This window comes from Peromyscus maniculatus, chromosome 9 (assembly GCF_049852395.1).
Source record: "Peromyscus maniculatus bairdii isolate BWxNUB_F1_BW_parent chromosome 9, HU_Pman_BW_mat_3.1, whole genome shotgun sequence".
NCBI classification, from domain to species: Eukaryota; Metazoa; Chordata; class Mammalia; order Rodentia; family Cricetidae; genus Peromyscus; species Peromyscus maniculatus.
Genome location: NC_134860.1, coordinates 46,834,168 through 46,978,346, shown reverse-complemented (window position 1 = coordinate 46,978,346; position 144,179 = coordinate 46,834,168). Strand labels below are relative to the sequence as shown.

The window sequence follows — 144,179 nt, the reverse complement described above, 5'->3', positions numbered from 1 at the left end:
CAGGCCAGGCTGAACATGGCTGCAGACTAAACTGGACCATGAGAGGAGAGTGGGGAAGGAGGAGCAAGAGAGGGGCCTATAATCAAGAAAGCTGGCCTGGGCCAAGAGGCCAAAAGACTAGCATAGCCAACAGGTCTGAGTTATACAGGAATCAGAAGCTGGGGGAAGGGAAGGGACACCCAGCCCCTGGGAGGGAGAGGTTTAGGTTAGGGGGTTCAGTGAGAAGTGCTGGAGGAGCCACAGGTACTGAGTGAGACTTGTCCTGGATTTGAGACCTAACATTACGGCCTTTTGCTGATGATAGAGGGACCACATGGTCTCTTCTCTTAGAGAAGAGACTTCTCTTCACTATTTTCTGCTGAAATCTGGGCATCGTTGTTGGGACCCAGGGGGGCTGGAATGATGCTCAAAGAATGGGAGGGGAGAGGGGAGCAGGGACATCTGTTTTGCTCAGTACCCAGGTTTTGAGAGACCACCAAGGGCTAGTGAAGTGAGGGCAGCTGTAAGCAGCCTGTGATGTTGGCTCACCGAGCTTTGGACCAGTCTAGGATACAGGAGCTCTGGCTGGTTGGAATCCCATCAGAAGCATTTAGGGCTGGCACATTTGGAGTGGTTTTCAATCTTCATTTGTTCTCCTGGGACAGCTACAGATGAGAGATAGAAGGTAAAGTTAAAGAGTTTAGGGGGAAATGTTTATCTTGGGTGAACATTTGCAACTTTCAGGCCCATGGTCTTGGTAACTGGGGGAGGGAAGTCCCAGGACCAGGGAAGAGGGTGATCCCACCTTCAGGAATAGGCAGGTAGGGAAAATTAAATGTACTAACTTAAACTGGAGTCTGTTTGACCTTCAAGAGATGACTCCAAGGAGACCCCTTGAAGCTTACATGAATTTTTCAAGTTTATAAAAGGAGATAAAAATTTTAGCTGTATTAGAATTACCACTGTTTGCAATCTGTACTGAAATCCACATTGTAGAGAGGGCAGTAGACTCAAACCTTTGAGTCCTAGTAGAAGTTTGGGAACCCCCCCCCCAAAAAAAATGATTCAGGGTTAAAAGCATGAACACAATTTTCTCTGTCCAGATGGCTGGGTGTATAGACTGGACAGAGATGTTTTTGGTACAATGAGAAGCATTTTTAGGTTTATACTTAGAAGACAGCCAAAGGAAATTTAAAACTTTGTGTTTGTGTGATAAGAATTCCATTGATTAATGTTAAAATTCCAAACTTTTGAAATCTTAGTACAACAATAGCAAAGCAAGAAGGAAAGAAATCTGAAACCGTTTTCATTTACCTTACATCACTTCCTTAGACCTTATAACTAAGGCTGCATTTAAGACATCTTAAAACACTTGTCTAGACCCCAACAGCCTACTGACGCTTTAAACCTTGTTTCCCTATCCAATCATTCACCATGAGACACAGGTGGTTGATTACTGAGAGCAGTCATTGCAAAGCAAGTTCCTTTAAATAAAGGAGTAGTAAAAAGTTACTTTGGAATCCGTCATGTGTTTATTTATCTCTTTAGGAGTCTATCAGCAAGGTCAACTGTCTATTCCTGCCCTTTTTTAGCAGGAAACCTGGGAACTAGAAAAGTGAGGCCCAGGGCCTGAGTTTATATATGAGATGAATTAATAAGGCAGCTGCAGCCTTGGGGAAGGAGCTGGTTTGCTTGCTGCTATTAACATACAGCAGCTGTCAATATCATCAGAGATCTGAGAAGGATAAATTATGGCAGGAAGTATAACCCAAATGGCCTATGTATCAATTAATATGACAGAGATTTACTGTTACCTGGATGGTTACCCTAGGCTCCCAAGGTCTCAATGGCTCTGTTGGGGGGCAGAAGCCATACACAGGTCTTTGACTGCCCTACAGGACAGTGTTAAATCTTCAGCTGCCACACAGGACAGCACTGGCCTTCTGCTGCCAAACCCAGAAGGTCTCGGAGATTTTTCTGGAGAGAAGGGAATTGAGAAAGTTGACCTTCTACAAGGTAGCATAGCACAATCAACCCAAGAATGCCCACAGTTTTGGCAGAGCCCTGGCAGCAGGCAAGGCATGGGACAGTGGATAGCATTAGCACAATCCAGGTGGCATAGTCTGTGCCCCATCTGTCTTCTTTAGGGACCTTAGGATTACCTCTCGGAACAGAAATCTGGCATTTCTGTCTACACTGGGAAGCTGTTTCATTAAACACTTTAAATGCCACATTCAGCAGATCTCTGAAGAGTTTGAAGACCATCTGTTAAGTAAACCTGAGTTAAACAAGCTTTGCCCTACACTTAACCTTGAAAACACATACAGGAGGCTGAATAAAGCTTATCATTGTAAATGAATTGCATTTGAACTTATCATGACTGCAAGTATAGTTCTGAGATCATTAAAGAATTTGATCCTTTATGAGGTGACTAACCATTAATTCACTTTATCCCTGGAAAGTTTGAGCTTTAAAAATTTGAGTTAAAGATTTAATTGAAGATCCTTTAGCATCAAAACTAAAACTTGAAACCATAAATACAGTCTCTAGAGAAACTGGGGACTTTTGATCCTTTCATAATGCACCATTACAGAATATTACAGTTTCTTATAGGACTTAGTTTATACAAATAGCTAAAGCTTAAAAAAGTTAGTAAAGACAAAAAGACTAGACATATATCGTTAAGTCAGTTTTTTGTTATTTTTTGAGACAGGGTTTCTCTGTGTACCAGCTCTGGCTGTCCTGGAACTCCCTCTGTAGACCAAGCTGGCCTTGAACTCACAGAGATCTGACTGATTGCCTCTTGAGTGCTGGAATTAAAGGCATGCACTACCACCAACCGCAAGTCAGTTTTTTTGTTAATCTGGGTAGACCTTAGGAATTTATAAACCTTACTTATCAAACATATGCTGTTCCTTATTTAAAATTTTCTAGAAGCCTGGTGTTGAGCAGTTAGCAAAGACATAAGTGGTTAGACATACATCTCTAAGTCACTTCCTGTTAACCTGAGTATACTTTTATATCCTTGGGAATTTATAAACCTTATTTATCAAATATACATATATTATTTATCAAATATATATTTAATAAATGTTACTTATCTAAAATTTTCTAGAAGCCTTGTGTGAACAGTTAGCAAAGACATAAGAAGTTAGGTGTAATCTCTAAGTCAGCTTTTGTTAGTCCTAGTGAGTAGACCTTTATGTAGACGGATTTTTCTTTGTGCCACCAGCTCACAAATAAGAGCACAGAAACTTATTATTAATTATGAAAGCTCAGCCTTAGTTTAGGCTTGTCCCACCAGCTCTTATAACTTCAATTAACCTGGTTTTATTAATCTACATTTTGTTTGTTTGTTTTTTTGAGACGGGGTTTCTCTGTGTAGCTTTGCGCCTTTCCTGGAACTCGCTTTGGAGACCAGGCTGGCCTCGAACTCACAGAGATCTGTCTGCCTCTGCCTCCCGAGTGCTGGGATTAAAGGTGTGTGCCACCACAGCTTTCTACCTTTCTTCTATTCATGTGGCTTTTTACCTTTCTTTCATTCTGTATCTCCCTGTGCCTCAATTATCTCCTCTTTCTTCCTCTCTCTGTGCCTAGAAGTCCCGCCTATACCTCCTGCCTAGCTATTGGCTGTTTGGCTTTTTATTACACCAATCTCAGCAATACATCTTCACACAGTGTACATATATCCCACAACACCTTTATAACCTTAAAAATTATAAGCCTAGATTGTATTAATTTAAAAAACCATTTTAATCCAAGATATTTTGGAGACCTGTTGTCTCCTTAGTCTAAAAAGAGGATAGGATGATAAGCAGAGGGTTCAGCAGGACTAAGAGGTTTTATAGTTGTTGCTTTAGTTGCTTTATACCACATGGTCATCCTAACTGTGATGGCGGCTGAGTTACATGGCATGTACCCCTTAACCTTAGCAAAGATGGCTGCCGGTCACATGGCTACTTCCATCTTAGTGAGTTCATCAGCCAAGATGGAGGCTAGTTGTATGGTTACTATTTAAAACATCTATTTTTCTAATAGATCTACTTTTAAAAACAAGTCTTGAATCCAAGTTTCATATACAGTATATTCTAAACCAAAGCTGAATCACATACATAGTATGTTGTATCAAATTAAAATTACATATATATAAGCTTTTTGTTTTAAATTTAAGCTACCTTTGTTGTTGTTTTTTGAGACAGGGTTTCTCTGTAGCTTTGGATAAGCTACCTTTCTGTTATAGATATCTTTAACACATCCAATGAATTTACAAATCCTGGGAGATAAAGACTTTTTTTTAAAGATTTGTTTATTTATTATGTACAATGTTCTGCCTGCATGTAAGTCTGCAGGCCAGAAGAGGGCACCAGATCTCATTACAGAGATGGTTTGAGTCAGCTGGGAACTGAACTCAGAACCTCTGGAAGAGCAGCCAGTGCTCTTAACCTCCGAGCCATTTCTCCAGCCCCGGAATAAAGACTCTTTATACAATAGTTTTAAAGGATTTCTTGAGAGCAGAGTTCAGAGAAATCATAGAGACCAAAGATTTTCAAGAGAGGAATGTTGAAAAACCTTAGAGATAAGAAACTTTGGGATCATTTACTTGTGTGGTGGCAGATGCTACAATCTGAGAGAATTTGAAACTAGAATGCTCCATCTTTGGCTGTTGAGCTGTACAGAGGCTGTACAGCTGTTTTCGGGAACAGGCTTTAATAAACTCTCTGAGTTGAGAAAGGAATTGAGTCTGAAGAGAAAAGGAGGATGTGAAATGATTCTACCATAGGGAGGGTTCTAATAAGCTCCAAGAGGAAGCTGAGAGAGAGAGAACAGTGTAGCCCTGAGGGATAAGGAGGAATAAGCAGGAACTCCACCCGTCAGAGGGTTCCAACACTGTAGAGGCCATAAGGACCTAGAGAAGCTGCAGGACTTAGCAGGCAGGGAAAATGAGAACAGGATTAAGTCTTATGCCCACGTGATGGGTGCACTGGGCATAGGAGGCTCCTTAGTAGAGAGATGCCTATGTGGTAGGTGTCCCAGAGGGCATAGCAGGAAGAGGGGGAGGGAGAGCAAGAGAGGAGCCACCAACCAAGAGACAAAGCCTGGGCTAAGAGGTCAAGAGACTGGTGTAGCCAAAATGGCTGCTTTACGTAGGAATCAGGCTCAGGAGGAAAGCAGAAGCCCAGCCCCTGAGAGGAGAGGTTTAGGGTAGGGGACAGGATGAGGACCGCTAGAAAGAGCCACGGGAACTGAGTGAGACTGCCCTGGGGTTGAGACCTAACAGTGAAGTCATCGTTAGCAGACAGGCAGATCGTTTTTCTGCTTACCAGGTCTGTCCTCTGTTGGGCATCTGTTCCCAGCACTTCTTGGCTTTTGTGAACTTAGTTCTGTGAACATTCCTTTACCTGTGCATACGAGTGCCTGCTTTTCGTTCTTTTGGGCCCACGCCTACAAATGGAATTGCTGGGTCTTTCATTTATTCCATATTTAACTTCCTTGGAACTTCTAAGCTGCCTTCCTCGGGGACAACAGTGTATGAAAGTTCCATGTTCTCGGCTTCCTCGTCAACACTTGCTCTTATCTTGTATTTTAGGAACTCTAGTGTGCATGAGGTGGCCTGTCACAGTGGTGACGTTTTTACCTCTCTGGTGATCGGCTATGTCGAGCATCTTTTCAGCTGTGTATTAGCCGTTTGTTTATCTTCCTTGAGGAAGTTTCTGACCAAACTCCTTGACAGCTTCTACTTCTTTTTTTACTTTTATCATTGACTCCCCCCCCCCATTTGTCAAGATCCAAATCTATATAATAGCAGGATATTGCATAATAATCTATATAATAAAGGATAGCTATTGTCAGATTTTTATATTATTATGAATCATAATGTAAATGCGTGTTTTCCAGTGGTCTTAGGAGACCCCTATGAAAGGGTTGTTTGACACCCAAGGGGACTGCTACCCACAGGTTGAGAACCGCTGCCTAGAGCTTAACATGATGCCTGGTATACAGTAGGCTTTTATAAATTCATGCTAGCTGAATTAATAAAACATCCTAAGTCTCACATTAGCAATCCCAAGTTCTCTTGAAATCCTCTTTAGGAAAACGCAAAGGACAGAAGAATAAAGGCCCTAGCAGACCCCTGTGAAATGGCTAGGCTGTGGTACATTATGAGTTGAATACCTTGCTCCCTAAAGGCTATGATATGTATGGAGCCAGTTGCTTCAAATAATGTGAATGCTACAATTCCACCTGACTTCATTATTAAAGGAGAATCTTGACAGATGGGATGCTCTGGTTTGGAAAGATGCAAAGGTCACCGGGTTGATAGCTGTGTAAAGATGAGTCCTTTACCAGTCAACACCTTTTCTGGATCGATGCTCTCAGTATCAGCAATTGAGAACGCCCCAGAGGGAGGTGCACATTCTCAAAGTCACCTAAAGGGAAATATGGAAATGCTGATGTGTTAGGCAACTCAGGATATCTGAGTGTTTAAACATGGGGACCTCTGGTTTTGTTTTTAGAAATGATTGCATGCCAAGTGTCATCAAAACTAATATTTAAATTGATGTTTTGCCATCAATATTTTAATTAATAATGAATATTTCATATAGAATCATCCCACCTAACAAAATTAGTCAGTCTTCAAAAAATATTAATGTTATGTAAATCAGGAAAATTTACTGGTCAGTACATAATCCACCATGACCAACAGAGTCTGATACCTACCTCATCATGAGCAAGATTTGACTCTGGGTGTGAGGGAAGAAACGACACAATGCAAATTTGAAATTTCACTTTCTGTGATATCACAGTAGTCTATAAGGAGCATCACAGTGTATAATATTTATAAAGTGCTTCCTGATGCAGTTTATATAAATTCATCTGGAATAGTTGAAAAGCTATTGCCTTTTTTGTATTTAAAGAAAAAAACGAAAACCTCAGGGCAGGAAGATAGAACAGGAAGATAGAACAGGGGTGAAGAGTGCTTGTTGCTCTTGCAGAGGACTCATGTTCTATAGCACGAATATTAAAGGTCTTATTAATAAAAACAAACCTGAAGCCAGGCATTGGGTTGAATGCTGGAAGATCAGAAAAGCAGAACAAGCCACAGCCAGCTCACCTTGCCAATTCCTCATCTGATCCTGTTTCCTCAGACTGGAAGCTTCTGTGTCCTCATCCAAGTGGATCTCAGCTGAACTGCTACTCAAAAGCCTAAAAGCTTAACCTGCTCTAGTTCCTGGTCCTCATGCCTTATATACCTTTCTGCCTCCTGCCATCACTTTCTGGGATTAAAGGATGTGTCACCATGCCTGGCTGTTTCCAATGTGGCTTTAAACTCACAGAGATCCTTGGGCGCTGGAGAGATGGCTCAGTGGTTAGGAGCACTGACTACTCTTCCAGAGGTCCTGAGTTCAATTCCCAGCAACCACATGGTGGCTCACAACCACCCAATGATATCTGGCACCCTCTTCTGGTGTGCAGGCATACATGCAGATAGAATACTGTATATATAATAAACTCACAGAGATCCGGATGGATCTCTGCCTCCCAAGTGATAGGATTAAAAGCATGTGTGCGACCATTTTCTGGCCTCTATGTCTATCTAGTGGCTGTTCTGTCCTCTGACCCCAGATAAATTTATTAGGATGCACAATATATTGGGGAACACAATATCACCACATTTCCCCCTTTTTGTCTAAAATTAAACAAGTTTATAACTAATACAAGAAAAACTATATCAATAAGTATATACAATATATACAGTCAAGAATTGCATTAACAGTGTCTAGTTTATTAACATTTGACAGATTCAGATGAAAAATTCCATTATATATATTAACAATGTCCAGTCCAGTAACATTTGATAAACTCAGACAAAAAAATTTTCATTACTTATCCTATGTAAAATAAGTAGTTCCTTTTTAAAAGCAGATTCAATAATCTACCTTTTTATCTTATCATATCCATAATGTTCTGTTCTCAGTGCCCACAGAGTGTCTTACAACCATATGAAACTCTTGTTCCAGAGGATCCAGCTCCCTCTTCTGACCTCCACAGCACCAGCCAGGCATGTACGTACACACAGACAAAACACTTATACACATAAAATAAAATAATCTTTAAAAAAAGCCCACTCTTTGATAACTTAACTTCATATTACACTGTTTCTAAAAAAGAGACCTAACATTTCAAAAACACATATTTCACCTTGATGAACATGGACAGCCACAATGTGTGAGCCTTAAGGAAGACTCTCTTTCTTCAAGCTATTAGGCCCAGAGCAGGCATGGAGAATGTTGCAGATTCTATTCCAAACCTAAACTGGAGTGAATTTCTTTCCTGGAGCTACACTAGACAGAATAAAAAGACCAACGTATTCTGGCTGGCACAATGTGCTCCTCAAGCAGACTTTGAAATAACACCCATTGAAGATAAGCTGTTCAACACCCCTATTCCATGCCACCCACCTTAGGATAGTTCTGTTCAGCTAGGTCTAAAGTAGACTTTCCTTGTAGCCTCACATGATTCTGAGCAGTTGCTGTCTGCTGTGGGAAAATGCTTTTGTACACTGGTTTAATAAAACGCTGATTGGTCAGTAGCCAGGCAGGAAGTATAGGCGGGATAAACAGACAAGGAGAATTCTGGGTGGAGAAAGGCTAAGTCAGGAGATGCCAACCTGCCGTCCAGGGAGCAGCATGTAATGGCACACAGGTAAATCCATGGAACTCGTGACAACATATAGATTAACAGAAATGTGCTGAGTTAAAGTGTAAGAGCTAGTCAGTAGTAAGCCTGAGCTAATGGCCGAGCAGTTTTAATTAATATAAGGCTGTGTGTGTTTACTTGTGTCTGAGCAGCTACAGACTGGGTGATACACAGGAAAACTTTCAGTTACAGCTGCCTGTGGAAGGAAAGAACTGGCTCCTGAGGGGATGTCCTCCAGCGGCTATGTGTGCACTGTGGTACCCATACCCATACCAAATAAATGGATGTAATGAAAATTCAAATAGATTTTATGTGTACATGTATGGTTGATTGTCTGTCTGTGTAGACAAACATTCAGGTGCCCAAGGAGTCCAGAAGAAGGTGTCAGATCTCCTGGAGCTAGAGTTACAGACAGTTGTAGGCTGCCCTATGTGGGTGCTAGGAACCAAACCCAGGTCCTCTACAAGAGCAGCAAGTGTTCTTAACCTTTGAACCATCTCTCCAGCCCCCAGTACATTGTTCTAAAAACAGTACTTGAATAAGATAATGTTTTTTTGCACCTTCTCTGTTGTACATTGACTTTCAGTTTCCCTTAGAAATCTAGTTTCATTTATTCATATTCTTAAAACCATTTTTATCTGCTCCATAAAAAATTTCATGACCACAATCTTGGTAACATTTATGTAATTCAGGGGAAGCTATCCAGTATAATTTATTCTATCATCTCTTATCTCCTATTATATCATATTATGCCACATCCATCATATCATGGGCAAATGAATAAGGAGTAATAATTTCCCGTAAAATATCCATGTGCCTCTAGCTGAAGTAAAGGAAGTAAATGGTCATGGTGATTTGAAGAATCAGTATTTACAAATTCAGCTAACCTGTTAAATAACTCCCACTGCTTTGGGTTACCCAAGAGAGACCGGTTCTGTTTTCTTTTATTTATATTTTTAATATCATGATGTTGCCCCTCTCCTCAAGATTCTGTCATTTCTTCACCTTGTTATTGCATAATAAGTATCTTGAATGTGAATATATATTTATTTTCATCCCATATTATTATCTTTTTAATCTATGAAAACATAGAAAGCATGCTACCAAATTATACAATTCCAACACCTTTATATGTGCTTTTACTTTCTGTTGGGAAGTGCATCACTATCACTCAGAAAATGATCAGAAGTCTGAACTATTTCTCAGTTGTAATGGCCTTAAAATCACTAATGCTTTTATTCGAACAAGCCCCAGCAAAAGCCATCAAGACGGGGCCCTAGCAATGCACATCCAGTTACAGCTCAATTGTGAATTTGGTAGATCATTTGGACTAACTGTCCTGACAATTTCCACGTCTACCTCCTGTAAATATAACGAGTATCATCATCCTTACAGGATGCTACGGCTATTAGAGAACTTGGTTTGGGGCAAGCTTCAAGCTTCTCAGGAACCTGAGAGAAAAGAACCGTTCAGGAAGGTAGAGTCTGTCAGGAGAGAAGCTTTTTGTCACATTTGCTTGAATCCTCAGTCTTCCTATGTGCATAGTAGAGATAGTCACATGCAACCTCTGAGTAGCAATGAAGTCCAATCCAGAACAGACTTTCAAATGTGACAAAAGCTAAGGCAGGTGAGTTTGAGGGAAGCCTGAAAGTCAGGGGCTCTGCATTTACCTCCCACAGCCTCTAAAACACACCAACGCCCGAGGTTCCATTGTAGATTTTTTTCTTTGATGTTTCCCCAATGCAGAACATTCCAGCACTCCTGTAACAAGGTGAGAGGTGGACATGGAAGAATTTTCTGCAGTGTGTGGTGCAGCAGTAGAAACAATGAAAGACCTCACCAAGGTGGAAGGCAAGAATCAACTCCCCAAAGCTGTTTTCTGACCTACACACACACACCATGGTACACACACACACACACACACACACACACGAGTTGTAAAATTAATGTCTTTGCCTCTGCACATGTGTTACAGTCCTGATCATATTGTATATGATTTTGCAAGACATATTGAACTAAGGCTACTTTAATCCCCCAATTCTTCCCTCCCTTTTCTTCTTCTTTCCTTTCCTTTTCGATGCTTGGGGGGTGGAACCCAGGGTCTAGTGAGCTAGGCAAGTGTTCTCTCGTTGAGCTACAACCTCGGCGCTAGTTCGTATCTTTCATTTAAAACATAACAGATTTAATAAGAGAGAGCATTTAAAGCTAATTGTGTTGGCTTCATAACAGAGGCCATCCCTGTTTCTTCTGACATCCCATAGCCACAGAGTCCCCTTCCTGATGTTTACTGTGCCTCTTCCTTGACTGAAGAGCTGTCAGTCACACCTGTGTGGGTTATCAATAACTGTTTGCAGCCGGTAAAGACTTAGGCTAAGAACATTCTCTTCTATATTGCCATCAAAATGAGCCATCTCTGCAATCTTTACCCTCTGTGTTCTGGACGAAAGCGTGAAACCGCTTACCAAGAGTCTATCTTCCATTTCCCAATTCTTTGGCTTTATTATTTTTTTCATTCCTCCCTCCTGCAGAAGTTAGGGTCTTACTTATTTTTGTGACACTGTTACTGAAACAGGGATCTCAGTTGCTTCAAGATGTTTGGTTTTATAAATTTGTGAGGCGTCTGTCCTTTGTACACAAGGTACACATGAAAGCATGTGACCCCCACCAGCATTACAACCCCCCTTCAGGACTGGTGCATTCTCTCAGTTATATGCAGCATTTGAGGTATCTTCACCGTGTTAAGTCCTTGCTGTAGGCCTTCCCCGGTACCGAATTTCCACAGAAATTATTTGTGACAAGTGATCTTTTGGAAACGTTAGTTTTCTGCGAGGGCACTGGTAGCCCGTGTGCTTCATGACGGGGGTAGAGGTCCATGTTGGGAGGCTACATGATTGATTATGAACTAAACAAAGAGTGTCCCCCTTTTACCAGCTTTAAAAATAAAAAAAAAATGGGCTCTGTAAATGAGTTGCCAGGACATATGTGGATTACCACATCCTGCTGTCTTTCTTATGTTGTGGAAACAGGCTGGAGGGATGGATTTTAAGGGACAGCAATAGTTTCAGGAGCGGTTGCCTTGGTGTCACAGACTCTTTTGATGTCTTTATGTACCGCAGTCACAGGTGACATTTGAATTTTATCCAGTGCCATTTCCATCTTGCACAACTGAGAAAGCAGTTCTTGTGGGAATTCTTTGTACTGTTTCCACCTGCCACGGGGTATTAGCAGATTACAGGAAACACTGGGAGGTGCCCTGTGACATCTACGTGAACAATGGCACACTTGTTTGCCTTTCTGCTTTCAAGGATATTTGAAGGTCGACTTCTGAAAAGCGTGTTTTTTTTGTGAACATAAAATAGCTGTGTATTTGTGTGAATACAGACAGATGCAAGACATAACTGGGACCTTCCATCCAGGTAACCGCAAATAAAAAGTCTAACACAAGAGGCCAGTTTTCTCTGTAAGTAGTTTTTTTGTTTTGTTTTGTTTTTCCCAGTATGCTCTGGGCTTCAGCCACTCCTAGGCATCTCCTGCTCAGGAAAGCACTGTCTTAGAAACATCCAGGATCACACTGAGGCTGCAGCCACCAGCCAGTAATCCTACCCTGCTGGAGACAGAGGAGAAAAATCCCAAGGCAAAAAATATGGAGAGGAATGCCATCCGTCTCACAGCTTTGCCTCTCATAAAAGACACACATGCAGATTTCCTGATGGCATTTCTGACCTGATGAATGACAGCAGAACTGACAATGATTAAATCACTCTGGCAATAAGACTCACAGTGGTTAGGTCACTATGACAACCCAGCTGACAGTGATTCAATCACTTTATTCCACAACCTTTCTTTTCTTTTTCTTTCTTTCTTTCTTTCTTTCTTTCTTTCTTTCTTTCTTTCTTTCTTTCTTTCTTTCTTTCTTTCTTTCTTTCTTTCTTTCTTTCTTTCTTTCTTTCTTTCTTTCTTTCCTTCCTTCCTTCCTTCCTTCCTTCCTTCCTTCCTTCCTTCCTTCTTTCTTTCTTTTTTTTTTCTGAGACAGGGTTTCTCTGTGTAGTTTTGTTGCCTGTCCTGGATCTTGCTCTGTAGACCAGACTGGCCTTGAACTCACAGAGATCCACCTGGCTCTGCCTCCTGAATGCTGGGATTAAAGGCATGCACCCCACCCCCACCCCTGGCACCACAACATTTCTAAAACCTTACAAGCCCAGATTGCATGATAGAATTCTATAGAAAGCATATGGTCAGTCTGAATTTTATTTTCCATAAAATGGAAAAGGTATCAGTTGGGCGATTCTTAAGTGTCAGGACTACCCCCCCCACACACACCATTCCCCACCCCCTCCCAGTCTCACAGCTCTGGCTGGCCTTGAACTCACAAATTCACCTGCCTCTGCCTCCCCAGAGCTGTGATTATAGTTGTGGGCCACTACGTCTGGCTAAGTGTTAGGACATTGGATGCACACTGAAAAATGTTTGTTTGAAATGAACCCAGGGGGCTGCTGGTTTTTAGTGCCCACTAATCTGTTGTTATCCTGTATCATGACCACTAGAAAAAGACAAAAGAATAGTCGGTGAGATTGGTCTTATGTTATCACAAGAGAGTAAAAAATTGAAAAGAGTGACTGGTTTGGGGTGTCCAAAGGTTGGGCGGGTAACAATCCAGATACGTGGCTAGTCCCGTAAACCTCCGGAAAACTGAAACTGCCGAGAGGCTGGATCACTGAAGGAGAGATACTGTTTACAGCTACTATGCTTTAATTTATGTTCAGTGTAAAAAGACCCAAGTTAAATCAGTAACAACGAAAGAATAAAAATCTCCCTGCCAATAAGCATCAGTTGTGCATAGAAATGGGCCTTCACTAGGCAGAGTTCAGTCTTCTTGCCCCGGAGAGTTTTCCAGAAGTCTAGAGGAGTTGATGAGACCAAGCCTCAACTGGCCACAGGTGCAGCGGCTTTGCCACGGGCAAGAACAATGTCTGTAGCAAATCAGCATCGGTTTGCGTCCCCCATGGTGACTGCCAGTTGTGTGCAGGCTTTTGTCTATTCTTTGTGTACTATTTGACTCAGCTAGAGCCAAAGGAATCAGCGCTAAAGCCAGAGCCTACCTTTCCATAGCAAGCCTAATGTTTGATGTTCCTTGACATTTTCACTGCACGCAACCCCTGCCCTGAGCTCCTGCGGCCTCACAAGCACTCCTCACATGAAAGTACAAGAGTCTAAAATGGTCCAATCCACACACTGTCCTCCCATCCAGGAGGCAAGCAAGCAATGCTCCCTGACAGCTGGCTGTCCAGCTGGTGTTTGATGTGTGGCAGAAAGGCACCATGGGATAATAAGGGAGATGGATGTTTCTCTAGGGTGGAAACTCTGTAGTCGAGTACACCCTCCCCTGGGCTTCCAGCCCCTCTGCCCTACAAGCAGCAAGGTTACCCAGGGTTCCACCATTACCTGGCCTCATTTACAGTACACCTAAGCTCTATTTACTTACCAGGCTTTTCATGTGCCCACATTTCCCTGATCACAACAAACGTTTCAACACCTCGGTTAAACTTTATCATTGTGAATGCATCGCAAAGGTTTTTGTCTTTAAACAATGTCTACTCTTTGTCAGCTCTCATTCTTGCCTGAAAGCTGGGAGAAATGTGGTCACAGACCTTGCAAACCATATCTGGCTAAAGGTAATCTAAAAACAAACAAACCAATGAACCCTTTGAAAATCTTCACTTTGTGAGAAATGTATAAATAGTTCAGATACCTACATAGACACTCCCATACCATGGATGCCCAGCTGAAGAACTGTCTAGAGAAAGATCATCAGAGATGACTGTATTTAAAAGATTGTACTTGGATAGGGTAGGGTGGTGCACAGCTTTAATCTCTGCGCTGGGAGGCAGAGGCAGGCAGATCCCTGAGAGTTCGAAGCTGGCTTGGTCTCCATAGCGGATTCTAGGCCAGCCTAGGCAACATAGTAAGACACTGTCTCATAAATTAAAAAAAAAAAAAAATTGAACTGGGGTCTGGTGAGATGACTCAGCAGGTAAGGGTGCTTGAGGCAAAACCTGTTGACCTGAGTTTAGTCCCCAGAACCCATGAGTTGAGGAGAAGTAACTCCCACAAGCCCTCTGACCTCCACATAATCATATACACACATATCTGCATGCACACATAAACACACACACATGCATGCACAATAAATAAATGTAATAAAAATTTTAAATTGTACTTGGTGGCTACAAAAATGTTCTGTACCTTTATGGACAATGTTTTACAAGTAATAAAATATAAAGGAATGTGAATTATTTAAGTGACAGAGTTTTCTAAACTGTCATATTATTGATAAAATGACTGTTTTCAAATAACATAGATAGCAGAGGTTCAAAACAAAATCACAGTTATGCAATGAAATAGCAATAATTTGATTTCTTTTGACATCTAGGTTGTGATGTTAAAGTAAGCAATGCACAGAACTCGTTACAGAGGAACACCTGTTCTAGCCAGCGTTCAGTTGCTACAATAAACATTATGACCAGAAACAACGTGGGGAGGAAAGGGATTATTCCATCTTCTGGGTTACAGCCCATCATCAAGAGAAGTCAGGACAGGAACTCAAGGCAGGAACCTGGAGACAGGAACTGATCCAGAGACCATGGAGGAGTACTTCTTACTGGCTTGCACTCTGGCTCAAGTTCAGCTCCCTTTCTTCTTCAGCCCAGGCCCACCTGCCATAAGGATAGTACTGCAGGGAGCTAGGCCCTCCGGTGTCAATTAACAATCAAGAAAACGCCCCACAGACATGCCCACGGGACAGTCTGATGACACCAATATGTCAACTGAGGGTCTGTCTTCCCAGATGTGTCAAGTTGAAAACCAAGATTAAACATCACAGCACCCAAAGGTTGACCCTTAAAAAGGAGCGTTCCTGAACGATGATGATCAGGCCATTTTGCAGGAAGCAAACAGCCCCTAATGGAGCGGTCTGGCCCCTGCCATCCTGGGGGCCCTCTCTGTGATCCATGAGTATTTTGAGGACCGCCGAGTCTTCCCTCTTAGCAAATGCTGTCTTTGATGTATTTGTCTTCAGATTTTGTTCATTTGTAGCAGGAGTGAGACTCCTAGATAGCTTCGAGTCACAGCCTGGAATCTAGTCTCAGGATCCCTCAGATTGACAGACGGGAGGGCAAAGTCAGGGGGTTGCCAGATCTACCAGGCCCACCTCTTGGATCCAACAACTAACTGTATTCTTCTGGTAAAAGAAAATCAGGAATTAGAAGTTTTTTGCCTGCTGTGAAGTCAGACCAGTGGATGTGGGGTATAATGAAAATGGCAATTTTTGCTTCATAGTTCCTATCAACACAGAAAAAAAAAAAAAAGACTGGTGTTATAAATGATTTCAAATAAGTTAACTGTTAATACTTCTTTGATACTATGTGTCTTCTTTTAAAACAGATAAGAAAATCTTATTTCAAGGAATATGATTTAAGAGGACCAAAGAGATGTCTAATGTTTGCAATAAAATAAATTTTAAGGTAAATTAGAAAAGGAAAGTGGAGAACTCTCGTCATCACTATGATGTCCTGGAACTTCATACACACTGCAGAAGGCCTCGAGAGTCTGATTCTGCCTTCCCCTCCCCAGTACTGTGGTCACAGGCATGAGCCACCATGCCCTGCTGATGCCCTGCTGGGATCGACTCTGCAGTTGAGCGGCATTCCCAGGTGGCCTCAGAGGTTTCCATGTTTTCTAGTTACCTGGGCTTTTTGTTTTTTCACCAAAAAAGGAAAAGAAAATAGGAGAGAAGGGAGGGAAAGACAGAGGAAGGGAGGAGAGAGAAAGACAGAGAGACAGACAGACAGAGACAGTCACACACACACACACACACACAGAGAGAGAGAGAGAGAGAGAGAGAAAGAGAGAGAGAGAGAGAGAGAGAGAGAGAGAGAGAGAGAGAGAGAGAGAGAGAGAGAGAGAGAGAATTTAAACACCAAGCTTGATTATCCTGTCCTATACCCAAAGTTTGGTGTCCTCACACGACTTCTCATCTTTACTCTTTCTAGAGCAGCTGAGGACTGTGGGCCAGCAAGGCAAAGGAACATCAGCTAGCTGGTCAAGGCCAGTAGTAGCCACAGGACAGAAAACAGCCATGCCTTGCCCTGCCTAAGGTTGAAGTAAAACTGGGAAACTGCCCATGGGAGTGGAGAGTGTGATTCAGAGGTAGAGCATTTGCCTGACCTATTGGAGCTGGGAGATTCCTTCTGCAAGTTTGGGGCCAGCCTGGGCTACATGAGACCCTGTTTCAAAACAAAACAAAGTAAATGGATCTGTAATTCCAACACTAAGGGGGTTGAGGCAGGAGGGTTCAATTTAAAGCTAGCTTGGATTGCATAGCAAGCCATTGTCTCAAACTGGGGGTGGGGGAATATCTCAATGGCAAGGTTGAGATGGCAGAGAAGAGCTGGCAGGCTTGAAGAATCATTGATAGAAATGATCCAGTTGGGGCACACACCTTTAATCCCAGCACTCTGGAGGTGGAGGCAGGTGGCTCTCTGTGAGTTTGAGACCAGCTTGGTCTACAGAGTGAGTTCCAGGACAGCCAGGGCAACACAGGGAAATTGTCTCAAAAAACAAAAACAGAAACAAAACAACAAACAAACAAACAATCCAGTTGGAAGAACAGAACCTCCGGCACCTGCAGAACTTAGCAGGCAGCCTGAGATGAGTTACCAGAGTCCTGAGAAGAGGAGGAAAAAACAATTGGTGCTGAAAATTTACTTGGAATGTGTGAGAAATGCCCACCTTGTGAGAAAGCTGTGCACATAGTCAAGACACTCCATGAATGTTAAACAGAAGAAATCCAAAAATGTCTTGGCCAGACAGAATGAAAACGGTGAAGCCTGAAGATGGCCAGAGGAGACCACTGCAACAGGAGGCGGGGGGGGCGGGGGGGGGGGGGGGACGGGGACAGAGCTGCTGCAGTGTCTAACTGCTGCTGGCTCCACGGAGGCGGCAAGGAGGTTCTAGAAGGTTCTCACACAATCTTCTACTTTCGTGGTTTTTCATTCCTGGCCCCTGGCCTAAAAGGCTCTCTTTTCTGTGTCTGCTGAGTAATCCTCTAACTTGGCTCACCCTTCAATAAAATCTGGAAGACCAAGAAGCAAAAACGCCAAAAAAGTCAAAATTCAACCACAAAAGAGCAGACACATGACCGCTACCATTGTGACACCCATCCCACAAGAAAGGAATGAGTTCAGGTTCCAGAATTATCATCTGCCAGTCCAGGAAGTCACCACCATTGTGATTTTGCCTCACGTTTTGAATTTCTCCTTCAAACTGCCTTATTTAACTTTCCTGTCTTGAACTCCCAGGTAGCTGGGTCTTGCATTGTGTACAGAGATTGTATTTGCGCAAAGTAGGCGCCAAAGTCAGACATACAGTGTGATTACCTGTATGCAAAAAATATATGTAGTTAGGTATAGTACTTTTTAAAAAAAGGGCCATAAAGCCCAAATTATCATCATGATTACCGAGGGCTGGCGGGACTATTGTTTCCCCCTGTTTTCTATTTATGAAATGTTTTGCAGCACACCTTCCTCAGCGTCCTCCAAATCTCTGACTACTGAGCCCTTTCAGAAGGAGCATGTCGTTTACAACCACTGGAAACCATTAAACCCGGTCAGAGCTGCTTTCAGCTGCAAGAGATGGAAATCGCCGAGGCAGTACCTCAAAGAATAATGAAGGACATTTTCTCACATAATAAAACGCCCCGGGAAAGTCACCACAGGGTCGGTCGCCTTTCTATCATCACCTGCTACCCTTCGGCTGAGCTTTGGGCTCAGGCTCGTCATATTTGCAAAATGGCCGCCGTAGTTCCGGCTGTAACTCCCAGACACCTCAACATCCAGTGTCTGCAAAATAGCCATGTCTTCCTTTGTATTATTTATTTAGTGTTAGGATTGAATGCAAATGTCAGAAAAATGAAAAGCAACAGTGGCTGGAGTATGGTTTCTTTTCTACTCTGTGATACATGGTGTCCATTCCCAAAGTCATCTGCAGACTGAGGTGACTGCTGTACCTCCAGCTGTGACATCCACATTGTATGTAGCAAAATGAGAACAGAAAGAGGCAGAGAACATGAGTCAGCTGTCCAGGAGGAGCTTTCCACGCTGTGTCTGCTTGAACATGTCAGGCTAAGTGGGTTGAGAAATGCACTGTGTTCTGGGTGTCACTGTGCCCTTGTGACTTCATCCTGCTGATCCATAAATGGAGTGTATCTACTGGCCAAGCTACAAGTAGTCATGTCATGTTCATGTGCCTCTCAAATCACCTGGAAGCCGCCAGCAGGTTCCTCTTACACATTACTGCACATTCGTGCCTAAGCCAACCGTAATGAAGGTAGGGTGCCATGGAAACGGCATGTGTTTATGTTATGTTACGGAGTTGGGTTCGCCTCTTCTGAAGGACATGGCTTCCAGAAATAGGACAGAGGCTGAGTGACATCATCATTCTTAGGAAGGAGGAAGACACAGCGAAGGCAGGGGCCCACAGTCATTTCGAGAGGAAGGCCACATGTACTTCCTTTGTGAAGAAGACAGTTGTCCAGGTCTCGGATTGCATCAGCTGTGAATGTTCATCTGTGACATTGTCTATGTGGGTCTCACTTCCCTACAGTCGCAAAAATCAATGTGGATTCCCTGTGTCTATGAGAGAGGCCAAGGAGAAGGAATTGGAATATTTACTCAGAATCTATTTACTCCTCCCAATTATTCAGTCTCTTCTTCTACTTCATTCAAACCAAAATTATTCATATCTAGAAGTATCAAATTTTTAAGTTTTCCAGCAAAAGCGTAGCTGTCCCTCACTAGGGCTGACTACGAAGTATGCAGCAGAAAAACAAGCGGGCCTTGAGAATTCAGAATGTTTTGTTTAGTTATAGGTATGCTTTTTGTGGCTACATCTTGGAGGGGGTGGAGATCAAGCCTACGAGAAAGAAATTTAAAAAACAAACACAAACAGATGCAGACTGTGAACAGAAGAAACTGGAAAGGGCGTGCATGTGGCTCAGCGGAGGAACTGTATGCTTTTGTCACTATTGTGTTGCTATGGTAATGAAGCAACACTGGACTGGTTGAGCTTTATGAATTTGCTATAGATGAAGGACGAAATATGAGCAAGCCAGATGACCAGAGGAATCTGCATGAACCACGGGGACAGTTTGTTTACCAGCAATTCTCAACCTTACCAGTGCTGTGATCCTTTAATACAGTTCCTCATGGTGTGGTGACCCCAACTATAAAATTATTTCATTCCTGCTTCAAGTTTGCTACTGTTATGAATGGTAATGTAAAATCTGATATGCAAGATGTCTGATACAAGAACTCCAAAGGGGTCTCAACCCACATCTTGAGAACCACTGGTTTAGACCATCAGCTGAAATTTCATTCCCGCCTTTGTAAGACTTCCTGTCATTGGAGCATCAGCTGACTAAGACTCCAGAGATTCATACAGCAATTTTGAAATTTCTTCCCATGAACTGATGGCGAATGAATGAAAACTTCACAGTTACAAAGAGCATGTTTCCCATAAAAGGAAAAACAGACAAACAAAAACAAAACAACCAACACACACGCACGTACGTACGTACGCACGCACGCACGCACGCACGCACGCAGAAGCAAAGCAAATGATGAAAAGGCTGTCTGTCAGGCTGATGATCCTGTCTGTCAACTCTTTGACACAACTCTTCCACCTTCCCTTTTACTTTGTTGAGGCAGCTTATTGGATGCCAGATGTAGGCGTTGGATTCAGTTTGTCACTGTTTCCCATAAGATTTCCAAGGAGGAAAAAAAAAAACTTAGATATTTTGTTACACTCCCTTAAGGACCTAGAGATATTCTTGATACCGTGTAGCTATCCAACACAAAGGAACTACCTTGGTCTGTCACAATCCCAGGATCAGGTTAATAATCATTTGTTGACTTGTCCATTGTGTTTGTTGTTCAACTCTTACAGAACGTTGACACAGAGATGGGATTCCGGTGGATGGCTGAAGAGCCTAGTAGCCTTCTTTCTACCTGGGACTCACGGGAAACATACACTGCCTCTACATTATCTACCTGTTTAATCAGCATCTGGGGGTGCGAGCTCACATACCTAAACACAACAGGATGGGTGAATTACAGCAAATTCATTCATTTAGAACAGGAAAGCATGAAAACCAGGCTCCCCTTGAAAAAGTTGGAAGGAGAACTTAGCACACAGCTTTCTCTTTTCCGTTATGAGCATCTCCCGTCCCACCTCCCATATCAAATACTGAGGTGTTGTGTCATTCGTGTGAATGGTTTTTGTTAAAGCCCACAAGGAAGGAATATGACCCCAGCAAGTGAATCCCTTAGAGGCTGCATCCACTCTCCCGGAAGCAGAGGGAAGAAGCTGGTCTTTGTCTTCCTGAGACTCTCTGAAACACACAAGGAGAGAGTCCAGGGAAAGTCGGAATCTGTTTTGCACACAGTAAAGCCATTTCTTAAGGGCTAAACATTCAACTGGAGGTGTCTTCAGGCATACCAGGCATTCCCTGTAGAAACCAGATCAAAAGCATTATGAGGTTTTGGACTGATGAGTCAGGATGTAAGAGCCCCAAATCACATCCCAGCCGGACCCAACATCAAATCTCAGCTGTGTGAGCCTGTGTGACATTTGACCTCTGTGCCTGAGTTTTTTTATCTTTCAAAAGGAAGATATTTCGCAGTTTTTCAGAGGGATCTCTGATGGTAAATCAGGTTTTATGAGAACTTTGTAGCACGAGGTAGGATCTAACTGTACTCCATAGAATGATTGTGATGCTAGATGGGAGCAGGCGGAGTCCAGTCAGTGAGGTACGTGCTCTAAATTTCTCCATCCTTTCTTTTGTCCTCCAGTAGGTGTTGATATGGGTCTACTCTATGTCAGGATTCCATGTCTGTCTTCTTCCTGTGACTCTCTGTGTTTTGTCCATCGGTAAAACTGACTCCCAAAGTTTTCTTTCAACAATTCCTCTCATTTCTGTGCTTACAGCTTAGAGATATTGATACACACTTAGCAAGTTAGCTTGATCGAGGCTTGCTTTAGTAATGGATATCAGTCAATTTATTAGGTATTTGACTTATTTGAGTTATTGTATCTAAGATACAACTTGGCATTTTACATGGATTTTAAAGTGTTTTATAGGTGGCCAATCTATTTATCAACTATTTGCCTTTTATCACCTTGCAAGTGTTAATGTCTTGTCTTGTGATGGTTAAGGGTGTTTGCCCACCTAGAGAATAATGCCAGCCAAAGTCATCAACCCGCACTTGGTGGGGAGGAAGTTAACCTGGGGATGGGGAGTTTTCATCTTATTTAAGCTTCTGGGCTACAAGGTTTCATTCTGAGCCACAGCGTGCATGCCATCCTCATGTGTGTAAGATGTGTGAATACGTGTATTTAAAAACAAATGTTGTCATACATGACTGTTACAGTATTAGATCAAAGCACCCTGTGAAACACATCGTTAACAGAAGTCTAATCGAGATAATTGCATTACCAGGCATCTCTTTTTCATGTCAGGAATTCATTGAGTATTTACACTGACTAAAGAGACTCTCCAAATATACCCGAATCGAGGCTAGCGGGTGTAGCTCCGCTGGTAGAGGGCTAGCCTGGTATGAACGAAGAAGTGGGCTCATTTCCCAGCACCACACAACCAGGCCTGGTAGTGCACTTCTGTAATCCTAGCCCTTGGGATGGTGGATGCAGGAGGATCAGGAGGTCAAGGCCATCCATCCTCATGTACCTAGCAAGTTTGCCATCAGTCTGGATTACGAGAAATTCAGTCTCAAAAAAGCAAGTAAAATAACATATCAAAGCTGAATCAATTTCTTGCCCACTTACAGTTGAAGAATATTAAAAATGCCAGGCAATGAGCCTGATCTTTATAATGACACAGAGGAAAGAAATATTTCCAGCGCTGGTAGCCTTGAACTCTCACCGGTGCCTAGCAGGGAAATCCATTCCCTCTATGAACCCGGCCCTCCTTTTCTGTAGGCTCCAAGGATGCCTGTCTAGGCAGCCTCAAAATTCCAGTAGGGGGCGCTGTTGTCTAATGCAAGACCTACTGTCAATTTGGTTCTTATGATCATTCTAAACTCTGCCCTTTCCCAAGATTTAATCTGTTTAAATGGATAGTGGTTATTTGCTCTTAAGTTCACTATAAATTTAATCTCATGTTTAATACACTGAAGTGCTATATGGTTGCTTTCCTGCACCGATTAGCATAACTTCCCCCAAAATGTGTTCTGAATAGGAAGTGATCTTGTTCAGGAGCATGAATTATAATTTCATTGTTTTTAAAACAAGGAAATATTTGATGACTTTGAAAAAAAATATGAAGTGAATTTTGATGAGGTTGGTTCTGGAATTAAGCTGGGACTTTTGGAGAAATTGAATATACAAACTTTGCCTTGAAATTTTATTTTATTTTCTTAGCTGGGAGAGAGGCATTCTATTTGCATTTTTGAGCCTGAATAATTTTAATTCCATTTTTATTGTGCAAGGCCAAGAGGAACATTTACTTTGTTTTCCCTGATTACTTATACAATTATTCTTCTCAGATACCACATGAACCATGAACCATAATATTATAGTCCTTGCTAATACATTTTGGCAAAAGTATTAGTATTTAAAGTATTTACATGAAAACACAATACATAAATGTAATGACTTTCTCAACTGTGTACATTGTTGCCACTAAGCAATCACCTTTAGTTTAATACAAGTAAAATTCATTAACTGTTTCTCAATTAGCTGAGCAACTTTTCCAAATGAACTAGCAAAGAAAAACATTGCCTGTTCCACTGAAGCCAGCCTGGTGGAGAGGGGAGAAACAAAGAGAAGGGCTTAATTTTAATAAATGCAGTGCTGACTTCTAGGGGATTAAGTATGGTCCCGGTACACCCAGTTTCTCTTTAGTTCATTCTGAGTAAAGTTAGATTTGAATGTAAAAGCCTTTGAAGCCAAGGTTTGTGCTCAAGATTTTCTCAGGTTAAAAGTAGAATTTGGAGGCCCAACTGAGGGAATCCTTTGAATGGCAAACTTATTTTAAAGAAAAGAATGTATTATTTTTCCCCCTCACTAAAATTTTACATCCCATCGTAAATTTAAGGCCACAGGAGTTGAGCTGAGTCCTGTATTTTTGAAGTGCAAATCAAATGTAGCACTTTGGGGAAAAGATACAATTAACTTTGAATTCACAGTTACATAGCACAGATTTCATACAAGTTTAACTTCTTTCTGGGTTCTACTGTTGGCTAATAATAAAGGTACTTAAGATTAAAAATGACAGTGTCTATGCTAAAAGACTTGGTATTGTATTTATGAAACAAGTTCCATCTTCTTAATAATAGACTAAAACTGTTAATTATCTGATGTATTAATGGGACTTCAGATACTAAGGTGTTTAATATCACTGTATCTGACACTTGGAATACATGCTTAGTGTTTTTAAGTGGCTTGTAAATTGTTATTTTTAGTTACTATTTCTAAGGGTATTAGGTACATATACATATATATATATGGAACTCTAAATTTGTTTTTACAATCTTCTTTCTTTCTACAATTATTCTAAAAGTGGGAGTTTACTTTGCAGAAAGGATGTTTAAGACTAGTTCTGTTTCACAGTTCTGATAGATTTCAGGAAACTGGCGAGGGTGAGTGTGCACGCATCATTGTGGAAAGCACTCCTCTGCCACACCCAAGGCTTTTCATCTTTATGGGTATTGGTGATCAAGGGGTTGATTGGGTTTGAAGAAGTCCATGTTTTTGTTTGAAGCTGATGTTCATATGAAGGGTGTGCATAAGCTGGTGAACATATGCTGGGCATTTGTTACTTTTCTACTGCTCTGATAAAACACTATGACCAAGGCAACTTATAAAAGAAAGAATTTATTTGGGCTTCTGGCACCAGAGTGATATGAGTCCATGATGGGAAAGAAGAGGCATGGCAGCTGGAGCTGGAAGCTGAGAGAGTTTACATCTTGAACCACAAGCGGGAAGTAGAGAGAACATGTTGGGTATGGTACCCAGCTTTGAAACCTCAAAGTCCATCCCCAGGGTCACTGTTTTTCCAATAAGGTCACACTTCCTAATCCTCCAAAAGCATCACCAACTGGTAGCAAGTATTCAAATGCCTAAAAGTATGAGGGACATTCTCACTCAAACCCCAACAGGCTGCAACTGTGGTTATAAATGTATATTTTTCACATATTCCTTGATAGTGTGTGTGTGTGTGTGTGTGTGTGTGTGTGTGTGTGTGTGCATGCGCGCACGCCTCAGCTATACAGAGGTCAGAGAACAACTTGCAGGAATCAGTCTTCTCCATTTACCATGCGGATGTTGAGATGGAACTCTGGTCATTGGGCTCGGCAGCGAGGCTACTGAGCCATCTCACCAGCCCTTATTCTTTGACAATTTCATACATGTATACAATATAACTTGATCATGTCCACATCTCACCACCACCATACGCCCCCCCATCCCCCCATCCCCCCACCCCCAGCACTCCCAACACACACAACCCCTCTCACGTTCATGACCTCTTCCTTTTCTGTATAACCCACTGAGTCCAAGGAGCGCACATGTGCACAGGTGTGGAAGCCATCAGCAACCTCCCAGCAGCCACACCCACAAAGAGAACGATACCAATGGCCAGTGGCTCCTCAGCTAGGGATGAGGCTTCATGAGCCCCTCCCCTGTCCATGATGGAATGCTGACTGGCTTGATCGCAGGCAGGTAACCACAGCTGCTGTGGGTTCAGGAGTACCACAGCCCGTGCCGTGTCGGGAAACAGGGTTACGTTCTCCTCCCCATCCTCTAACTCTTGTTCTTTCTGCAGCCTCTTCCAAGGTGTCAGAACTGGGGTTTGGACATGACCCAGTGTGGCACTACCTCTAAGTTCTGTTGTTCTGGGATTTCTGTTGCCTCTTCGGCCTCTGCAATATCGTCTAGTGGATTCTAGGTTTTCCTGATGAGCTCCCCTTTTCTCTTTAAGTGGATGGAAGACTTTCTGTACTAGTCTCAAAAAAATTGACACATGAGCAAATTTGGGGGACCTTGAATCTCTACATCTGTAACTCAAATGGTGTTTCTACTGAGGTTAGAACTCTGAAATCCCAATTATCTTCCCTCATTTTTTACTGGCTCCCTGTCTTCCCCTAAGAAAGTTAGTTTTGAGACCTGGCTGTTTGTAGCTAACCTATTACCTCTGAAAAATTTGTAGGTCTTTTCATTGTTTTCTGAGTTCTAAAAATGTCATGTTTATGAGCCTAGTATATTTTTATTTGTTGTGCTAGACACAGCCAGAGCCTTTGGGATGTAAAAACTCTTCATTTAGTTATGGGAAATCTCCATGGATTTTTAAAAGTGGATTTTATGTGTTCCAGGCAGGCCTGGAACCAACTTTGTAGGCAACGCTGGCTGGGAAGTCATGCTTTGCCTGCCTCGGTCTCCCAAGTGCTGGGTTATAGGCGTGGGCTGCCAAACCCGGCTCTGCTGAATGTCTTTGCTGCTGATTTCTACCCCTCTGTCATGCTGGGAGGCTGAGGTTGGAGCGTCTGCTTCCCTCTATACTATCTTGTGATTACTATCCCCAGCCCCTCTTTCGACCTTCCTGACATTATCTGGCGGTGTGGCTGGCCCACACTGCTGAATTCTCAATCCTTTGGCCTCTACTTTCCCAAGTGCAAGAATTACTGAGGAGTGTACTCACTGGGGCTCCCCAGTGCTCCAATTTCAGAAGGGGTTGTCAAATTTTCTTCTGATGCACTTCTTGGATTTTTCTACTAGACTTTTAATGTATATATGTATATATATAATTATATATTTATTATAATATATATATACATAAATGTGTGTGTGTACATATATACATATATATGCAGCCTCTCTCTTCCAAGATGTCAGAACCGGGGTGTGGACATGACCCAGTGTGGCACTACCTTTAAGGACTGTCGTTCTGGGATTTCTGTTGCCTCTGCAGCATCTGCAGAGTGAGTTTCAGGATAACCAGAGCTACCTGTGGGCGCCGGGGCGGGGGGGGGGGGGGGGGCGTGGGGGGGACGACTTGGCAGGTGAGGAAAACCTGGAGAAGACATTTTTTTGCTATATATATTCTTCTTATGATATCCATTTTTTTTTAAAAAAAAGTTAAATTAAAAATCATTCCATTTTAACAACAAATCCACAACAAACTAAGTAGGATTTGAAAGAGTGTTTTGCTGGTTTTGTGCTCAGAGTCCAGGCTCAGGACCAGGTGGGTAACACATGGCTAAAGAAGCTGGGACTTTCGTGTGCTCTTTTCCTCAGCTCCTGACTACATTCTTTCATGGAGCATACGGCTGTCCTCTGAGGTTCTGGAGAAATGGCCATTAGAGCCAATAGGTTTATGTTCTTCATATACCTTGTCAAAGAGGAAGAGAAAAACCTTTTTTATTCTTTGGCAATAAAGTCTCAAGAAGGACCCTTTCTTAATACCATCTAGGGCCATATACAAAACATCCTCGACCCATGAACCAAACTGTGGTCAGGAGGAAGCATACTCCACCTGTGGAGAGGCATAGTTCCCATGCAGATGTTACAGCTGTTTACACCTTCACCATGTAGGAAGGGGAAAGGTAGTCTCTCAAGCTAGGATCGATGGGCAAACATCCACATGCACTATAGAAACACAATGCATAGAAAATGGTTCCCTGTAACATTTTCTTTAAATCTAGACCTGCTGAAAACACAGTGAACTGCAAGATGTTAGGGAAATTGAAAGTAGAGTATGATATCCCCCCCTTTTTTTTCTCTATAAAAGTTGTATTATATAGATCTAGAAGCCCATCCAATCCCTTCTCTGAAAACATTGTTTATTCCCTCTTGGTTTAAATAGTTTGAAGGATAGATTATAATGATGAGACAATGGAAAATTGATGCCAAAAGAAAGTAGAAGACAGGATGCTCTGATTTCAGAAACGATCAACTGTTCTTTACAGTCTTGTAGTTTTTTTTTTTTTTTTGCTTTGGCTTGTTTTTCTGGTGCTAGGATGGAGCCCAGGGCTCTCACATGCTGGACAAATGCTATTCCACTACATGATATGCTATCTCTAATTTGACAAGCACTTAAAAAATGAAAAACTTAGCTAAGTTTATCAGTTAGTCATCTTCCCTGATGACTGAAGACAGAAGGATGGATGTTCAGAGGGACAGCTAACACTGCATCATGTAGCCTTTTCAGAACCTACAGAGAGTCTGTATACTTCAAAAGATAATTCAGATACACTCAAAGACAGCTGACCCTTTGCATGGCTAGAGGCAGAAGGGTGAACCAAGCCATGTAGACACGTTTAAATGTCCCTTTCCCCATCTACACCAAGATGGTGGCCTTGCTTTGCAAAATGGCTGGAAGCTGTGTTAGCATCTGCCATAGGAAGAAGGTTGATGTCCCTCCTCAGACTCACATGTTGAGATTTTCAGAGGTGGGGACTTTAGGAGGGACTGAGGCAATAAAGGCATAGCCCCCATGAATAGAATTGTTCCTTAGACAAGGAACCCCAGAGAGCTCTTCTCCCCTCTAGACATGGGAGGTAGGTTTGTTTTCACTGTTGCTACAAAATGACGGAAAACCAGCTCTAGGAGGGAACACTTATCTTGGCTGTCCATGGTCACTTGACACCATTGTTTCTGGGCCACAGGAAGAGAAGAACATCATGGCAGGAAGCACACAGAGAGAAAGGTTTCTCACCTCAAGGCAACCTGGAAGCAGGGGCAATGCTGAGACAAGATACAACTCTAGGGGCACACACCTCATTGATCTACTTCTTCCAACTAGGACCCATTTCCTACAGTCTCCACTACCTCCCAGAAGTCAATGCAATTGTGAATCCACCTGAGGATGAATCCATTGATGAGATCAGAGCCCTCAGAAATCCAAGAACTCCTCCAAAAGTGACACCTATAAACACTGCTGTGCTGAGGCCAAGCCTGAATTAAACACACGAGCCTTTGCGAGATATTTCAGATCCAAGTCATGCATGAGTGGAGGCTGGTGGATGTTTTTCCCCCGGGGTTACAGTACTCCAATGCCTTTAATGGCTAAATACAACTCCCATCACTTTGAGGAAAGTGTGTGGTGGCCTTGGAGAGCCTCTCAAAATGGTTCATGAAGTTTAGTCTTTGCCTCTAAATAAGGGTACAGATTAAGGCTTTAGATGTTCTAGTGAAGAAAAACAAAACACAACAACAACAACAACAACAAAATCCCACCCATGATACCCAGAGGGGTCAATCTCTGCAGGAAGGGAGTTTATATTTGGTATGGTGGGCCATCCCTGGTAGGTGTTCTTTCTGGCTAATAATAGTCTTTGTTGAGTAGTCGCTCTCCTGGGAGGGAACGCTAATGCAGAACTCACTGAGTTTTCTGCGGCTGGCTGGGAATTATCAATAGGTCATAAATAAACTACAAGCACACGGAAAAGACAATAAGATTATATGTACTCCCACCACCTCCAATTACCGTAAGAGCAACAATTATCAGGTTGTACTCCTACGGCCACCCTGGGGAGAAAATGAGAGGAAAATGTTCCATTAGCCTAATGAAGAGAGTAGCAGGGTCGCAGGCAGGTTTTCTCACTATTAGCACCTATGGTGTGCCCCAGCACACGGGGAAGCCGGAGCTGCAGAGCAACAATTAAACTTTCTGACAATTAGCCTCTGCAATGCGCAGCCCCTGTCCCCAAAGGAGACATTTCACAGAACCACAGTTACATTGGTCTCGCCTCTTGACTGTGAGATGTGAGTGAATCATTCTCTTGTGGAAAGGGAGGGACTCAAGGTGACTAAGAGTCATCATTGTCAGGGTTGCTGGGGAGCACATGTGGACGAGAGACGCCACCACTGGGCAAGGCGGGGCTAAGGAGGAAAGGTGGGAAGACATGGCCACACTTCCTCACTAGGGAGAAGATGGACGCAGATGGTAGTTCCGTAGCTTCGGTCTTGTGTGTCTTTCTCCGAGGGAAAGAGAAGATGTGAGGCTTCGCTTTGTAAATGTGGCTTGTCTCCTGGAAGATGGAGAAGAGAGAAGGCTCCCAAAAGAGGTTATCCTGGCCTCAGAGGCTCGCTTCAGCATTTAACCTTCCGAAGCACCAGTTTTCCTCCTTTGTACAATGGAAGTACTGAAAGAGCCAAGTTGCATGTGTTATTTAAGGATTGAGGAGACAATGCTCAGGGATTCATCCCAGGGACAGCCGAGTTGTCCATGGTATCCAGCTATCTTAGTTACCCAGGTTCAGAATCAGCCTAAAGCGCTGCATATGTATAGCATAAATAAACACCTGTGTAATAGTGATTATTACCAAAATGTCCTCCTGGAGACCAGGATTTAAAACCTCGAGTGGCATCGAGTAAGTAATTTTACCTGGTTTCCTCTTGATTTAAGAGCAGTAAATGGGGGCTGGGGAGGTAGATAGCTCAGAGGTGAAGAGTACTTGGTGCTCTTGCTGAGCACCTGGGGTCAGTTCTCAGCACTGACATGGTTGCTCACAACCATCTCACTTTGACATCCTCTTCTGGCCTCCAAGGGTACCTGGCACACACATGGTGTACATACACATATGCAGGCAGACACTTTTATAGATAAAATAATAAAAATAATCTTTAAAGAGCAGTAAAGGATATTTGTGCAATTGGGGCGGGGCTGGAGATAACTCCAGTAACAATGTAGCATAAACAACTGTAACACATCTTTGCCTAGTTAAATATTCTACAACACAACAGTAGGTGTTCTCAAGTGTGTTCACTTTTATCAAGACATTGGGTTTGAGAAGTAGCACCGATTGTACTGTCACCTGTGCTGGGGACTGCACAGGCACACTCAGGTGTCACTCAGGCACTGGCCAGCTCCATCCTGAGCAGCATGGGTAAGAGCTATTTCACAGCATGTTCAGCTCCTTTCTGGATGGCTAAGTGGTTCTCTTTCGCCTTCCGTTACCTCCCACCACTTCTGTGACCAGGATTCATTATGTTGTAAATGTTGCACACCCTTCCACCCAAGCCCTTTAGTTCTCTTTCTTTGTTCATTTCAAACAATGTGTAAACACACAATCCCATGTGTCTTTCATTCATTCATGTCTTTATTTTCCATCTTCTACTGTAGCCCAACTCCATGGTAATGGGAGGTTTTAATCTACCCCCACTTCCCCATGCCTAAGACAATGCCTGGTGCTAGTAGATGCTAAATAAATAGTTACGTGTAAATACAATATGTTAAACATTTTTAAGTAATTTATTTATTTTTGTTTTATGTGCATTTGTGTTTTGCCTGCATATATGTCTGTGTGAGAATGACAGATCCACTGGAAATGGAGTTACAGACAGTTGTGAGCTGCTATGTGGGAGCTGGGAATTGAACCCGGGTCCTCTGGAAGAGCAGTCAATGTTCTTAACCACTGAGCCATCTCTCCAGCCCCCAACCTTTTTTTTTTTGTGTGTGTGTGTGTGTGTGTGTGACTGACACTGTATATGGGAAAGGTTTTTGTAACTCGTTTTTCTTCCTTCTGTGATCTGCCTGTAATCACCGCCACCACCACTTCTCCTATATTAGTAAAAATTTGACTCTTCTATCAAAATTATGTGGCATATAAATGATAAAGTTTGATACCTACATTGACACGATGTTAGGAAGAGAGGGAGGGAGAGGGGAGCAGGGGAGGTGACTTTGCAGGTAAAAGCCTGACATGAGTTTGGTCCCCAGGGCCTATATGGTCAAAGGCAAGATCTGACTCCTGCAGGTTGTTGTCTGGTCTCCACATATGTGCTGTGGCATGTACACACACACACACACACACACACACACACACACACACACTAATTGGGGGTGGGGGAAAACCTAGTCACTTCTCCCATCCCTATTTGCTTCCCATATGGGAAGCAATGTAGATGATGTCATTGTACAGTTTCCCTCATTGTTTGAATCTGGGTTTTGTGCTTCAGTTCTAGAGAATCTGTCATTCATTAAAACGATTTGCCAGTCTCTGTTCATCAGGGAGGAAGCTCCCTTAAACTCATGAGGCCTCATTCCCCATCTGCAATCAGAAACAACTAAGTTCCACGGTTACCTCTTCAGGGTGGGCCACATGAGCAGGACGGACGGGGGGGGGGTGGTCACAGACCTAGTGTGATGGAGAAGGAGCACAGAGACCCTAGACCCCAGCAAGGAATACTCCCATCCTCAAAAGTTTTACCTCTGGGCTTTGCGGTAAGCTTTACCCATTCTAAGATCCTAATTGCAAAGCGAATCCCCCAAATTCTGCAACACAAAAGGTTCCTGATACTTACTGGGGACACAGAAACTTTGGTGTCATCCCAGAAATTCCGGAGAACAGAAGTGCCGAGAGCCCTGCAGAAAGAGCAGCATGGATGCTAAGGCTGCACCAGTGCTGAGGGCCAACTAAGCACGTAAGGCCTGCAGAGTTTTCTCTGCATTTGGATGAGTAAACAAGGCTTTGGAGTTTTCACAGTGAGTGTCAACACATGGCTAATCACGCCGCATAAAGGCCCTGGGAAGCATCTGGATGAATCTGGAGAATTGTTAGCGACGGGAGCACCCTTAGATCTGCTTCTCACCCAGTGAATGCTGCTGAACACGTAAGGGTGGGGATGAGTCCATACCTCTGCCTTCTGTTACCAGATGTACCTGGCGCCAAACTACACAATACAAGGCATGTTTGGGGGGCAGAGATGAAAGTCAGTAATGTGGATACAGAATAATTCCCTCTTGATGTAGGGGACACATCATCTGCCAGGAAGTCAGAATAATAATAAAACTGACCAAAAGTTGGCTGTTTTTTCTTCCTCCCCTTTCCCCGCTTCCCTCCCCTTCCCTCCCCTCCCTTCCCTTCCATCCCCTCCCCTTTCCCTGTCCCTTCCCTTCCCTCCCCTCCCCTCCCCCTTCCCTCTCCTCTCCTCCCCTCCCCTCTTCTCTCCTTTCCTTCCCTCCCTACCTCCTTTCTCTTCTATTTCAAAACAGTCTCACTATACAGCCTTGCCTAGCCTCTAACTCACTTTCTGTGTAGACCAGGCTGATGTTGAACTCACAGAGATTTTCCTGCTTCTGTCTCCCAAGTGCTGGGTCTAAAGGGAAGCGCTAGATGGCTGCTTTTTGCCACTGCCATATGCAATCCTCCCCAAACCACCTCTTGCTCAAGCAATCAAGCTGATAGCACTCTGATAATTTCTTCGTTAGTAAACACCGTGTCCTGCACCCATGTTAGTGTAGAGAATTCCCAGCTGAATCTCCACACAGACTCGGCTGTGACGACACTCCTTTTGGGAGAACCTAACTTCTGAGCCATGTTGAAGCTTGTTTCCCAGACACTTTTCATCTCCAAGCTTTGTCCTACTCCGTAACTTCACTTTTGCAAAGCATACTTGGTTTTAAAGAGAAAGAAGCAGAACCCGAGGTGCGGCTAGGTCTCTGGGTACAGTTGTTCTGACAGCTGTGAGACAGCCCGACACCTGAGGTGCAACGCTCGCTCTAGAGGTGAGCGTTCCTCCCAGACATCAGGTCTTCCGCCGTAGCTGACGAGTGCTTCAGACAAATGTAACCATTTGTTTTAAACCAAAACAGAGCTGGAGAGAACACGGTCAAATCAATGCTATTGTGCGGTTATTCAAATGGCTCTGATGCCTTGCAAGATGTTTTGATTTTATTAAAATCCTCTTAACTGGTTATTATGTTCTTACACATTATTGTAATGGGTCAATATTAGGTATAAACCTTCCTGTTTCTAAGACACATTTATGTGAATTAAAGGCCTGTATACTTCCTTATTCTTCAATACATATTCCCTATTGGTACTAGTATGGTTTGGGTTTGGTTGGTGGCAGGATACTGTTCTATAGCTCAAGATATCCTGAAACTCATTATGAGACTAGCCTAGAGTTTGTGGCAATCCTCCTGCTTCAGCTTCCTGAGTGCTGGGATGACAGGCATGCCAGCATACCCGGCTGGTAGCCACATCCACAGATACATATTTAACATTCTCCACACTCCTTTTCTGACATTCACTCTTGTCCCTTCTGTTGTAACTACTAAAAACCCTTTTCCCTGTGGGGAGCGATGGATGGCCCTTGTCGGCCCTAGGCTTGGCACTACTTTGTATACTGCTGGCACACCAAGTTCTTCTAGATACTATTAATGAGAGATTGTTATTAACCAGTTGCCACTTTGCAAATATATGCTCTACACCTTGACTTTATTTTTATGTGATTACTAAGCCAATGAGGCCAATTTCACTTCCATTTTAACTCCATTACAAGATAATAATTCTTATCATACATTGACTTAAGTTATTGGGTTTTCTGTGCAACTATATAGTCAGGGTTCTCTGGATGAACATAACTGGCAGACTAACTGATAGTGTATATGAATAGTATCTATTAGCGTGGTTTACAGGCTATAGCCCAGCTAATCCAATAATGACTGTCTCCTGATGAAATGTCCAAGAGGCCATTAGCTTTCAGTCCATGAAGCTGGATGTCTCAACTGATCTTCAGTAACAGTGACATCCCGAATAATAATAATAATAATAAAAGAGGTTCTAATACTAGTCAAGGAATGCCTTAGCAGGAGGATAGATGAACTTGCCAGTGAGGATGAGGGCAAGCAGGCAAAAACAAAAGCTTCCTTCTTCCATGTCCTTCATATACGCTGCCACCAGAAGGTGTGGCCCAGATTTAAGGTGCATCTTCCTACCTCAAATGATCCGATCAAGAAAAAAAAAATCGCTTACAGGTGTGCCCAGCTGCTGGGTTTTTAGTTAATTCCAGATGTGGTCAAGGAAGCCATCACAGCAACATACATCTATTTACCTTCCGTGTGTCCAACATAGTCTTGCCACAGAAGCGGCATGCTAGCACGAACAGCAATACAACAAATAGGTAAATGCACATCTTTTGTGAATTGAAAAGAAGTAATTATGTCGGCCTTACAGCGTTTGTGGGTGAACAGTTAAACATAATTGAAGCAAAAATGTAAGGAAATATTTAACACAAAATATAAATAACCACAAGATTGTCATAAGAATGATCCATAAAACATAATTCTTAGTTTCTCTTGATAGGGCATTCAAATCAGAATACAAAAACATGTGTACAAACATGCTTTTATTTCCTCCTCATTTTAAGCAACCTCAGCCCTCGACTATACCACACTCCAGGTACAATTGCTGTAATTTTCCTGTCAAAATAGATATTTTCTTCAAAAGATCCCCAAATTACTATTTTTATTTTTAGAATTTATCTTTATGCCCTGTGTAAATGGAACCCAAACAATTCTAATATTGAAATATTTTGGCTTCTAGAAACGTGGGCTTGTTATGTTCCAGATGTCTGTACTGCCAACCAAGGTTGGCAGGATGGTTCAGTGGGTAGAGACGCCCACCACCAAGGCTGACAGCCTAAGTTCAATACCCAGGACCCATGGAGTGGAAGGAAAGAACTGACCCCTGCAAGTTGCACTCTGGCCTCACATGTGTGCACACCTTCACAAAAGAAATAAATGTAGGCTTTTTAAGAAGAGGAAGCTACAAGGTTCATTCTCCTCCTAGGACTTCCAAAGTAGCTTCAAAGGTTTTTGCAGGGGGGGGTCCCCTAAATATTTTTGTGAAGAACATTACTGGAACTATAGCTTTCTTTGAAAACATACATTCATGCAGTTATTGATGTGATTTTATTTATTTACTTATCTATCATCTATCTATCTATCTATCTATCTATCTATCTATCTATCTATCTATCTATCTATCTATCTATCTATCATCTGTCTGTCTGTCTGTCTGTCTGTCTATCGAGGCAGACTCTCACTATGTAGCTCTGACTGTCCTGCAACTCATAGACCAGGCTGACCTCACACTCAGAGATCTGCCTGCCTCTGCCTCCCAACTGCTGGGATTAAAGTTGTGTGCCACCACAGCCAGCTTGATGCGCTTTTTTTTTTTAAAGTTTCTTTCTTGGTGTGTGAATGTGGGTATGGGTTTGTTGTGTGTTTGTGGCAGCCTCAGTTGTCCTTCCTCAGGATCCATTCACCTTGCTCTTTTGAGACAGCATCTCTCACTGGGACCCGAGGCTGGCTGACTAGGCAAGGCTGGCTGGCCAGCCAATTGCAGGGCTCACAAGGGGGAAGGATGTGGGTTCAGGAGATGGAACTCAGGCATCCCCAGCCACTCCCCCTTTTAATAGTCCATCAGATTCTAATGATATTAGAAGTGAAGGCCTTATGGATAAATAATGTATCTATGTTTGGGCAGGAATAAAACATAATCAAACATTTGACAGGAAAGTGCCTGGCAAAAATCATATTTGTGTTTCTCTATGCTTAAATTGGGCCCGGATCCTTTGTGGGCAGTGGATTCATGCCATTATTTGCAAAAGTACTTACTTTTAGCCTTATTCCAAATTTCTCAAAAGTTATAGTGAACACAGAATAGTATAACATCAACCAAGGCCAAGGCCAAGAGTGTAGCACAGTAGAACATAACGGGGCAAAAGATACTGAGACATAGATGGAAGGAAAGACAGAAGAGTGTAATTAAAACCATTTTTAGGCTGCTGCTTTGCCTTGTTGACCGTATCCTTTGCTCTACAAAAGCTTCTCAGTTTCAAGAGGTCCCATTGATTGATTGTTTCTCTCAGTGTCTGTGCTACTGGTGTTATATTTAGGAAGTGATCTCCTATGCCAATGTGTTCAAGACTACTTCCTACTTTCTCTTCTAGCAGGTTCAGAGTAGCTGGATTTATGTTGAGGTCCTTGATCCACTTGGACTTAAGTTTTGTGCACGGTGACAGATATGGATCTATTTGCAGCCTTCTACATGTCGAGGGTCTAGGGAAAGAGAGCGGGAGATCCCAGCTGGATCAAGAACAGAGAGGGAGAACAAGGAATAGGAGACCATGGTACATGAAGACCACATGAGAAAAGGAAGAAACAAAGTGCTAAAGAGGCCCACAGAAATCCACAAAGATACCCCACAAAAGACTGCTGGCAATGGCCTAGAGACAGCCGGGACTGACCTACTCTGGTGATGGGATGGCCAAACACCCTAATAGTTGTGCCAGAAACTTCATCCAAGGACTGAGGAATCTGGATGCACAGATCCACGGCTAGGCCCCGGGTGGAGCGCCGGGAGTCTAATTATCGAGAAAGAGGAGGGTTTATATGAGCGAGAATTGTTGAAACCAAGTTTGGATAAATTACAGGGACAAATAGCCAAATGAATGGAAACACATGAACTATGAACCAAAGGCTGAGGGACCCCCAACTGGATCAAGCCCTCTGAATAGGTGAGACAGTTGATTGGCTTGATCTGTTTGGGAGGCATCTAGGCAGTGGTACCAGGTCCTGGGCTCATTGCATGAGTTAGCTGTTTGAAACCTGGGACTTATGCAGGGACGCTTGGCTCAATCTGGGAGGAGGGGACTGGACCTGCCTGGACTGAATCTATCAGGTCAATCTCAGTCCTCAGGGGAGGCCTTGCTCTGGAGGAGGGGGGAATGGGGGGATAGGCTGGGGGGAAGAGGAGGGGGGCAGGAAGGGGGAGAACAAGGGAATCTGTGGCTGTTATGTAGAACTGAATAGTATTGTAAAATAAAATAAAATAATAAAAAAAAGAAAAAAAACCCTTTTTTTAAAAGCTGCTAACCACGTGTGGAGAAAAGGCACTTAACAAAGGCGGGAATTTCAGCTCTCGGCTTCCTAGTTAACAAAACAGAGAAATTCATCAGTTATAAGGATATATCTATGCATTCATTTGAGACCTCTCCTCTTTTTCCTTCCCCCATTTCCTTCTTTTCGTAAGGTAGGATCTCGCTGTGTAGCCCAGACTACCACCTTTGAACCTGTTACGTAGCCCAAGCTACCCCTAAACTCATTTTTCTCCCTTCTTAGCCTTCCGAGAGCTGGGACTGTAGCAGCATCTCTGCAGTGTGTGCTCAGTTTCTGGGTGTCTGTGCGTGCTCTTGTTAGCTCATCTGCCACTGAGATAAAGCCTATGTGCTGCAATATAGATTCAACACTTGACCTTTCCCTAGTTTACTAAAACGTTATCAAAAAAAAAAAAAAATGTGATACGTAAACACTTGGCCTTTTCCTAGTTTACTAAAACATCAAAAAAAAAAAACTGTATTCATGCTCAGAGGCTATGAATAGAAGTATGTGCAACTTCATGTAATCCATACACTCATGTTACAAGGTAATAGTACTATTTTGAAAGTGAGGACCCTGGACCCAAGGTCTGCTTGAAAAGAGATGGTATTTGAACCATGCTCGGCCTCACCCATCAGAGTACACCCTCCACTATGCTGGTCACGAACTCAAGCTTCACTGGAAATCTTAGGCAGTATGATGCTTTCCTCTATTATAGATTCCCTAAGCATCTAGCTTTGATTTCTATGAAGGCCCTAGGTCACGTTTGTGCATCCTGAGTTTCAACTTCTATATTAGATATGTACCTTGAATGGTTATTGCTTAACTGTTATTCAACATTCTCCTTGATGTGAATTTATTTTTAAAAATTAGCAGAAATTTTGTTAGAATTGGCAATGTAAAACCAGTGTATCTGGCAGAGATAAAAAGAAAACACAAAGAGAAATAACTACTAAGATGTATATACAGTGCTTGGGCACTGACAACCGTATGTGTCAGGGGTGATGGGCACAGGAGTTGAGTGTTGGGAAGCAGCTTGAGTGGACAGGGTCGTCTGCAGCAGAAGTTCCTGTGGCCCCCGGCTTCCGGTCATTCACTTCTGTAGATGTCGGTAAGCCTGGTGCTCTGGTGGAGATGCTGTTCCCCACACAGGATCGCGTCTCCTGCCAGGAGAAAACGAGCTCCACGGTACCGCATGGAGCTCATGTGGGCAGAAGGATTGATAGAATTAGAGGGAAGAAAACCTCCTTTATTAGGCACTGTGCCCTTCTTACTTTAAAAGTCACTAGGATGTATTCATTTTACAAAATGATGGGCTTTATTGTGACATTTTCAGGCACATAGACCATACACTTCATATTCAAATCCTCATTCTTCATCCTCCTCTTACTGGTCCCCTTCCTTTTCCCCAAAAGATCCCCTTTGTCTTCATGTCTTGTACTTTTTAAATACAGATTCCGCACAGAAGATAAAACTGTCTTTCTGAGCCTGGCTTGTTTTCCTAAGTACAGCGATCGCCAGTTCCATCCACTTTCCAACAAATTAAAGTCTCTTTTAAAACTATCATTTATTTGTTTTCATTTGTCTGGGTGGTTTGACTACCTGTATGTGTGTGTACCATGAGCATGCCCAGTGCCTTTGAAAGCCAGAAGAGTGTCAGATCCCTTGGAACTGGAGCTACAGATGACTGTGAGCTGCCCCATGGGTGCTGGGAATTGAACCTGGGTCCTAGGGAAGAGCGGTCAGTCTTGAAGCACCAAGCCATCTCTCCAGCCCTGAAGTCTCTTTTCTGTTATTACTATCTTCCCTTTAGCACGAATGCCCTTGTTTTGAAACAAACAAAACAGCTTTTTAGAAGCTAAATTTTATAACTCAGTAATGTCCCATTAAATCATAAGTCAGGCCACCTGACAAGTATTTGTCAATTAAATACTTTAAAACATTTAAATTAAAAAAAGAGAGAGATCTAAGCACTTTTAGATCTTCTGTAAATTGTAAATTCCGAGAAAGCAAGCCCGTAGTCAAATCTTACATTTTTTTTTTTCCTGGGCAGGTATGGCATAATAAATATGATAGGATGTTCACAATATAGTCATCTCTACCAGATAGCCAGTTCATATTTAATCAGTGATTCATCTTATCACAGCGCCTTCCACTCACAGGAATTTATTATAAATGACACATACCTTTCTTTAGACAACGGAAAGACCTCCAGAAATCAACTGAACTCCATTAACCGTTTGGGGTTTATCATTGAATTTGTGCACTGTTTCTGAGGGCAAATTTTACTTTCACTCAGCTTTGCTGTTAATAAAACATGACTATTTTTTAATGTGGATTTTGAGTGAATGTCGTTCTGTGAATTCACGACGGAACACACACGGTTTTACAGATGTTCTACTCTCAGGCCCCAGTGAGGCAACAGACTATCTCCTGCAACATAACACACAGCCCCACACTCAAAACTACAGGCATTTAAAAACAGACAGGTCCATGGAAGGGCTGCTACAAATCTTTGATATAGAAAGGAATGGGCATTAAGTACTTACGAACTTCTAACTTGGTATCATTCAGTGCTCACAGTAACCCCAAGAAACAAGAAACCAAAGACCACAAAGGTTAAATAACTTCCCCGGGACCACCCAGCTTGTAAACAGCGCATTAGGATTTGAAATCAGGCCTTTGTGACGTCAAGGACTATTCTCTGGTCGTATGGTTAAAAGAAATGTTTCAAGTATCACTGGGGGCTGGGAATAGTGGCAGAATACTGGCTTAGTAAGTGTGCAAGGCTCTGCGTTCCTGCCATCATTATCACCACACACACACACACACACACACACACACACACACACACACACACACACAGAATCACATACTTTTTTTTAGATATTAGCAAGTCCATTTCATCCCTGCACAGGAATGAATGAACGCTGTGGCTTTATGGAAGGGGGTGCCTCCCTGATCATATAGTATCAAACCAAATCAGGTTTGCCTCTGGGAAATAGCGGGGAGCCTACAAAGCTGTTTGTTGTCGAGTAAGTTCCAGAAGGGAATTTCTGAGGTTCACTGAAGCAGGGCCACGAGTCTCCAAGGATCGCAACCTTAACTAACGTTAAGTCTCACAGACTGAATACTCTGCAGTGAGTGGTGCCGTTAACGCCATCAGCTTCCCAGAGTGCTAGAAATGGCAGAGTACATCCTACCTGTGTGCAAGGCAGTCAAAGCACAGCTTACACAGGAAGCTTTTCACACTCACACCTCTAACAACAGTTGCTGACGTGTCTAGGTGGGAAGACAACTGTCTTTATTACACACTTGAGATTCTGCTACGCATTACACCATTCCTCGGCTTCTTATTTGTTCCTAGTGGCTTTGGTAATAAAAAGATGTGAAGATAAATGTCACTGCCAAAAAAATTAGGTAGGAGCTAGGGAAAGGATTTGTATAGTAAAATAAATCAATTTGACCACACACACACACACACACACACACACACACACACACACACACACACACACACACACAATGAATACACGGCTTGTAATGTTATGAGGCAGAAAGTTTCCTAGATGTGAATCAGTGACTATAAATCATATGCATTTCAGTATCGATATGATCATATGGAATTTCGTGTATGTTTTCCCTTTAATACTATCTATACATTATAGTTTCTTCACTGACAATGTAGCAATAAAATAGGTCAATGGGAAGACACATATTTAGTATGAAGGCATGTTTGTATCTGGATTTAACCTGGCATATTAAACACACTGAATTAAACGTAATTACTTTATTCTATACATCCAAACTGAAATCACTTGGAAGCAAAAGGTATTTTCTTGCATAAATGGGCTCTTTGTAATCTACTTTTTGTCTTTTCAGGCATGTCAGACAGACCTACAGAGATGTATGCTGCCCTTGGGATGCTCCTCTTGTCTACCTGGTGATTCAGCCACCATCCTTTTGGACAGTTTCTGTATGAACAATGGTGAAGAGTATTTTTCCATGTTAAAATATCAATACATTGTAGAAGTTATAATGCATGATCCAAGTCTGTACTTTCTTGTCTGCCTACATCTGGAGAGCCATAAAAATAGTTAAACCATGTTAAAAGTTTAAAATTAGGCATGAACTACACAAGGACTCCAGTTTCAATTCTGGATTGCTCAGCAACTTTTCATTCTGATGTGTCTAGTTCATGTTTAGGTCTCAACATTAAATAGTATGTTCTATTTTAGTATGTGTAAGGGAAGATGCATTTTGGGCTTAAGGCCAGTGACAGTCACATTAGTTGAATTCCTTGGGACTGAGAATATAGCTCAGTGGTGGAGCACATGCTTAGCCCTGGGGTTCAATTCTCAGGACACAACATATATGCACACAACACACACACACACACACACACACACACACACACACGCACTCAAAGCCCTTTGGTAGGACATTAGTTTAAAAGATTACAAGCATCACTAACCCCCTCCTGTTACTGATTAGCAAAAGCCACGTCAGAGGACTGGAACCTTCTTTATTCTAGATTCATACAAATTTTCTCATTACAGAAAAAGGATTTTTATGATTCTGAACTATGAAATAATCAATGTAGGATGCTCCATGTGTTGCAGAAATAGTGAATGAAATGAGAGATTAACAATCTCATGTCCTGATAGTGAGTCTAAGAAAACAGTCCTCCAGAATTTAGCTGATTTGCAAGGGGTTCTATAATGAACTTTCAATCAACACCACCTAAGGGATGCAGGAGAGTGTAGTACTTTAACTTTTGTGTGTGTGTGTGCACATGTGCATGTTCCTGTGTATGCAAGTGACTGTGGCCACACACATGGAGGCCCAAGGTCAACTTTGGGTGTTGCTCCTCAGGAGCCATCTGCCTTGTTTTTTGAGACTTTGCCTTTCACTGGGGTGTTGGACTCGCTGCTCAGGCTGGCTAATGCACCCCAGGAGTCTGTCCATCTCTGCTTCTCTAGAGCTGGGATTACAAGCATAAGCCATTATACCTTGGGTTGTCTTGTGGGCACTAGAGAGCCAGCTCAGGTCAAGCTTATGAAGCAGGCACTTTTTTACTGACTGAGCTATCTCAGACCCAGCCCCTTTAATCCCTATTAAGTGCTATACTAGCTTTACAATTGAAAAGTAATTCATATTGCTCATATTAGGAAGATCAGTAATGGCGGGTGGTGATGGTGTACGCCTTTAATCTCAGCACTCGGGAGTCAGAGGAAGGTGGATTTCTGAGCTTGAGGCCAGTCTGGTCTACAGAGAGGGAGTTCCAGGACAGCCAGGACTACACAGAGAAACCCTGTCTCAAAAAACAAAACAACAACAAAAAGATTAAAGCTAAAGTTGCGATATTTCTGTCAACTTTCTCATTTTACTGGTACAAATACTATGTATTAGACTCTCAGATGTCAGGTTGGCATGTTTTTATAAAGTGACTCTGCCGTTATCAATTTAATTTGTGTGAGGGGGCTCAAGATAAATGTCACTCCCAAGAGTCCACACCAATCTGGAAGAAGCTGTCCAATACACACTAATACTCAATTGGACAGGCATTCCAGTAATTTCATAATCATTTTCATGTTCTGTTATTTTTGGTGTATTAAGAAATAAAACCATTATTTAAGCATAACAGTTTCCAAGTCATATAAAGGACTTGGAAAAAAGTGGAATATGTGGGAGTAAATGAAGGTCCCTCACCCTGAATGGGATACAGTTTTTACAGAAAAAGAAAATACAAGCAAAAGCACTATTCTGTTTAAAAGCCATCTGTCTGTATCATGTCTAAGTAACTGGTTTTTCCTATCAGCCATGCAGTTTTAATCCTCTGAGGAGCAGCAGGCTGCTTGAAGAGGCAACACACAGACTTTGAACACTTCAATAAACACAATGTAAACATTCACTTTAATGATGTTTCCTTTGTCAACCCCAAGCAGTGTGTGTTTCCTTCGCCTCTGGCTGAGCCATGACCAGCACAGTAGCAACAGCAGAGCACTGGAAGAATTTTCAATAGTCATCTGCCTGTTCTAATTTGCTTTTCAAGGTTGATGATCAGAATCATTACACTGCTTGCAAAGAAATCTGTTTCTGTGAATCTGACCAAGTCACTTCTCTTGTTCTCACACTTAGCTTCCCAGCAGCCTCGCTGAGTTAATTGAACCAGAAGTGCCAGCAGCACCAAGCTCTACAGCGTCACAGATGAACGATATCTTAGAGACGAATCTGCTATGCCCAAAAGAAAGGAAGCGTACACTAAGTCGAGGGGCTGGTGTATTCTGCATGGGGCATATTCTACACCTTGGAGGGGAAAATGTTGCCTTCAACTAAAAATACTTTTATTAGTGGGGAAACCTACAGACTAACAATACCAAAGCGAGGTCGACTGGTCCCTTTAAACACGGACCCCTAACGTGACATCACCAGATTACTTGTGCAACTTTTAACTTTTTCATTCAGGTAATTATTGAACTTTATTATTTAAAAGGTATAAATTTTAGAATTCATGTCATTTTACTTGATGCAAACTGAAAAAGCAGGGCTTGCTATTTCAAATGTATGGGTTTTTAAAAAAGATAAACGGTAACATGAAGCTATTCTCAAAGTTTTGAATAAACTTAAATATATTGAAATATTCCCCATATTTTCTTTCAGTGAGGGAATGTGAGCTATTGTAGGTCCAATGTCTAAAGAGCCCTAGACAACATTCTGGATATTTCACTGGAATGACATTCCTTGTACTAAACTCAACAATAAAACCAGCAGAGAAAGGAAATTCCCAATTTGATAACCGACAATTAACACTGAACAATACAAATGGGATCACATTTTTTTTTTTTTTTTTTTTTGAGATCTGAAGGAAGCAGGTGATATTTTTTGAATAGGGGAAAAAAAACTCCACAGTTTTAAATTATAGTCATTAATCATCTGCTTGTAACCTGCAGAGGGCACTCAAGTGCCTTGAAGAAAAGGTAAACATTTTTAATTTTTTAAATTATCATCATTACTAGTATTTATCAAAAATGATTTTTTAAAAACAGAAACTATCATCTAATAAAGGACACTTAAAGGAAACATGCAGTTTGCAAATTTGCACCTCCTATAGGAAAACTCTTATCTCCACTCCTGGGCATTCGGCCCTCATCTGTTAGGGCTGGAGCATCAAACACTAAGGCACACTGGTGTCAATCACACAAAGTATCCAGGGCTTAAGGAAAACCTAGACCTCAGGGTATCATGCTTACAGGGCAGGTATGAGTGGGAGTCATGCCACAGTGCTTCTGCAGGCTACCTATGTTACACCATGTCACAGGTATAAAACGGGTGGTGAAGAAAAAGGCAAGCTACCAGCTCTTTAAGGTTCTTAACTATTTTCTGAGACAAACCTCATAGGACCCTTAGCAAGTTTCATTTCATTGAATCTTCAATATTGTGAACTAACGCTGTTTGTAGCGATGTACGAACAGATGACTTCACAATATTTTTCCCGAAACAATGCTGAAGTGGCTCACAGGTAAACTCAGCTACACAGGCATGGAACACATTGCAGAAACACAAATGCCTATGTTGAATATATGTATATTCCATAACGACCTCACTATTTATTACATGGAGTAGTTAACTACTAAAAACATGAGTTTCTTAGCAACATAACTATGGAATCTTGACCTTTGACATTTTTTTCTATCTTCCGAAGTATTTGAAAACTGACGATTAAATTGGAACCACAGGAGGCCAGTGTGCCACAAACTTATGTATGCATTTCTTTGAGTTGTTTTGATTTATAAATTAGTTACAAAAGGTTTGAGTCAAAAAAGCGTAAGAAATGATTTAAACAGTAACTTTTATTGTAGATTGCTACTAGGAAAATGAGCAACTACATAACATTTATAAGAATGTTTTGTCTTATTTATAAAGTTAATCATTGATTAAAAAATTAAAAACAAATTTTGTTACAAATAATGGTGTGTGTATTATGTATCTATGTATTTATAGGACATGAAGTATACTAAAGGAATAAATCTTTAATTTGACATCTTGAAAAATAAATACTAACACTGATAATAGTTTTTAAAAATGAATTCTTTGAAAAACAGCATGAAATACATCTGAATTTTTTTTCTTAGAACTGCACAGACATTTCAAAGTCTAAATATATGGAAGAAAAGATAAAGCAAAAGGCAGAAAACACTTAAGAGAATGACTGCTCATGTACTTCGGCAATGATACCAGTTATGGGGAAATGAATGCAGTTATTATTTTAATGAGAATATAAGGCTCTATCTACTTCCTCATGAAAATAAAAGCTAACAAGATTGTGTGCTACATGTCTCCCTAGCTGGATTTCTTTACTACACTGAGTTTTTTCTAGTGGTCTGGGGGTGGCTGGACTCGAAGACACATGAAACACAAGTGTTTTTCAGCATAACTGTAGCCATTCCTTTGATTCTTGGGTTATCTGGGGGCAGCGAGCATGCACTCTAGCACACGACACAAACAAGAAGCTGTACTTGGAATGTAGCCTTTGTTTTTTTCTCTCTTCAAAGCCTATGATTCCTAATATCATTGATAGGCAGAGCAAAAAAGAAATGTTTGTTCTCTTATGTAAGAAATAAACTTCATTTGGTATTCAATTGACTTTCTAACTTAGCAGGCAGGACTTTGCATCTTCAAAAACTGAGAATAAATTGCATTCTTGGCCCTTGCTTTAAAAGGTTATAGAGAATAAACGCACGGGCTGGTAGTGTTCTAGTGATCTCCCTAATCTCAGTTGCACTTTGTCAGAACGAGGTAACTGGTAGTTAAGTGAATACCCCAGATCAAAGGGGGATTAATCACCGACTGAATCCTTGCTGAATCAACCTGTCATTCAAGAAAATTATTTCCACGGAACTTAGCAGAGGATTGAAGGTATTTGCATAACAGCAACCAACATACTTCAGCCAGGTTAAAAGGTTCAGAATTCATCCCATGTTTAGCTTTTTGCCTCCTTCTCCTTTCAGCAGCTGGGTACAATGGTTTCTAATCTGATAATACAGCTAACTATCTAAATGATGTCAGAACAGGAAAGTATTGCAAAGTTTGGATGAGGGATGGATCAATTTCACTTTCAGCAACTCCTAAATCTGATTTGTTGGAATTTAAGATGTAATCCTAAAAAGTCCCTTAAACCTGAGGACTGTTTATTAACATCCTTTTTTTGACCTTTGTCTTAGAAACAACTCCTCTACTAGGGCAGCAATCCCCGCAGAGGAAGTTCACCTAGCTACCTCCCAGGGGCAGTGGAGGAATCTGAATGCCTGTTCAAGTTTTTTAAATATTGTTAACTACAATAACAGAAAAAAAAATCAGCAATGGATACTATGTGTCTGCTGCTAAACAGCACATGAAATCAAAGACCACAATATTGTAACAGTAGAAATACTAAGATGGCATGAAAAGAAAAAGATTTTGAGATAGGCTAATGTTTAAATAAAATTTAAAGACTCGTAAGATTCCCAAGGAGCCTATTTACTTTTAATTTGAAAGGCTCAATTATTTAAAAGTACAAAACATCCCCACTGTTTAACTACTACATTGTGGGCTTTATAATATTGCTTAGTAAAAAAAATGGAGAACAGGTATCACACAAATCATGACCCATCTTTTCTAGAGTTCATTCTCAGATATTTAAAACTTTCTTTAACCCTTTGGGTTGAGTAAGAATAATTACAGCATAGATATCAGATTTCATAATCACATTTTGGCACTAAAAGGGAATTTAGCAATATTGTATCTAGAGCAGGTCTGACACCATCCAAATCTATCACTGGAAGTCGATGCTCACATTCACTGCAAATGCAAAGCACCTTTCAAGTTAAAAAAATGAAAAGAATAGCTATCAAAGAAAATGAATAAAATCCATAGTGAGATAATTTTTTAGAAAATGATTGAAGTTTTAACCAAAGAAAGGACTCTTAGAGTGTCTTATAGCTTAGAATAAGAACATGTCAATCACGATTAAGCTTCTGGAATCGGAATCCCTTTGAAATGCAGCTGTTTCTTCTTTAATTGTGGCAGTGGACTCTGAAGAAAAGAAAGGTCCAGCCTTAAAGATGAGTAAGGAATACAAAATAGCTCAGGATTAGTTGTGGAGTTCAAAGGTCGCTAATTACACTAAGGAGTTCCCAGACACAGGGAAAACATTAAACAGGTCACCTACCAAACTGGGAACAAGCTTTGTCTTCAGAAATTATCCTGAAGTGACAGGTTTCTAGACAAAATCAAAAGCATCAGTGTGCCCAGCTGATCTCAATGGGATGAAATGTGGGCTGGCTTTTAGTTCCTAGTGTTGTGTCAGAACGGAATGGCAACAGATGGCCTTGGTTCCCCATCACGCCACGCTTTTCTAGGAACCCCTAGATTTTCCCCCAGGTTTCTAGAAATGTCAAATTAGAGGTCACTGGTTTTTCTAATTTGTTTATGAAGAGAGTTTGCCTCAAGGATTATATACTGAATCTTTCCCTACTCACTAGATGAATGTGTCTTGTCTACCTTAGTATAATTTGCTAAGTATTTATACAATCAAAATTTCTAAAAGGCTCTACTAATAAATTGAAGTAAAATGTTGAGCTTTGAGATGAGGAGTGAGAAAAAACCATTATGGGACAATGTTTTCTTCTCACAGAAGAATTTCTACTGCTGACTCCCTTCGGGTCAGTCGGGACAGCAAGCACTGTCCTTGTCAGGCAGTTACTCCCTCTCCTGACTTAGGATGACTGTGAAAACAGAACTCTGTGCTATGATAATGCTTTGCAGGCAATGAGGGTTTATAATGAGGGCTGACCCTAATTAAAAAATTGATTTTGAGTCCTAAGTTTACACACACTTTCCCATTCAATGATTGAAACTCTCCTTCAAAGAATCAGCAGCTTTTTCTAAGCTTTTTTTTTTTTAGAAGACTCATTTTAAAAAAGACAAAAAAGAAACAGAAGCCAGGATAAATCTAATTAGAGGTCAATCTGCAAGTCCTATTTTCTGTTAGGCTTCAGCTGGAGTCAGCGAAATTCTCAGGATCTTTAGATTTTTTTTTAAATGGTCGCTTGAAGTCCAACTTGACGAGAACATACTGCTCTGAAGCAGGATATGTGTAATAGGAGAAATAGGCAGAGAATAAAGAGCATGGCTAGGTAGTTTGGAAGGAATCAAGAAGATGGTAAAAAGAAATGACAGGGACAGATAAAGAAAAAAAATGCTACATTAAATAAGTGTAAATGATACTCATGAAAAGGTTTTTGAATATTTACCTGAGTTCATTCATTATCAGATTTTAATTAAAAAACAAAACAGAGAGTATAATACCCCAAATTATTTTTAAAACCTTGTCCCAGGACACTAAACATCATAGATGACTATGCTCCTCTTCTGAAGTTACTGCAGTCTTCTTAGGTCGACTGGCATCTTAGACACACGTCATTGTGGCAGATTACCAAGTCAGTTAAAGGAGCCTGAGAGGGGTTAGCGTCATAGTTCAGTTGGTAGGGTGTTTGCCTGGCACGCATGAAGCTCAGTTGGACCCCTAGAAGGACATAAATTGGACATGGTGATACACCACTGTAATCCCAGCGCTTGAGAGGGAGTTCAAGGTCATCCTCAGCTACACAGTGAGTCCCTGGCAGTCTGGGCTCCACGAGACTCAGTCTCAGAAAGAAAGTAGCTCTAGAACATCAAATAGAAATATACAGGCTTTTTATTGGCCAGGAGGAGAGATGTGATGAAGAGTGGGTTACTATTTGAACATTATCTTCACTGGCTACTTTGAAAGAAAGGATTTATGATTATTTTAACCAGATCATGGGTATTCTGTAAAAGCATGCTGTTTGTACTGAGGTTTGGATAAGCACATAATTTCCTTGTAAATCAACTACAAACCACAGGACAGCTGCCTGAGACTGCACCAGGAGAAGGCTGAGCTCTTACTGAAGGAGGGGGTTCTGATTGACTAGCGCGGTCTGCCCCACAGGATGCCACAATTGGCCCTGTCTTGGCTGGGACTGAGTCTGGAGGCCTGCCACAGGGACAGGAAAGAACATATGGCATGGAGACCCAAGACTGATCCTAATTCAAAATGAATCACTACTTTTATGTGTTCTGAGTCATACTGGCATGAAGACAGAGGGTAACAAAAAATGGAGACATTAGCCTTGAAAATATTCTTTCACATTGTATCAGACTAAAACCGACAGATATGAATACATGTAAGAAATAAAAATACTATGATTTTACTACAGAATGTTACCATCATCTAAATCCTATTTGACTATGAGAAGATCATGGTAACAATGACGCATATGTTACTGGAGCACGTGCTTTAGAATTCCAGATGTAATAGTCAGAAGAAATTAGTTTCCGGTCTACAAAAGGAAAAAGGAAAGAAATTAATGATAAAAATGTATAATTTTTAGCAAAAATCCAATAAGAGAACAAAGCTATCCGTTTTGAATTTGTGGAGTACAGTCATGTCATGGTAATAACTATGAAGTATTAATATTTATTTTACTCTATTGAAGCTTTATTGCTACTTATATCTCATTAAAATGAGCTCATGAATATTTGGGCAAACCATACTGGAACTTATATGAATCTCTTATTTATACCAAATGTTTATTTCCCCTACATCTCAAATTGATTTTTTAATAAACCATTCTGGGCTATACAGTTGAGACTTTATCTCAATAAATGAGTAAAGAAGTAATTAGGTATGTTACTGATGTATTAAAAAACAGGTATATCATAGAAACTTTCTATTCTTTATTATACTTTCTAAAATGTTTAGTTAATATTAATAAAATACTTAAACATATTTTAGTTATCTAAAAAGATAACATTTTTTTACAGATCAAAAATACTCATCTGTATTTAGACACAGTGATGATGGTTTAATATTACACTTTCATAAAAGAACATATACACTGTGAACATGCCTTCATCAAGTCATCTAAAAACAGCAGGACTGCTAGGGGACAAAACACAGGGGCAACATAGAGGTCAAAACACTGGCTTATCTGAGATGCCTAGATTCTGTTTTTCTGAAGCAGTTTCCCAGTTTTCAGGGACAGTCTGGTCCTAGCCTTCCAATTTTTAGGGACCTTAATCCTAGTTCTAGAATATAAGTCTGAGGCTAGGGGTGTAGCTCAGTGATCGGACACTTGCCAGGCATACATGGGGCCTTGAATTGCAGCTGCTCAAGCTCTGCCCAAACCAACCAACAAACAAATGTACCTAAATATGAGAACTTTTATAAATTGGATTATTCCAATCTAGATAATCTGACATTTTTCTTACCCCTACCTTTACCTAGATACTTACTTCTTTTATCTACTCTTCTATGCCACCTGTATGTATTTGATCTGAATTAAACAATTTTGTTTTGTTTTTCACATCCTGATATATTCATCTAAAAAATATGTGGCAGGAAATCATCTTTCTATTGCTTGCCACTGATATGACAGAGAAGGTGCTAAATAATGCTTACTGGCTATGGCATTTACTAAAAATAATTTAAATTTTAAAATGATAATTTATTACTTATTAAATCTTATGTTAAGCTAAATGCTCAATAAATACAATCTATTCATATAAATCATAAGGTATATATTGTCATTTCTACTTTATTAACTTTATTACATTAAAAAACCTAGCATGTATGTTGTGTGTGTGTGTGTGTGTGTGTGTGTGTGTGTGTCTGTGTATGTGTGTGTATGCATATGAGTGTCACAGGACAACTTTTAGGAGTCAGTTCCCTTCTTCCATTGTGTGGGTCCCATGGATAGAACTCTGGCCATCAGACTTGACAACAAACGTCTTTATCCACAGAGCCATCTGGCTGGTCCAGTCAGAATACAGTCTAAGAATGGAGTTGTGTGAAGGGAATTTTAAGTGCTTGTGAGAAAACTCTAAGAAAACAAGACAAAAGTCTTGTGACCTCAGTTTCTTCAAAAAGATGTAATTGTTCTTGGACTGTGCTTTCATGTCACTCCTGGGTGTAGTGGATAGGCGTGAGTTGACTTTTGATTATTCATTACAACTGGTTATTGTTATTGTTTATATACCACTATGAAAAAATATGTTTTTGCCAATGTGTGGCTTGTCCTTGTGATTGTACACTTTACTCATGTGACCTCTCTTAACCCTCTTAAATTGTCTGATGCTCTGAATAAAGTTGGCTATTGCCTGAAGCTTTAGTCCACCTCGTTTTTTAGGCTCCTCTCCCATGTCCCACCGCCTTTAGAGTGCTAAACAGTCCCCTACTTCTTCTCCTTTATAAATGAGGACACTAAAACGTTAAGACGTTGACTAGCTTTATGAAAGTTACATTCACTGAAAACAGACAAGAGTTTAATATAGCCAGAGCAAAGCAAATCTATATATACTATATACTAAAGCCCACACCAACTGGGTTCTACTCATCCAGACTGTATTTGAACAGAGGTCAGGGGGCAATATAAAGTTCACAAAGGGTTATGTGGGAGTGGACTGAATCACAGACATTTTTATAAAATGAGATTATTTTCCAATCTCCAAGTTTCATTACATTTTAATTTTGCCTTAGGTAGTGACAACATAGTACCATTTTAATTCTGTTTAGTTTGAACCTGTACAACTTACATGCACTTATTTTTGGTTTTCCTGATGCAAAAACTTGAACTGAATGCTGATCTGCATAACATCCAGTGAGTGTATAATCTGAGATCCTGAAATGAAGCTAGGGAAATGAGAGAAAGAGTCAACTGAGGAGGTGATTGGCTAAGAATCTTCATCACATTTTCCCCTTCACAATTTTTAGAGTGTCACCTGATAGTTCACAAACTTTAGACCCCAACAGTAAAGTACAGTTGTGAAAACACACAATAAGTGTGTGCACACCCCTTTGTACTAGTTCCATTTCTTTGTGAGTGCTTAACTCGTACAACTACTCACTACTGTGAAGCCTGGGCACACAGTACAGCAGAGCGTGCATCACACCGTCTGATAAATTCATGTGACAATCTTTTTTTAATTAATTAATTTTTCTGTGTATAGGTGTTTTGCCTGCATGCATGTCTGTATCTGATGAAGGCCAGAAGAGGGCACTGGATCCCCTGAAATTGGAGCTACAGAAGCTGGTGAGCCATCACATGGGTGCTGGGAATTGAATCTGAGTCTTCTGGAAGGGCAGCAGCAGCAAGTGCTCTTAATCCCTGAGCCATCTCTCTAGCTCCAATCATACTCTTTTATATGTAGGGATGTATATGTTGTTTAATAAAGCACATAAATGCAATCACAACAGGAAGAAGTATCTGTTTATCTCATGCTTGGGGAAATGGCCTGCTCTACTTGTTTTTTTTTTTTTTTGATAACCAAAATCTAACTTTACAGAACTGTTACCAAGTTATCCCTTCCCTCATCTCGAAAACCTTCCTACAATGTAACCCACAGCTCCTGGACTCCACTGGTGATGTGGGGTTATCACTGTGAACACCAGCACTGCACTGTGCTGTAAGGAGGCACTAGTACCTTCCTAGTCTCCGCTTTCTGTGGTTCTAATCTGTGCTGGTAAACACCTCATGTAGCAAGATCCTGCTCTTTTCAACACCCCTCCCTACACTAAACCAAGGGCCTTGCACATTCCTGGCAAGCCCTCCATCTCTGGGTTACATCCCAAGCCGTATACTTTTTTCTCCTCTCTTCTCTGCAAATTTCTCCCATTTTGTGTTTGTGCATGTGCGTATAATAACTCTGAGATTGTAACAATCTCTTTCTTACAGCAATTCACAGAGTTTGAAAGCAAAGAGCTTATGTTTGCATCAGTGTTATAATTCGCAGTGCTGGAAGTTATGTAGACAACGTCCATTTCCATATTTATTTTATGCTTTGGATCAGACTAGAACTGATTAAGGGAAAGAAATAAGTAGAAAATTCTAAAAACTACCCTTGCTGGGCACACAATGTAGTAACATTCCATATTTTTTCTGAAAAGAAAAATCAGGAATTTAAATAATAAGCTTTCAAACAAGATAGTAGGCAAAGTCAGAGCTCGCCTAGAAAAATGAATTCTTAGCAGTGAACCCCAGTCTCGCTACTGTTGCTTTCATAGATGTTTATCTTTCCGCTTTGACTTCGCCAATAGCATTCTCTTTTCCTGTAAACTCTGTGGTTATTCCTTCCATTTTCCTTATTGATTCTTCTGAATCTTTCCTTATTTTCTTTTGTTTATATGATCTTATTCATTTCCTTGCATCAAGTTTTTCTTTTCAATGGGTACTCCTAAATCCTTATATATGGTGGATCTCCCATGTGAATCAAATTCTAGGGCTTTATCTATCTATTGTACACTTACATTAAGAAATGCTGCTATTACCAGGTACACATATACATATATATTCAGCAAATATTTAAGTACTAGGCACTGGACTAGATGTTGAATATGAAACAAAAAAAAGGAATAAGACCATACAGTCTCTGCCATCATGCACTTGCCTTGAATCCATTGCAGATTAACACTCATAAATGAACCATTTTGAAAAGCTAAAACATCTACCAAAGGAATAGGAGATGCATGCCCTCTATATTCCCGCCTAAATAACTTGTCCTTCCTATGTAGAACTTACATTCTAAGCACCAGCTTCTGAAACTGTTTACCTCTTTTCACTCTCTAAGTCACTTTAAAACATACTATGTTTATGCAAGCATGTACATTATGTGTGCTGAGTTGTGTGTAAGCACAGGCACATACATGCCATGTGTGGATGTAGAGGCCAGAAGTCAATGTTTGAGAGCTGGTTCTTTCCACCCTGAGTTCCAGGGACTGATCTTAGGCTAATGCTTTCACCCACAGGGCCATCATGCCGGCCCTTAGCTCATTTTTCAGATGAAGACGTTAATTAACCTTCATGCTTATCTTGTCCTCAGAATTTTCTTTGGCTAGAAGGACTCATGTTTTCTCTGAGACACCAAAAGCAGTTAGTTGTTTTTTTTTTTTTTTTTAACTCTTTGGGAGCCCGCCACCCAGCTCCCAAATAAAAATATGGAGACTTATTCTTACTTATGAATGCCCAGCCTTGGCTTGTTTCTAGCCAGCTTTTCTAACGCAAATAATCCTGTTTCTCTTTAACTATGTTTTGCCTCTGGGTTTTCACCTTTATTTATTCTATATCTTTCTTTTCTTCTTGCTTTGTGATTGACTGTGTGGCTGGACCCTGGTGTCCTTCTCTACTTCTCCTCTTCTTGTTCCTCCTCCTTTTCTTCCCTAGATTTCTCCTATTTATTCTCTCTGCCTGCCAGCCCCGCCTATCCTTTCTCCTGCTTAGCTATTGGCTATTCAGCTCTTTATTAGACCAATCAGGTGTTTTAGACAGGCAAAGTGACACAGCTTTACAGAGTTAAACAAATGGAACATAAAAGAATGCAACACATCTTTGCATCATTAAACAAATGTTCCACAATATAAACAAATATAACACACCTTAAAATAATATTCCACAACAGTTAGTACTGATCAGTCACTAATCCACACTACTGAAAACACTCTAGAGATCAAGGGCTGCATCTTATTTTTGAACACAAATATAATTTGATAACTAAGAGTTGGGTAGTTTAAATTGGAGTGTTTAGGTTATTCTTAACTACTTCCCTTACAATTTGAGTACTTACTGAAACAGAAAAATAACTACTACTGGCCATGTGTGATGATTCATGCTTGTAAACCAAGTGTCTAGGAGAGGCTGAGGCAGGAGGCTCCTAGCCTGAAGTCAGCTAGTGTTACATAGAGATATGGAGACCAGTTTGGGCTATGGCACAGATCCTGTCTTTAAAAAATAAATAAATAAAAGAAACACAGAGCACCCCCCAACAAATGGTTTTAAAAAGGAACTTAGCTACACAAAAAGTACAAAAGTTTTTTTTTTGTTAGAAAATACTAAAACTCAAATATATATGCAGTTTAGAACTAAGTTAAGGGGTTCTAATGCAATGTTTCATATATTTACCTTTACATATGCTGTATTTCCAATGCAAATATGATCAAATGGCTGCTTGTTATGGCCCTTGACTCCAAAAGTTAGAGTTCCAGAAAGACTAATTTCCATTGATTTGGGGAACTTCTGCCCTAAATCGCAAATGTACAAATCAATTATTCTAAAACAGAAGATTCCACAGCAAATGAGAAAAAAAAATCAATAAACAAAATCTTGCTCACCAATAATCCAGACCAATAAGCTTTTTTCTCGAAATACCTCAAGTTGGCCAAAACTAACTTTGTATTCCAAATGGGTAATTGGACCTCTTTAAAAGAAAAAAAAAAAAAAAAAAAGGAAAAAGAAGAAAATAGAAAAAAAATCTCAGATATAAGTTTTAAAGCGATGAGCCAAATCTTATTTGTTTTTAATATCACAAAAGCAGATCTGTACTCCTACTGCAGAAGAGAATGAATAATGAACACAGATTTTAGAAAACAGCAGTCATCACATAAACATTTATAGTAGCTATATATATATATTATATATATATATTAGCATTATAAAATCATATCACAAAAACAATTATAAATATCAATAGATTATATCACATGCGTTGGAACAGCATTAAAATTATGTTTTACTAATTAAGTACACTTTGTAAAGAGCTTCACTACAGAATACATTTTCAAAGTAGAACTGATCTATGCTCTAACTGACTAATTCACCAGATTGCTGATGGTTAAGACTGATTTATATGTAGACCTCAGAGAAACTATAGCAATAAAGCCAGTGGCACAATGGTCCTAGAGGAAGTTACAGATTTAAGCTTGAAATTTATTTGCAAGCTTAAGTGGAAAAAAATGAGGCACCATTTAAAGTTAAATAGATTCTTTTTGCAACCACATTTTAGCTCAGAATCAGTATTTATTTGAATATAAAATTATTTAGATTTTAAAAATATGGAAAATGAAGAAGACACTTTATTGTGGGGCAGTAGGAATCTAGTAGAGAGGACAGCAACCATGATGCCATATTATTCACCCTACCTGTTGTAAAAAGGTATATGAGCTTCACAGATTTCAAAATTATTTTTTACACTTTCATGAAGTTTTAAATTAACTGTTATTTTTAGTTGTGCTTCTTCTTCTTTCACGTGATAAGAACCCAGTATTGGTGGGACAGGGACCTGAAACCAGACACAGTTCTTAATATAATTTTCATGTTGATGAGTCTAAGATATAAATGCTGACAGGGAAAAAGAGCTATACTTTATAATTATTATACAGGTATGGCTTTAATAGCTGGAGGGCTGTTCTCCATTGCTTTCACAACAGCAGTGGTGTATCTACATTCATCCTGAGGGCATTCTTCTACCTCTCTGAACAGAGACGAAAGGTACCTTACAGTCCATACTTGTTCCTACTCTTGCTCTTGTGTGTTCTCACACCTGCAGCCCAGGTCATCCTTTACGCATCCTGCTAACTGTTCTGCTCACAGTTCCGCATATTCCTTTCCTATCTCATGACTGTACTGTTTCTCCTTTCCTGCCCCTAGCTCAGCAATAGCTTACCCGGGCATTAATGACTGACTGAAATTTTACGCTGATGTGAGCTAATCATCTTATTGGTGCACACAGGGAGGTTCTCACATGTAGGTCCTAGAGCTGTAAGAGCATTGCAAACAGAGAAACCCAGAGACAGGGAGTACTGGGGAAGATGGGAGACAAGGGAGGCTGTCAGTGTAGAATGATTTTAACGTTGGTTCGAATTCTCGGGTAGCCTACATCTGTTTCTTCTCTTGAATGATAATAAGAATTTCTGTTGAATTACCAAAATAAATTACTTCTAGTCAGTCTGGCTTGAACACGATTTTCTAATCTGACTGGCTAATAATTAGGACAAGAGACAAATGACACGTTATAGTAGAAAACACGCCAGCTTCTGGGAATTTGGAAGACTTGGGTTCAAACCCAGGCTGTGCCACTTACTGGCCAGAAGATTTGTTCAAGTCATTTAACCTCCCTAAGACTTTCACCATCTATAAAATGGAGATAATAACATCGACCTTAAGATGTGTTGAAATTCCTAGAAAAAGACACACCAAGTGCCTAGGATAGCGTCCAACACACAACACTCACGTCATGAGCACAGATAGCTACGGCTCATCTTACGTTTATTTAGCTAAGATTTTGGGGGATTAGAGTTATTTCCTGTTTGTGTTTAAAGCCGGGAGTACCTGAGAGGTGTAGTGGCATAAGTTGAATGACTCGAGAGGCGGAGTGAATGGGAATTTGTAAGGCCCACTAAACGCAGAGTCGTCCATTGTGTCAATGCTACTGGAAGTCAGAATGGCAGAATCGAGAGAAGTCACACAAGGGTGAACGATAATATCTTGGAGTGGAGAGCCGTTGGTGGGGAGGTTCAAGCTGATGGTGACATTTGGCATGATTCCTTCCAAATCACACTGGAACGAAAGCAGAAATGAGTGTTACCAGGCGCTTACATCAGTGCAGCTTGCCTGAGGCTTTTCTGAATTCAAGTCACTTCTGCAATTTAACTTTTCTCTCTAGGCATTATTCTCTTTGTTCTGTTTTCTGATGGACAATTGGATACAGTTAGCCAAGCCAATGGTCAGAGGCTGCACAGACCCCCTGGCTCACCTTTAAGGCCCTATAAAAGCTAGTTCAAATCCACTGGTTCCTCTCAGGCACCTTTGCAACCAGGCCCTCGCAATGTTACAGCTGTTATCTGACTCGCTTTCCTCTAGTGGTTCTCAACCTGTGGGTAAAGACCCCCTTCGGGATTGAACAACCGTTTTACAGGAGTCACATATCAGATATCCTGCATGTCAGATATTTACATTACATTCATAACAGTAGCAAAATTAGTGATGCAGTAGTAATGAAAATAACTTTTGTTGGGTGCTCACCACAACAACAACTGTATGAAAGGGTCACAGCACCAGTCACATTGACGAATGGTAATTCAACTTTTGTTACATTGAATCCAAGATTCAGACACTTCAATGGTTCTTCTTTCATTTCATATACTTTGAAGCCTTCCATTGTTTGATTCCCATCTAACTCTAATCTTCTACCCCTTGATTTATGTTGCAAATATATAAAAATTCTGCATCTTGTTTTCTGAATAAACCATATTGTCTTGTATTTCCATGTGCACCTTAACTCCTGCGAGTCCTTGCAGGTGTGTTTTCTCCCTACATAGCATTTCACTTAGTCTGGTGTGATCACTGTCTGGATAAAGGCATCTGCAGCAAAGCTTGACAGTCTTGAGTTTAATCCCCAGGACCCACCTGATAGAGAACCAATTCCCCCAGGTTGTCCTCTGACCTTCACATGGGCGCTGCGGCATGTGCACCCATACTCATACCCCCCCATACACACAAAATTAAAGGTTTAAAAGAAAGCCGTGTAAGCCTAACACTGTACAGTCTTACTGAGGGTCTCCTTTTGCATGGAGACACAGGGTCTTCTTCCCTGTGTGACTGGGTTAGTTTGCCAATGGTAGGGTAGCTACGAGGGATTTCACTGGGAGGAAGATAAGACAGCTCCATAGGTCTGTCCATGAACTCCCATGTCATGGCTAGCAGGGCCAGATGGAGTACTTTCACAGCCCTCTCCTTAAATTCTTGCTTTGAGGTTCAACAGACTGAAATGGCAGTTCACAGACTTCTCTGTGAACTCCTCTACCAATTCTGGTCTCCAGAATAAAGTCTTAAGGGTTTTGTTTCTGTAATCAAAAGAAAAGATTTATTCCCCAGCTCCTCTGGTACTTGAGAAGTCTTAATGTCTTTACTTCATAAATCTACACCAACAAACCTTACTTGTGTGTGTATAAATGTGGGCGTAGGGAGAGGGGTGTACTCAAGGTCTTCTTCTGTACCTTCATTCTAACTTGACATTTACTTCTTATTTTATTTTTAATTATGTTCACGTGTGTGAATCTGTGTGTGGGTATGTGGAATGAGTACAGTGTCTGTGGAAGCCGACCAGAAGACAATGGATCCCCTGGAGCTGGAGTGACAAGCAGTAGGTTGTGAGCTGCTTGGTGTGGGTGCCGAGAACCAAACACAGGCTTTCTGCATGAGCAGTAAGCACTCTATTTGCTGAGCCATCTCTCCAGCCTTTACTGGTAAAGTACTGGATCCCATTAGCCAAATGAGCCATAAGAGTTCGTTCAGGGGCGTTGTTTGATTAGACACAGAATGTGTAATGGTAGGCTCAGCAGGCAAAATGCTTAGGTCTAGATGTATACAGTCCGCACCACACAGTGACTACCTGTCACCATGTAATTTGTGCTTCTATTTGTTTCCCTCCTGCAACTTTAAGTTCTTTCAAAGCAAGAGCTGTTCTGTGCTTCTTCATATATCCATTGCTATTCACAGGAGATCCTAAAAATGTTTCCATTTTATACCCCTTTTCTAATTTTGAACCTTATCTCTTCCTCAATATTAATATAAAATCTTTCACTTTGGAAGGTTTTAAGAGTCTGTTTAGTTTTATGGTTTGTGTGTTTGCCTGAGTGTATGTATGTGCATCACATGCAAGCAGGAACCCACAGAGATGAGAAGAGGTGTCAGACCACCAGGAACTGGAATTAGAGAGTTGTGAGCTGCCATGTGGGTGCTGGGAACCAAATGCAGTCCTCTGCAAGAGCAGCAAGTGCTCTTAACCACTAGGCCATCTCACTTTGTAATGTGTGATCTACCATCTGACACATATGAATTCATTAGTGTTTCTGCTTCAGATTTAAGTACTTCACCAGTAGGCAGGCATTCTGAACTGTGCTGGGGTACAATCAGTAGCTTAGAAGTATCTTTTTGTCCTTTGTGACAATTACAAGAATATCAATCAAATCTCAAATTTGAAAGTTAAGATGACAATCTTCTTAATAGAGAATTTAAAAACATGTTCTATATTGCATTTGTATATTAGTAAGAATAAAAAGTTTTGCTTTTTGCTATTTATTGAGATAATAAACACAGATATTTAATAGTAAATAGTATTAAAACTTAAAACATCCTTTATGTGTAAAACATCCTAGCAGTGTATCATTCGCAATGGGATCAAAGGCACTGCACCACTATGGAAACCTTCAATAAGTTACCCACTATCTAGTCACTTCTAATACCGTAAGTACAGGATGAGGATTGCCAATCTAGAAGGAATCTCTAAACTCTTTATTAAAAGTTTAGCATAGATGAATCTGGACCTCAGAACTATAAAAGCAGAAGGCACATAAAAGGTTATCTTCCTTTAAAATGATAAATGATTTACAAAATTATGTGACTTTGTAAGGACCCAGGACATTTAGAGGTAAAGGACAACCTCAAAGAAACATTTAGTATTAGGTTGAGGTGCACTCCACCATCCCTCCTCACTTTAGAACGTGTTTTTTAGAAAATTACATTGATTTATTTTAGTGTATATGAGCACGTATGTGTGTTTATCTACGTGTATAAACATGTACGCTACAGCACACATGTGGAGGTCAGAGGACGACTTGTGAGAGTCAGTTCTCTCACCATGTGAGAGTCCAGAATGGAACTGAGATTGTTGGCTGGAGACACGTGCCGTTACCGGCTGAGCCATGTCACCAGCCCCTCCTCCTGACACTAACAAAGATTTCCACTACGGTCATTTGAACCAGCACTAAGGCATCAGCTCACACTTCTCACAAACAAGAAAGTGGGGTCAACTTATCAATGAACAGAGGAATGTACACATCATGTTAATCACAATATATATAACATCTGGGATGAAAACATAGTGACCTTTCTAATTTTTATTACACTGAACTCATGAGAAAAAGTCTCGACTACTTTAAGAGTGATGAATGACACAGTCCATGATTGTCAAGCGTCTTAGAATAGAGGTCCTAATAGGATGAATAATTTGAATGCGATTTTGGGCATGACAGAAATTTTTAGCATAGGCAAAACTTTTAGGTTACTTTAATTAGAAGAGTCAATTTGCCTGTCTAATTCTCTTCTTAAAATTTACTATATTCATAGAATTTATATATAGTAACTAAACATTAAATTTACAAAGTATACAGAATAAAGGGCTACAAAAGATATTTGAGAATACTATTAATATATACATGAAGTGTTTAATTGGAGGACTTTGATCATTATTTATCCTGACATTAATCACTGTTATCTCTATTGATGTTTCCACTGTTTTCCCCATTTTCTAATTTTAAAACAGATAAATCGACTATTGAGTTATTTAAATAAAACAAGAACTCTTGTTATTTGATGTAGTCAGAGGACCTGTCAACTTCATCTACTAGAGAAATGGAAGTGAGATGATAAGTATATTCATAAGTTCTCCCCAACTACTCTTTTCCTGTGGTGGACCTGATTCCACATCTCTTCAGTGTGACCAGACTTAGTGATTGGCTTTGCATCTAAGAAACAGAAGGAAGTAGAAATGATGCCATGTGGCTTTTCAGAATAAGTAGTAAAAACAATAGCTTTGAGTCTTTCTCTTTCACATACACACAAACATACACTATTTGATCTGAAAGAAGCCAGTTACCAAGTTGTAAGGATACTTAAGCAGCCAGTGGAGAAGTCCTATGGAGTGGAACAGAGGCCTCCTTCCATCAGACAGTCCTGACTTGACAGTCATGTAAGTCATGTTGCAAGCAGGTATTCGAGCCCTACTCAGGTCTTCAGATGATAATAGCTCCCACCAACATCTTGACTATAGGCTCATGAGATTCTACACTGAAGGTTCCCAGCTAAGCTGCTCCTAAATTCTGACCCACAGAAACTATGAAGATAATGTCTATTTTAGAGCAATGGTACAATTCATTATATAATAGTCATTAAGTAAACAATTTGTAAAAGATACAGATAAGGATAACAAGCATATCATTAAAAAAATTGTAAAATACAACTGTAAATTTTACTGTTCTTCAGTGTTAATGCTGTGACAAAACAAATCCTGGAGAAAAGCTCACCTTGCAAGCGACTGTTCCAACAACTTGCCATGTGTCTGCTATATCCTGTTTACCATACTGCATGCATTTTACTTTTTCACTGATAGAAATAGAAATCTGTGGTTTTCCTTTGTATGTTCCAACTCTCCATGCTGGCTGTTTTTGTGGCTGGGTCACAGATGAGCAATTAATACTAGTCAATGAATTCTGCAAGTTAGCATCCAATAAAGTACCCAATGGACAAGCCTGCAGAAGCAAGTCAGGCAACTGACTCAATTTTGTGTTTAGGTCAGTGTCATTTTTCTGACTTGAGTAAAGAAAATCCTGTATCCCAAAAAGCAGTTCCAAGCCTTGTGAAATTCCACTAATGCTAATTAAAGATGGCCGAGGGGACAGAGCTTGTTCAACTAGTGGAACACTTGCATATATCATATCATTCCTCAGAAAAGCAATGACTGGCCAGAGTTCTTCACCTCCTACTAAAAGTCCATAGACAGATGATTTATTGATGTATGAACAGCTATCACGCCTCTCCACGAAGTCTTTATCATCATCCAATAATCTAAGTTGAAAGAGTAATGCCTTAAGAAAGGGACCATCTTCAGGTACAGGAACATAACTCAGTCCATTCAAGATTTTGGCTCTCTTTTCAACAGTAGGATATCGTCTGTATTAGAGAAACAGAAACATTACAAATGATTCTTCCAAGTAAAATCAATGAGAGAATTAAAAAACTTTAAAATAGAAGGCAAACAGTCATAATTATAAAACATAAAGCAACAAATAACATACACTACCAAAGGAAAAAACCCTAAACCATTAAACCTGCTGGCTTATGTCTGGAACAAATGCTTCATATTTAGTTTGTTATCTCAAATGATAAAATGTACCACATACTATGGAAAATGACTGACTCAATTTAATTAGGTTTTTGAACAGGTAAAGTACATGTTTCTAATTTAAAACCTTTGTTTTTCAGTCACTCAGATTTCCTCTTGGTAGATGTCATGGTTAATCTGACTGTCAACTTAGTGGGATTCAGTGTTATGGGATATTTGAAATACAAGTAGAGAGACACACAGGAAGGAGTAGGGAGGGACTTCGAGATTCAGGGTCTTTTTGGTTTGAGAGTGGAGAGATGTTTCTCTTGCTGGATCTCTAGCCAAAAAGGAAGGTCAGCTGGTTGCTTCTTGGCTTTTCTGATCTAGCAGGTTGTCACCCCAACATCTGATGCCTGAGGCTTTACTGGTAACTAGAACAATAGAGACTTAGTTAAATCCTATACTTGGAGGCTACTGTGGGGCTAGAAATCCTGCTACGCCGCCATCTGACTGGCAGGATGCTGACTGTGGCATGGTAGGGGGCAGACAGTAGTTAAAATAGCAGTAGATTCAGGTACAGCCACTAAGCCAACAGAAAAACAACTTAGTCTGCATGGAGATAGATCTCTGGATATGTCTGTGGGACATTCTAGATTAGGCTGGTGTTGGAAGTTCCACCCTGAATACAGGAGACCTCATTCCATGGGCTGGGGTCCTGAACTGACTGAAATAGAGAAAGAGAGTGGAGAAGTAGCATTCCTTGCTCTCTGCTTCCTGACTATAGAGCAATGTGACCAGTTGCCTCGAGGTCCTGGACCATGACTTCTCCAACCTGATGGACTGCACCCTCAAACTTTGAGCCAAAATAAATCCTTTTTTTCTCTTAGGTATCTATAGTAAGTTTTTTTTTTTTAATTCCACCTTAGATTAATCACAAAGAAGTAGTTATATTTAACGCTCTAAACTTTTAGATTCATTTACTGCAATGATACTAATTTACATAATGAATATCAGATGTCCTGAATGTTCTTACCAACCCTTGTAAAAATATGAAAGATCATTTTAGTAATAATGGCTTATTTCTATGGCCCTGGAAGATATTTAGAGATAATAAAAAGAGGAAAATCAAATTAATCCTTTACAGTTTATGCGCTCTGGGTAGAATGTAAATTTACTAATCTATCTGCCCCCATCACAAAATAGAAGATGCTTAGACACTTTTGGTCATTTATAAGAATCCATTCATCACATCTACACCTTCCTCAAGGGCTAAGGACTGAGTCACTAGCTTATAAACAGAGTTTTTGACTTTCAACAAATATATATTTTCATTATTCCTTTTCTTTCTACTTTTAGGTCCAGAATAAAGCTATCTATTAAACTACTCATTTTTTGAGTAAATAAGCAAACTCTCTGTGATGGTTCTTCTTGGTTGTCAACTTGATTATATCTGGAATTAAAAGCCTATGTGTCTGAGTATACCTGTAAGGGAATTTTTTCTTCTTAATTAAATCATTTAAAGTGGGGAGATCCACCTCTAATCTGAGCCACATCTTTGGCTGGCAGTTTATAATAAAGGTCATGGAAGAAGGAAGCTTGTTCTCTTTGCCTGCTTCCCTTCAGTCTTGCTGAGAAGTTCATTCCTTCACTGGCATTCAAGTCTACTTCTTGTAGATTCTAGTGCATATGGAAGACCAGCTGAGGCATCCAACCTCATGGACTGAACAACCACTGGACTCTTGGACTTTCTATTGGTAGACAGCCATTGTTGGACTAGCTGGACCACAGGCTGTTACCTACTTCAATAAACATATATGGACGGACGGACGGACGGACAGATACGCGTGCACGCGTGCACACACACGTTCATTCTATCAGTTCTGTTCCTCTAGAGAACCCTGACTAATATACTCTACTAAGCCTATTTTCTTATTTATAAAATAAATGATAGGTCAAGGGGTATATGTCAGTGGAAGAGAATATCTTTCACATGCATGGAAGATTAGGTTCAATCTCCAGCACCAAAACCAAACAAATAAAAGCCTAGCAAATGGATAGGAACTACTAAGACTTTTAAAAATAATTTTCATAACAATATTTTTCTCGACGGGTGGTGGTGGTGCACGCCTTTAATCCCAGCATTCGGGAGGCAGAGGCAGGCGGATCTCTGTGAGTTCGAGGCCAGCCTGGTCTATAAAGTGAGTTCCAGGAAAGGTGCAAAGCTACACAGAGAAACCCTGTCTTGAAAAACCAAAAAACAAAAAACCAATATTTTTCTCTAATAACATGGTAATGTTTGATAATAAATTTAATGCATTAAAATGATCTACTAATTAGTGGACGCTTACTTAGATTCTTATGTATTTTTCTGATTGAAAAGGGGAAAAATCAGCTAGTATACCATTAGTGACTTGTCATACTCTCATAGTTGACAATAAAGAAAATAAACTAATCTGGGACCTTAAACAATGTCTCAATATGTTTAAAATTTTGTAGGATTGCTTAATCTGTCATTCTAACTAATCTAGGTTTTGTTTCATGTTGTGAGATATTTTGATTGCACTCTGACACTCCTGAGACTGCCCAATAAAGTTATACCTTGAATCAAGGGGTGGGGCCAGTGACTAGCTGACCAGAATTGGCCATAGAGAAGCCAGTAACTTGGATAGAGAAGATGCACAGGAAGGAAAGGGCAGGGACTAGAGTTTGAGCTCTCTTAGTTCTGGGACAAGACGTATCTCTTGCAGTATCTCCAGTCTAAAAGCAAGGTCAGCTAGTTGCCACTTGGCATCTCTGAGCTAGCAGGTTTTCACCCCAGTCTTTGACTCCCGAGTGTTATTAATAAATAGAATGGTAGAGTCTTAGATTAAACCTACATATTGCAGCTATGGCAAGCCAGGGCCACAGGACCAGAAGTCTGGCCAGGCCATGGTACAGCAGATGATAATTAAAATATCAATAGATTCATGTGCAGCTGCTAAACAAAGAGAAAGACATCAGTTTCAAGACAGGATTCAAGCCTTAAGTGTCCCTATAGCTATGGATGTAATACCAATCAGAGGTGCACTTAAGCTGATACTATAAAACAAGATTGTTGTATGAAGATCATCTGCCCTCTTGTATCATAAATGATAGCCACTACTCTTTGGCATGTATGTAGAGAATATGCAGTGGGGTGTGGCTATTTCCTCTGGGTTGAGGTAGAGTAGCTCCTGGGTATGATGACCCAGGAACCTCTCAAGGCCTCCTCTCCCCCAAACACCAACTACTACCACACAACAGGTAAACAACTGACTCAAGTGACTTTGGCTGGTGTGTGTTCTTGTGAGTCACCCATGCTCCCTTAAATAATCCCAACAAACACACTGGTTTGCCAATCTCAATTTGAATAGATTCCTTTGGTCTGTTATTGTCCTTTAAATCCAGAGTTATTACACATTTCTTTACATCTTTCCAGAAAAGGTTAAGGAATATATGTTAATTCATATCTATTAGCCTTAACATCAGCTCCAAGTGGTCAGAAATCTGAAAATGGAGAGCTTTACAAAACTAGCAATTTATTCAATAATACAGAATTAAAGTGACACATAGATGAATCCTGTGAGACACTCCCCCACCCCCATTTTGCTACCTCCACAGAGATGTAGTGTAACTCACCTAAACATATCTGAATGTGTCTTCTAAAGTATATAATATACACTACTGGGAAAGCATTCTGAAAACTAATATGACCTTTTAAAATATTTATTTTTGTTATTTTTCTTTTTTCTTTTTTTTTTTGGTTTTTTTTTTTTCGAGACAGGGTTTCTCTGTGTAGCTTTGCGCCTTTCCTGGAACTCACTTGGTAGCCCAGGCTGGCCTCGAACTCACAGAGATCCGCTTGCCTCTGCCTCCCGAGTGCTGGGATTAAAGGCGTGCGCCACCACCGCCCGGCTATTTTTCAATTATATATAGAGAGGGGTGGTTATATGCATTTGAGTGCAGATGGCTTTGGAGTCCAGAAGAGGATGTTGGGTCCATTTGGGGCTAGAGTGGTGGCTGGTGAGCTGCCTCACCTGGGTTCTGGGAAGCAAACTCTGCTCCTCTGGAAGAGCAGAGCATGTTCATAAATATCAAGCATCTCTTCAGCCCTGCATGACTTCTTCAAAGGACTTACTTTTTCAGTTAATGAAAGTCTTACACCAATTACAATGCTAAGATACAAGTGTATACACATAAAATCAGAACATTGGCACAAAAAGGACAAAGTAGTAGAACAGCGATAGACCAGTGTTTATATGAAGGACTATAGCAAGCATCAATACTGAGTCAATGGAGAAAAGATATAGAGCTTACGTGATGATGTTAGGAAAACTGTCAAGTAGTATAAAAAAAAAGTGTATTCCCACTCAACACCATATCCAAAGCTGTACAAGTGGACTAGAGGCTTAAATATAACAGATAAAACTATACAGAATGGATAAAATAGTATCTCTGGGAGGTAAAGGTAATTCACAGAAAAGGAAACTCAAGACACTAACAAATATTGATACAGAAAAATATACAAATAGAAATTAGACCTCCTTTGTTGGTAAAAATTAGAGTAAGAAGTTGGTTAAGTACAGAAATCCACTAATTCCTAATGAATGTGATGGCATTCAGGGAAGCTGCTTGTCAATATTTTGTCAAAATCTGTATAGACATGTCCTAAAACCCTGTTTGAGGATGTCTACTGTAGCACTGTTCTGAACGGGAGAGGCAGCTTGAATCTATCACTAAGGAATGTGAGTGAAGGAATCCATATATTCCTACGGATCAAATATCTAGATCTGCAGTGTCAGATATGGTAGACGCTAGGTACACGTGCTATTTAAATGTAAGCAAAACTAACAGCTGAGGTCAGGCATGGTGGTTGCATGCCTTTAATCTCAGCACTCAGGAAGCAGAAGCAGGAGGATACCTATGAGTTTGTGGCTAGCCTGATCTACATAGTGAGTTCTAGGTCAGCCAGTGCTACACAGTGAGACTCTGTCTCAAAACAACAACAACAACAACAAAAACCTAATAACTGAGTTGCTCAGTCACACCACCCATACGTGCTTACTGGTTTCTAACATTAACATAGACTTAGAATCCATCCCCTTTCTATCATGCAGGAAGTTCTAGTGTATGGTGCTGCTTTCCAAGAATACAAAGCTACTCAGTCAGACAGAGGCTTCTCAGAAATACTGCCAAGAACAGAAAACAACTCAAAGAATGACAAATGGGATCACATGAAATGAAAACCTTTCTGCAAAACAAAACTACAAGCAAAATGGAGAGAGAGCCTACAGATTGTGGAAAAGCACTTAGCCAGCTATATTTCATAAAGGGGTTAATGTCTAGTATAAAGAACTGCAAACACTAAACACACACACACACACACACACACACACACACACACACACACAAACTTCCAATCAATAAATGGTAAAATGAACTGAATAATCAGTTCTGAAAAGAAGAAACAAAAATAGCTAAAACATATATTTAGAAGAGTGCATGAATGCCGTCCATGTTTTAAGTTACTATATAGTCCTCTCCATCAAATTATTTTGGTAAGATATGGCAAAGTCTTAAAACCGGACCGGATCACTTATGTCACCCAGGAAAAAAGTGAGTGTAATTTAATTTTTCATAGTTCCTTCTATTTTGTTCAACCACTAAAAACTACAAACGATAATGATTTCTAACAATCGCGTATACTGATAAGACGAAAACAACAGTATCGCTCAACAAGGAGATTCCGTAAGCATGAATTAAAATGTTCTGAAATAACTTTGCCACTGAAAGTTGAAAAATCTGAAACACGTTTAGAGCTCAGTAAGTATTTTTTCCTTCATCATTTCTGTACCAATCTTGCACAGATGGAATTCATTTTAAGATACAATAATACTGTCGGGCATGGTGGCCCACACCTTTAATTCCAATACTCAAGAGGCAGAGACAGACAGATCTCTGTAAATTCGAGGCCAGTCTGGTCTACAGAGCGAGTGCCAGGATAGCTAGGGGGTATTTTTTGCCTCACAACAACAACGACGACAGAAAGATACAATAATAGTAATATTAGAACGCATGTAGCAACATGGGTCAAGCAACTCATTCCTTACAACAATGTCAGATAAGGATAGCACACAAAGCTTAACTTGCCCTATGGCACTCAGCTAGCTGGCAGATCTGGGATTCGATGCACCACAAAAACTGCGACATGATCCCTCCTGCGCCCCATCATGCCCGAGGACCCAGACGTGCAATTACCTGGAGAATCTGACGGTGCCACCGAGTGGAGTTCCCGGTTCGTGACGTATGAGCCACAGTGCCCGCTGGGCCATGGTAAAGCCACCGAAGGATCAGCTCATCCCCGAAACTAAGGTCACCATCCAGCCAGAGCAGACGGCCCTGCGCCGCAAGAGCTCACGGGAGAGGCTCGCTCTTCCCGGTGAGGAGACGCAAGTCTCCCGGCCCCTCCAGGAGGTCAAGACACACCGGCGACAGGTCCTGGGAACCCGCACCCGGAATCCGGGAGGACGGCGAGGCTCTACCTCCCACTTCCGGGATGGCGGCCCGCGAGGCTCAAGGCGCGTCGCTCGCTCGCTCGCTGGCAGGCGAGCGTCTCCGCGGCCCGCCCGCCGCTCGCTCCCCTCGCCCGCCCCGCCAAGCCCGCCGGGCGCGCGCAGCCCCACTTCCGGCGTGCGAGGCGGTGACAATGGGAGCGGCGCGGGCGGCGCCGGGAGGCAGCTGACAGGCGTCTGGGGCTCCGCTTCATGGCCGCTCTCCCGCGCAGCCTGCGCCGTGTGAGGAGCCGGGCAGCCCGCGGCGGTCGGCAGCCGGGGCCGGAGGCCGTCAGGCCGAGCTGGGACGTGCGAGCCGCGCCGCTGAGGCGCAGCATGTGAAGCGGAGACGGCCTCGAGCGCGGGGCGAGCCTCTCAGCCGGCCGGCATGGCCACGACGGCCGAGCTCTTCGAGGTGGGTCCCGGGGCTCCGCGGGCGGCGGCGGGGGAAGGGCGGGGACGGAGCGGGGGGTGCGGGGGCCGCCAGGACGCTGGGCCCCGCTCGGGTGGCGGGGGGTCCCGACGTCCTGGCCACCGGACCGGAGGAGTGGGCTGGGCTGAGTCAGGAGCCCCGGCTGGGCGAGCCCGGTCCTGCCGCGCGACAACTCGCGATCGGTGCTGCTGGAGCCACCTGAACTGGGACTCTTGGAGGCTTCTCCCCGTGGACGGACGTTCCGACCGGCAGGAAGCGGCCCCGGGGTCCCCGCCGGCTTACCGCGCAGGCTGGAAGGCGGAGAGGATGGTTTTTTAGGACAATGAAGGCCTACGGAGCCTTTAGCAGCTCAGGGAAGCGACACATTGAATGGCTGTGGAACCACCCAACCGCTGCTTAGAGAATCCTTCAGGTGCGAGAGCGGCTGTGGGCGTTCGTTCCGATCTCGTTCTGGAGTGGTTCGGCGTTTGGACTTGAAAACTGGGTTTGGTGGCGTTCGTTGTGAGCAGCTGTGATGTTTGAGATAATGGAATGGGGTTACAAAACAATGAAACAGTATTTCCTTATGTGGAAAAAAAAAATAGAAGTAGAGATACGGAGGAAAATGAAGGCTACACCATCTGCCCCGTTTGGGGCGTGATTACTTCCTATCAACAGAAGTGAAAGTTGTAAAGAACACTGCGGTTCACAGTTAAGAATGTCACCATGGGTGAAAATTGTATCCTCTTGGTTTGCGCTTCAGAGTGGAGTGTGGCTTGAATTTTAAATGCCATAGTTTCCATAACGAATTGAACTTTTTTCACTGTTACTTTTTTGTTACTACACCTTGGCTCGCAGTCATCCCCAGCATGGATATCGCATTTGTTAGGAGAAATAGCGTTCTTAAATTGTAAGTTATAATAAAAGGGATTTGAGTGAAGGGTTATTATTGCTTGAGAAAAATGTGTTGCTTTTTCTCAGACATAAGTGTCTGGAGATGCTTAATATTAACGTCTCTAATCATAAAATTCTGCCATCTGTTTATTTACACTAGGCCAGGAAAACTGTCTTAGTCCTCTGAACGTTTACTGTGTATCCTTGGTCAAAATACTAGGTAATTCTGTAATTCCTTGTTTCAATTTTTACATCTTTACAGGATTTGAGATATTTAAATAATGGATTTCACTAGTCACTTTTAACAGAAAATCATTCCATTTTCCTACTGTTATAATGAGTTCTCTTTGGCATTCACAGTTTTGTCTTGGCTCACAATACATTTTCTTCTTTAAATATATGGCCAGATGAGTCCAGTAACTTACTTGAAAGTGTGTTTTCTTTCCCAGGGATGAAGAAAAGGGGTGAAGAAATGTGTGTTTGTTCTCTAGGTCTTGCCATTTAGTAGAGTTGTTAAAGTTGTTTAACTTGGTGAGACCATTGCTATAGTAGCTGATGAGGAAGCCGGTGATGATACAGTAATCAGAAGATTCTTAGGACAGATGAGCATATCGATAGGTCTTATAATTGAAGCGACCCCCCCTTCATATCTTGTTTCATCAAAATTAAAAACATAATAGTTACAATTAAATGCTATCAGTTATGTATAATTAAGAAGTCTGTCTTTTCCTGGATGGTTGTAAGTCTTACCCTGTAAGGAATAAGCTTTCATTCCCTAGTGAAAAATTGACTTTACTCTCAAGAGGGGAGGATAAAGCCCCCCAGTTTCTGCTGCCATTTTCTGCAGCTACTGCCATAAATACAGGCTGCAGAGCTCCTGCTTCCCATTCTAAGTCACAGCTGGAGAACTGAAGGAAACAGGGCAGGATGTAGTCAAGGATATTTGGTTTTTATGCATCCTGGTTTTCATGTACTACTAAATAGAATTGTACTTTCATTTTCCACATTAGAGAAATTAAATGGAAACAAAGTAGAGTTTTGAACCCATGAAATTTCATTGTTAACTCGACTTCTTATAAAATCTTATTATTGGTTTGGTGACTCATCTTTTTGAACAGACAGCTTCTGACAATAAAATCAAACTGTAGGATCTTTCCTCAGTTGACAGAATAATTTATTAATAGATGACTCAGTGAATGCAGTAATGTATATCCTGGAAGTTTCCCAGAATACCTTCTTAGTTTCATATCTTGTTGACAGGTCTTTCTGAAAGAATCCGTCTGTGGTGTTTTAAGTAATAAACTCAGGATGGCCTATCTGAACTGAGATTTCTCAGTGGTTTGGATTAGTGATATATTCAGCATGTTAAAAAAAATGGCTTGAGTGATAAATCCTTTCCTGTTGCTCCAGACATTGCTCTTCTATTTGTACTACTGAAGATACTTTCTTATTCCTTTGATGAATGTCTCCCTGTCATTCTCACAGATTCTTCCCATTTCTCTGGGCAGGTTACATTATAGAGGAGAGTTCTTTGTTAAAAACTAGAGTTAGTTATTCATTCAGGAAATATTTTTGAGTACCCATGAACTTCAAGATAAAGTGCTAAAATTAATAACACTGCATGTCTCATCAGACATGCCACAGAAAATTCATTTATGCATTAATGCAGCTGACAGTCCAGGCATTGTGCTTAAACGATCACGAAGTAAAATTATAGATAGGGTAGACAGATAGGTTAACTAATAAGCCCGGTGCAGAGGGAGGGCAGACTCCTTCTTTCCTGGGATAATTAGGAAAGGTTTCATGTAATACCTGAAGTTAGGTGTTGGTAAATGAGTAGAAACTTCAAGCAGGAGAAAGGAATTCTAAGACAGTGACAGAAGGTCACTCCAGTTTGTAAAATGAAGGGTGTTTAGGAAATACTGAGACTAGGGAGGTGTGTGTGTGTGTGTGTGTGTGTGTGTGTGTGTGTGTGTGTGTGTGTGTGTGTTTAGGGAGTAGTAGGTCATGGCAAGTCTTGAAGATGATAAGAGTTTGAGGAAGTTTTGAGAAAGCTTTTGTAGATCATGTGTAAAGAAACTGATGACTTTTCCCTAGTAGGCTCAAGTGAATCATATGACTAATGTTAGTTTGAAGAATGTCCTTCAGTGGGGATTATAGATAGACCGTCTGTCATTGTCATTGACATCTCTTCTTGTCATTTGGTAATCCTTCCAGAATTGTCTATTGTTGATGAACCTAGGAGGTAAAAATCTTAAACTTGTTTAATGGAGACAGAAAAATCAGAATTTGGGGAGGCATTTGGAAAAGAACAAAAAGAATTTGGTTACTAAGAAGTTAATTCATGTATGTGAAATTGGGAAAGTAGGTGATTAATGATATATTAAGAAAATTGGTAGGAACCTTTCAGGGAGAAGAAATAATATATTAACTTTAAGTATCTATTAAGGGGAGAAGGAATGAATTTTTAAGAATGTTAGGCTAGATCTAGTCATACTGATCTATAACCCCAGCTATTCTAGAGACCACTGCAGGAGGATTGCTAGTTCAAGACCAGCTGGGGGCAACTTAGATTCCTGTCTCAAGATAAAAAGCACCAGAGGACTGAGGATATGCTGAGTGCTTGATTAGCATACAGAAGGCTTTGGGTTCAATCCCAAAGTATTGAAAAAAAAAAAAAAAAAAAAGGAGAAAAAAAACCAGTATAGATTAAAGCTGGACATTGTAGCACATACCTGTAATCCCAGCAGTCGGGAGGTAGGCAGAAGAAGTTCAAGATAAACTTGGCTACAGAGTGAGACCTTGTTTCAGAATGCTAGAAATAAAGAAAGCTAAAACAGCAAAAAGGGCTTAATCAATATATCCTGTGAAGATATCAGAAGGCAGCCACTATAACTGTAAATATGAATAAATAAGTTGGAAGGAAGTTACAACTAGTTTTAGCCCTTTAGAAATGATTGCTTCATATGGATAATTTAGACCTGAGATGGATGACATCTCTCAACTGTACATCTCATTAGTTAGATGGTCTGAGCAGGTTACCTATTTTCTTTGTACCTCAGTTTTCCCATCTGTAGAAGAAAGTTATTTTGAAGATTGCCTTAAGTTTCTATCTCAGGGGAAAAAAGAGAAGGTTTACCTTAAATTTGATAAACTACTTAGAAGAATGGTAGCTGCTTTGAATTTAAGTGGATTAGTAGGGCAGGAGGGACCTGGCATGGAAGTGCATACTTGTAGCTGAAGTTTTCTCAAGTCCTGCCTGGCCCACGGTCAGGACAAATCTCTCTCACCCACCAGTCCCACAGCCACTCAGACCCAACTGAGTAAATGCACAGAGACTTATATTGCTTACAAACTGTATGGCCATGGCCGGCTTCTTTTTATCTAGTTCTTCTATCTTAAATTAACCCATTTCTATAAATCTATACCTTGCCACATGGCTCATGGCTTACCAGTCAGTATCTTATATGTTGGTACTCATGGCAGCGGCTGGCAGTGTCTCCTGACTCAGCCTTCCTGTTCCCAGAATTCTCTTCTCTGTTTGTCCCGCCTATACTTCCTACTACCTGGCTACTGACCAATCAGCATTTTATTTATACAGAGGGATCGATATCCATAGCACATACTTGTGATTCTGGTTTTGGGGTTGCAGAGCAGGAAGGACGTGAGTTTGAAGTCATGGGCTATATGGCAAGCCCCCCACCACCCTCAAAGACAAAATTGAGCATCCATCAGGGAGAAAAGCCTTTCAAAGATTGAGAAATAGTCATACTGGAGAGAATGATAGCAGACTACAATGAGAGATTACAAATAGTGAGTGTGGAAGGTTATATTATTCATGATGTCTACAAGGTCTGTCACCCTACAGTGTGACTTACACTCATCCTCTTAGGTCTGTGCTTTTTCGTGAATCTGGAAAATTGAAGAAAGGCATTTACTGGGGTGAGGAAACACATACATGGCAACAGGCACCCAGACAGAAGATTGTTCTGAAAGCAGCAATGGGTCTCAGCCAGACGATCCCTATAAGATCTTCTCTGTTGTCCTCATTTCTTAGAAATGAAAGAAGAAATGAGATGAAAGAGTTGAGCTAGGGTGACATTTAAAGACCGTTTCTGCTTCAAAATTTTTAAATCTAATTCTGTGATTCTGTTAAATCATGTAAAAGATGTAAAATCATGTAAAACTATTAAATTCTGTTGCTTTTCCTTTGGAACCTAAAACATCAGATATTTTTTAAAAATAAAGCATATTCTCATGGAAAAGAGATTCTACTTGATATGACCTAAAAAATTGATGCAGTTCTTTTAAAGCATTGATATCTCCTTCAAGATTGTATTGGTAGTTTCCAAAAAACTTTTTAGTTTGTCTTGATTTTGTATCTTAATGTGCTTTATTTTTCTACCTTTCCATATTAATTTGAGATCCATTTTGGTAGCCTGAGACAAAGGATTTTATAGTGCTTTTCAAATAGCCAAAAATCAATAGAGTTTATTATTTTATAGGAATTATATAAAGAATATCATTAACAAATCAAGTGGAACTAGAGAGGAGGGCAAAATCATTTACTTCCAGTGTTACTGTTGTATTAGGCTCATATTTCTAATATATCTTTTGTTGGCAGCACCATGTAATACCAGTTTTTTATTTCTAGTTTATGAACTAGTAGTTTGGGGTTTGTATCTAGGCCAGGGTGTGATTTTCAAGCCTTTCAAGAGGATTTGCACATACCCCTAGCTAGCTAGTATTTTCGCTTGTTCAGCATTGTTCCCTTGACTACAGATGGGACGGAAGAACAGCATGTGACAGAGCTTGCCTTTGCTTTCAGTTAAAATATAGAGGAGAGAGTAAAACAGAAAAAAAAATTGTTATGAAACAGTAAGTGAGACTAGACCTGGTGTCACAAGACTGGAATCCCAGCTACTTAGGAGTCTGAGGCAGGAAGATTGGAAGTTCAGTGCCTGGTTGGACTACAGAATCAGTCCAGGCCCAGCCTGGGCAACGCAATAAGGTGTTGTCAGAAGGCTGGTAGTCTAGTTCTGTGGAGAGTGCTTATCTAACATGTTCAGATCCCTGTATTTACGTGTTTGTAAATGAACAAAACCCAAAAAGGAATAAATGGCAATAAATTGCTTTGCATTGGCATTTGAACTTTTATGGTTTTTTAGGGGGTTGAGGAAAAATGGTGGAGCTAATGTGGGGGAAGAAATGGAAACTTCCCGCGATTTGAGCTAGGCTTTAGTCGTTGTGTCTTGTTCTTTTTTGTTTGCTTGGTTTTGTTTGTTTTTTGGTTTGTTGTTGCTACTGTTTTAACAACAAACTGAGTAATTTTAAAAGAAATTCATTTTTCTTGGTGCTTGGGATTGAAATATCAAGGTGTTAGCATCTGGTGAAGGCCTTTTACTTTATTCTTGGTGGAGGACAAAGAAGGGTAGGAGACAGGTAAGAGATTGGAGTAAGCACATACTATTTGATTAATGAACTCACAGCCTCAAGCTTCTTTATAACTGCAGTAAATCTGTTCATGCAGGTAGTCTTCATTATCTAAACATCTCCCATTATACCTTATCCCACAACACTACTTCATAGGAGATGAAGTTACCAACACATGCTTTTTTTTTTTGGAAAACATATTCAAACCATAAGAAGTTGTGTTAATAGGGAACAAAAGGCATTCTGTAGAGTAAGTAACATGACCCCAGATTAGGTAGCTGGAGTAGCCTGAGTTTAGAGTAGTCAGACAGGCTGATGGGAGTGTGGCTGTTCATTTTGGGAAACAGAAATCAGGGTAGGATGGCTTAAGATAAACTGTAAAGCAGAGACACATGAATGTGAACTCAACTGGGGTTGCTCCTGGAAGTTTCTGAATAAAAGGTAGCAGTGTTTTAATGATTTCTGTGACAGATAGAAACATCATAAATCTAAGGAAAATACACTATAGGTAACAGTTGTTGGCCTAAGAGAATACAGAAATACTTGACGTTGAAATTCTCTATTCTTTCACCTAGATTGTGGGGGAATTACTCCAGTTTCTTTGTTTGTGGGTAGTTCTGACACATCATATTGATTTATTTGGGGGGTAGTGGTGTAGGAAAATTAAAATTAGTTGGTTTTGTTTCAATGGAGATTTATATTCTTGACTAAAGGGAATAATTTCCAAGAAATTTCAGTAGGAAGGAGCATAAATGCCATGCTTTGTCTTTCAAATTTTCAAATTGTTATTATTTAGAGAATATGAAACCAGTTTGCACAGTGGTTAATGATGTAGAATTAAATATAATGTGATAGTATCTTAGTACGTAGTTCTTTGACCTTTGTTGATTGAAAAAATTACTCTAAGTCAGGCGGTGGTGGTGAATGCCTTTAATCCCAGCACTCGGGAGGCAGAGGCAGGTGAGTCTCTGTGAGTTCAAGGACAGCCTGGTCCACATAGTGAGTTCCAGGACAGTCAGCGCTACACAGTGTGAGACCCTGTCTTGAAAAAAATAAAAAATAAATAAATAAATAATTACTCTAGCAAAATAAAAGAGGAATGATACATCTTTATTAGGCTTATAAAATTCTATTTTTTTTAAAAATGAGAAGCCTTTTGGGAGGACCTATTTAAAAGCTAGGGTACTTGTTAAATTATCTTTTTCTTAAGGTAAATGCCATTGCAGCAAGGTTATATATTAGAAAATAGGACTGAGATTTGTTTGGTTTATAAGCAGAATTTTTTTCCTAAAGAATTTTCATCCTGTAGTGATCAGTAACTGCTTTGTTTTAGACCTTAGCAATAATTTGATTGTTTCAGAAGATAAAATGTAACTGGAGGCGGAGCTTTCTTTCCTGTATGCCCCATTATACCCGGCAGTCACTTTCCAAATTGTCACTCAGAGGCTTATATTAATTATAAATGCTTGGCTGATGACTAAGGCTTACTACTAGCCAACTCTTACATTTAAACTAACCCATATTTCTTACCTATGCTTTGCCACGTGGTTCATGGCTTGTTACCTCATTTTCTACATGTCTTGCTTCCTCCACGGCTGGCTGGCTGGCATCTGCCCTAGCTCTGCCCTTCTTTATCTCTGTCTTCAGTTTGAATGTACCACTTAACCTTATTCTGCCTTGCTATTGGCCAAACAGCTTTATTATCAACCAATGAGAGCAACACATATTCACAGCATACAGGACATCCCACAGCAATAAAACTTCTGTTTTGCTTCTAGAATATTGTTCTCTCAATTTTCCTCCTCCTTCATTGGTATCTCCTGTTTTGTCTATTCTGTAGGATCATTTTCCTGCTCTTTTCCCCCCAAATTGGCATGCCTTCCTTTTTCCTAATGATCTCATGCATTCCTGAGGTTTTAAATAACTGTCTATGTGTCAACTCCGAAATTACATATCCCGTTCTTTCGTTATAACACCAGCCTGGTTTTTTAGCTACATGTTTTATATTTTTACTCTGACACCTAATCTATAGTATGATATATACAAAACAAAACTCTTGTTTCCTCATTCCCTTTCCATCTCCTTCCCTGGTCTCCTCCATGTCAGTAAAAAGTACCACCATATATTTGTTCAGGCCATAAACCTCTTCAAGAAATTTCTGTTTCTGACTGGCAAAATAAATAAATAGTCAATGAAATGACTCCTAATGATGTTCTGCTATACCTAGATCAGAGCCTAGCATCGTCATCATTGAGGTTTCATTCAGCAACTGATAGGAGCAGATACAGAGACCCACAGCCACACATTAGGAGAGCTTGAGAGCTTGAGATCCTGAGGAAGAGGGGGAGGAAGGAATGTAGGAACCAGAGGAGTCAAGGACACCACAAGAACACGGCCCACAGAATCAACTAACCAGGGCTCCTAGGGGCTCACAGACTGGAGCGACAATCAGGGAGCTTATATGGGTCTGACCTAGGTCCTCTACATATATGTAATGGTGTGTAGCTTGGTGTTTTTGTGGGACTACAAACAGTGGGAGTGGGGTCTGTCTCTGAGTCCTTTGCTGGCTTTTGGGACCCTTTTCTTCCTACTAGGTTGCCTCGTCCAGCTTTGATATGAGAGTATGTGCCTGGTCTTGTTATAACTTGTTATGCCATGTTTGGTTGATTTCACTGGGAGGCCTGCTCTTTTCTGAAGGAAAACGGAGAATTGGATCTGGGGGAGAGCAGAGGTGGAGAGGAAGGGACTGGGAGGAGCAGGGGAGAGGGAAACTGTAGTCAGGATGTAATATATGAAAGAAGAATAAATTAATTAATTAAAATAAAGAAATTCCTGTTCCTTTTTCTCGTTTCTCTTCACTTCCATCCCTTCAGCAGGATTTAAATATATCGCTTAAAATTATATGAACCCATTTCTCAACACCCTGACCTCCGCCACTTTCATCTAAACAACTGTTATCTCTTGACAGTGTTGTTGGTTGGGTCCTCTTAGAAGCAGATACTGAGAGAGAGAGTTTATTAGGCAGCACATTTATTAGGAGGTACCCCTGGGGTGAAGAGGTAGGGTGGGGGAGTAGTAGGACCCATGGAGAAGTAGAACATCTATGGCAATGTGCTATGCTGGTAGCACCTGTGTGAAGAGCTATGAAACTAAAATGACTTGTCACTTTGGTTTTGACCATACACATCAGGCCTTTCGTCTGACTCAGTCATTGGAGTCATGTTACATTGAGAAAGGTGTGTATTCAGTGAAATGGCACTCAGTAGCTGAGAGGGTCCCTGAAACACCACCCGGTAGAAGCACCACTGCTGCCTCAAGGGAGTCCCTTTCTGCAGGGAGAGCTGGAGGGACATCACTGTCTACAGTAGGACACCCAGTGCCACTAGCTTCTACCCCTTTAATGCACTTCTTACTTCCTTTGTGCTTAGGCAAACACATTCCCCTGTTGGTGTCACGATCTCTTTCCATGTGGATGTGAGACATGAACAGATTAGGAGCTAGGGTAGGAAGGGCAGTTTGTACTTTACTTCTTGTTCCTAATCCCGATAGTTTTTCCTCATAAGAAAACTTTAAAGGTTTTTTTAATTTGGAATATATCCTGCAACTTAAGAGGACAGAACTCCATCTCTATAGAGGGAGTACCACCTTTGAACTGGTGCTTTTGTTATAACTTCAGTGTAGGTCTAGTTAGTCTGTTATGATAAACCTGAGTCCTCTATTCCCCTGTTTTTCTTCTCTCTTAATTCTGGCCATTATTGAGAATAAAGTATTGAAATTCCTATGATTTTATATAGCTCTCTTCTGTCTAGTTCTGTCTTGCCAATACACACTAGGTTAACACATTAAAGATAATAACCTCAGAAGTCCTGCCCATGTTTCATTAAGGAATGAAAACAGCACCTTCTTCTTGGGTTAATTTAACAAGAATGAGCCTAAATTTCAATTCTCTGCCTCTTCCTGGGTCTGTAGTCTGGTTGCTTATCTACCTGTCTAATCTGTCTGTCCCTGTTGCCTGTAAGTTGTGCCTTATGTCAGTTATGCCCCTGAATCTCTGACTGTCCCTAACAAATGACTTTCTTCTGTATTTACTAAACAGCACAGTAAACATGGCGTGTGAATGGAATCAGTGATACTTCACAGAAATCTTTAACAGAATTTTACAAGAAAAATTACTTTACTGGCCCAAGCTGACTCTTGAATAGCAAACAGTACTGCAGATAGGCATCATCAAGCTATATCCACATTGCTTCCAACATTTATGGTAGACATTGGATGCTTCCAGCCTCTTGGCTGCTTTTAGCAAATGATTACAACACACATACACAAATACATTACTTTGGTTCAGGGTAGAAAACTTCATTATTTAAAATTCAAACTATGTTTAACTTAGATTGTAAAAGTTGATTGCCCAGAAAATCCAAGACATAGTAAGATTGGTTACACTGTTTTCTTAAAGGCAGGTTAAATTTAAACAGGCTGAGTATTATCTTAAATGATCTCAGTGTTCATTATTAACTTTGCTGTCGGGTCTGCCAAAAGTTAAGACTTTTTGAATTAGAGATATTTTCATAAAAATTTATTACTATACTTTCAGTGTTGCCCATATGTTTATATGTGGTTTCTCATTAGGTACTTAAATGTTTTAAATTGTTGTATCTTATTGTTAACTGAAACCTTTGTAGTAGTATTGTCTTTTGTAACCTGTTTTCAAATTTCAAGTCCTCCTTTTGGTTAATATTATAATTATATAGGTGGAGTTTCTCTCTGTTCCAGCAGCCACTCCCAAATAACCAGACTGATACTTATTATTAATTATAAATGCTCAGCTGACAGCTTAGGCTTGTTTTTTAGCTAGTTCTTATAACTTAAATTAACCCATTTCTGTTAATCTATGTGCTGCCCCAGGCTCGTTTACCTCATATATGAACTTCCCATGTTGCTTGCTCTGTGCTTCATGGCATTTCCTCTGACTCTGCCCTCTTCTTCCCAGCGTCCTCTGTGTTTCACTGTCCTGCCTATACTTCCTGCCTAGCTACTGGCCATTCAGCTTTTATTAAACCAGTCAGATGGCACCTTGGCAAGGACACATCTTCACAGTGTACAAAAAGATTATCCCATAACATATTAATATGGAATATCATTTCCCATCCTTTCACTGTGAGTCTCTTGCAAACAGCATGTAGTTAGGTCCTATTTTTGATCCTCTGCCAATCTCTGGAAAGTTTAATACTTATATGTAAAGTAGTTGCTAATTAGAAAAGACTAATATAATTTGTTGTTTACTTTCTTTGTACCTTACAGCTTTTGCCCTTCATTTCTGGCCTGTCTTCTCAGTTTAGTTGCTGCTTTGTTCTGAAACACTTACATTCTGTATTCACTTATTTATCTGTATATTTTGTAGAATTATGTTTATTGTTACCATGAGGCTTCTGTTTGAATTCTTAGCACACTCGAGTTTGAATTTATAACAGCTTCAATTCAATAAATTAATAACTATGCTCTATTCATATCTCATTTATTGTTGAATCACCAAATTACCTTTATATATTGTATGCCCCAAACATAAGCTTATAATTTTTAAAATATATTATTAATTTCTTAAATTATGCATGCAACAAAATATCAAGTTGTAGCCAGGGTTATTATTGTTTAAGACTACCTATCTGTTTACTTATCCTTTGCAGCTCTGCTTCTTCCTTGGGATTGTTGCTTCATTGGTCCATGAGGGTAGAGGGAGCAGGAGTAGGGAACAGGGTTTGGGCGGCTGTGGGTCTGATAGAGGCAGCCCTCTGGGAGACAGACTTCAGTGAATCAGCTCAACTTTATTCCAGAGTATAAGGAATATATAGGACTGGGGAGCCTGGGGACAAACCCTAATTTCCATTAAGTGGCATGCTCTATCACAAGGTTTCATCTGTGGCAGTAGGGTCCTGTAGCAGAGCTCCTAGTACAAGTCTTTTAGCAGGAATCTGTGCCAACGGTCAAGCTAAAGATAAATCAGGCAGCTGGCTTAGAGACAGCTTTCAGATAGGTCAGTCCTCAGGGCCAAGGAACATTCTCCAGATAAGGGCAGGTAGAAAGCAGGAAATTTCACAGGGGAAGGAGGGAGTCTTCGTGTCCCTGAGCTTTTGGGAAAAAAAAACTACCAGGCCATGATAGACTGCAACCTCTGACCAGCCAGCAAGACCTTTCAACAATCTTTATTAGGATTTTAATTTCATATGTTGTTAGGTTGTTGTTTAGTGCCCATTTATTTTGCCTTTTTTTTTTTTTTCTTTTTTCTTTTTTTTCGAGACAGGGTTTCTCTGCGTAGCTTTGCGCCTTTCCTGGAGCTCACTTGGTAGCCCAGGCTGGCCTCGAACTCACAGAGATCCGCCTGGCTCTGCCTCCCGAGTGCTGGGATTAAAGGTGTGCGCCACCACTGCCCGGCTATTTTGCCTTTTATCCTGGGCAGGTCTAGTGGTAACAGACTTTCAGCTTTTATTTACTTATTTATTTTAATCTAGGGACATCTTAATTTCTCCCTTGCTTTTGAATGCTGGTGTTGCTGGATTCTTTGACAATTTTTTGTCTTAGCACTTTGAACTTATTAGGCATCTGGCCACCAATGTGATAATAAGCCCTGCTAATATTCTTAGGTGACCCTGTGTGTGTGACTTCATTCTTTCATGTTACTTTCACAAGTCTTTGCCCTTCAAAAGTTTGAAAGTGCTAGGATTACAAGCAATGCATCATTTTGCCCAGCATATTTATTATTTTTTATTGGACCTTCTACCTTAATAACTTAAATAATAGTAATCTAATAATAAATTGTCTAAGAAAATTTAATATGCTTGTTATCAGATCATGTACACGTTTCTTCATTTCATTGACTATTGTTTTATGTGGTTTTATTAGGATATAGCTTTCCATATAATTTTATGCAGTTTTATTGACTATGTAGTTATCAGCATTACACACAATGCTTAGTTACTCCAGAATTTTTTGTTTGTATATGCATTTCCTTGCAATTTTTATTTTTAATTTCTGTTTTTAAGTTTTTGAGACATGGGCTTGTTAGGCAACCAAGAATTTGTTGTGATCTTGCCTCAGTCTCCAAGTGGTGGGAAAATAAAGCCAGGAGGTTAGAGTTGAGCATTTTTAACCCTGTTGATGTTGTTAAAAGGTTGCTGCTGTCTTCTAAAGGTTCTACCTGTTGTTGCCAGCAGTGCGTGTGCAGATTTCAGTATTATCCTCTCACCACACTGCACTCTGAGGTTAAAAAAATAATAACCTGCTGGATGTCATGTGGCACAGGACTTCAATCCCAGCAGCCCTGGCAAGGCAGAAACAGTAGGATCTCTGAGTTTAAGGCCAACCTGGTCTTTATAGCAAGACTGGCCAGGGCTACAGAGGAAGGCCCTGTTTTCCCTCATGCCTGCCCGCCCACCCAAAAAGATCACTTGGCTTTGTTGGATTACTAGTAAAGCTATACAGTTCATGTGTTTTGTTTTCTCATTTCCTATTTGGTTGCTCCAACTGGTCAGTAATGCTGTTCTAATATTTTAGTATACTACTTTTCTTTAAACAGCTTTATTTATTGAGAATTTTTAAACAACAAAATATCTTTTAATAATAATTGACATTAATTTTCAAGTTCTGTGTAGTAAAGCCTGTTTTAGACCTGTAAGTTGTTCTGTAAGGTCTTGTTAAAACATGTTTCTTCTGTGAATCAGGAGCCTTTTGTGGCCGATGAATACATTGAACGTCTTGTGTGGAGAACCCCAGGAGGTGGGTCTCGAGGTGGACCTGAAGCTTTTGATCCTAAAAGGTAAACTAAAAAACAAAATTTCCATAGTCCCAATGTAAGACTACAAATTGTGTTTAGATTAGAGATGACTGTATTGGGATTCCTTTCAGTGTTCATATAAAACGAGTTTAACAGTTTGTCCCTATCTCAAAAAAATTTCTCACAGCATTACAAGTCTGAAATTGTGTTTTTCCTGAAGCACTTTAGCTGATTGAATGAAGGGATTTTATTGACATTAAGAATTTAATTTCTCTGCTTAGCATTAAGTTGAAAAGTCTGGTTATATACTTGTAAAGTTAAACCATGGCTTGGTGTGGTAGTGCACACCTATCATCTCAGCAATAGAGGCTGAGGCAGAGCTGGGAGCTGGAAGTTAGCCTGGAATCCATAGCAAAACTCTGAGCCTGAACAAACAAATAATAATAATAATAATAAAAAGTTGACTATGTTCTTTTAAACCTAACAGCTGTAAATCAGAGAAACAAAGTCATTGAAGTCTTTTATGTGTATTTTTTATTGTGCATTTACCTTCTTGATTTTTAAATGCTAAAGTTTGTTTGGATATTTAATGGGAATTCTTTGAGATTTTCCTTTGCCTTAGAGATAATCCATTGCAAAGTCAATAACAACTGCCTATATTTCCAAATGCTATGTCACCTGTTAAAAGTGAAAAGAAAATTATGACATTGCCAAAAGTTTTTTTTTTTTTTCATTGAAGAAATTACAACAAGATACTGTAAGGAAAATGAACATGCTCGTCCTTGTCTCACCAAACCCTATTAAGACCTTCCTGAAGGGACCTGGTCATCCCTTTTTGATTAGTAATAGTCAAGTTGATTGTATTATTACTGTCCTCTACCAGGCTATTAGAAGAATTTGTGAATCATATTCAGGAACTCCAGATAATGGACGAAAGGATTCAAAGGAAAGTAGAGAAGTTAGAACAACAGTGTCAGAAGGAGGCTAAGGAATTTGCTAAGAAGGTCCAAGAGCTCCAGAAAAGCAATCAGGTATACATTTGGCTGAGACTATACCATATTTTCATTTTTCTTAGGTTGTAATATTGTTGTGATCTTGCCTTTTCAGCTTTAGGCATTTGAAGAGTCAAGTCAAAGTATAATAACTTCTAACTTTCTGGTCCTGTGTAATAAAATGATGTATTATTGCCTACTGTTGGCATTGGTGTGCTCATTGGGTGGGTTTGGAAGCACAGCACTCCTCTTTCCAGGTTATGACCCTTGCTTCAGCTCTTGAGTAAGCGTTCACAAGATTGACTGACTAGTCCATAGACCTGTACTTTGAGAAACTCCTTATTAGAATGGATGTTTAAGAAGTTGTTTTAATTCTATTTAATCATAAATATGACCAGATCTGGATCAGGTGTTCCCCTAGAGCGGTGGTTATCAGTGGTTCTCAACCTTCCTAATGTTGTGACCCTTTAATACAGTTCCTCATGCTATGGTGACTCCCAACCGTAAAATTATTTTTGTTGCTACTTCATAACTATAATTTTGCTACTGTTATGAATCATAATTTAAATATCTGATATGCAGGATGTCTGATATGGGAGGTGTCATGACCCACAGGTTGAGAACTGCTATCCTAAAGAAATTTGATTTGAGTAGTTTCACAAAGGGCATTAGGATATGCCTCAATGCAAGTTCTACTGTAACTGGGAAAAGCAGGTAGAGAGCTCTCTTTCTCAGTCCATTTTTCAGTAAATTCAGTAAAACCAAACCACTAGTCTGGCCGCAAGGGCTACACATGCCAGACTTTTTAGCTCCTATTAGGTCTTGGGATTGATCTAAATGTCTAAATCTCTTTCCCTGGCTTGGTTTAATTTGGAATTTGTCTTTTCTAATAGTTTGAAGAACATTGTTGAACTTTGTTCACTCTCGGGGAGCAAGCTCATTTCTGCTATAAGCTCATTCATGTCCTTTTATTTTAAGCATATATGGCTATGGTAAAGTATTTGATTAAAGAAATCAATAATTTAAGTGTGTTTTGAATAATCATGGTGACAGTTTTCATATACTTCTAACAGAGTTTTGCCTTGATTAATAAAAATAATATTAATAGTTATGTAACAGACTGGAGCCAGTCTGTCTGAGTTTGAATTATAGCCTGACCACTAAGCTAATTGTGTAATCTCAAGCAATTAAACATCTCTGAGCGTCATGCTTTTATGTGTAAAATGGGTTATGATAACTGAATAAACATATTGATAGTAATATATAATTGATAAGCGATATATTTAGGATAGTATCTGATGCAAAGCAAGTCCTTAATAAATGTTGCAGCTTTTCCCCCTCTAAAGATTAGAACAAAAGTATCCTACTGAATTATCAGCAGTTATCAATTGTCCTGCTATTGGCAAATCTAAGGAATTGATTGCGTTCAGTTTTTTTGTATTGTAGGACAAAGGAAAGAGAATGCAGAAAGTATTATCTTTGCTTTAGTAGAATAATTTCTGTAGTCTATCTTGTTTTCAAAACTTGCAAAGAACAAATTGATCACAGATTTACTAGTGTCACTTGCATTTTGGTTGGAAGTGTTAAGGCAGAGTCTTGATATGTAGTGGAGATTGGCCACTCACTTGCAATTTTCTTCCTATCTCGGTGTCTCATGTGCTGAAATTACAGGCATGTACCACCAAGCACAGCTAAGTATTGCTTTTTAAATATTTTTAATGTTAATATTTTCTTTTTAATCAGTACCCTTCCACTTCTAATACGTTTTTTTCTAATCTTTTCAGTTTAGTAGCGAAAGTATTTTTTAAAAGTCCAGTCCCATTGAGCTGGGGAGGGGCCTGTGTGTAAAGGGCTTGCTCTGCGAGCATGAGGACCCGAGTTCTTGAAGAGCTGCATTTGGTGGCATTCATCTGTAACCCAGCACAGGGGTGGGGTGAAGGGATGGCGGAAACAGACAGGAGGAGCCCTTGAGCTTGCCGGTTGCCATGACAGTAAGCTCCAAGTTCAATGAGACTGTCTTACAGTGCAGTAGAGGAAGGCATCTGGTGTTGACCTCTGATCTCTAAACTGCATTGCATAGGCAAGCGTACCTCCCCACATGCATGCTCTCCCCTCCCCTAGGTCTAGTCCCTTTGATACTCAATTGTTTTCACAATCATTATTTAGGGCTCTTTGGTGCCTATGGTATAAAAGTTGGAAACTTGGTTAAGAGTTTTCAGATCATGCCGTGCTAATGAGTATGAATTGTTTTATGGACCTCATCTATATGTTCTGTGTTAGGGGTTGGTATAGTAAATATGTTTTTACTGTGTTAGGGGTCAGACCCAGGGACTTGTTCATGATAGGCAAGTGATCTACCATTAATGCCCTGAGCTGGTAGTTTAGTTTTGAGAAGTATTAACTTATAAACTTAATAACTTACAAACTTCTCTGATTATATTCTCTGTGTGCACATATTTCTAGGTTGCCTTCCAACATTTCCAAGAACTAGATGAGCACATTAGCTATGTAGCCACCAAAGTGTGTCATCTTGGAGACCAGTTGGAAGGGGTAAACACACCTAGACAACGTGCAGTGGAGGCTCAGAAGTTGATGAAATATTTTAATGAGTTTCTAGATGGAGAATTGAAATCGGATGTTTTTACAAATTCTGAAAAGGTAAGCATTGTCCGAATAAAAGCAATAATCAAATTTTAATTGGTTTGCCTTGTATTTTTAAAAAGATTTATTTGTTTGTGTGGGAGCTTCATACACCTGTTAACAGTTGCCTTGCATTTTTATTTATGGAATTATAATTCATTATAAATGCTGGGATAACTATTTTTAAGTATTTCCTTATCCTTTTACTTTTAACATTAATGAAATTTACATAGTCTTTAATAGTTATATACTATATGGTAGTAGACCTGACCTGAATTGTTGAGGAGCTGAACTCTTTTTATAATGGAATCCACAAGTCCTAGTTTCTTCTATTTACTTGAATAAAGATCCCTTACAAAGGATTAAAGCAAATTAGACCATGATCATTGAAAACTCTTGAGTTAGTTTTGTTATTTTTTTCATAACATAGCCACTTAATCTTCATCTAAAGGTACCTTTATGTTATTGGTTGTTCTACAATTAAGAGAAAGCAACTTAGCTTGCTTTCCTCCCTTTTAGGGAAAAATAACAATTTATGAGAAAAAAGATAGTCTCATGAATCTATATGCTTGTTGTATTGTTACCCACTCATTTGTTGAATGCAGTTTTACTGATTTATTCCAAATTTACTGTGTAGAACATTAGATTTCAAGATGTTAAAAACTAAATGTTAATGAAGTTTGTTTTGAATTAAGCAACATATTCTTATGAGTAGAACTCTGTAAAACTAAAAGATTTATAATATCTATATATAAAAATGGTTACATGTCAGTAGATAATCCCTCTAAAGAAAGACAGTGTTCTAAAGATTGAGTTTTGAGAATTATAGTATAAAGTAGTCCTGATAAATATCATAGTATTGTTTTATATTTATGTGGTTTATATACAAGAATGTATATGAGACTTGAACAGCAAATTGCATTTCAGGATGGTTGTGGAATTTTTAAGCTTTTTTTTCTAAATCTTAATAAATATAGTATGAAAGTACCGATTTAAAACATGAAAATTATATTTTCTATTGAATGAGTTGGATGTAGTAAGACTGATTCCTTGGATTACTTTTGGTTGTACCCGTTAGATTGTATGCTCTAAACAAAATACAACTATCTTAACCAATATGTTAGCCCATTTTGGTTTTTTTTTTTTTTTTAAATAGATTGTTTTTAATATAATATTATGATTATGGTTTTTCCTCCCCCAACTCCTCCTGAATCCTCCCCACTTTCCCACTTTCCCAAGTCTACTCCCTTTCTCACTTATTATGATACAAGCAGGTATCTAAAATAATTATTGGGATTATACAAAAATTATTAATAAACAATTCTGATTATATTCTCTGTGTGCACATATTTCTAGGTTGCCTTCCAACATTTCCAAGAACTAGATGAGCACATTAGCTATGTAGCCACCAAAGTGTGTCACCTTGGAGACCAGTTGGAAGGGGTAAACACACCTAGACAACGTGCAATGGAGACTCAGAAATTATTATTGTCATCATCAAAGTTGTTATTATTATACAAAATAAAAGCAAACCAGTATAAGACAAAAAACAAAACAAAACAAAAAAATAAGCCAAAGAAAAAGTTCAAAAAACATACAGATTCAGATTCACACATATAGAAATTCCATAAAAATATAAAACTGGGAACCATAATATATACAAAGGACCTATAAAGTTAAAAATAACAAAAAGCCCTTACAAAGCATTATGAGACAAAGTTAAAAAACAAAACAAAAAAAAAAAACCTTACAAAGTGTTATAAGACAAAGAGCCTCCAAAATGCCATTGTGTTCATTCTGTGTTGGCTATCTGCTGATGGACATGGGGCCTGGCCTTTGTATACCGAGTGAGACACAGTTAGATAAACCTAACTTTTCATTATTGTGAGTGGTTATCAATGGAGAGAGCTTCTGTTTTAGGATGTGGGCTTGTGTCCCCTCCCCATCTCAGCACTGGGACCCCATCAGGTCCAGACTTGTGTAACCACTGTGCATGCTGTCATAGTTTTTGTAAGTTCATGTATGTGTCAGAAGGTCTTGCCATGTTTAGAAGGTCTTGTTTTCTTGCTGTTTTCTCCGGTTCTTATAATCTTTCCGCCTCTTCTGCAGGGTTCTCTGAACCTTGAAGGGAGAGAAAAGCTAGAGATATCCCATTTAGGACTGATTGCTCTAAAGTCTCACTCTTTGCAGTGTCCAGTTGTGGGTCTGTCTATTATTTCCCATCTAGTGCAGGAGGTAGCATCTCTGATGATGGCTGAAGAGACATTGATCAATGGATGTAGCAGAACGCCATTAGAAGTCATTTTATTGCTACGTTCCTTTTGAAACTCTGGATAGAAGTAGCAAAAAGTATATTTACATTGACTGATTTTTTTTAACTTGATTTATATTTACTTGAATGTTTACTCTTTAATCCTTAAAATTTTAAAGTTACCATCAACTAATCACATATTTCTTGATGTTACTGTTGACTCTTAACCCCTTTAGGTTTTAATCGAAAGAAAACCATCTTTACATTGTTAGTACCTTTCTTGGTTCCTGAGTCATCATAATTGGAGACTCACAGTATTTAAAATAGTTTCTCTCCTTTGCTTCACTTTGACTTGTAATCCCGTTTTTCTTGGTCTCCTGTGCTCTGTATACTTTATTCTGCTTTCCCCACTTGGCTTTGTTTTGTTCTTGTCACTTGGTTATTCTTTAATAATTCGGAGTCATCAGTTTTTGGGCTGGCACTTTAACAGCTAGCCATATGTTACAATTGCAAATACGGGGACTTGAGAGTTGTCTGTTCTAGGAGACACAGGTTCAGTTCCCAGCATCCACATGGGTGGCTGACAACCATTCATATTTCCAGTTGCAGGGGAGCTAATCTTTGTGGGCACCAGGCATGCACATGGTACACATACATATATGTAGGCAAAAGCTATACACATACTTTTAAATAAATAAAAAAATTAAATTCATATGTGACATTAGATTGACAATTATCAAATAAACTTCTGGCTATCTCAGTTTCTGAATTTTTGCCATTTACTTTCCAAATGGAAAGAAAAGGAAAATCACCCACATAGCTCTAAAGAAGTGTGACTGTAGGAGGAATTAGAATTAGATAAAATGCCAAACACATCATATTACTTTTTCTTTTTCCTCTCTCTCTCTCTCTCTCTCTCTCTCTCTCTCTCTGATATATGTGTATTTTAAAAAGCAAACTCTACTTGCCTATTCTTACTACATACATTAAACAAAGTTTGCAGTCTTTTAGGGATCTTATACTTTTTGCTTTAAAAAAATCTGTTTTATATTTATTTCTGTCCATACACGTATGTTTGTTTTCCTTCTTTTCTTCCTTTCTTTCTGTTTTTTTTTTAAGATGAGTTCTTGTCCAGGCTGTCCTCAAACTCTCTACATTGCCAAAGATGATTTTGAATTTCTGCTTCCTTTATCTCCTAAGTCCTGGGTACAGTTGTATATCACCACACTGGTTTTTATAGGATGCTGGGAATGGAACTCGGGGCTTGTGTATGCTAGGCAAGCACTCTACAAACTGAGCTACACCTTTTTCTTAGAGTAGTAGTTTAGTGCTTTTTGTGTGTAAGACCTGATGACTGCTTTAAACAGTTCAAATGCAAGCAATTTAAAGTGATATTGTAAACAATTCTTACCAAACAATTAGCTCTGAGGATTCAGTAAAAACAGCTTTTCCGAAACAAAACTGTGGTTCTTCTACTGCATCTCGCAGAATTTACAAACAGCATGCTTCCTAAAAGGAGTAAGAACAAAATCCTGATGGAAGCAGAGCTGGCTGACTGGTAGCTGTGTTCTGAAGAGGATACTGACTAGGAAAAAATGGTGGGCTTTGCTAGTAAGACTGAGCAGCATGGCCAGTAGTGCGGCTGCAGTAACACTTACACTCACATGTGTCAGGGTTCTGAAGAGAGCACATGGCAGCTGAGATGAGTGACTTGCTGACTCAGACAGGGAGAGGTCTAAAGCAGCAATACTACTGTGGACTATTGCATGGAATAAGCAAGAACAAGTCCTGCCACTATCCCTTGCCAGGGGTCACATAAGCTCTTAGAAATATCTATACTAATGTTCTTAGTCCTTCCTTTATGGTTCTATGAGTCTTCATGTAAAACAGTATAAATCATCATGAAGTCAGTTACTAAAATGGTGTGAAAATAAAAGTACTAAATTGAAATTTAAAGGAAAAAGTGGCCCCTGTATGACTTCCTTACACTTTTTCATAAATAAGCATAAATGTCTGTAATTTAAAGAATTTTAGAAACCTTGCCTAAATTCCTTTATTCAACTTGAAAATAAATCCTTGAAAATATAAACATATTTCATTTAAGATACTGTATTAAATTGTATCTTTTTTGTACGTTATTAAATCATTCAACTTAATATATGCAGTTGTCTACTCTAAATCTTCTCCTCAAGTCTTGTCTGTTTTGTTTGACCTCATAAACTTAGAAGAAATTTCCACTTTGCTTTTGACAAACAAGGATTTTTAATTTTTTCAGAGAGTAAAATTGAATTGCAGACTTTGTTGGGGGAAGAATTGTGGCATCAAGAAAAAAAAAACCACAATATTTTAAGCACCAGAAAGATACGTGGTTGGCTTTTGAGTTGATATGGTGTTGCCCCCAAGGCTTTAAAGAAGATTGTTTGGGTCAGGCGTTATGGCTATGTATTACTCTTTTCAGCTATACTATTAATTTTTGTAATCTAAGAGTTCTTTTTAATTGTTGCTTTTACTTATTTCTAATAGATAAAGGAAGCAGCAGACGTCATTCAGAAGTTGCATCTGATTGCCCAGGAGTTACCTTTCGATAGGCAAGTTTATACCTCAAGAACTTAATAGTAAATATAATTTATGGGATAAAATTGCATTTTTCCTGTATTTTTCTTGCTCATTAAGGCAGCAAGAATTTATTGAGCACCTCATTTGTATAAGATACAGTGTAATATAATGATATACCTTGAAGTAACTTCATTGTTTTTTGAAAAACAAAATTGATGAAGGAGATCTTTTAAATTGACAAAGTAAGATTTTGAATTTTCCTATTTGGAACTTTGAGAACCAGGGTTAACTTGGCTATTCAACTCTTTTTGTATTAATAGACCAGGATTAAATTGGGGGAATTCTGGTCACCTTTGAAAAGCTGGTGAGAGCTATATAGTTTCTTCAAAAAATTAAGATGTATACAGATTGTGGTATGTAATTGTATGGAATTTTAGACTACCCATAGAACCTATCCTAGAGAATGTAAGTTAAGAATGCCTGTGTAATGCAGGGTCCTGGGGCCATCACTAACTAGATTCTACTTTAAAATAAACTGTCCACTGAGAAAGAAATGCTCTTCATGATCTCTCATAAGAAACAATTCCTTCAGGTAACTATCTGAAAGAAATACAGCTCTCTGCATAATATAGAACATGGTTTTCATCTGTTGATACTTGAAGATCTTCGGATGCAGATAGAATGTGGATATAGTTTGTTGTACTTAAAGCTTGACTGTTATTTTCCTAGCATACAGTTAACCACCCCCAATAATTTTTTTTCATTCTCAACCCTGTACCATCATAAAGGATGAAGAGTAGTAGTTTTCTTAGTCACCCAAGAGTAGGACCCTTACTTAAGTGGATAAAATGTCTGGGTCAAGATTAGGTAGATGTTAATAGTTGGCTACATTCTGTATCCTGCTTTCCATTCTGACTTTTCTCCACCAGACTGTTACTGTTCATGCCTATATTTATCTTTTCTATTCCTTGGGGGGGTGGAGGGTTCTGAATGCTGAGGAGTGAACCCAAGCTCTCATACGTTTGACATGCCTCTAGCCAAGCCTGGAGTTGAATATATATCCTAATCAGATCTAATGTATTCACATAGATCAATATAGCCATTCTCTTGTGGGCTTTGGTATTTCTATATAGTGCTTTAACTGTGTAATCCTTCCTCACCTGCTTTTAGCATCTTCTTTCTTCAAATGATCAGTTGTAAAGGATCTCTCAAAATCCTTTTTCCTTGATGCTTAATACTTGAAAAGTTTTTAGTGTATTTTACGGTTTTCAGTTTGTAAAAATTGACAGTTATTCTCCTAGACTCATCTTTAAAGTGGAAATTCCATGGAGTCTCTCTGATAGTCAAAAGGGATTTATTCTAAGTTAACTCACAATATGTATAAGGGAGTTGGTCACAGGATCCAGGAGGGGTGGGGCACAGTCCAACACAGTTCTCTGGAGAACTCTGCCTTGATCTGCAGTACCAGCATCCAGCATCCAAGACCACAAGGTAGCCGAGAGAGTGAGTACTTACACATTCCAGGTCTTAAGGGTCCCCTTCAGCCATGCCTGGGGGGTGGGAGGGCAGGTACCTAGCAGTTACCTGCTGCCTACTAGGGGTAGTGCTTCAGGGGTAAAGCATAGACAATCACTCCTTCCTCTCCCCCTTTTGTCTAAGGAAGAAAGTTCTAACCTAACACAAAACCATATACAATAGGAATAATTATCAAGGAGAAATAAAGGGTATTGGCATAAACAAATGGAGCTACAATTAACGAGAGCAGCATCAAACAAGAGACACATACTAAAATCCAGAGACGTCTGGAGCATAGGTAAATGGCACTTACAGAGATCATTCCAAAAGGTGTCTGTCCTGAAGAACCTGAATCTAATACTTAACATGTTCTAGCTAAGATACAAGAAGATTGTAACTGTAACTATTAGTCTTCAATCCCATCAAAGACCTGAGAAGAAATATAATAATATCTGAGAAACTGGGAGATGGACGCAAGCACCTTTCAGGAGTCTTGCGAGAGTAGACAGAGACAGCTGGCAGCCTGGACAGTCACCTAGAGTTTCTTAGCATCGTTGGTGCATTCAAATTGGCTACAGGCCTAGAGTGTCTGACAGACCATTCAGAAGCAGGAATTTTGAAAGACCATCTTACTGTCTTAGACGGTAGAGTTCAGTAGTCACTTTTCCTTGTGTCTTGCTCATTCAGAAAGGACAGTATTCGTACTGTGAGCAGTCAAGGCAAGGGCAGTTCTTTGCCCAGTAGGCCATTTTGTGCCAAGAAAAAGACAAACTTCCAAATGGAAATGTCTTAGAAGCCCAGCATTCTCTCGGGATCAAATCAGTGCTGCCAGGAGCAATCATGTCTCATGTCAATAGAATTCTAAGTTATTTAAATGCCATATTCTCTAGGTCCATGAAGTGTTTGAAGATTACCTGTCCATCTGACCTATATATCTGCAAATCTGGACAACCTAACTAACATAACTATAGAGATGACAAGCATAGGTGACTATAAATATGTCTTATCTACCTAAATAACCTAAGAGCTAAGGCTTTATGTGAACAAGGTAGACAGTCTATAAGCAAATGTATAGTAAAAAGACAGTGACCTCAAAATTGTGACAATACACAAAACAGCTTAAGCAGAGGTAGGAATGTACGCAATATGACAGTAATTCTAAGTATGTCTCAATATAGAAAATATCCTAAACAGAGGTAGAACATACATATAGTATGACAAATATAATTTTACATTCATATCAATATATAAACATTTCAAATATGAGTAGAAATATATGTACATTACAACAAATATAGTTCTGTATTTGTATCAATATGCACATTATCTTAAATAGAAATATGAAAATAGTTTACATTTGTATCAATATACAAGTATCCATAAGAGTACAATTTACCTAAGGCTGATATTTTGCTAAATTAGTTTACTAGTATATACAATAATCTACCTTAATATCCTATACCTATCCATTCCCTGTTTTCTTTTCCTAAGGAGAATATTGAGTCCAATATTTTCTTCCACCCCCAACCCTATAACCATTATCCATAATCCTGAGAAACATGAAACATTTGGGAAAAGGAGCATCGTTTTCTTAGAATTGCTTCCTGCTGTTTTGGGGGCTATGGTATCTCTGTGGGGTCCTGGAAGAAAGCTCAGATAGTCAGGTCTCAGTTGGACTAACTGTAGATTCTGCAGCCAGTCTCAGAGTAATGGGTAAGGTTGTCTGAGATTCTGGCTAAAAGTGTGATATCATGGACCATCTTATCATGGAACTAATTTGGAGAGTTTTTAGTCCAAAGTTAATCACTGAGTATTGTTCATGGATACTGTGACTTCATTCTGGACTGGGTAGAGTTGTTGTGGGACCCCATCTTCCTTCTGGAGACTTCAGAGATTGCTATTAGAAAAGATTTGTTTTTTTACTGTGGAAAAACTTGAACATTTTCAATATCAAAATGGAAAACTTGGGATTTATATTGGATAGAGAAGGGATTCTTCAAAGGCAAGGAAAAGCATAGAAATAGAGTCTAGATAACAATGGTCCCTAAGTTATTGATTTTCTTCTGTTTCACACCAGTTGGCTCTTCTGATATGAGACAGGATCTCCTAATTTTTCTTTTAGTAATATGCTTGGATTTAGAAAAGGAGGGAGCCAAATTCCAGCTCCAAAGTCAGCTTGATTTATAATTGAATCAACTATTCTCGAGTTAAAGAGATATTGATGTCAGGCAGTGAGATATTACCCTGTAGAGTATATTGGTACCAGTAGGTTCTTTCCTTCTGCTGTAGACGTCTGGGTATCCAAGGCCTTATGATTTCTGGAAGATGGGTGTTTCTATTATCCTGTAAAGACAGAAAACAGAACCCTGCCCCAAATCTTGTTTGTTAAATTTTTCTTACAACTTGTAGAGATGTCACATCGGTGGATGAGCCTTTATTTCTCCTCATCAAGGGGTTTCTCCTGTTTGAATCAAATTTTCGGTAGAGTATGGGACTCTTAATCCAGGGTCATGGGTTCATGCCCCACATTGGGCGCCAGATAAAGTGGAAATTCCACGGAGTCTGTCTGATAGTCAAAAGGGATTTATTCTGAGTTAACTCGCAATATGTATAAGGGAGTTGGTCACAGGATCCAGGAGGGGTGGGACATGGTCCAATACAGTTCTCTGGAGAACTCTGCTTGGTCCTTAGTACCAGCATCCAGTATCCAAAACCACAAGGTAGCCAACAAGTCTTAAGCGGTCCCCCCTCTTCGGCCACAGGGCAGGTACCTAGCAGTTACCTGCTGCCTACTAGGGGTGGTGCTTCAGGAGTAAAGCACAGACAACCACCCCTACACATCTCTGAATCCTTTTATGGTCTCTTTCATTTTCCTAGTTTTAGAATAATTCATTTGTGGTTTTTGTCATTTGTAATTGCTATATCATCATATATGATCATTTAAAAAAAGTAAAGCTTTACATTGTGGTTCTTCACAGCCGCCAAGTGAACAAGTAAGGACAGTAACCTAACTTTGAGATTGGCTGGGTTGTTAGTGCCTCAGGTGGAACTTCTCCTTTAACAAAGGAATTAATGAGTCCATGTACATTTCCTAAATGAGAAATAGCAATCTCATCTGAATTGCTTACATTTATTTTTGTCACCTGGCATGTTTTCTTTCAGTATTCTCTTCCACAGTTTTTTTTCTTTTTTTTTTATTGTGGCATTTTACTTTTATGGTAGTTTTATATTTAAGAAAAGTTAGATAATATAGAGGGTCCCCATTCATTACTGCACCCACTTTCCCCCTTTGTATTGTCTTATATTATGTCAGATTTGTCATGATTATTGTACCTCATCATTGACTTTCTGTTTTTCAGGTTTTCAGAAGTAAAATCAAAAATTGCAAGTAAGTGCAATCTATTTATTAAGCACATCTTTAAAAAAGAAAAAAAACTCATATTTAAAAAAAAATAGCAACAGGTGAGAAAGTGGGAATGATACCATTGATCTATGCTATCCTATAGTTTGAGGCCTCTTTCCTCAAAATATTTCTGGGATATTCTAGTAGTACCTGTGTGTACTTTGATGTATCTTTCTATATTTTAAAATAATTGGGAGCATGTAGCTTTAGACTATCTATATTTAGCTTTACTATGTATTTTTAGAAATTGTGTTCATTTACATATCTCTGAACAGGGGTTTTTCTATTGTATTGGGAAGACATGAGCATTTCAATTCCTGTTTAGCTGTTTGATTCCTTGTATGATTATAGTTTGTTTTGGTGGGGGAGTTATTTTGTTTTCTTGAGATAAGGTCTCACTGTATATCCCTGGCTATCCTGGAATTCACTATGTAGAACAGGTTGGCCTTGAACTCACAGAGATCTATATGTCTGCTTCTGCCTCCTGAGTGCTGGTGGGAATAAAGGTGTGAACTACCACACCTGGCTTGTGCCAGTCTTTGGGTTGTCTTTTAAGCCATACCCATGCTTCTGGGGGGAAAATCCCTATATTTTTTTTAGCAGCCTTTACCTATGTTCACTGTTTGGTAAGCTATTTCTCAGAAAGCCAACGACCTGTTTTTCCAAGTCTTAGAATGAGGACTTGTATAGATATTTGGATTCCCTAGGAATATTTTTGATGACTATAAACTAGTCTAAGGTTCAAGTAGTAATTAAGAACTATAATAGCCTTGAGAATATGGTATTACATCAAGGACCACATACAATCTTAGGATAAAATTTGATATTTAATCGACTTATTCTCAGTAGAAGTATCAGCATTGGTAAAGGCATTCTAGTTCTCATACTTCCTAGCTTTAGATTAAAGATTAAGGATTTTTTTTCCTATATTTTGCCATCAAAGTTGACATCTGAAGGGTTTTATTTCTTTTCTTCTTTTTCCTCTCCTTTTTCTTTCATTCAAATATATAGTCATCTTTTGGTTTAAGTAATAATTATAAATGGCTATTATACTCTGAAGAGCTCAGCTATTTTTACCAGTTAGTAATTTTTGTGTCTTAAAATACAGATTTGTGTATGTCAGTATATTGTATGAGCTAGTTAGTATCACTGTTTGTAATCTCATGTTTTTGTAATTCTTCCAAGAAGACAGACCCATAGCCACTATAAATTTTGCAATATTTGTAGATTGAGATGGTTGTATGTAATTTATATACAGTTGGATGATTTCCTGTTTTTAGGTAAATACCATGATTTAGAATGCCAACTGATTCAGGAGTTTACTAGTGCCCAAAGAAGAGGGGAGATCTCCAGGATGAGAGAAGTAGCAGCAGTTTTACTTCATTTTAAGGTAAATGGTAAGATTTTCACTCAGGATTAGTCTTCAAGTTTCTGAAGATTTTATATTTTATGTCTCTTGATTTCCCCTAACTATTGTATAACTATATGACAGAATAATTTGGATTGATTTTTGTTAATTGTTACTTAATATTCAGTGATTTTCTGGTAATATTAATGCTATAACAAGCAGTTTATATAGTTAGAGAGAGAAAATCATGCCATCAGCCTTCTTGCTTATAGTACATCATTTTCAATTAAAAATATTTGTAAATAAGTAAAAAGTAGGAAAACCTGAATGTAAACATCTGATGGAAGATATGAACCAAAGAGTAGATTCACTGTAGCTAGAAATAGGGGTCTGAGAGATCTCGGGTGCTGAAGACAAATGTGTGGGTTATGGAGCTATCTTCCCGGAACCTGAGCTGGAGAGGAAAACCTCATTTGAAAAACCCTATTAATTTAATCAAAGAAGATAGGATAAGATACCCATTAAGTTACTAGCTAAGTTACTAGATGGTTCGATGCCTCTAATTTTATTTAAGTCTGATGACTGTTGATCATTCACTGGGATACAAGATATAGTTTTATTACATGTAACACTTTGTTGAGATTGTTATTATAATTAGAACCAGACCATAACATTGTTTCTTCTTTAACAGGGTTATTCCCATTGTATTGATGTTTATATAAAGCAGTGCCAGGAGGTAACTTTACAGTATACTTTTGAATTTTATTTTATACTAATTTGTATTTTGAAGCCATTTATAAGTAATATATTGACAATGTAAAATACCTCTGGCATTTAGGGTGCTTACTTGAGAAATGATATATTTGAAGATGCAGCAATACTCTGTCAGCGAGTGAACAAGCAAGTTGGAGATATCTTTAGTAATCCAGAAGCAGTACTGGCTAAACTTATTCAGAATGTGTTTGAAATCAAACTACAGGTAACTTCAAACAGTAATGAATTAAATAGTTCTTAGGGCAATGTGTTATTGATTTTTTTTTCTACAAAATTTTTCAAATTTATTTTCATTATTTTCAATCATGTGTGCACATGTGTATGTGTGTGTGTGTATTCATGCGTATGAGTGCAGGTGCCCACAGAAGCTAAAGGTGTTAGATTCCCCCTGGAGCTGGAGTTATTGGTAGTTATGAACCACCTAATGTGGGTGCTGGGAATTGAACTCGGGACCTTTGAAAGATTTTTTTTTAATTATTATTATTATTATTATTATTATTATTATTATTTGGTTAGCATTTCAGGAAATGGGTGTCATTATAGCAGCTTCGTATGTTCTTCTTTGTTCTTTGCCGCTTCCCTGCCCTGTCCCCCTCCTCCTCCAGGAAGTCCCTTTGTTTCCTCATGGAAGTCCCCTTCCGCTTTCACCCTCTTATCTCTTACCTCCTTAAGATCTCTTCCTACCTCCAGCCCCCTTTCTGGTTTACCTTCGACATACTCATAGAATTTTAAATCTAGGTTTCAAAGACGAGGAAGAATGTGATATTTGTGTTTTTATGTTTTGTTTATTTATTTAACATAATGATCTTGAGAAGTTATACAATTTAATATTTCCTTAACAGAATGTTACTTTAATTTTTAGAGTTTTGTGAAAGATCAGTTAGAAGAATGTAGGAAATCGGATGCTGAGCAGTATCTCAAAAGTCTCTATGATCTGTATACCAGGTATGTGGAGACAGGGCTAGCCTGGAACTCACTGTGAAGACCAGGCTGTCCTCAAGTTCACCAAGGTCTAGCTGCCTCTCCTCATGAATGCTAGCTTTCATGGCATGTGTGACCATGCCTTGCTGAGGTCTGTTGTTACTTATTAGATGATAATAATACATTTCATATTCTCTGTCTCTTTTAATAGAAAATGGGAAGTGTTCAGGTACTTTATCAGATAGCAGCATCCTGTTTTGCATTAAATTCTTGCCTGTATAGACTGGAGTTACAAAAGAGCAGAATTCTTACTGTACTAGCAAAAGACCTTGTTTAAACTGACTTAAGAATTTTATTTGTTATTTGTGAGCTAGTTTTTGTTGTTCTTAAGAATCAGTGCAGTTACATTTATCTGAAGTCCCATTGTTTTGGGAGAAAGTTCATCCTAACAACAGCAGCAACATTCTCTTCAACAGTGTGAAATAAAAACTTAGAAGTCAGTCCCCATGAACAGAGACAGAAGTGGTGAATAGACAGTAGAACTCTAAGAATCATGTGGGTTCCTTATGGGGGAAGGCTTTAGAACATACCTTAGGCTGCTCTCCGTTTTTGCTATTTCTATGTTAGTCATTGCTCCATGGCCTTTTTTCTAGGTTATCTCTACCACTTTATGTCAGTTTTCAAGGCTATAATATTATTTGTAATGTTTTTTTTTCTGTTCCATATATAACTTTGTAAGTTGCTTTCTATATCCTAAGTAGTCCCCCAACATTTAAGAAATGATTGTTTGATATAAATCATTAAAGTCCTATTATGAATATATAGGGTCTTTAATCTTGCTGCTGTATCTAAAATATATATTAATCTTTTCTCTCTTTTCCATGAAAAGAACCACCAGTCTTTCAAGCAAATTGATGGAGTTTAACTTAGGTACTGATAAACAGACTTTCTTGTCTAAGCTTATCAAGTCCATTTTCATTTCCTATTTGGAAAACTATATTGAAGTGGAGATTGGATATCTGAAAAGCAGAAGTGCTATGATTCTCCAGCGCTATTATGATTCAAAAAACCACCAAAAGAGATCCATTGGCACAGGAGGGTAGGTTTCTAAAAATTAAATATAGTTTAAAAACATTAAGAACATTAAGTTTGGGCAAAGTTAGTAAATATTAACTGTCATTAAGATTTTCTATGAACAGCTCTTCATACTGTATGTGCTATTGACCAAATCCTGCTTTCAAATGACACACTGAAATGACCTAAACTAACATGATTAAAATGTAAATCATATACTTCTCAATCAAAATAATATAAAGATAATACTAGTAATATAAAGTATTCTGTAGCTTAAGTTTCCTTCCAGTGTTAATTATTCTGGGTTATTAAGTATGAATCACATCCTTTATTATTGAAGCTGTAAAGAACAGAGCAAATATTTTACATTTTAGGCAGCACTGAATTGATGAGCTTTTTTGGTCATTTGTACATAAAACTATTAGATTTATACTTTAAAGTCTGAGATAATTTGCATATGAAAAGAAGAGAATTTGCTGTAAAGTTGATGACATTTAGTTGCTCAGATCATTTCCAGATGGGACCTAGCAGATCCTGCAAGTAGGACCAACCTCTATTGGTGTCTTGCAGACTTGTACACTTGTACACCCAGGCTGCTCTTGTTATGATTGGAGGTTATAATAATAAATAAAGATAATATCTGAATGGCTTTAGTAAAGGAGTGAAAATCTTGGGCTGGCAACATGGCTCAGCTGGTAAAAGTGCTTCTGATGTGAACCTTAATACCCAAGTTCCATCCTCAGAATCCACGGTAGGAAAACTGGCTCCTCAAAACTGCCTTCTGACCCATGTGCACCTGTACAAATGCATGCACACATACCTAATAAATTTTAAAAAGAAAAGTTCTTGAGATGTTTTCGTGCTAAATCAAAATCTTTTTATTTCAAAAAATAAAAACCTAAAGAGTAATCATAAGACTTCAAAAAATGAGTTCATAGTACCTGAGCTATATGTTCTAGTAGCAAAAGTAGTTTAGCCTAGAGATGTCAACATAAGTGTTCTAGGTGATCCCTAGTCACTAAGAAATGCTCAGTTGTACTTAATAGATCTAGTTTAATATAGTGAAGACATGAGCCATATATTTAAATGGTTGTGTTTTTAAAAAAAAGCACTAAAATTTTTAAGTTTTCTTTGTATGTAAGACTACTTTTAGTTATTTGTTATTTAGAATAGCTTCTTGAGTTGAAATTCCAAAGCTGTAAAATATCTTTAAAGACCATAACTTTAGAGACTGGAGACATGGCTCAGTGAGTAAGAGCATTTGCTATTCAGTCATAATGACATGAGTTCAAATCCTTAGCATCTATATAAAAAGCCAGATGTAGCCATATACACAACTATATTGTCAGCACTGGGTGGAGCGAGCAGGCAGGTGGACCCTTAGGGTTTACTGATTGTTAGCCCAGCTTCAGATGCAACAAGAGACCCCTTCTTAAGGAATAGGGTAAACAATGATCAAGGTCAGACTTCTGACATCTTCATCTGGCTTCTTTGTGAGCAAACAGGTGCATGCACCCAGACACACTTGTGCACATACACTCCAAAGCTATCCTTTTTTGATAAAAGTGATTAAAAATGAGTTTTTGTAATTAGCATTTCAGTGTCTTGTTTATTGGCTTACTTTGGTTTTTTTTAAATATGCATTAAAGTTGAGAGTATTTGCAGTTAAAACCTAAATATAGTAAACTTCTTTTTTCATTTGTCTTTTTGATGTACTAGTATTCAAGATTTGAAAGAAAGGATTAGACAACGTACCAACTTACCACTGGGGCCAAGTATTGATACGCATGGGGAAACTTTCCTATCTCAAGAAGTGGTAGTTAATCTTTTACAAGAAACCAAACAAGCCTTTGAAAGATGTCATAGGGTAAGAATAATAAATTGATTTTTTTAAGCTATAGTTGTGTATTTTAGGTTTTGTCTCATTTATAGAAAGATATAAATGTACTTCCTCATTAGGACCAATTAATTTTTTAATATTAATTTTTAATTGACACAGTTTATACAAATTGCATGTACTTATAGGTACCATGTGAAGTTTTGATAAAAGTGTACATTGAGTAATATTCAAATCAGGATGAGCATATGTATCCTCAAATATTCATCATCTCTTTGTGGAAAAGCATTCAAAATCTATTCTAGCATTTAAAAATATAGAGTACATTGTTAATCTGTTGTCATCCTACTGGTGCAGTAGAATACCAAATTATTTCTCTTCCCTATTGACCAACTTTTTCTCATCACTCTCTACCTCTTTCCAGTCTCTCCTCAGCTGCTAGTGACCATATTCTACTCTTTTTTTTTTTTTTTTTTTTTTTTTTTTTGGTTTTTTCGAGACAGGGTTTCTCTGTGTAGCTTTGCGCCTTTCCTGGAACTCACTTGGTAGCCCAGGCTGGCCTCGAACTCACAGAGATCCGCCTTCCTCTGCCTCCCGAGTGCTGGGATTAAAGGCGTGCGCCACCAACGCCCGGCTCCATATTCTACTCTTAATGTCTATGAAATTCCCTTGTTTGGTTTTGGTCTATGAGTGAAATCTGGCAGTATTTGGTAGTGATAAATTTTCTTAGTGTTTGTTTGGAAATGTCTCTTACCTCTCATCGTGTCTCCAGGCTAGTTTTGCTGGGTATAGTGTAAAATTAAAATCACATTTCAGTACAAATAAAATATCACCATATTTCCCCTTTTCTATTTTAATAAAAAGAAAAAAGACAAAAGGTTATAACTAACAAAAGAAAAACTATATACAAAAGTACAATAACTATATACAATATATACAAGTAACAAATACCTAAACGATGTCTAGTCCATTTGTATTTGACAAATCAGATAAAATAATTCCCTTATCTATCCTATTTTAGTAAGTTCAAAATGTATCTAATTTACTTTTTATCCTAATTAATCTTTAACTATAACTAACTAATCTTCAACTCCCTCAGAGACCCAAGAAGGAAATAATACTAGCTCACAAAAATAAAAACAGGAAGTGCACAAAAGCAACTTCCAAAAATTTTGTGAGTTGACAGAAACAGTCAGCTGTCTGGACAGTCACCTGAGGTTTCTCAGCAGTGTTGGGGCATCATCTTTAGCCTATAGGCTTATCGTATCTGACAGACTCATTTGTGAAGTAGGTTGTACACAAGGTCAACAGTTTAACCTCACATTGGGTGAGAGCAGTCCATGTACCAGAAACACCTGAATTCCACTAGTGTCATGTCATGATTCAGGATTTTAAATTCTGGAAATTGTTGATGGTTTTTGAATTCAGCTGTCCATTCTTCTTGGCTGTGTATATATGGCTTCATCTCAGCATCCCCTTTTTCTCTACATCTCTCTATTAAATGCCAGTCTACTATTGAGAGGCGTGAGCTTTCAGTTGTTGTTCCATTGTACAACAGAAGCCATCGGCCCACTGCCTGTTCAGCTGCCTTCAAAGAAAGGGGCACTGTATCTTTTCCAGATTGTGAAGGCCACTTCAGGGATGGTGCCATATTGTCCTGGCCTCAGAAGATGCCTTTTGATAAAGCCATAACCACACTTGTTTTGGCAGGAATCGGTAGTCCTTTGTTTCGTGTTCTGTCTGTCCATTTTGTCCTGTTGATTTGAGGATACTTTGTTGTCCAGTGGCTAACTTTTGCCATAATGAAAGTTAACTCTATATGCAGTTTCTTCAATGCCCATATTTTCTCTGAAGTAGATTGGTACTGCCAGGAGCCGATATGTCTCAAAAAAGAAAAATTTCTAAGTTATTAAAACATTTTAAATGCCATATTCGGTAGATCTCTGAAGGGTTTGAAGATGACCTGTCTAAAATATATCTGCTCAATTTTTAAAACATATCTAATATGACTACAATTTCTATTGTAATGTCTAACTACTTTTATTTCTTTATATCTTAATAGTTGGTAATAATGTAAAGTATTTAAAATTAGTAATTGTCTTTTTTTTCTTTATGACTTACCAAATCTGCGTAGAACAGTAGAAATCTGAGCGAATTTCAAAAGAGCCACCTAGTGTCCTAGGTGTGAATCCAGAGAGAGAGAGAGAGAGAGAGAGAGAGAGAGAGAGAGAGAGAGAGAGAGAGAAACAGAGAGACAGAGAGAAAGCGAAAGCGAAAGTGAAAGTGAAAGCGTAGCTGGCTAAAGCTTAAATCCAGCCACTTGTTCCCTCTTGAGCCGAGTCAAGGCTTGGCTTTACAGGCAGGGGCCCTGTTTAGCAGGGCAGGCCTGAGTTGTTTGTAGCACTGGCTTTAAGCAAGCAGCTCACAGTCCGGCCTGAGCCCAAGCAGACCTGGGCCAGGGCTAGGGAGCCGGCTGCTCCGGCTAGGGAGCCGGCCCCAAGCAGTTTTTAATGGATTCTTGTCACGTTGGGCGCCAGATGTAGATGTAACCAATCGTCTTTTTAAAATAAGAAACACAGAGCCAATGTAAAAGAGAAAGCCGAGAGGTCAGAGCTCAGAGATAAAATCTTACCTCCTGCAGTGCTCCTAGCTTCCCCAGAGAGAGCTACTTCCTGTTTGTCTGTGTTTAAATAGTTTTTTTATTCTGCCTTTTCATTGGTTGTAAACCCAACCACATGACTGCCTCATCACTGCCTGTAAGTACCGCCCTCCAGGTCTTAAAGGCGTATGTCTCCAATACTGGCTGTATCCCTGAACACACAGAAATCTACCTAGCTCTTCTAACCACCATGCTCTTGCTATGGCTCTAATAGCTCTGACCCCAGGGCAACTTTATTTATTAACATAAAATTAAAATCACATTTCAGTACAAATAAAATATCACCACAGTATAGTATTCCTGTTGGTTAGCTTTGCTGGGTATAATATTCCTGTTGGCAGACTTTTGTTTTTAGGTTTTTGTTTTGCTTTGTTTATCTTCTTTCTTCCTTCTTCAATATGTGAATATCTCATCTCAGTCTCTTCTGGATGTTAAAGTTCTGCAATTCTCCAGTTGAGTGATGAGTGGCTGAGTGGAATTAAAAAAAAAAAAAGATTCCGATACATACTACTGGAAGGCAACAAAAAAGCCAAATTTCACCTCTAAGGACAGGTGTACACTATCGATCCCTTTACATGTACATGCTATTTGTTCCCTTTTTTTCTTGTTTCTTTCAGAATCTTATCTTTAACCTTTGACTTGGTTATAATGGATCTTGAAGTATAAACTCTCCATTCTTATTTTCTTGTCCTTCTTGAACCCTAGTAGCCCCAAAATTTTCTCTTTTAATGCTTTCCTATAGTTCCTGCAATCTTTAGATATTCTTACTCCTTTTTTCTTTTCCTTATATGTATACTTAAAATAGTCTGGTTTGGGAGATAGCTGATTCTTCTTGTTTCTGCCATTGATGCTTCTATTACATTTTCCATTCTACTTACCGTGCTTTTAGCTCCAGGATGTTTTGGTTTTATAAATTATTTCAACTTTCTTTGGCAAATTGCAGAATTATTTGCATATATTTTCTTGAGGTTCCTAGAATTTCTTTAAAACATTTACTTTGAGTTTTTTGTCTTGAGAGATCACACACTTTGCGTGGTTCTGATGCCTTACTTTGTTCATTTTTGGGACCCTGAAACCTCTGGGTGCTTGTTGGCCTGCAGCAGTGTCTGCATATTGGATGTTTAGATGTTTATTACCATCATAGTAACCTGCCCTTGTTTTGTTTTATACTCATTGTTCCACAGTAATCTGTTTATTATTTTCACCAAGACCTTGGTCACTGTTCTTGTTTTAGCACTAGATGGCACCCTGAGTCTAGATTGTTGCCAACTCTGTGGTTCTCTTGCTGTCATCATGTCAACACTAGAGAGTGCCTTCAGCCTGAGTCTGTCACAGATCCACAGTCATCCTATAAAGCTGACATTGGCTTGATAGCAGGAAAGACCTAGACATTAGGAGCTCCATAGAAAGGTAGATAATGCTGTTTATGCATCTTTCTACTGAGCCAAGGTAGCCCCAAAAGTTGTTTCTACAGTTATTGACCTGTGTTCAGCACTTCAGGGTTCTTGCCCAGCACTCCGCAGCCTTGCTATGGGAGGTCTGGTTTATACCTCCGGAGAAATGATTTGCATCCATCTGTCTTCTTTTTCCAAATGAAGTTACTCTGTCTTTGCTGTCACTGATACCGTAATACTTGGTCTTACCCAGAGCTCATAGTCCATCAGAATGAGTACAGCACAGAGATAGGACAAAGTCTCATACTGTTGTGGTCTGCACAGAACTATGGTCTGTTTGTGGCCAGGAAGGCCTGGCATTCAGTTCTGAGGAAAACTGTGTGCTTAGTTTCCTGTCCTTCCTTTAGCAGATGAAGTCTTTTACACATTGTGTTGTTCAGGTCTTGAGTAGCATGGTAAAAACGATCCCTTGGTTGCCATGACTCATCCTAAGCTGACCTGTGACTGAGACTTGTGGCTGAAGGGCCTGGGATTATCCTAGAGGTTTACTCAAGGCCCAAGCTGCAGCTGATAGTGATGTGGCCTGAGCACAAGTCTGTCTTGTTGCACATTTCTGCTTAGCACTGAGGCCAGTCCAGAGGCTCCATCCATAGACTTTGACTTGGGGCAGTAGTAGTGAGACTTTGCCTGTTACTGTATTTTATAATATGTTTTAGTAGCTAATCTAGATACTTCAAGTATTATATATTAATTCATTTAATCATCATAAAGACCCAGTGAGATGACTCTTACACTTTTATAGTGAAAACCATAGCTCTTAAATACTGGAATTAAGAACTGAGGAAAACTTAGTATTTCACTTACATGCATATTTATCACTTATGCATTTTGAATGTCAATAAATTAATATACAAATTGGTAGGAATATTCAAAGAATATACATATATAACAAAGTATAAATTACATATTAATAAGAAAGTAAATTAGGAATGATGCCATTTAATTTTTATTAAGGTGGCATAAACTAAGAACTATGATATTGTTATGTGTTGGTAACAAAGTGAGGTAAAAAACACTTTCATATACTACCAGTGACTTGGAAAATTGTTACAGTGAGAACTGGCACTGCAGCTCAGTGTTAGAGTCTAGCATGTGAGATTCTTGGTTCAATCCTCAGTAATGCTGAGGGTTGGGGGGAATTGCAATAGTTACTTGGAAGAATAATTTGTCAGGTTTTTAAAAATTCTTATTTGCATGTGGTAATCTAATTACAGCATTCTTTATTATGACAAAAAAAAAAACCTAGAAGTAAACACATGAAAAAGAGAGAACTAATGGCATTGTTCACACACTAGAAAACTATACCAATTTAAACGAATCAGCTAGAATTATACCAATCAGCATGAATTAATCTCCAAAATACTTGGCAGTGGTATGGTCATAGGGTATTTCTTCTTAAGAAACAACTAGACTAGTAGAGTGTGCAGTGCTAGCTTAGGCTTTTTTTTTTCTGTCTTTTATTTATTTATTTATTTATTTATTTATTTATTTATTTATTTATTTATTTATTTTTCGAGATAGGGCTTCTCTGTGTAGTTTTGGTGGCTGTCCTGGATCTCGCTCTGTAGCCCAGGCTGGCCTTGAACACACAGAGATCCGCTTGGCTCTGCCTCCTGAGTGCTGGGATTAAAGGCATTAGCTTCACACTGGACATCTTTTCATGTGTTTGTCATCTGGACATCCTCTTTAATGAAGTGTTTTATTCATCTTTAGTGCATTTTTAAAGTCGGGTTATCTTTTGAACACTTTTTAAGTTCTATAATCTGGTTATAGTTTGTTAATCAGATATATGATTTTGCAATTTAATATTTCAAAGTATAGAAGTTCTTAATTTAGATAAAATGCATTTTAACACATCTGTTGTGAATGGTACATTTTTGTATTGCAGATACATCTTTGTGGAACTAAGAGTTACAGGAATTGCCTTTTAGATTTTCTAGTAGTTTTATAATCTGCAGTTTTGCTTATCAAGCCTATAGTCAGCTCTGAATTAATTTAGAAATCTCATATAATCATGTATGGATTGAAGTTTATATTTTTTACAATTAGGTTTCCATTTATTTTTGCCATCATTTATTGAAGACTTCTTTCTCTAAAAAATTACTTTCTACTTTGGTTGAAATCATTTGACTGCTTATTTATGGTTTGTTTTAATCTCTGTTCTGTATTATATATCTTTCATGTCAATATCATGCTGTTTTAACTGTAATGGCACAGGAGGCCTTGAGTCAGGGAGTATGGCCTTTGACATTTTCATATACACTATTTTGTATTTCATATATGTCTAATAGCTTATTAGTTTCTCTCATGGGAAAGTCTGGTTTTGATTGGAATGACAGTGAATCTTTGATTCTACTTGGGAAGAATTGATATATTTTTTATTACTATAATATGAAAGCATTTTCAATTTGGCAGGCCTATAATCCCAGCACAAGAGAGACTGATGCTGAAGGATTCTATGAGTTCAAGGCCAGTCAGGCTACATTGTGAGGTATAGGCCAGCTTGGTCTACAAAGTGAAATCTTGTCTCAAAAAAACAAAAAATTAAATGTAATTTTTAAGTTTACTTAATTTCAAGTTTAACTTGGTATATGGAAGTATGTAGTTGGGTCTTTACATGTTAGGTTTACTATTCAATAATCTTTTTTGTAGAATTTGTTAGACCTTCTACATAGACTTATGTTATTTTGGGCTGGAGAGATGGCTCAGCCGTTAAAGGCTAGGCTCACAACCAAAAATATAAGACATGTTATTTTACCATTAAGAAAGCTTTACTGACTCCTTTCCATATAGATGCGTTTTGTTGTTGTTTTTGTTCTTGTGCCTTGTTGTTCTGACTAGAGTTCCAGTACAGTGTGGAATGAAAATAGGCGCAGAGAACAAACACTTGTTATTATACCTGGCCATTGGAGTACAGCATTTTGTCTTTGACCACTTAATGTGATGGGGACTATAGGTTTTTCATGAATACTATCTTTGAACTTGAGGAAAGTCTTTTTTTTTTTTTTCATTTATTTATTTTTGTTGTATGAGCATTGATTGGTGTTTGCCTTCATGTATATCTGTGTGAGGATGTCAGATCCTCTGGAACTAGAGTTATAGACAGTTGCTGCTGTCTGGAGCCTGGGAATTGAACTTGAATCCTCTAGAAAAGCAGCCCGCATTCTTAACTGCTGAACCATTTCTCCAGCAAGATATGTATACCGGTTTATTAAAGTGGCATATTAAGTTTAAGTATTATTAGATCCCAATACTTGGGAAGTAGAGGTGGGAGATCTTGAGTTCAGGGTTATCGTTGGCTGCATGATGAGTTTGAAGCCAGCCTTGGCCACAGGAGACTGTATCACACAGATAAACAAACAAATGAAATAAAACAAAAGATTTTTTGTTACTTTTTGTTAAATGTTTTCTTTTTTCTTTTGGGAGAATCATGTTAACTGTGCATTCCTTTAATAAATCCCGGCTGGTCATCACTAGCCATTTTCTTATTGTCCTAGTTATAAATTGTTGGATAGGGTTGCCAAATTAAAACAAAACAAAACAAAAAAACCAGAAACAAAACTTTTTTTTGTTTTTAACTTCCTTTGTTTATTGTGTCAGGGCACACATTTTGGAGGTCAGAGGAAAACATGAGGAAGTGGGATCTTTGTCTACAAAGTAGGTTCCAGGAATTAAGTCACGTTATCAGGCTTGGCAGCCAACTACTCTCTGAGCCATCTTGCTGGCCCATATGAACTAAATTTTGTTGTGAATTTTTGCATCAGTGTTTATGAAGGATATTGGCCCTTAATGTCTTTGTCTTGTTTTAATAATGAAGGTAATGCTGTACCCATAGGATGATATGCTAAGTACTTCTGCCTCCCCTTCCAATTGTTTATGGGTTTAGATGATGGTCTTTCTGTCTTAAACGTTTGCCGTAACTCACAAGGAAAATTACTTGGGGCTGTGGTTTTGTTTGTAAAGATTTTTAACTAAAAATTCAGCCTACTTAATGCATGCAGAAATACTCAGGTAATATAATTTTAAGTGAGTTTTGGCAGTTTTGTTTGTTTTTAAAACAGGGTCTGTCTTACTATGTAGACCAAGCTGACCTCAACTCACAGAGATTCATCCACCTGCTTCTCCCTCTCAGTTACTGGGATTAAAGGTGTACTACACCAATACATCAGCCTATTTGTATCTTTTAAAGACTTTCATTTATCACCAAAATTGTATTATTGGGATAAAGTTATTCATGACCTTTTTCTTTTTTTTTCTTTTTTTCTTTCTTTTTTTTTTTTTTGGTTTTTCGAGACAAGGTTTCTCTGTGTAGCCTTGCGCCTTTCCTGGATCTCGCTCTGTAGACCAGGCTGGCCTCAAACTCACAAAGATCCGCCTGCCTCTGCCTCCCGAGTGCTGGGATTAAAGACGTGCGCCGCCACCACCGCCCAGCATGACCTTTTTCTTACTGTCTTATAACTTTTTGTAGAAACTGTTGTAATAATTGCCTATTTTATTCCCAACGTCAGTATTTGTTTCCCAATTTTTTTTTCCAAACAAATCTTGATAAAGGTATATTATTTTTACTGATTTTCCCCCAAGAACCACTTTTTGGTTTCATTAATCTCTCTCTCTCTCTCTCTCTCTCTCTCTCTCTCTCTCTCTCTCTCTCTCTCTCTCTCTCTTTCTCTCTCTAAATATCTCTGATTTCTGTTCTTTTTTTTTTTTTTAAGACAGACCTGCTCTGTGTAGCCCTGTGTGTCCTGGAACTCACTCTGTAGCCCAGGCTGGCCTCAAACTCAGAGATCCACCTGCCTCTGCCTCCCGAGTGCTGGGATTAAAGGTGTGTGCCACCACTGCTCTGATTTCTATTCCTTATTGTTTCCTTCCTTCAATGTAGGTGCTATATGCCCCTTTCCTAGTTGTTTGTTTGTCTTGGTTTGGTTTTTTTATGTAAAAGCTGAGTTTGTTGACCTTTTCCAGTGTGTGCATTTACTTACCTTATTCTCAAGTACTGCATTCGCTGAAACTAAGTTTTTTAGTATTTTAATTCATTTCAAAATACTCTTTAATTTCTCTTTGATTTTTTTTTCTTGTCCTAGAGTGATTGTGAAGTTGTGTTATTTGGATTTTAGATTTTATACCATTGTAGTTAGTGGGCAAACTTTGCATTATGATGTCAATCCTTTTTAAATTTATTGAGATGCAACATACAGCCCATATTGATGGTTTTCTGTATACATGAGAGAATGTGTACCTTCACATTGTTGGCTGAGTATTCTATAAATGTCAGATCTTATTCATTGATGTCTTCTTTAATTTTTTATCAATTTTCTGCTTATTCTATATGTTATACATGGATTTGGGGCTATATGCAGGAGAAAGGTGAACTCTTAGGCTTAGTTTTTATGATTTGTGATGGAGGTGAGGGCACCTGTTGAGCATCAGAAACAAAAGAAAAGGAGTAGAGAGATTAGTAAGAGTGAAAGGTTGGCGTAGCGATTAAGAAGTCTAGTACCAAATGGGGATATTGAATCACTGGGGTTTTAAAGTGGTTTATGGAATTCTTTATAAACTCAGTTATAAGTCAGGCTCTCGTTATTACGTTAGGGTTGAGTGTCCTTGGTTTGAAAATACAGAATCTTTCACACTCCAAAATATAAAATTCTTGATCACTAATATGGTGGCACATTGGAAAGTTCTACTCATAGCCTTAAGGTTAGGTTTTTAGTAAAAAATACTGTATTAAGTTGTCCTTGGACTGTTTATATAAGGTATTTATAAAACAAACGAATTTTATGATTAGACTTGAGTCTCTTAAGATACCTCATTATTTCAAAATCCAAGAAGTCCAAAATCTCTAGCACTTCTAGGCCTAACTCTTTTGCATAAGGAATTCTCACCTGTAGCATTACCCTGAAAGTCATGTGAATAGATCCTGTAAGTAGCTTTGACAGAGGCAGAAAGCAATTTATAATTAATAGAAAGCAGTTCAAAGAAGTTGAGAATAATTTCCTTTTAAGAACAATTCATTTTTCTCAACATAACTACTAATAATTCTTTAGTCTAGCAACAGCAACATTGAAGTGAAAATTGTGAGCTTAGTGCAAATCAGGTTCTGTGTTACAAACACTTTGCAATTTTCCTGTTTTATTCGAACCTTAAGACTAAAGTGAAATACTGTCAATGTTAGACTATCGTATAAATGAAGAAAATGAGATGTAGGGAAGCTCAGTAACATTCTAAAGTCTTGCTCCACCAGATGTGATGAGTTAAAATTTGATTTCTTATATTTTACTATGAATATTAATTGATTTCATATCCTAATTCCATGAGAATCTTTACAGTTTTGTTTTGAGTTTTACTAGAACAACCCTCTTTGTTAGTGGCTCTCAAACTTCTTTCACTGTGATCACCATAGTTAAAAATGCATCTCACATGGAAGCAGAGTATGCATGTGTGTGTGTGTGTGTGTGTCTGTCTGTCTGTCTGTCTGTCTGTCTGTCTGTGTCTCTTGAAAGTATAATTGGATTTCACTCATGGATTACATACAATCTAGATTTGAAAAAACACTGCTCTAGATCAGGAGAGTTACAGACCAATCCAGAGCCTTATAACTGTTTTGTGGACAGTGAGAGGGGAACACTGACATTTTGTTACCTGAAATAGTGTTCTACACAAAAGGGATTGCTTTATTAAGAGTTGGCTTTTTAAAAATATAGATTTGAAGAGTAATACTGTTTTTGCTTGTTTTTAAAGCTGTCTGATCCTTCTGATTTACCAAGGAATGCCTTTAGAATTTTTACCATTCTTGTGGAATTTTTATGTATTGAGCATATTGATTATGCATTAGAAACGGGGCTTGCTGGTAAGTATACTTATACTATACTTTCTTTTTAAACGCCTTTGGTCCTGTTTGGTTGACCAGTACTCTTAATGCTGTTTTGTATATGACTTCTATGTGATAAATTCAGTTCAATACAATGTATTTAGAGCTTATATAATACTAGGATGTGTGAGGTGCTGGAAACTAAACATAGGCATAATTCTCTCATATTGTTTACATCCAGTGGAGTAAGGCCATAGACTACAAAACACAGCACAATATATTGGCAGAATTTATAACAATGCTCTATGCTATAAAATGTCAAGAAGCATACATAGAGATAAGAATAATTCTGCTTAGGAATTAAGTAACAAAATTTAGAGAGAAAATATTTAAAAATAAATTTGGAAAGGAATAAATTTATATTAAATTTTTTGGCCTTGTTCTTTTGGGTTTACTACCTGACCCCATGACCTGTTAAGTGAGTATCTCAGATTTAACATTTCAAAAATGAAACTCTTCAGCTAGGCATGGTGGTTCACGCCTGCAATCCCAGCATGCAGGAGGCCAAGGCAGAGGTCACTATTAGTTTGAGGTCAGCCTAGACTATATAATGATTTCTGAATAACCTAAAATAACAAAGCAAACAGATTGTCTTCCTCCAACACTGTTCTCCCAAGATTTTAAGGAAGTAGTTATTTACCAAACCCAGAAAGTGCTTAACCTTCCTGTTTTCATTGCTGATAGCCAGTTCATCAGCAAATCCTGTCAGTATACATCCAAATATAGCTTGTTTATCTACTTTGCTTCATCTACTGATGTAACGCCACCTTAAACACTGTCATCTCCTAACTGGTTCCTGTGTCCATTCTTGCCTTCCTAAGTTACTGTGTAATAGCCAGCTTTATTCTTATTTTCTTGTTGAAGACTCCTTAGTGGTTATTACTCTTGAGGGAAATTAAAAACAAACTGCTTAGAACAACGCGATCTGTGGTGTGTTCCACATGTTCCTCACTATGCTTCATTTGCCTTGGCTCTTTACACTTGTCTTTTAACCTGACCTCAACTAAGATGTCGCCTTTTCAGAGACACTTGTGCTGATCACCTCACATAAAGTGCTCCTGTTGCAGCGTAGTTATCCATTATTCATTATTAAATTTACTTTTTATAATAATACCACAATGACATTTCTATTTGTTAATGTCTGTCTCCTGTCAGTATTCTTTCATTTAGCACATATTTTTTACATGCCTAATCATGGGTTCATATTCTTGTAAAAATAATAGACAACTTATTAGGAAGTACGGTAAAATCAAAACTGGATAAGGGGTAGAGAATACTATTGGGGAAGCAGAGTGAAGGATTTATAGGCAGAAATCCTTTTTCTTTTACATTATTTATTATTTACTTTGTGTGTGTTCACACATGTAGAAGTCAGAGGACAACTTGCAGGAGTTGGTTCTCTCTTTCCACCATATTTGTTCCAGGGATCGAACTCATGTGGTCAGGCTTGGCAGCAAGTACCTTTACCCACTGAGCCATCTCGCCAGCCCCCCAAAAGCTTATTATGAAAGGGTAGTCAGAGAAGGCCTCTGAGAAGACACATGAATCAGAGAGCTCATTAAAGTGGTGAGTAAACTAAATATTTGAAGTAAAACTTTTGTAAGTAGAGACAACAGCTTATAAGTTCTTAAGAGTTGGAATCTCAATTTGTTCAGTATCCCTACCCCCAGCATTATACTCTGGCACATAGAAAGCATTTACAGTTCAAAAAGTCTCTTTTTGCCCGTGTAGAACACCATCCTAGAAACCTTTAGTAATGAACCAAATTTAGCCATAAATCAGTCACTTTGGCATAACTCATTTATTACCTTCATAAGCAACAATGTATTTTAACTTAATTATAGCAAACTATTGACATCAAATATTTAACCCATGCTGGCAGTAAATGACTTAGTATGGTCATTTGTATTGAAATGATTTAAATCTTCAAAAATGTGGTAACTACAAAAGATATTAAATAAGAATAAGGACCAGCAAAATGGCCCAGCAGTGAAATTGCTTGCTGCCAAGCCTGACAACCTGAGTTCAGTCCCATGGTGGAAGGAGATAACTGACTCCTGAGTGTTGTCTTCTGACTAATACACATGTCTCTCACACACACACTCAAATAAATTGTTTATTAAAAAAGATGATAAAGTAATGTGAATTTAAATCTGATATGAAGGATTTATTGTTTATCTAGTATGGAAACCTTCCTCTTCATTTTACTAGCAGTATTCTGAACTTGGAAATGTTTAGGAAATTTTCATTTGGATGGGGAATATTCCTCATATAGTTAGTACTCTTGGTCATTGTTTTTAATGATTACATAAAATTCAGCCAGGTGATAAGAAACAATGCTGGAGTAGCATTGTAGAGTTTACTCTTTTTAGGTAAAATCCCAAGTCAAAGCATATTATGTATACATATTTTAAAATAATTTTCATTACTTAAATCTTTAATTTAAAACTTACTTTAAATTATTTATTATTTTAAATTAATTTACCATTTTTCCTGAGAGGCTTGTTCCCTACAATTTCTGCTGCTTCTAGCTTATATGTGTATATCAGTTTTTATATATGCTACTAAATATTCTTCAATTTTTTTTATATTTTATTGGTTAAAAACATTCATGAGTACTGTCTTAATTTCCATGTTTTATTATGATTAGTGTTTTTTACATGTGCTTCAGTTTATTATGTTTGTGTTGGCACCTTTAATTTTCCTACCACCCAATTGTTTCTTTTGTACAAAACAACACCTTTGTTTTCCAATTGTAAAGTTGAAGAATCATCATATAAAGAACTCCAGTTTATAAGGTTATATATTATCATTAGCTGTGGGTGTTTTTCTTAGTCTAGTCTTAACTGGATAGAAACACAGGCAATTAGAGCTAAAAAGAACAAGGAACCTTGAGTCTGTGCGTTACTCATTATGAAAGGAGGAGACAGATCCAGAGAGGTTTCAGTTCCACCTTTGGTGTCAGAATGTGGTTGATGACCACACAGAATAGTAGGAGATGTTGAGGTGATGAGATTTTGGATATTTTTGAGGACAGAGTAGAGACCATGATGAGTGCAGTGTGTCATTGACAGGAGTCTATGTAGAGTAGAGGGTAGAAACTGAAGTAGAAGACCACAAGGAAAACACTTTGATGTCAGAGGGAGGGAGACTTGTTAGAAGGAAGATGGTTGGATGTGTCCATGAGACATGGTCAGAGGTTTGGGGGAAGAAGAAGGTAGAGCCCAGGCTCTGTGTTGATTCATTTCCGTTCATCTAAATGAACCATGAGGATGGTTAACTTTGGGTTATAAAAATAGCTTTGGATGAATTTTGTTAAGCTGTTTAACAAAATCTCTGTAGAACCATTGCTGATTTATTAAATGTCAGTTACTTTTATTCGCGTGGTATATATAAAATCATTCTTTTGCCCAGTGTTTTTCAAGGTTGCTTCTCACTTATCTGTGCCTTCCAATTTTAGGAATTCCATCATCAGATTCTAGGAATGCAAATCTCTATTTTTTGGATGTTGTACAACAGGCCAATACTATTTTTCATCTTTTTGACAAACAGTTTAATGATCACCTTATGCCACTAATAAGGTTAGTTGCATTGTCATATTTTCATTGGTATTTCAATGAGTATTATATTTTTATTTTTTTTTTAAATAATACATGTTCATGAAAACATCAAATAGGACAGGAGGTTTGAAATAAGTATTTTCTTCTTTTCTTGAATTCCTTGAATTCTTGTTTTCTCTTCCCACTGTGCTGTTAATTTTGATATATTTGAAAAGTTTTTAACTATCATTACCAAAATTGGAAATCTAACATGAAAAAGGCCTTCCAGCCTAGTGCAGCTAGGTACCAGGCATGGTAGTGCACACCTGAAATCTTAGCTACTCAGGAGGCTGAGGCAGGAGGATCTCAAGTTTGAGGCAGTCTAGTCAACATTATGATTTCAAAGTCAGCTTGGACAACCAAGACCCAGTCTCAAAAGATGGTTTTTTGTTTGTTTGTTTTTGTTTTTTGTTTTCTTTTTTCTCTAAGGGCTGAGGGTAGGAGGGGTATTTAGGGGGAGTTTTCAGGGAATAAAGGGACTAGAGAAATTATGTAATTGTTATACTATCAAAAAGAAAATTAAAAAGTTCTTTTTTAAAGTTAAGGATGTAGCTCAGTGGTAGATCTTGCTTTAGAATCTGCAAGGTCCTGGGCTCACTCCCAAGTAACTAACACACACACACACACACACACACACACACACACACACACACACACCAATAGACACAATACACTTGTTATAAAGACATACAAGAAACGTGAATGAACAAATTTTAATAAAGCATCAAGATTTGGTTCATATTGTCATATCAATTTATATGGACTTCTAAAGCATTTGAAAATTAAATGGAGTAATATATAATGTTACATGTTGCTAAAGTTGTCTCATCACTAGTATCTGTGCAGGAAATGTTCAGATAAATGATCGAGTTTGATAGTTTTTGGTTTTTTTTTTAAACAGTGCTATGACATGTCTAGACTAGAAACAAGCTCACAGATCACTTGTGATTCCTGAATCATACTTGGAAAGGAAATTTACTCGTTTGCTGTGTAACCCAGGCAGGTATTACAGACATGAGCCACCAAGCCCAGCTTAGGAAGTTTTCTTGATTTACTTTGCAAAGAGCTGTTATGTCACATTCATAGGTGACATAATTCACAGGTGTTGTAGTGTTGTGTATTCCTTAATATTTCAATAGAATTGAGAAGCTGACAAATATTATTAGGTTTTCTTGTCTTTTTAGTTAAAAAAGCTAAATGAAACTGGATTTACTTACTACTGTCCACATTTTTTTTGGTAGGATTAATTATATTCTTAAGAGTTTGGTGATGTCTATGACTTTTCTTACTATTATACCAGATATTTAGATACAGAGGAAACTAATTTCAAAATTTCAAAGCTATATGGTGATGTTAAGTGCTATCTCCTCAGAGGTCAGAATAACAAGTCTGTCTTTGCTTTGCTCTTAATGGGTTAATTTTTCTAGTGTGAATGAATTGGGTATGCTAATGTACATAATTGTATGTAATGATTTATTTTGTAATTATTGGGTATGTGAGCAAATGAAAATAATAGGTGTTAGAATGTATTTACAAATATGTATTCATGATGTACATATTAGAAACTTAGAAAGTAGGTTATTAACTGGAGTTTGTTTTCCTCTTTAATAAACAATAGCTCTTCTCCTAAATTATCTGAATGCCTTCAGAAAAAAAAAGAGATAATTGAGCAGATGGAGATGAAATTGGATACTGGCATTGATAGGCAAGTTAACTGTTTTTCTCTCTTTTTTCCCTTGCATTTTTAAAAATTGTAGAAGTGCATTTGCATTGCAGCATGAACATTGTTTATTTTTACTCTTCTGGCAGTAAAGTTGATACTTTAATATATTGTTCTTATTTTTAGGAGAATGTTATTTTTATTAATCCCCATGGTGTTTTTTGTTTTGTTTTGTTTTGAAAGTCAGTGTACTTAGATATACTTTCAAGTCAAAACAGTTAGAAATACTTTTTAAGCCCCATTCCTCTGTACCACACTTATACAAGCTACAAATTCCTTTGAAAAATGAGATGCGGGGATGGGATATAGTGTAGGGGTAAGGGTACTTTATTATCTGAGAACCCTTGGTTCAATCCTTAGTGCTGCTAAAACAACAAAGGTATGCAGTGTTTATTGTTATATTTCCATGTAGTGTGAGATATTTTAGAAAGAATGTTTGAAGAAGTAAAGAAAATTTTGCCTTGCTGGGGATTACAAATTGCTCCTGAAAAGATACAAAGAGGAGATTCTATTAATTATTTAGGATATAAAATAGAGCTACAAAAAATTAGGAGAGAGAGACTACAGACCCTTAATGACTTTCAAAGATTATTTGGAGATATTTTTCATCTATGAACTATTGTTGGGGTAAAAAATGATGAACTGAATAATTTGTTCAAAACCTTAGAAGGTGACAAGGACTTAAATAGTCCAAGAGAATTATCACCTGAAGCTGAGAAAGAATTGGCCTTGGTAGAAAAGAAAGTACATGAAAGGCACGTGGATCGTATTGATCCAAAGCTGGATTGCATTTTGGTTATTTTACCTTCTAGGCATTCTACTGGAATATTAATGCAGAGGGGAGATATTATATTGGAATGGATATTTTTACCAAATAAACCAAATAAAAAATTAAAAACTTATGTGGAAAAAATCTCTGACGTGAGCCGGGCGGTGGTGGCGCACGCCTTTAATCCCAGCACTCGGGAGGCAGAGGCAGGCGGATCTCTGTGAGTTCGAGGCCAGCCTGGGCTACCAAGTGAGTTCCAGGAAAGGCACAAAGCTACACAAGAGAAACCCTGTCTCGAAAAAACCAAAAAAAAAAAAAAAAAAAAAAAAAAAAAAAATCTCTGACGTGATTTGGAAAGGAAAATTGAGACTTCGTCAGTTAGCAGGATTAGACCCAGCAGAAATTGTCGTACCTTTAACTAAGGAGGACATTGAAAAATTATGGACAGAAAGTGAACCTTGGCAAAGAGCTTGCAGTAATTTTTTGGAAGTTGCTTGCATGCACTTCCTTTTTTTATTTTTGTTAGCTAATATTATTTCCTTCTTGGGTCTCTGAGGGAGTTGAAGATTAGTTAGTTACAGTTGAAGGTTAGTTAGTTATAGTTGAAGATTAACTAGGATAGAAAGTGAATTAGATACATTTTGGACTTACCAAAATAGGATAGATAAAGGAATTATTTTCTCTGATTTGTCAAATACAAATGGACTAGACATTGTTTAGGAATTTATTACTTGTATATATTGTATATAGTTATTGTACTTTTGTATATAGTTTTTCTTTTGTTAGTTATAACCTTTTGCTTTTTTTCTTTTTATTAAAATAGAAAAGGGGAAATATGGTGGTATTTTATTTGTACTGAAATGTGATTTTAATTGTATGTTAATAAATAATGTTGCCCGGGGTCAGAGATATTAGAGCCATAGCAAGAGCGTGGCGGTGGTGGCGCACGCCTTTAATCCCAGCACTTGGTAGAAGATCTAGATAGATCTCTGTGTGTTCAGGGATACAGCCAGCATTGGAGACACACGCCTTTAAGACCTGGAGGGCTGTACATACAGGCAGTGATGAGGCAGTCATGTGTTTAGGTTTACAACCAATGAGAAGGCAGAACAGAAAGACTATGTAAAGACATACACACAGGAAGTGGGTCTCTTTCGGAGAGGTAGAAGCACCGAAAGAAGAAGGGTAAGATTTTAGCTCTGAGCTCTGACCTTTTGGCTTTCTCTTTTACATTGGTTCTGTGTTTCTTATTTAATAAGACAGTTGGTTACATCTACAGGTAAGGGTACTTTAGTGTCTGAGAACCCTTGGTTCAATCCTTAGTGCTGCTAAAACAACAAAGGTATGCAGTGTTTATTGTTATATTTCCATGTAGTGTGTTCTGGCTTATCTATGAAATATTTTAATAGTTGTACTGGTTTTGTACATGTAACTTCTGTTGAGTGAATTTTAAAACTTTTTATAATATTTACTGAAGACTATAAATACTGTTACTTTCCAGGTTTCTGTTTTCAGATGATGGTGGTCTTATATTGATTGAAAATTACTATAGCTCCCTGTTATCAAGTATTTGCCATATATCAGGCACAGTGTTGACTGTGATCTGTATCCTAATCTCACCATCTTATGTTGGTCTACTGTTATTTTGTAACTTGACCTCATTATTGTTGTGCTTAATTATGTGGTCTGTCCCTTAAATTTAACCTAAAACTTATAATTTTGACCACTCTGCTTGCAGCCACTGAACTCTAAATTAGTGTAGTCTGTTTTATTCCCATAAGCTTATTTTTGGAGAATATCACACAAGTTAGATATTATTGGTGCCTTCTAACCAGTGCCTTTATTTCTCAGCTGGGATTTAGTGCACTTGTTCATCTTCCTGATTGTCCTTTAACTATGGGACTCAATGTGCCTACTACCACAGCCATTCTTTTGAAGCCTTTTATCTTCCACTTGCCTTAAGATTCTCTATGTATGGCTTTGCCTTAGAAGAGCCTTAGCTAGGAAGTAACTATTGGTAGATTGCAAAGATCTTTTCATGGGAGAAAGATGATAAAACCAGGAGCTCTTGGATATCAAGTCATAAAATGACTTTTTTTTTCTAAATTCTAGTTTGCCAATACCAAAGTGTTTTGTAATGATAGGAAATTAAATACTTTAACTTAATTCAGTATAATACAAAGGTAAAATTGAGTAAATTAAATGTGTCATATATTTTGTGTTCTCAATCTTTAGGACATTAAATTGTATGATTGGTCAGATGAAGCATATCTTGGCTGCAGAACAAAAGAAAACAGATTTTAAGCCAGAAGATGAAAACAATGTTTTGATTCAGTATACTAATGTGAGTGGAACTATTCAGTTTGCTAATATATTATCTTCTTTATTAAAGCTTGAACAATCATTAGTGTGCATAATTGTGTTTTAAGTTTTTTCTCTTATACTTGGAAATTGAAAAACTATTTTTCTTTGCTAAGCTAATACACATATCTGTATAATAAGTGTAGAAAAACTTTTACAGGCATGCGTAAAAGTCTGTGCTTATGTAAGAAAACAAGTTGAGAAGATTAAAAATTCCATGGATGGGAAGAATGTGGACACAGTTCTGATGGAACTTGGAGTACGTTTTCATCGGCTCATTTATGAGCATCTTCAACAATATTCCTATAGTTGTATGGGTGGCATGTTAGCAATTTGCGACGTAGCTGAATATAGAAAATGTGCCAAAGACTTCAAGGTACGTTTAAACAAATATCGAGCTTGCAAGCCATACCATTAAAAACCTATACTGACTTGTTAAGAAGTGTGTGATTTCATTGGCATCATAAGGAGAGTTCTAGTACAGCTTACCTAAAGGCAGTTATTCCAGTTATATTTCAATATTAGCATTTCCCCCTAGGGGTTTTATTTTAGTTAAGGTCATATTTCAGCACATTCCATCCAGGTGCCTTTTAACATTCATGAAAAATTATGGTTATGTCACACATTAGGAAAATAGCCTTATTTTCATGTGTGTTCCTCTAAAATCAGTTTTCTTTTATATTTAAGTTATTTTTAAAGGTGCTATACTAATGATAATTAGTTCTAGTGTATCAAATTACAAATTATTGAGAAAATTGAATAATATGGATCTTTTCAAAGATTATTAAGAGTTTTAACTATGGAAACTTTTGAGATTTAGCTCTTCAGAAGCTTTAAAAATTCTAACATATGGAATGTCTCCCATACAACCAGTATGTGAGAAGAATTTGCAGAACTAGGAAGTAAGTTGTTCTGGTTCAATGCTTTTCTTTTGCTTTCTCAATTCAGATTCCAATGGTATTACATCTTTTTGACACTCTGCATGCACTTTGCAATCTCCTGGTCGTTGCTCCAGATAACTTAAAGCAAGTCTGCTCAGGAGAACAACTTGCCAGTCTGGACAAGAACATCCTTCACTCCTTCGTACAACTTCGTGCTGACTATAGATCTGCCCGCCTAGCTCGGCACTTCAGCTGAGTTGAAGTCACAAAGGAAATGTGTTGTATTTCAGAAGGCCTCGGGTGATAGAAGCACAGGAGATTCCTTATGACACAGCCAATGTTTTATGTGAAGAAATGACTGGAAGAAAGCAGCAGCCATACTTACCCAGGAATTTCATTGAAAGTTGGACACCATTAGCTATATTTTGCTTTTTATCTTTTCCCTGTTACATTGAATTCCATACTTTAATTTATAAATTTCAAATTCTTTAAACCTATACGTGACTGTTATAATCCTGAAAAATGTTGGTGTGAGAAGATGAATGAATTTCACCAGTGTTCTGGTTCTTGATCTTTAACGCATTCTCTTTGGAAACCCTACCATTCCTGTTTTGATTAAAATAGGTGAAGTGCAGTAAAACTATACTTATTTATCAGTTCTTCAGTTAACTTTTTAGCACCGGTGATATTAATTAAGTTATTAGATTTCCCTAAAGAACTTGTAACAACTCAAAAAGACCACAGTTGAGCATCATTTCTATAGGTGGGAGGGGCTTTTCCTGAGGTATAGCAGTACTAGTCCAGGGAAAATGTTATGAACTAAACTAAAATGATGAACTGTTTTAAGTAGATGGTAGGAACAAATCAGAATATATCTGCTTTCTGGGTAAAACTTCCAAGTTTACTATTTCTTATTTGATAAATAGATTTAAGCCAATTAATTAGTAAGAAATTAATGAAACTACCTTATTTTATATTTAGCTTAAGGTGGAATACTTTAAAGGACCATGTTTGTTATTTTAATACTCTGAGTAAAAAAGTGACATATAGTGTAAACGGTATTTATGAGAAATAGCAACATGTTTAGCAACAATGCAGTCAGTCCCTTAAGACCAGCCAGCCTTGAATGAAATGGGATGGCTAAACATCCAGTAGTCTTCTATTTTAAGAGGAATTGAGAATTTCAGGTAATAAATATTATATATTCCAAGTTTGGAGGCAAGCTCACAGCAAAAGCCTGCTTTTCAGTTCTGAAGATTCTTTCATTGTCCATTTTCAAGACATTTCTGAAGTTATTCCTACTTGGATATTATTGATTGAATTGGCTTAATATGGTACAATAATAAAACACTCACAAAAGTTTAAACATCAGATAAAAATTTAGAAAGGCCATTGCTCTGTAAACCCTATTAACTTACTCTGTAAGAATACATTCTAAGTTATATATAGTCCATTATATTGTTCATGGTGTTCTAGGACCCAAGTGAGCTGTAATATTCAGTTCATTCATAGCATTGTTTTCTCTTAATGTAGGGTTTGGCCTAATTTGGGGTGAATTGTTTATTTCTTCTGAGAACCTCACTCTGAATAGTTATCAACATTACCAAGCTGTCTAATCCAGAATTAGCTACTGTACAAGTTACTGTTGACTGTATTTCCATTTTCTGTTTAGCCCAGTGTTACAAAGGTAAGCAAGGGCAATGAGCATGCCAACTTTTGTCACTTTTATAGGACGTTGTGGCAGTTTTAGAGGCTTTCCAGAAAGCAGTCCTCAGACCAGGGAGAGCCAGAACAGGTCTGGAGACTAGAAAAGATCTATACTTGTACTGTTGCCACTTTAAAAAGTACTGATGTGAATTCAAATTATACCTCTGTTACTTCAAGCCAACAGTTTTCAGGCAGTAGTTTTACTGGCCATTTGAACTCTTTGTACAGTGTCAATTTGTAAAAAAAAAAAAAAAAAAAGAAAAGAAAAGAAGAAAAAAATCAAACCATGAGATAACATTATAAGACTTCCAAATCAGAGAAGCACCTCAAATTATTTTGTTTGAATTAATTTTTAAAAATGTAAAGCAGTTACTTGTTTAGATATTTTGTTAATTATTATTTCCATGCTTGAGTTCTGTGCAATATTTTCCATTATGTCCACTGACAGGACAAAGAAAATTCAAAGTGAATACCTTATTTAGAAGTGTTAACTTTCATGCTCAATAAACAAATTCCCTGCAATTGTTTTTTTATTTCACCCAATTTTTACATTTTAAGAACATCTATAATGAATTATATATTTGATTTTTTTTAACTAAAAGTATTCCTTATTTTTCATAGTTTAGATTTCTCCCTTTTTTTAGCAGAAAGGAACATGACTATATAATCAAGATTTAAAAATCTAACTAGAATAGGGTGTTTCTCTAAAGAAATAAAAATATGTGTTGTATAAACCAGTATAAATTCTTTGCATTTCACTCTTAAAGTATTTACATATATGGGCATCATAAAATTTAGTTCAAAATGTATAACTCAAAAAAGATTGTCAATAGATAAAATGCTCTTATATATACATGGGAAATTTTTAGTTAGAGATAATGGAGCTTAATAAATTTTACCAAAATTTAAATAATCTTTATACTATCCCACAGTTCTGTGTGAACTACACATAATATTTAAGTATAAATATTTCATTTAAAATGTGCTTCAAAACACTGAGAAGTGTTTGTCTAAACTTGAGTGTCTTAATTTGAGATGCAGAACACAGACTTCAGAAGAAGGCTAGTTTCTGAATTACTGGAAATGATAGATCACACAAATCCTTATATATAGGTTTAGAATGGCCCCTGAATTAATTGAAAATGATAGAGTACACTGTGAGCCCTTATCAAGAATTATTAGATTTTATTGGGTGGATCGATTTTTAGAATATGGCAATGTAACCATTCCAAGACAATTACTGGCCTCCTTTAGGAATGCCATTGCTGTGAATCCCTAGGGTCTTCCTTGTTTTAAAAAGTGCTGGTATCATAGGTTAAAGGAGGTTAAGTTAAATTTTAAAGCAGGTAATTTGTGGTATATTTTCTTTGCTCTTTCCATTTTTCTTTCCTTTTATGCCTAAATATTTTACTTTCTGAATACTAGCTTCTTATACACAGTGAAGTAATTACCAGTCAATAGATTGATTCAAAGTAGAGAATTTACAGCTTCCTTGAGACGTTTCTGCCTACATTAGTACACCTCCAGATGAAGAGATATTGGCTCCTAAAATATCCCTGAACCTTAGAGTGGTCGTGTTCATAAGGCTAAGACATGCTTGAATTGTTGGTGCAAGAATAAGGGGCACTCAAATTTATGCCTTGTGACCAGGAAAGATTATATCTCCTGATTAACATGGTGTTCTTACAAAAATATTCTGTCATTGCCCACACACTGTTCACTCCTTTTTCAGGAGTGTGAGATCTTTTCTAGAAGCCCCCTGGACTTACTTGATTTCTAGCAGAGACTTTGGTATACAAAGTACTCTGATTTATCCAGTTCGTTGAATTATGTTCAATTCCTTTACTACTCTACTTGAGAAGGCTTATCCTACAATTTACTACATATTTTGGGAAAGAAGACCAGTGCATATCATTGTGCCAAATAATTTTTCATGAAGTTAAAAACAGCAATTTAAAACTTTAACGCATAATAAAGGTAATTATATCTACATTTATTAGACTTAAGTCTCATGTGCTGTGCTAAGTCCTTTGCATATATTGTTGATTCCAGAGTAACTATCATTTGGGTACTATTATTTCTGTTTGGCAGGTGAAAGACCTAAGTCACAGAACAGGTAAGGAGACCTTCAAGGTCTATAGGCTGACACAGGCTCAGACTTAAATCTCGTATAATGGGAGTGAATAATGTCTTTTTTATAATTTACATTGTATTTTTCTTATTTGTGTGACATTATGTATATTGCTTATTTTGATAGCCTCATCAGTTTTACTTAATTTTCTTTTCATCCAGTATTTGATTCTCATTGTGAAGTTTAGATAATGAAGTTGGAATACAGGATCTGTATCAAGCTACTGTTGGATTTTTTAAAAATATTTTAGTGTGCAATCATACTATCTCAGTTGGTGTTTAAAGTTATATAAGTAGTCGTTTAATTTTATTCAATATTAAGTTTGTATTTAATGGAAACCTACCCATCACAAAGGTTTCCCTTAGTGAATATATTATACAGTCATATTTCATATTGTTTCTGCTTAATAATTTTAACAATAGAAAGAGTCTAGGTATTTCATAAAAGTTTTTGAATTTTTTATTTTCTGAGATTATAATAATTACATAATTTCCTCCTCTTCTTTCCTCCAAACCTTTCCATTTACCCGTCCTTGCTCTTTTTCAAATTCTGGTCAGCCTAGAAAACACACATAACAAATACCATTATATAGACTGAGTAGGTTGTAATTATGTATTTAGGAGTATGTGTATACATACATGCATATGCTCATACAGTTTTCTTATAGCATGGGAGAAAATAATAACTCCCCCTTAGGGGATACAAAGAAAGCAGTGTTTTTACATTCAAAAATAGACTACTTTAAATGTCATGGGCTTGCTGATTCTGTTAGCTATTTAATGCATCTTGAAATGGCTAATTCTAGAGTGAAAATGTAGGACAAAAAGTAATTTATTAATAATTTATAATCATTAGAATTTTTATTGGTGAATGGAACTGGTAACCCTGAACTTAACTAAGTATGTAGTTTTAAACTAGGCACTGCATATTTTATCACTGCTATCTGGTGATATTATTTATTTGCTGTAGGTATCAATAAGCGTTCACTCTTATGACTAAATATCCATGTGGAGCAAAAAGGACCAGCAGTTAAACACAGTTGCTCATTTTCTCAATGGCTTAAAGGGTTGTCATCTGCCTTAACGTACAAGGCCAATTTAAATAGGAATATATCGTATCATACTCCAAATAGCAAGCAACCTCAGAAGAAAGGCATTAGGAAGGCATTTTTGTGTTGGACATCAGTGAGGCACTACAAATGTATAATTATTTGCACTAATATTTGAGCAGATGGAATGGATTAGAATATGATCCACATTATTTTGCGGACATATATTTTTCTATTAATATGTACTGTGCAATGTGTTAAAGCTGTCAATAATTCATTTTAGCCAGGATACTAATATTTATTACTGTGTTTAAGAGGCAGTATCCAATTGAGCCACTTTTAATTAAAAAATTTGAGACCAGAATTATGTTTACATTCCAGAAAGCACTTAACTTACTTTATAATCAAAAGATCAGTAAAACAGACTTACCATGCCTGCTACTTAATAAGAGGAAATACAGAGGCTTGAGATTGGAGGTAGGAATCTAGAATGAGAAAGCTAAAGGCTCATTTATACTCATAACTTTTATCACTATTGGCAATTTTAAATGAAGAAAAGATCCCTTCCATAATGTCTTTATATTAGTAAGCTAGGTGAAGATTGGGTAGAACCTGTTCCGTAGAACTGATCTCCTAAGGAAGACTTCCAAATCGTAGGTTAGACCTGACGAAGTGGAAACCTTGATGCCCCTGTAATCCTAAATAGGCAAGTGCCCTTCAGTGAGGCTGATCTTATGCCTGACAGTCATCTTTATCTTCATTCTGTGGGGATCTCGGTTTCCTGTTTTCTTGAACTCTGGCCTTTGGTTGTAGCACTTCTGTCAAATGTGTGGCTTTTCCCCTTAGTTCTGTGGGGATCTTGGTTTCCGGTTTTCTTGAACTCTGGCCTTTGGATGTAGCAGTTCTGTCAAATGTGTGGCTTTTCCAACTAGAAATCCAGACACAGTACCAATCTAAAGAAGACTGGGGCTACCTCTGCACATATTGTTTGTAAATACTGTAGGGGACACACATGAAATTATGTGATGATACTTTATAAATATTTTCCTAAGTGCCTATTAAGATTCTCCAGTAGAACGTATTTTCAATTTTTACCACAAGGGGGTGATGTTATTTTTATAGTGATAACTTATTTTTATTTAAAAAATGGAATTCATGTAATTTTATTGAACAACATCTATGAACACTACTGTCATACACTGCAGGTGTGTGTGTGTGTGTGTGTGTGTGTGTGTGTGTGTGTGTGTGTGTGTGTGTAATTCAGAAAGTCATCAATGAGGAAAAGTCTAAGAAAATTAAGAGCACAAAATCCAAAACATGTTTGTATACAGAGATGGACGACTTGAACCAAATTCACCACAACTAAAATTGTGTTTTTGGAGTTTTGTATGTTACATTGAATTCTTTGTCAGCTTTTTAAAAATAAGGTATTCATTGTCTGCATTCACTTTTTAATGGGGAAACTTTTGGAATAAACTCAAGTATAAAGAAATAATTTTAAGGATGTACCAAAAAAAAACTTCCCCTTTGATGGTAAATTGCTCCTGTGATGTTATCTTGCAATTCTTTAGCATTTTCCAGAAGAAGAATTCTGTCTGACCATAATACAGCTGTCAAACTCGGGAATCTGCTCTGACATGTAACTGACATCTAGTCCTCAGACCCCACTTCAGCTTTACAGGTTTGTCTCAGTGTCTCACTCTGGGATGCAGATGAAAACCATGTGAGGCTCCATATGATCTGCAGTTCATTTGCTTGAACACCTGTTGCTTCTGACTTTTTCAACTCCCCCCCCCCACACACACACACATACTGTGTGGGTTATAGGTAGTTACTGTGTCCCTGAGTTTGGTTCCTGTTTGCTCATGGTTGGATCCCAGTCATACTTGTGGGGACCTTCACAGTTGCTCTGCTGCACTCTCTTTGCACCCTCCCGGGTCTTCACAGCTCCACCTCAGCCACTTGTGGAGTGCTCATTAACCATGTGTTTAGGGATCAGGCCTGCACTGTGTCGAGTGCTCTTTTCCCTGTAAAATGATATGGGGAGTTGCTTTGTATGTATCAGAGTCTAATCACAATTTCAGTTATTACCAGTTTTTCTATTCAAGGGACTCATGAAGATTGTCTCTAGTTGGGTCAGTGGGAGCCTCTTCAGGTTGGCTCTTGTGCTCCTTTGGCATTCCCAACATTTTAAAGGCATTGGCTTGCACTCAGTACAACAGACTTTTCTAAGTTCATTTTGTACTTGTCTACCCTAGCTCTCCTATCCAAGTACTAACCAGGCCCAACTGTGCTTCACTTCCAGAATGAGGTAAGATTGGGCCCCCCAGGGTAGCGTGGCTGGAGATTTCCTGCAGCTCTCAAATCAGTCATTCTACTTTTCGGTGGAAATTGGTTCTTGGAAGCCAAGGTTTGTGCACTGGTTATACTCATTAAAATGGAGGTGCTGCTGCTTCTAGTGTGTAGTGCTGGGAGCTTTGTGTGATTGTCTCTACATATACTCATTCTTTTTTTTTTTTTTTTTTTTTTTTTTGTTTTTGTTTTTTCGAGACAGGGTTTCTCTGTGTAGCTTTGCGCCTTTCCTGGAACTCACTCTGTAGTCCAGGTTGGCCTCGAACTCACAGAGATCCACCTGCCTCTGCCTCCCGAGTGCTGGGATTAAAGGCGTGCGCCACCACTGCCCGGCCATATACTCATTCTTAAAACACATATCCATGGGCATACACTCCTGTGCCCTCTCCCCCCTTTATCACACACAACCCCATGAGATTCAGTGCCCCATACTGGATTTCCCAATCCCATGCAGAGGAGGGAGGGCATCCTCATCCTACTCAGCTACTGAAGTATTGACTTTAGGACCAAATTGGAAGAACAGGAATGGTCATTTTAGAAATCATGTAAGTCAAGTGTTGGTGGTGCATACCTTTAATCCCAGCACTCAGGAGGCAGAGGCAGGTGGATCTCTTAGTTGGAGGCCAGCCTGATCTATAAAATGAGTTCTAGGATAGTCAGGGTTACACAAAGAAACACTGTCTCAAAAAAAAAAAAAAAAAAAAAAAAAAAAAAAAAAAAAAAAAAAAAAAAAAAAAAAGAAAGAAAGAAAGAGAAGAAGAAAAGAAAAAAGAAAAGAAATCATATAAAGATTTTTAAATTCTAAATAAATTACAGCTTTAGCACTCAAGCAACTATATGGGGGTATACTGTAGTGAGGAAAATAGTAAAGGTGAATTGTTTATAAAATATTACACTAAAAAGTTAAAATTTGGAGGCAAATTTAAAATGCATAGCCTGTTTTTCTCTATCTCTTTACTGCTGTAATTGCTTATTTAATGATAGAGTACATCATAGGAACTGTGAATGACATTTTAGCTGTTAAATACTGGATAAAATGATTTTGCTAATAAATTTCAAAGGAAAAAATAATTATAGAATTGTTGTTTTTATAGGCCCTTAAAAAGTATGTGTTCAGATTGACTTCATGTGAGACAGGTGTCTATCAACACTAGGTCTCATACATACTGAGGTTAACTTCGTGTGAAATGATAGACTGAGACACAGACGTCTACCAAGTTATATTTCGAAAAGATAAAACAGGATTCAAACTTTCTCTGGCTCTGAGACCAGTGTTTTAAGCACTTGTTTGTGTTACCCATAGAAAGTTCACAAAGGTGGCCATGTTTCATCTGGGCTCATGCAAGCATTATTTTACAAAATGAGGCAGGAGACGGGGCAGAGTGACTGCTTACAGATGGGTAGAGTCTGAACCACTGCTGTGTTCACCAAATGGAAAGACGGCTTTGAGAGGAGAGTTCAGCGTGAGTGAGTGTGTGTTTGAAGGCAAAGCTGGGATGGTTTGGGTTAGCCGATTAAGTCTTCAGTGATAGGTCAGTTGATTTATTATAGAAACAACAAATCATAAGATGGAGTTTGTTTTTAGACAACGCAGTATAAACATGCAGTGAGAGAGAAGAGAGAGCAGAAGCCAGGCTCCTGCATTAATGGGGGTGGTGAAGGCCTGAACTTGGATAGTGCTACAGGACCAAACCATTGGCTTGTTTGTGTATATTAGGAAAGTAGGACTAGGAGGAATATCCCTGTGTGCTGAAAGCTCGTCAGACCTGTCTCCAGAACTTGGCCTAGGTTTTGTGAGGAATTGAAACTTTCAAATTTTCACTCTTTAGAAAAACAAGGTTGGAAAAAGAAATGTATTCCTTTTGTGGCTTTGATAAGGGAATGAATTTTTGAAATTTCATTTGATAGCTGTATATGTCTTAAAAATTTCCTTTGCTTAAAAAGGAAAACAAGCGCCCTAGTATTTCCATACTCCAGTGCTAGCTGTAGTAGGGAGACTGGGGGAAATAATACAGTTGTCCTTGAGGTCACGCCTATACAGAGTACAAACTGGAAATTCTGGCTGTCTTTGTATTGAAGTACCTGCTCATATCATTAGGAAGTTTTATATCCTGATTCCTAATTCTAAGCCCCGATCTTTCACTTTTCCAAGGGTATCTGGAAAAATACTCCAGTTTTGTAACACAAATCTCACCCACTGTATTTTAACTATAATCCCAAACAGTTGCATGTTTATCTGAGTAAGGCTACCAAAATGACCCCTTGGCAATAGTGTATGGAAGTGTAATTAAACAGTTAATTGTCCTTGATGCTTTTCGTGTTTTGAAAGCATGTTTTATGACCATTTGGAAGTTTGATGTGTTCAGTTATTTCAGTTGGACTGCCAGTTCACCAAAGGATGAGTTATCTCAGAGTACAGGTACTTTCTAATCTGCTGTGAGAGCTTTATTGACACAATGAAATGAAATAGGTTTCATTTGGATTCCTAATGCTTGGACCAAAAGCATGTGTGCAGATTATTCAATATTTAAATAATTCAGGAAATTATAAATACCTTTTCATTAACATTATAAAATTATATTTAGTAAGTAACTTAGTGCATATAATTTTCACTAGTGACATTAAGATATTTAATTTTTTTTTCCATGAAGGAGATTGTAAAGCACTAACCTGCCATTCACTCAAATTAACCAGATTCAAAGTCTATACATCTCAAAGACCATAGCCAGCCTGGGTTAAAGAGTGAGATGTTGTCTAAACAAGAAAACAAAAAACTTAGGCTCTGGTGACATACTTGAAAAGTTCCTACAACTATTCAAAGGAGAAACGATACCAGTTTTGTACCGACTTCCCAAGGAGTAGAACACCTAACGTACAGCCAGTATAACCTCCAGGCTGAAAACCAACAGGAAAAAGGGAAATTACAGAATCTCTCAGGCATGTAGAGCAAAAATCCCAAAGTACTAACAACCTAATTCCAGTGATAGCTAAAAACTAAACTGCATTATATCCACATAAGGTTTATTTCAACAATAGATTATTTAAAATCAAAATCTACCGGGGTTGGGGATTTTGCTCAGTGGTAGAGCGCTTGCCTAGCAAGCGCAAGGCCCTGGGTTTGGTCCTCAGCTCCGGAAAAAAAATTTTAATAAATAAATAAAAATAAAAAATCTACCATGTTTATTGAACTAAGGTGCAAAAAAAATTGTTAATGAAGTTCAGTATTCATTGTTTTTTAAAGCAAATTAGTAATAAAAGAAAACTTTTTACAGTAGGTATAAAAAGTAGCAAGACTTATTAAAGTGTTAAAATTCTGATTTCTGAAATCAGCAGTGAGACAAGGAAGTATGCTATCATTTCTGTTTAATATACTAGAGCTCCTTGCCAACATAGTAAGGCAAGAAATAAAATTGCATTGTTTGGGAATGTGATTGTATATGCAGAAAATCTGTAAGAATCTAGCAAGATTGCTGGGCACAAACCAATATTTGAGAAATGAATTTTCCTTTACACTAGCAATAGCCATTTGAAGATAAAGATCTTCAGACAATACCAGTTGTACAAGCACTAGCTACCTAAGAGTAACAGATGTGAGAGCTGTGCCTAAGACTTTAAAACATTCTTGAGGGAAGGTAGAATACAAAGCCATCATGGGTCAGAGGGCTCAAGGTTATAAAGTGATCTCTACATTTAACAGAATCTTAACTGAGATACTTGAGCTTTGAGAAATTCATTCTGCTGTGATAGAATCCTAGAATTCTGTCTTCTGGAATGTGGGAGTTAGTTCATTATGCAGGTAAGACAGAGCCTTTAATCTGGAAGGAAGGAAATATTTCCAAATTCATTTTGCTTTTTCATTATCTCAAATCCTAAAAGAGCTTTCCAGTGTTCTTCATATCTCCAAATCCAGTCCTCCAACTACCTGGCTTCTAAGAGCAAGAGTCTCCTGTCACCACTCCTAAATCCAAAATCCATTCATTTTCTGTGCAGCCAATGAATAGAGGAAAATACCTGCAATAGTTAATACAAGTTGTATCTACAAAATATACATATCCTTAAGAAAGATTCAAATAGAAAACAGGCAGACCATTTGAGACAGCCACAAATGAAGGCATTTAACAACCGGTAGAAATAACATGAAGTGCTCAAACTTCCTGCTTACCAGATACTTACCTGTGAGAATCCACATCCCACAGAACAGCTAGCATTAAGAAGGTCAGACAACTCCATCACATAGCCATGTGAACCAAGTGGAGGGCATATCACGATTTGGGTTACTTTATTTTTTCAGTTTCATATGCATACAGGAAAGTCCCATTCTTGCCTTTAAACAGGCAAATTAATGTCCAAAAGAATGCAAGGGGGCATCTGAGCACAGTTAACATGAGTGCATTTCTCTTTTGAATTTTTTTTCTTTTATTGGAAATAGAGGGTTTTTTTTTCATACAATATATCCTGCTTACAGTTTCCCCATCCTCTACTCCTTCCAATTCCTTCCCACCTCTCCTTTCATCTCAGTCTACCTCCTTTCTGTCTCATTAGAAAACAAACAGGCATACTTACCTGACAAGGGAGATACCATGATCACGAAAGTGGTTTTCCCAAGGTGAGGCTTATCCATTGCACTCTGGATGTGCTGACCCCTGTGACACCCAACTCCCAAGAGAAAATAAAGGCACCTAAGGAATAGTAATAAAATACAGTAAGATAAAACAAAACCAGAGGAATAGGACAAAGCAAACATGGAAGAAAAAGAGCCCAAGAAAGAGCACAAGAGCTGGGCGGTGGTGGCGCACGCCTTTAATCCCAGCACTCGGGAGGCAGAGCCAGGTGGATCTCTGTGAGTTTGAGGCCAGCCTAGGCTACCAAGTGAGCTCCAGGAAAGGCGCAAAGCTACGCAGAGAAACCCTGTCTTTAAAAAAAAACCAAAAAAAAAAAAGCACAAGAAATAGATACAGACTCAGAGACCCACTAGTTTTCACACTCAATCTCCATAAAAGCACAAAACTAAAAGCCATAATATATATGCAAAGGACCTAAAGGGTAAAAAATGAGAAATTTTAGAACTTAGAAAAATATTTTCTTAAAAAAGAGGCCTTGACACAATATTATGAAACAAGGACCCTCCAAGGATGTTGAGTTCATTTTCTGTTGGCTATCTACTGTACTGCTGAGCATACAGCCTACACTTAAGAGTAGTTTGTTTCCCTGGTAAGACTCCCCTGGAAAAACTAAACTTTCATTTGCAAGTGGTTATCAATTGGAGGTAGCTTCTGAGTTAGGGATGTGGGCTTGTGTCCACTTCTTTCAGCTCCAGAACCCCAATTGTTGCAGGCTCCTGAAGACCCTGTGCGTGCTGCCTCAGTCTCTGATTTCATATGTGTGCCAATCCTGTTGTGTTTAGAAGGCCTTGTTTCTTGGTGTCCTCAATCCATCCCCTCTGACTCTTACACTCTGTCTCCTATTCCTCAGTGCTCTCTGAGCCCTGAGGGGAGGGATTTGATAGAGACATCCCATTTAGGACAGGTGTTCCAATGTCTCTCACTTTCTATAAAACGTCTGGCTATGGGTCTCTATTTGTTCCCATCTGCTGCAGGAAGAAACTTCTCTGATGAGAGCTGAGCAAACTCTGACCTGTGAGTACAGCAGAATGTCATTAGGAGTCATTTTACTGCTAGTCCCTTTAGAAGAACATATTATTTGGCTTTACCCTAGGTCCTAGTACTATGTAGTCTCAGGTTTTTGGTCACCCAAAAAAGCACCAGGTATGGGTCCCATCTCCTGGAGTGGGCCTTTAGTCAGATCAGTTAGGGGTTGGTTACCCCACAAGCTTTGTGCCACTATTGCACTAGTGGAACACCATTGTAGATCAGAAGATTTGTAGCTGAGTTGGGGTTTACATTTCTACTTTGGTACTGTGCAGAGTACCTTTGAGTACCAAGAACACTAATCCATAGGGGTGAAGGCTTTAGGTATACAGCACCTTGACATCTCCATGTTCCATGAGTTGTGTAGGTGTTGTCTTCAGGAATTGCCTTACCCTCAGTTTGTGGAGAGCAACCTATAGTTTTGGCAATAGCCTCGTTGTTTGGGGATTCCTGTGGGGCTTCTTGGGCCAATAGCTCAATAAGTCACCCAAACCCAGTACTAGAAGTTACATTTGGTGACAAGATATGGCCAAGTAGGGCTGTCTCCCCCATTGTTTGGTAATTTCATTTAGATCATCTTCATACATGCAATGTATTTTAGGAAGCTTCTACTATATTAGGTTTTCATACTACCCCTCAAATGACCCTTAATTTTAGCTGTCGCTCCCCATATCCCCTCCCCCTCCTTGCTTGATCCTCCTATTCTAGTCCCCAGCCACCTTGTCAACTCATAGCTATCTATTTGTTTCCCTTTCCTAGGAAGATTTATCTGCCTTCACCCCCAGTAGAACTGTGGTTCTACAGGTTGTAGCTTTATTGTCAAAGACTTAGCAGCTAATATCACATATAAATGAATACATACCATATTTGTCTTTCTGGGTCACTCAAGATGATTTTTTTTCTAGTTCCATTCATATTTACCCACAAATTTCATGAGTTTTTTAAAGGCTGAGTAATACTCCATTGTATAAATGTCCCACATTTTCTTTATCCATTCATCTGTCGAAGGAGTCTAGGTTCTTTCTAATTTCTGGCAATTATGAATAGAGCAGCAATGAACTTGGTTAAGCAAGTGTTTCTCTGGTAGGATGAAGCATCCTTGGGTTATGTGCCCAAGAGTGATATAGCTGAATCTTGACACAGATCAATTCCCTTCCTCCTGAGGAACTGCCATACTCATTTGTCATAGTGATTGTAAAATTTTCACTCCCAACTTTAGTGAGTGTTCTCTTACTCCACATCCTTGCCAGCATGAGCTGTCAACTTGTTATGTGTATCTTAGCCGTTCTGACAGGTATAAGATGAAATCTCAAAGGAGCTTTGATTTGCATTTCCCTGATAACTAAGAATGTTGAACAATTCTTTATGTGTTTCTCAGCCATTTGAGTTTCCTCTTCTGAGAATTCTTTGTTTAGATCTGTACCCCACTTTTTAATTGGGTTGTTTGTTCTCTTGGTATCCAGTTTCATTTCATTCTTTATAAATTTTCAGTGTCAGCCTTCTATCGGATGTGTAGCTGGTAAACACACACACACACACACACACACACACACACACACACACACACACACACACACACACACTTTTCCCATTCTGTAAGTTACTGCTTTGTCTGAATGCTGGTGTCCTTTACCTTATAGCTTTTCAGTTTCATGAGGTCCCATTTATTAGTTGTTGATCTCAGAGCCTACACTAACAGTGTTCTGTTCAGAAGGTCTTCTCCTGTGCCAATGAGTTCAAGGCTATTTTCCATTTTCCCTTCTATCAGGTTCAGTGTATCTGAATTTATGTTGAGGTCTTTGATCCATTTGGAGTTGAATTTTGTGATAAGTATGAATCTATTTGGATTTTTCTACATATGGACATCCAGTTAGACCATCACCATTTGTTGAAAATTCCGAGAGCTTGGGGGAGCAGGAGATCCCAGCTGAATCAAGAACAGAGAGGGAGAACAAGGAATAGGAGACCATGGTAAATGAAGACCACATGAGAATAGGAAGAAGCAAAGTGCTAGAGAGGCCCACAGAAATCCACAAAGATACCCCCACAATAGACTGCTGGCAATGGTCGAGAGACAGCCTGAACTGACCTACTCTGGTGATGGGATGGCCAAACACCCTAATTGTCGTGGTAGAAACCCCATCCAATGACTGAGGGATCTGGATACAGAGATCCACAGCTAGGCCCCAGGTGGAGCTCCGGGAGTCCAATTAGCAAGAAAGAGGAGGGTTTATATGAGCGAGAATTGTTGAGACCAAGGTTGGATAAAGCACAGGGACAAATAGCCAAACCAATGGGAACACATGAACTTTGAACCAATGGCTGAGGAGCCCCCAACTGGATCAGGCCCTCTGAATGGGTGAGACAGTTAATTGGCTTGATCTGTTTGGGAGGCATCCAGGCAGTGGGACCAGGTCCTGTGCTCATTGCATGAGTTGGCTGTTTGAAACCTGGGGATTATGCCGGGTCACTTGGCTTGGCCTGGGAGGAGGGGACTGGACTGGACTGAGTCTACCAGGTTGATCTCAGTCCTCGGGGGAGGCTTTTGCCCTGGAGGAGGTGGGAATGGGGTGTATGCTGGGGGGAAGGGGAGGGGGCGGGATGGGGGAGAACAAGGGAATCCGTGGCTGATATGTAGAACTGAATTGTATTGTAAAATAAAATTAAATTAAATTAAAAAAAAACAGGACAGGATCAGAATTTGAAAGAAAGCTAAAATGGGTATTTGGGGGAGTTTTTAGGGGGGATGTAAGGGGGAATATTATAATTATATGATCTAAAAATAAAGTAAATAATTTTAAATTAAAAAAAAAGAAAATTCCGTCTTTTTTCCAGTGTGTATTTCTTTCTGGTTTCTTTATCAAAAATGTCTATGAGTGTAGGGATTTATGTACAGGCCTTCAATTCATTTACATTGATCAATGTGTCTTTCTGTGCCAGTACCATGCTGTTTTTATTACAATAGCTCTGTAGTACAATTTGAAGTCAGAGATGATGATACCTCCAGCAGTTCTTTTAATATTCAGGATTGTTTTACCTATCATAGGGTATTTTATGTTTCCATATGAAGCTGAGAATTGTCCTTTCAAAATCTTTGAAGAATTGTGTTAACATTTTAGTGGGGATTGCATTGAATCTATAGATTGTTTTTGGTAGGATGGCTATTTTTACTGTATTATTCCTATTTATCTATGAGCCTGAGAAATCCATCTTCTGATATCTTCTTCAATTTCTTTCTTCAGTATCTTAACTTTTTTACCATACAAGCCTTCCACTTGCTTAGAGTTACCTCAAGATATTTTATATTATTTGAATCTATTGTGAAAAGTGTCATTCCCCTGATTTCTTTCTCAGTCTGTTTGTTATTTTTATATAGGGAGGCTATTGTTTTGTGAGCTAATTTTGTATCCAGCTACTTTGCTGAAAGTGTTTATCAGCTGTAGGAGTTTCCCAATGGAAATTTCAAGGCCACTTAAGTAAACTATTATATCATCTGCAAATAAAGATATTTTGACTTCTTCCTTTCCAATTTGTATCCCCTTCATTTCCTTCAGTTGCCTTATTACTCTAGTTAAGACATCAAGTAGTATGTTGAATAGATAGGGAGAGAGTGGACAACATTGTCTTGTTCCTGATTTTAGTGGAATTGCTTTTAGTTTTTTTTTCCATTTAATTTGATTTTGACTATGGGCTTACTATGAACTGCCTTTATTATGTTGAGGTATATCCTCTTGTATCCCTAATCTCTCCAGGACTTTTTTCATAGAGGAGTGTTGAATTTTGTCAAAGGCCTTTTCTGTATCTAATGAGATGATCATGTGATTTTTGTCTTTCAGTTTGTGTATATGGTGAATTACATTTATTGATTTACAAATGTTGAACCATCCCTGCATCTCTGAGATGAAGTCCATTTGATCATGTTGGATGATCCTTTTGATGTGTTCTTGGATTCAGTTTGCAAGTATTTTATTGAAAATGTTTGCATCTATGTTCATAAGGGAAATTGGTCTGTAATTCTCTTTCTTTGTTGAGTCTTGCTGTGGAATAATCCTTTTGTAAACTGTGAATACTTGTCACTCAGTTTGCTTTAATAAAAAGGTGATTGGCCAATAGCTAGGTAGGAATTATAGGCAGGACAACCAAACTAGGAGAATGATGGGAAGAAGAAGGATGGAGTCAGAGGAGCCAGCCAGTCACCAAAGAAGCAGGACATGTAGAAAATGAGGTAGCAAGCCATGAACCACGTGGTGAAGCATAGATAAGAAATATGGGTTAATTTAAGTGTAAGAGTTAAGTAGTAACAAGCCTGAGCTATCAGCCAAGAATTTATAAGTAATATTAAGCCTCTGTGTTGGTTATTTGGGGGCAGGTGGTTGGGACAGGAAAACTCTACCTACAGGGTCTTTAGAGTAGCAGGGTAACTGTGGCCTCTTAAAATGGATTGGACAACATTCCCTCTGTTTCTGCTTTGTGGAATAATTTGAGGAGGAGTAGCATTTACTCTTCTTTGAAAGTCTGCTAGAATTCTGCATTAAAACCCTCTGGGCCTGAGCTTTTTTTTGATTAGTAGACTTTTAGCAACTGCTTCTATTTCCTTAGGGGTTATAGATCTGTTGAGTTGCTTATCTGATCTTGATTTGATTTTGGTAGGTGGTATATATTGAGAAAATTACCCATTTCTTTTAGATTTTCCAATTTGGTAGAGTACAGAATTTTAAAGTATGTTTTTATGATTCTGTGGATTTCCTCGGTGTCTCTGGTCATGCCCCCCTTTCATCTCTAATGTTGTTAATTTGAATCTTCCCTCATTACCTGTTAGTTAATTTGGCTAAGGGTTTGTCAATTTTATTGATTTTTCTCAAAGAACCAACTCTTTGTCTCATTTTTTTTGTATTTTTTGTTATTATTGTTGTCATTTCTATTTTATGGATTTCAGCCCCATGTTTGATTATTTTTTGGCTACAATTTCTTCTTGTTCTAGATGTTTTTAGATATGCTGTTAGGTTATTAGTAAGAGATCCCTCTTTTTTTAAATGTAGACACTCAGTGCTATGAACTTGCCTCTTAGAAATGCTGTCATTGTGTCCTGTAAGTTTGGACATGTTGTGTTTTCATTGTCATTCAATTCTAGAGAGACATTAATTTCTTTTGTAATTTCTATCTTGACCCATTTTTCATTCAGTAGTGATTTGTTCAGTTTCTGTGAGTTTGTAAGCTTTCTATTGTTTCTGTTGTTGTTGATATCCAGTTTTAATCCATGGTGGTCAGATAGGTTGCAGGGTGTTATTTCAATTTTCTTGTATTTGTTGAGGCTTCCTTTGTGTCCAAGTATGTGGCCAATTTCAGAGAAATGGTCTGTAAATATGTTTGGTCTTGTTGGTTTATGACTTCAGTGAGCTCCAACATTTCTCTGTTTAGTTGTTGTCTGGGTGACCTGTCTATTGGCAAGGGTGGGTTATTGAAGTCTCCCACTATAAGTAGGTGAGGGTCCATATGTGACTTAAGGTATAGTAGTGTTTCTTTTATGAACTTAGGTACTGTTGTGTTTGGTGGAGAGATATTAAGAATTGCAATGTCCTCTTGGTGTATTTTCCTTTGATGAGTATGTGGTGTCCTTTCCTATCTCTTCTGATTAGTTTTGTTTTGAAGCCTTTTTTGTCAGATATTTATGGCTACACTGGCTTGTTTCATAGGTCCATTGCTTAAAAATTTTTTTTGTATTATTTTACCCTAAGGTGATGTCTGTCTTTGACATTAAAGTATATTTCTTGGAAGCAGCAGAAAGATGGATCTTGTTCTTACATCCATTCTGTTAGTCTGTGTCTTTTTATTGGGGAATTGAGACCATTGATGTTGAGAGCTATCAATGAGCAGTGTTTTTGATTCTGGTTATTATGTTGTTGTGTGATTTCTTTTCCTCCTTCTTTTGATTTGCTGGTCTGGTATTATTTATTTCTCGTGGATTTGGGGGGGTTAACCTCTTCAGATTGAAGTTTTCCTTTTATTGACTTCTGGATTTGTAGATAAGTACTGCTTAAATTTGGTTTATCATGAAATGTCTTTTTTTTTCTCCATCTATTGTGATTGAAAGTTTTGCTGGGTATAGTAGTCTGTGCTGGCATCTGTGGTCTCTTAAGAGTTTGTAGAACATCTTTCCAGGCCCTTCTGGCTTTTAGAGTCTCCATTGAGAAGTCAGGTGTTATTCTAATAGGTCTGCCTTTATATGTTACTTGGTCTTTTCCCCTTGAAGCTTTTAATATGCTTTCTTTGTTCACTGTATGTTCAGTGTTTTGATTATTACATGCCAAGGAGATTATTTCATGCCAATTTCTTTTCTGGTCCAGTCTATTTTGTGTTCTGTTTGCTTCTTGTACTTTGGTAGATCAATTTTTTCCTATGATTTTGTTGAAAATACTTTCTATGCTTTTGACCTTGGTTTTTTTCTCCTTCTTCTATTCCTATTATTCCTAGAGTTTGTCTTTCATAGTATCCCACATTTCCAGGGTGGTTTTTTTGGCCTGGATTTTTTTAGATTTAGTGTTTTCTTTTACTGAACAATCCATTTTTTTCTATTGTGCGACCAAAACAGGAACAATATACCTTGTATGTAAAGGGTTCTGTTTGCAGTTAAAACAGTTAAGAATAAGTTTCTGTTTGTCCTGTGTTAAGTCCTTACAAGGTAAAGTTTCTGTTCGTAATTACCAAGCTCCTGTTTGTCCTGTGAAGGTTAAGGCTTCGGTTTGAAGTTGAAGAATATGTTCCTGTTTGTCCCGTGTTAAGTCCTTGCAAGTGAAGTTTTCTATTTATAATTGAGAATAAGTTTCTGTTTCTTAGATCTGATGTAAACTGCTTACAACCCCATTCACATGACGTATATCCCTACCCTTGTTCTTTCCCTTGTTCCTTCCCTTCCATTGTACTTTTCTAACAATGTATAACGTCCAACTCTCTCGCCCCTGTGAACACTATCTCTCCTAGAAAAGGGACTTCAAGAGGCCAGCAGAGGCTGCTCTCTCAAAACCCAATTTAGGGTGAGACAGCTGGGCTGGTCAGTCCTGGGTGCACCCCAAAATATAGCTTGCTTTAATTGGACAATCATGGATTTGATCTTTTCTCTTCACGATTCTTAGGTTTAACACTGTCTGGTCTACAATGCCTGAGATTCTCTCTTCTTTCTCTTCTATTCTGTTATTGAGGCTTGTCTCTGAGGTTCCTGTTTAAGTTGCTAAATTTTTCACTTCCAGATTTCCCTCAATTTGGGTTTTCTTTATTGATTCTATTTCCACATTTGTGTCCTGAACTGTTTTATTCACTTCCTTTTTGCTGCTTGTTTGTGCTTCCATAGATTTCTTTAATAGATTTCTTTATTTCCTCTTTGAGGATTTCTGTCATATTCATAAAGGCTATT

At 38.7% G+C, this 144,179-nt stretch overlaps 2 protein-coding genes and 1 pseudogene across 5 annotated transcripts; 2 read left to right on the top strand and 1 right to left on the bottom strand.

Moving 5' to 3' along the window:
• Nucleotides 1–45,248: 45,248 nt before the first annotated feature.
• On the bottom strand, nucleotides 45,249–69,867 carry Ap5m1 (adaptor related protein complex 5 subunit mu 1). Of its 2 annotated transcripts, XM_042284760.2 has the most exons (9): nucleotides 69,464–69,867; nucleotides 62,388–63,033; nucleotides 57,634–57,861; nucleotides 56,445–56,584; nucleotides 55,638–55,723; nucleotides 55,429–55,547; nucleotides 52,070–52,166; nucleotides 49,701–49,815; nucleotides 45,249–48,980 (listed from the first exon to the last, which is right to left on the bottom strand). In XM_042284760.2, the coding sequence occupies exons 1-8, from the start codon at nucleotides 69,535–69,537 to the stop codon at nucleotides 49,733–49,735; spliced, it is 1,473 nt and encodes a 490-aa protein (XP_042140694.1). In that variant the 5' UTR covers nucleotides 69,538–69,867; the 3' UTR covers nucleotides 45,249–48,980; nucleotides 49,701–49,732. The 2 variants fall into 2 exon arrangements, with proteins under 2 accessions (XP_042140694.1, XP_042140693.1); XM_042284759.2 differs by having other exon boundaries at nucleotides 45,249–49,815.
• On the top strand, nucleotides 69,813–126,114 carry Exoc5 (exocyst complex component 5). Of its 3 annotated transcripts, none has more exons than XM_076544891.1 (18): nucleotides 69,813–70,171; nucleotides 84,211–84,305; nucleotides 85,147–85,294; nucleotides 87,719–87,913; nucleotides 92,670–92,734; nucleotides 97,577–97,605; nucleotides 98,901–99,010; nucleotides 99,660–99,704; nucleotides 99,807–99,947; nucleotides 100,605–100,687; nucleotides 101,553–101,762; nucleotides 103,457–103,604; nucleotides 114,426–114,534; nucleotides 118,016–118,136; nucleotides 119,773–119,859; nucleotides 122,879–122,987; nucleotides 123,165–123,380; nucleotides 123,953–126,114. In XM_076544891.1, exons 1-18 carry the CDS (start codon nucleotides 70,145–70,147, stop codon nucleotides 124,139–124,141), a joined length of 2,127 nt encoding a protein of 708 aa, XP_076401006.1. In that variant the 5' UTR covers nucleotides 69,813–70,144; the 3' UTR covers nucleotides 124,142–126,114. The 3 variants fall into 3 exon arrangements, with proteins under 3 accessions (XP_076401006.1, XP_076401007.1, XP_042140692.1); XM_076544892.1 differs by lacking the exon at nucleotides 69,813–70,171 and adding an exon at nucleotides 70,365–70,601; XM_042284758.2 differs by lacking the exon at nucleotides 69,813–70,171 and adding an exon at nucleotides 70,618–71,078.
• A 9,564-nt stretch (nucleotides 126,115–135,678) lies between these two features.
• On the top strand, nucleotides 135,679–135,824 carry LOC121832483 (U1 spliceosomal RNA; annotated as a pseudogene).
• Nucleotides 135,825–144,179: the final 8,355 nt, after the last annotated feature.

Coding starts and splice junctions, on each gene's coding strand:
- Ap5m1 (XM_042284759.2), bottom strand. CDS start 69,537: ATGGCCCAGCGGGCACTGTGGCTCATACGTCACGAACCGGGAACTCCA. Junction 56,585..57,633: donor TATGCCACTACACCTCTCAG/GTACTCCCGGCT, acceptor GTCTGGTTTCAG/GTCCCTGTCCCACCAATACT. Junction 52,167..55,428: donor GAAATACAGCATATGTAAAG/GTAAATATATGA, acceptor TCATTTCCCTAG/CTTCATTTCAGGATCTCAGA.
- Exoc5 (XM_076544891.1), top strand. CDS start 70,145: ATGGCCACGACGGCCGAGCTCTTCGAG. Junction 70,172..84,210: donor CGACGGCCGAGCTCTTCGAG/GTGGGTCCCGGG, acceptor TCTGTGAATCAG/GAGCCTTTTGTGGCCGATGA. Junction 99,705..99,806: donor ATATAAAGCAGTGCCAGGAG/GTAACTTTACAG, acceptor TCTGGCATTTAG/GGTGCTTACTTGAGAAATGA.